At 36.8% G+C, this 144,179-nt stretch overlaps 2 protein-coding genes across 12 annotated transcripts; one reads left to right on the top strand and one right to left on the bottom strand.

Moving 5' to 3' along the window:
• Positions 1 to 8,366: 8,366 nt before the first annotated feature.
• Positions 8,367 to 28,885, bottom strand: LOC131151779 (vesicle-associated membrane protein 722). Its single transcript, XM_058103195.1, has 5 exons — positions 28,413 to 28,885; positions 9,635 to 9,776; positions 9,416 to 9,536; positions 9,219 to 9,281; positions 8,367 to 8,844 (listed from the first exon to the last, which is right to left on the bottom strand). The coding sequence occupies exons 1-5, from the start codon at positions 28,600 to 28,602 to the stop codon at positions 8,701 to 8,703; spliced, it is 660 nt and encodes a 219-aa protein (XP_057959178.1). The 5' UTR covers positions 28,603 to 28,885; the 3' UTR covers positions 8,367 to 8,700.
• Positions 28,886 to 53,345: 24,460 nt separating this feature from the next.
• Positions 53,346 to 134,227, top strand: LOC131151778 (uncharacterized). 11 transcript variants are annotated; one of them, XR_009135762.1, is made up of 24 exons: positions 53,346 to 54,002; positions 55,052 to 55,113; positions 59,633 to 59,770; positions 59,895 to 60,170; positions 70,881 to 70,967; positions 71,403 to 71,504; positions 71,581 to 71,646; positions 73,534 to 73,644; positions 73,722 to 73,783; positions 80,232 to 80,276; positions 107,539 to 107,612; positions 107,816 to 107,883; positions 108,881 to 108,949; positions 109,037 to 109,137; positions 109,237 to 109,318; positions 109,421 to 109,499; positions 109,601 to 109,688; positions 109,771 to 109,924; positions 122,824 to 123,015; positions 123,096 to 123,155; positions 127,908 to 128,215; positions 132,123 to 132,228; positions 133,425 to 133,489; positions 133,670 to 133,710. XR_009135762.1 is itself a non-coding variant. In XM_058103186.1 (24 exons), the coding sequence occupies exons 1-23, from the start codon at positions 53,408 to 53,410 to the stop codon at positions 133,460 to 133,462; spliced, it is 2,979 nt and encodes a 992-aa protein (XP_057959169.1). In that variant the 5' UTR covers positions 53,346 to 53,407; the 3' UTR covers positions 133,463 to 133,477; positions 133,813 to 134,227. The 11 variants fall into 11 exon arrangements, 9 of the variants coding, with proteins under 9 accessions (XP_057959169.1, XP_057959170.1, XP_057959168.1 ...); XM_058103186.1 differs by lacking the exon at positions 133,670 to 133,710 and adding an exon at positions 133,813 to 134,227 and having other exon boundaries at positions 133,409 to 133,477; XM_058103187.1 differs by lacking the exon at positions 133,670 to 133,710 and adding an exon at positions 134,188 to 134,227 and having other exon boundaries at positions 133,409 to 133,489.
• The last annotated feature ends 9,952 nt before the right edge of the window (positions 134,228 to 144,179 follow it).

Below are 144,179 nucleotides of genomic sequence, written 5' to 3'. Positions count from 1 at the left end.
GAGCTCCAGTACTATTTGTGAAGAAGAAGGACGGGTCGATGTGTATGTGCATTGATTATCGTGAGATCAATAAAGTGATTGTGAAGAATCGTTATCCTTTACCTCATATCGATGATCTCTTTGACCAGCTGCAGGGTATGCAGGTCTTTTCAAAGATCGACCTACGGTTAGGGTATCATCAGGTGAGGGTTCGATTAGAAGATGTTGCGAAGACGGCTTTCCGAACCAGATACGGCTACTACAAGTTTCTAGTCATGCCGTTTGGGTTGATGAATGCTCTAACAGTGTTCATGGATCTTATGAACAAGGTTTTCCATTAGTACCTGGACCAGTTCGTAGTGGTGTTCATTAATAATATTTCGGTGTACTCGAGGAGTTCGGAAGAGCATGAAAGCCATCTGAGGTTAGTATTACAGATTCTGCGAGAAAAGGAGTTGTATGTTAAACTGAAAGTGTGAATTCAGGTTAGATCAAGTTGCATTCTTAGGCCATGTGGTGACTGGTGACCGTATATCAGTTGATCATAGCAAGATGGAAGTGGTGGTCTATTGGGTAAGGCTGAAGAATGTGCAGAAGGTTCAGAGTTTTCTAGGACTGGCGGGTTATTATCGTCGATTCGTGGAAGGTTTCTCTAAACTATTCGGGCTTCTGACTCGATTGACCGGAAAGGAAGTGAAATTTGAGTGAACTAGTGATTGTGAGCAATGTTTTCAGGAGTTGAAGCACCGACTGGTCACTGCTTCGATTTTGACCATTCCTTCGGGGGATGGCAGTTTTGTGATTTATAGCGATGCGTCTCTAAAGGGACTGGGGTGTGTGCTTATGCAGCAGGGTAAGGTAATAACGTATGCTTCTCGGTAGCTGAAAGAATACGAGAAGAATTACCCTATGCATGATTTGGAGTTGGCAACTATTGTATATGCACTGAAGATCTGGCGACACTACTTGTATGGTGTGCAATGCGAGATCTTTACTAACCACAAAAGCCTCAGGTATTTCTTCACACAGAAGAAGTTGAATATGAGGCAGAGACGGTGGCTTGAGTTGATCAAGGACTATGATCGCACCATCAGTTATCACCTTGAGAAAGCTAATGTGGTGGCTGATGCGTTGAGTTGAAAGTCGGATCAGGTGGCAGAATCTATAGTTGTAACTTAGTATCACATCAGACAAGATCTGGAGAGCTCAGGTATAGAGTTTGTGCGTGGTGATCATCAGCCTTTCTTTGCTAGTTTGGTGGTCCAGCCGACTTTGTTTGAGCGTATCCACACAGGCTAGTGATGCTGAGTTGGTGGAAGTTATGGAGTGGTATAGCAGGGATTGGCTTTAGAGTTTAACATGTCTGAGGGAGGTGTGTTGAAGTTTAGGACCAGACTATGTGTTCCGAACGACGATGAGATCAGAAGGACGATTCTGGAGGAAGCGCATTGCTCATTATATATGGTACATCCTGATAGTACAAAGATGTATCAGGACTTGCACGAAACCTTCTGGTGGAGTGGTATGAAGAGGCAGATTGCTCAGTTCGTGGAGTAGTGTTTGACGTGTCAACAGGTGAAAGCTGAACATCAGAGGCCGGCAGGGCCGTTGCATCCTTTACCTATTCCGGTGTGAAAATGGGAGCATATTTCCATGAACTTTGTGATCGGATTGCCGCTAGTACTTCACGGGCAGAATGTTATCTGGGTGATCATGGACAGATTGACGAAATCTGCTCACTTCTTACCGATGAAGGTTGGCTATCCTTTGAGTAGGCCAGCAGACATGTACATGCATGAGATATTTAGGATGCACGAGGTACCGGTGTCCATTGTGTCAGATCGAGACCCGAGGTTTATGTCTCGATTCTGGTCGAGCTTGCAGGAGGCACTGGGGATGAAGCTTACTTTCAGTATAGCGTTCCACCCCTAGATTAATGGACATTCGAAGAGGATGATACAGATCTTGGAAGATTTGTTGCGAGCGTGTGTGTTAGACTTCGGTGGTAGCTGGTTACAGAATATGCCACTAATAGAGTTCGCTTATAACAACAGCTTCCAGGCTAGTATTGGGATGGCACCGTTCAAGGCTTTGTATTGTCAGAGGTGTCGATCTCCTCTGTATTGGAGTGAGGTTGGTGAACGTCAGGTGTTAGGACCTGAACTTGTGTAGCAGGCATCTGAGAAGATGGGTTTGATCCGGGAGAGGATTAAATCAACTCAAAGTCGATAGAAGAGCTACGCAGATGTTCACCACCGTGAGTTAGAGTTCGAGGTGGGGGGTAAGGTATTTTTTAGAAACGCTCTGATGAAATGGGTGATGAGATTTGGGAAGAAGGGCAAGCTAGGCCCGAGATATATCGGACCATTAGAGGTACTTAAGCGAGTGGGTCTGATGGCCTACAGGATTGCACTACCCCCAGTACTCTCGAGGATCCACGATGTGTTTCATATATCCATGTTGAGGAGGTATGTGTTGGATCCGTCACATGTTATTGGTTATGATGATTTGGAAATTGGGGATACTTTAGCATATGAGGAGATACTTATTCAGGTTCTGGATCATAAAGTTCACAAGCTTCGTACTAAAGAGATACCGTTACTGAAGGTGTTGTGGCGAAACCACGAGGTTGACGAAGCTTCTTGGGAACTGGAAACGGAAATACGCCGAAAGTATCCACAGTTGTTTTGAGTATGTGTACGACACCCTACTTTGGGTTGGGATAGGTGGTTAGTCATCGGGAGTGTGTATATTGTGAACTCCTGAGAAGGTTTATGTATGTAGCCACGGTATTCCTCTGCCATAAGTGAGGGTATGTATGTATTGTGATGGGGCTGCGCTATAGTCGTCGCCAGTTTCTTTCTAGAATTGCATATGTGTATTTGCTTGTATGTTAAGTTTACGAATGAGAGATGGAAAATTTCAAGGATGAAATTTTTGTAAGGAGAGGAGGTTGTAAGAACCCAAACCGTGATAGGTGGGTTTAATTAATTAAGAGAGGGGTGAGATGGTAATTAAACAGGCTTCGTCAATGAAGCTAGAGTTCGTCGATGAAGGCCTTACATTTCTCGTCAACGAAGTTCAAAGGCTCGTCGACTAGGAGAAATCGAGGGATTTCAAAAAAATTGGGAATCTCAGGCTCGTCGACAAGATCACCACTTCGTCGATGAGGTGTCTATAGGAACTCGTCGACAAGGACGCAATTCGTTGACGAGAACTGCTAAACTGCTGAGTTAAGGTACTATAAATATCCATTTTCATTACTTCTCAGCTAAGAAATCTCATTTTCTCTCTCTATCTCTCTAGAAACTCTTCTTGCTCTCCATCTCTCTAGATTTCTTCGTCGTTTGTCACGAGAATTGTTAATCTGAAGTTACCACGAGGATCGTGGAAGGATTCTCTACAAGTTCTACGGGGTCGGATTTTCGGTTCGGCCATTTTTGGGTTTTGGCTCAAAATCGAGGTAAGGCTCGATTTTTAATTCTAATCTGGTAGTTTTGTAGAGAACAGTATTTTGAGTATTTTCTATATTGTACGTTGTAGGTTTTGGAACTCGGTTCGTTGTTTAAGGGCCTTGGAGTTCGGGATTTGCCATTTGGGGAAAAGGTAAGGGGAATCTGTTTGTGTCGATTATTTTCAAAATCGGACTCGGTAGAACTATGGTTCACAGTCCTATGTGTGTTTTGGCTACTCATTTGGGGGAATCTAAAGGGGAAAACTATGGGTTTTTCATGATTATAGTTTTGGGAAAAAGGGGGTGACGGGCTACATCCTTAGTTTTGTTGAAAACCATATGTATATGATGATTTATACTGTATTATAGGGATGGTCGTGTCTTGACTTGTTTAAACTGTATGTGTTTGGAAAGCCATGATTTTAGATTACCAAATGGGTGTGGTTTGCTTGGTTATATGAGCATGCATGTGTGTTTTATTGGTTGAAATGCAAGTAGGAATGTGGTTCCGAATTTGTTCCAGGTACTGAGAGTGTCCGGCTCTATATCCATGGGCGTATGAAATCGCTAGGCCATGTTTGGCAAGAGTGTCTGGCTCTATATCCAAGGGCATGAGCCTTACTGGCTGATCACTGAAGGGTGTGGATCCACTAATTGAGCGCTGGTACGATGCCATGGGAGTCTGGGACTAGCCATGTGCCGGTGGCGCCCTGTTACGCGGGTTGGCTACGGGCCAACGCCATATGTCGCGGGCCGGCTTTGGACCGAAGGGTGTGACGACACCAAGATTGCTTGATCATGTGTGTGTGCGTGTATGCACTGTTGTGAAATTAGTACTGGAACTGCATTTAATTGTATATGTGTTGCGTCATGATAACACTCAAATGCCACACACCGATATAACCTGTATTCTTCCTTACTAAGAGGTGTCTCACCCCTACTATACGCACATATTTTTCAGGTCCTTCGAGTAACCGGAACTAGCGTCCTTGTGTTGGGAGCATAGTGGCCGGTGTACTGCGGGTAGCGCTTGGGTAAGTGCTAGGACTTGCGTTATATGGGTTGCCGTTTTGAGATATGTTGGGCACTTGGTTGTATATTGTATGGTAAAGCCTTATTTCTACTCTTGTATAGACTCTGGTATGGTACCATGTATGTATAGAATGACCTTTTTCCGCTGCGTATATTCTGTTGTGTTTGGATGTGTATAGGGTGCCTAGGAACTCCACGAGGTCAGACCCCTATCATTTGTACTGTATCTTTGGATGATTTATTGGATATAGAGACAAGTTAGATTACATTTTCACCCTTGGGTCCCATTTTCGGGTTGGGGGCGTGACATTAAGTATTCATTAATTTGTAAAACTCAATAATTATTATAAACATGTTTAGCCTACTTTCCTCCTCACTAGTCTCACATGGTTAACGGAGTTATTGCTTTAATGAATTACATTGTTTTAATGTTTACCACTTGCTTACCATTGCATTCATGAATTGCTTACTGCTTCCGCTTACATTTCTTTGATTACTATGAATGTGTTCTATTGGTAAACTATGGTATACTTTTTGCTGACTAATTAAGCAAAAATGCGTTAACTAGCGCCACACGGCCTTTCACAAAGGTGTAAAATACTCGGCCCATGACACTAAAATAAAAATCACACTTTCAAGGATATAGATAGGATTATGATGAGAAACTATAAAATTTAACCAAATTATCGTGGGAAAAACCTTAAAATTGCCCCTTATGTCCTCAATGAAGTTCTTACCAAGTTAGTTTTTGAAACTCCTATTGGTTGGAAACCTAGTATCTCTCATTTCGTGTTTGGGGTTGTCGTGTCAAAGTTAGGATTCTCAATATATTTTAAGATAAAGTTGAGCTAAGAGAACTTCTTATCAATTCATTGGATACCCCAAATGCTCCAAGGGATATCATCTTTATTGTCCTAATTATGGCACCAAAATGTTTTAAACTATTTTTGGAATTAGTGGGAGCTCTAGTTATGTGCTTCTCTTTTGAGGAGAGTACAATTATGTTACTATTCTTATTATGCAAGAAAGGGTTGTTATTTACCTTGCGAAGAGAGGTGCTAGAGAACCCCAACCCCCAACAATTCAAGTTCTAATTTATCAACCTACTATTACTTATGAGGACGTTACACTTGTGAGAGAGAGAGAGAGTATGTGCAATATTAGATGATTATTATGCATACCTACATGAAGCTAGTTTTATGTAAGCAATATTGATGATTCTTTTATTTTAATCAAATCATGAAAGCATTGTATTTTATTGGTGGCTTGATATTTGATGAATTAGAGTCCATATAGCAAAATAATGCCTAGGAGATGGTTGTTTTTTTGAAGGTTTCAAACCCATTAGCTATAGGTAGGTGCTCAAAACTAAGTACTCAAAGGGGAGTGTTAAGAGACTTGAGAGTGGTTGCTAAAGGATTCACTCCAAGAGAGAGTTCCTTCAAAATCAAAATGGCCTTAATAGCCTTAAAACTCATTTTTATTTGGAGCTTCATCAAATGGATCATAAGACGGCTGTTCCAAATGGAGATTTTTCACAAAGAAGTCAATATGGCACAACTTGCAACCTGAGGATTTCTTGGTGATAGGAACAGAAAATAGGATATGCAATTTGAAGAAATCTATCTATGGCTTTAGGTAGGGATTGGAACAATGGTACTTGGAATTTGATTAAGTTATTACCATTGTTGGTCTTGTTGGAAACCCATAGAGGAAACTCATATCTTTAAGGTCAATGGGAAGAAAATTATATTCCTTATTTTGCATGTCAGTGGTATCCTTCTTTCTTGTAGTTATTAGCATCGTCAAAATAAGACCAAACACTTTTTTCTCTACAAACTTGTGATGAAGCATCTTGAAAAGCCTTCTTTTGTGCTTTGTGTTATGGCCCATAGAGATGGACCTCGTGTACTATTGGAACTTGCACAAAAAGCTTACATTGATCATATAAAATTGTGCTCATATTGAAGTTCCTATAGTTAAATGGGAAAGACTCGGGAAGCATCAATCATTAAAGAATGAATCGGAGAAGAGTTTGATAAAGAATGTTTGTATGCATCTATTCTAGGAAATCGTATATGCATCAAACCTAATTTAGAATTTCCTAATAGTGTTCTAGGTAGGTTTCAATTGAATCCCAGGGTAAGCAATACGTATTGACAAAGAAAGTGACGTGGTATCTAGAAAGGAGAAAGGACTTGATGCTTATTACCAAAGAGCCGCTAATTTGGAGGTGATCGGATATACATTGCAACATGTCTAAATGACATAAATCAAATCTAAATATATCTTCATGTTGGCTACTGGAATTATATCTTAGGGAAGTATGAAGCAAAACATAATAGCATTCTCAGCTAGTTAGGCTGAATTTTGTACTATGCTGTGAAGTCAATATGCATGCAACTTGGCATGAAATTTTATCTTATCACTTGAGATGGTGGATTACATTTCTAAGTTGTTGAAGATAGTTATGGTAACAATGTGGTAGTATCCTTTTCTAAGAGTAATATGAGTTTAAGTGACATGTTTGGAAACTGAGACGATGATAGCAAATCTATAACCAAGGGAAGTGGCTTTTAAGAGCCATGTTGAAAACATGGCAATTTTATGTTCCTCTAATGTACTTGGTTAGTGGGAGCACATCATTTATATAAAGAATTGAGTGATGACTTCTTTACTTTTGAAGGGATACATAAGCAGCCCATGGATGTTTTGGATACAATAGCTTAATTGAATAAAATATTACAATTTACAATATTTCTTTTATCCATGCATTTGCATACTAAAAAAATAATTGACATAACTATTATGATAGGTATCATTAAAGCTTGAGATATTGATGTCTATTTCCAAGCATAGGTTGTAGAAGATTATGTCATGGACATCTATGGTGATTTCGAGATGCAATATCTCGTTTGGGAACGCGAGTTGCTTCAATTGCTAAGAATTAAAGGGTTTCATGTTGGAATCCTGAAGTGGACCAAAATTGACATTAGCACAAATTGATCACATAGAGGGTGCTAGAAATCATGATACATTCTCCGCGTTTGTTGGCTATCAATTTGAATGGCATACTAATGATTGGTCTTATATTACATATGATGCAATGACTATAATGATCCGTTGTTGGTGGACTTGTTCGATTAGATTATGAAAGGGGTTATCATGTAATTATAAAGTAATTAATATCCCAAAAGCCATTTTCAAAAATCATAATTTTTTAAATAAATGCACAATTAATATCCTCAGTTGAAGTTAAGAGGCATTCAATTTTTCAAAAACAGGATGGTAAGATAACGTCAAACAACTCGATGCAAGGAGCCGGGATTATGAGGCCTGTTGAACCATGGCACGCCTCAATAGCATGGGGTTCACTTTACATATAAATGTTGTAGCATAGGCGTAGGAGCATTATCATAATTAGATTGCATAATGAGCAAGGATTGTAATTGAGGTCCAGCCTTATTCTAATTGAAGCCTGATGGGAAAGGATTCTAGTTAATGCAAAGCTAGATCCTGGGAATGATTTTAATGAAGCATAGCATTAGGAATACGTTTGTGTCAATAGCAAAAGTTTGCAATACAGAAATTCCCTGGATTGAACTGGAATAACTTTAATAAATCTGGATTGCAACAACCTGCTGAGGCTTTTAATTAATTTTGGGCACAGATGCATTCGTTCACTCTACTAGAAATCACTGGAAATTAATATTCCCTGTGCTTCTAATAGAAGGAGCATTTCCCCCCTTCCTGTATGCTCGTCCAATTTCCTGTGTTGAGAAATGGAATAGAATGCAACCATTCACTAAGATTACTCTTTGATTTGCGAAATAACTCTCTTACAATAAGATAGAACACAGTGAAAATAACTATTCATTTAACAATAGAATAGGCATTCATATATCTCAAACAAAGCGTATTACTCATTATATATATCTCAAACAAGCTAACCACAAAACTTGCACAGAACAGAATGGCTTCATAGTTGAAAATATCTTTCCTAATTAAATGTTTTAAACGCATAGAAACTATACAATCATATCCAAATTACAAATCCTTCCATCCTAGAAATCTAGTATAAAAAGGAAAGGTGTGACTCCCAAGAAATGATGAGAAGAAAGCCAGAGGACGGGCGGCAGGAGTAGCAAAAACACAACATCATAATTAAATGGATAACCAAACTAGCAAAAGCAATCCTAGTGACACAGACATGAGGCAGTCTATGCAATGTGAAATCAACAATTGAAGCCATGGCAAATAGAAAGAACTATGATTAGAATCAAAGCAATCAGGATTCCCAAAACTATCAGTTTTATCTTCATATTTTGGAGCCACATCTTCCTCCGCATTTTGGTTCCCTGTTGCCTGAAATCTTGTGCCTGCACCCACAACCACCAACAATTTCAACACCAAACATCAACACACTTAAAAACAAGGAAAAAGAACATGAGGGGAGAGGGGATGCAATAAAGAGAAAAGATATAACAAAATATAAGCACACGACAAAACAAAGGCCAACAGCTGCTTTAAACACCATGCACCACCCCAGAAACCTCAAAAAGCCAACCCAAATTCAACCCAGAGATGATGCCATAGCTTTTACCAGCAAAATAAAAAAAGACAATTTAAATAAATTTGTATTTATTAATTAAAAAAAAACCATACTCCGCACTTTGCAGAGTTCTTTTTTCCACAAGTTTTACTTCAAGTTGTCTATGGAAGTTTAGCACAAAATGCATATGTTTTTGCCAACCTGTGACCGAAGGTTCTCAGTTTTATCCACCAGCAGCTCAATCTTCTCACCACGATCAAGAACCTGCACAAAAACATGTCATATCGCCAAAATATAAAAACTAAAACGGCAGCCACCCACGGGGCCGGGGGGGGGGGGGTGGGGGTGGGGTGGGGGTGTTGGAAGACGGGGGGGTGGTGGAGACAAAAGATGCTTGCCTTCTCAATATTTTCCATCATCACTCCCTTGACTTCAGAAACCTGAGCTTTTACTTTAGCAAGCTTGCTTACTTCTTCCGGGTGATCTACACAGTACTGCATGTGCTCCTTCAATTTGGGCCTATTACATGATGCAAGATTTGCAATTCACATTAGACATGAAGAAGAGTCGCACAAAGAAAAGTCTCTCTCGTTAAAGAGAAAGGGATAGATACAAACCCAAACTCCTTGTTTAGGCTGTTGGCAACAGCAGTTGCGGCTTTCCCTCCACCATATCTCTTGTTGAAGTCTTCCTTAATTCGCTCTAGAAAAGCAACTGGAATTTGTCTGCCAGAAGCCTCAACTGCAACAACACAGTAGGCTGCAGAAACCAACATAAAATAGCTAAAAATCAATACAGCATCTGTGTAAGTGGTCTAAAGATTACTCACTAAGCCCCAAAGCATGCAGCTCAAATACATTGACACCATAATTTTTGGTTGCTTCACTTGAAGAGATGCTCAGATGGACTTTTAAATTTAGGTTTTTATGTATGTTGCTTATTTTATTTTACTTGCCATCCCAGATATGAACCTACTAGCATCATTAACCTAATTATTTATCAAGCCTTGACCTTATACACACAAAATCTAAAAGAATTGCCCTTGTCTACCATCAGCGTCACTGTCCACAGGAAACTACAATTCTTTATTTTTATATTTTATTCTTGCTTCCTTTGAACCTATTTCTGTTCAAAAGCACTACCACTAAAATCATCATTGTAACCTAAACCATGATATCCACAAAGGTAAGTTGTACACAGAAAAATTTATTTTAGAAATTTGTTCTACATCAATGAGCCCTAGAAGCAAAATAGGTGCACCAAATGGGCAGCCAAAGTGGTGGTTCTTCGTCATATGAATGCAGATAAAAGGAACTCAACTCCGGAGACTTACCACACCAACATATCTAGAGCGATATCACACACATCATCAGAGTATACCAAGTAGCTTTTAAAGTGGGTCAACCACCATTAAACCAAATATCAATGAAAACACCATAAGAAAAACCAACAAAATCATCATCTAAATATCATTGACTATATCATTGTGGCAAAGAAATGAGTGGTGCCTGAGGGGCTCTTGAACCCTACACAATCACTAGAAGACTGAGCAAGAGGCTCAAAAGTTCCTCTACATGGCGTCAAACCCTCATCATTACCTAAACCATGATATCCACATAGGTAAGTTGTAGACATAAAATTTTATTTTAAACATCTTGTTCTACATCAATGAGCCCTAAAAGTAAAATAGGTGCACCAAACAGGCAGCCTAAGTGGTGGTGGTTCATTATATGAATGCAGCTAAAAGGAACTCAACTCTGGATAATTACCACACCAACATATCTAGAGCAATATCACACACATCATCCTGAGTATGCCAAGTAGCTTTTGAAGTGGGTCAACCACCATTAAACCAAATATCAATGAAAACCACCATAAGAAAATCCAACAAAATTATCTAAATATCATTGACTATATCATTGTGGCAAAGAAATGGGTGGTGCCTGAGGGGCTCTTGAACCCTACACAATCACTAGAAGACTGAGCAAGAGGCTCAAAAGTTCCTCTACATGGCGTCAAACCCTCATCATTACCTAAACCATGATATCCACATAGGTAAGTTGTAGACAGAAAATTTTATTTTGAACATCTTGTTCTACATCAATGAGCCCTAAAAGCAAAATAGGTGCACCAAACAGGCAGCCTAAGTGGTGGTTCTTCATTATATGAAGGCAGCTAAAAAAAACTCAACTCTGGATAATTACCACACCAACATATCTAGAGCAATATCACACACATCATCCTGAGTATGCCAAGTAGCTTTTGAAGTGGGTCAACCACCATTAAACCAAATATCAATGAAAACCACCATAAGAAAATCCAACAAACTCATCATCTAAAGGGCATTGACTATATCTTTGTGGCTAAGCAATGGGTGGTACATGAGGGGCTCTTGAACCCTACACAATCACTAGAAGACTGAGCAAGAGGCTCAAAAGTTCCTCTACATGGCGTCAAATCCTCATTGGAAACATGACAAAATGCTTGTACAATAAGCTAATCAAGTATCCATTAGATCCAAGTTTCCTAATGATGGACAAAGGACCAACAACACGAGCATGGAGTTTCTCGAAGGAATTTTAGTAGTGTTTGGACCACGACACTCACCCACTCTAAATTCTCTAAACCCATGTAGCAAGTTCAAAATCCATAATACTAATAGCAAGTTTACACCAAGCCTCAACTTGCAACTCATGGATGTGAGGAACAAAAGACTCAAGATCAGAAATACAGACACCTGGTAGTAAAGGGGCAATGTCAATGGATGCATGAAGTTTGTAGCCAAATAAACTCCCATACTTTCCAATTGCCTTGCTTTTCTCCCATAATATACCAAAGAGGATCGCCAAAACTATGATTAACTAACTTAGTCTGATCATCAGTTCAAGAAAGACAAGTAGAAGAAAACATCAAAATTAGTACCACACAACATCCAAAATGTGTACAAAAAAATAACTACATAAGCATGGTATCAACATCAAACACAAAAGAACTAAGTAACCATGCAGTTCGACAACTTTCAGAAAGAACTTAGCTGGTCTGCATATGATGTTTCAGAAATCTTACTACATGGGATGGAGTGTGCCATTATAGAGGACCTATAAACTACAACAAACCCAATACCATGTCCTAGAGTTGTTTCAGACTACCCAAGACAACATCCATGCTCAAGACTCTCCAAGGTGTGGGTGGTAATGGAGAAGGGTTATTAAAGCCTTATTTTGTTCCCCTTCATTTATCTAATCGGTAAGTGCAACACTAGATTACTATCCTAGCTGCATCACTTTCAACATCCTCAACCAAGGCAACGATCTTATCTCTACCCAATTGACGAGCCAATACACTTGCTTGCAACTCTGAGCTAAGAAATCCCTAAAACAAGCGCAGGGAATGCATAATCTAGTACTCCTAAAAATATAAGGGTCACGGGTAAAAAAGACCGCACATTCCCCGCAATTACCCTCATTCACCTCCTAGGAGATGATTCCAAAATTAGGACACATAAAATAATCATCCTTCAGGCACTAATATCACCTTGGCATTCATCAAAAGAAAAATGTATACAACTATACTCATGCAATCAATTATCTCATTCTCCACATAAAAACAATGCTCAGGAATAAAGATCCACTTCACCATCAAGCTTAACACTTTATTTTTACTCAGAACTATAATAGGTAAAAGAAGGCGATGAGAATAGATGTCACCATCACGTGCTGTATTTTTTTTTACACAGAAAAGGAAGATATATTCAGTGAAGAGGAAAGAATGTACAAATAGGAGAAAAATATCCTCTTATAAAAAAGAAGAAACCCAAATAGACTAATAAATAATCAAAATAAAACTGTCTTCCAATCTCTTTGAAGATCCGAGGAAGACACCCCTTTAGAAGTGCCAGCTGCAAGAGACTGGAGAGAAGCCAAGTGCTGAATTCAGCCCCAAATCAACATACCAGAATTCCTCTTTCCAGAAAAGATATAAGTATTCTTTTCCATCCAAATTCCCCAAGATTTCTCCACCAAATCTGGGCAAACCCAACCCTCCCAAAAATAGCAAATAGCCTATTCCAGATCCCCCAAGAGAAAGGGTAATGCAGAAATAGATGCAAGGCAGATCCTGAGCTATCAGAATACAAGAAGAAAACATCCAGAGATAATGCTTTCAAAGGCCTCCTACTCGGCAGCAGATTGTTGGTGTCAACTCTATTAAGAACAATCAACCAAGCAAACACCTTATCTTAAAGAGGGCTGTAGCTTTCCATATGAAACGATGAAGGGGAAGGATTTAAAAGATTTGGTCGAATACTCAAAGAAAGTTTTAAAAGATTTTGAGAAATCCAAACCTCAATTCCTTCCATCCCTCTCACAAGGCATGGCAGCCCCTCCAAGAGAACCAACAAAGAAGATAGTTCCTCCAACTCCCTATCCTAGAGGCTTGGAAAAATGAAAATCCCAAGTCGGGCCATTTGAGTTAAGGATGTAATGTGATTATTATGCGCTAAAGAAGACGACATAAACAAGGGAATGAATTGAAAAGCACATGATTCCCCACCCTAAAATCTTCCCAAAAGAGTACTTGAGACCTATTGTCCACAATAATTTTGATGAAAGGAATAATCGAAGGAAAAAATTTGAGTAATACTTTTCCCAAGGACTCTCAATAGAACATCTTAAACCCCAATTAACATCCCATTCATTAGACTGTAAGCCAAATTTACTTCTTATAATTTTATGCCAAATGGAATTCTCCTGTGAAAGGAAAACAGCCATTTACCCAATACGGCAGTGTTTTTAGAAATCAAATTTCCAAGACCCAAAACCACCCTCCACCTCATATCTACACATCCTCCCAAGAAACCAAATGATCTCTCTTCTTTCCTACAGTCCTACCCCTTACCAAAGGAAATCTCTCATTACTTTCTTAATTTACCAAACCACCACAACCGAAATTTTAAAAATGGACAAAAAATAAAGAGATATACTCGAGAGACAAGCTAGAATAAGAGTAATACACCCACCTAGAGAAAATAAAGCACCTTCCCACCAACCTAAATGCTTAGACGCCCTCTCCACTACTGGATCCCAAAGCCCAAGACACCTAAGATTATCCCCAAAGGAACACCTAAATAAGACAAGGACCGCTCAAGAATGCCACATACAGCACAGGAAGCTAACTCCAAAGATCTGTAGAATTGTGAGAACATCCAAAAAAATGACACTCTTTGATCATCTAAGAAAAAGTAAACTCATCTGCAAACTAAAGATGAGACACAACCATCCCCTTACTACCCACCCAACCCCCTTCACATAACCTTTATCCGCAGCCCTATCAATCAACCTACTCCAAAGTATCAACAACTAGAACAAAAAAAAGAGGTGATGAAGGATCCTCTTGCCTAACCCCTCTCGAAGCTCAACCACTAATTAGGCTCCTCATTGGTAATGACTAAGTAGAAAGCATTAGACAAACACCTCCTCGCAAAACCCCACCACCTCTCCCCAAGCCCCTTGTAGGCAAAGATATTTTCAGAGAAATTCCTATTAACCTTATCATAAGCCTTTTCAAAATCAAACTTAAATATAACCCTCCCTTCTTATTCCTCCAAAGAATATCCTCTAGTACTTCAGTAGCCACCAAAATAGCCTCCAAAATCTGCCTTCCCCCAATAAAAGCACTTTGCACCCTAGAAATGGTATCACCCATCACTTTACTCAACCAATCTGCATGCACTTCTACAACAATTTCGTAAACACTTGTGACTAGACAAACAGGTCGAAAATCAATTTCTTTTGAAGAACAATCCTTCTTAAGCACTAAAATAATGGAAGTAGAATTAACGCTTTTGCCTAAGACTTCACTAAAATAGAATTCATTCAAGACATTCAACAGATCAGCCTTAACCACATCCCACCAATCATGAAAGAAGGCCATCGTAAAACCATCTGGACCCAAAGCCTCATCCCTTTCCATCCCAAAAGCTACAATCCTAATTTCCATCTCCTCAAGGCCTTCCCAACCATCTCATCTGATAACTGGAAATAGAGCCCCATTAAAACCCTCTTTCATTGGTCTACTCTCAACCTACTCTGCAAATAAGTTGGGAAAAAAATAAATTCAGGGATCTCATTAGCAACCAATCTAGGATCAGAAGAGACTTCTCCTCTCAACTTCAACTCCCTCGCTAAATTTTTCCTCATCTTATGATCAGGCAATCTATAGAAAAAATTAATCCTACAATACCCGCCCCAAAGCCATTTATATTTAGTCTTTTGCCTCCAACTCCAATCTCCCTAACAATCAACCCCTCCAGCTCATTTTTCAATTAAACCCGCTTTGCCTCCTCCATCTCTTTTAAAATTCCATCCTATTTTCTATCCAGCAAATCCATCTCAATTAATATAGTAGATTTCCTAACACTATTATCTCCACAAACTTCAAAACTCCTTTTAAATCCCTCCCAACCCCTAACAAACACCACATCCAAAGAACGAAAAAACTTATGACCTAACACATTCTCAAACCTGAAGGGGGTAGGCCCCTTCCTTTCTAATTCTAGCAAAACAGGAAGTGGGCAGACACTGGTCTACATAAAGAGATTTCAGAATGATTAGTAAAATCACCCTCCCACTCACTAAACAAGAATCTATCCAGACAAACCACTAATCTACCTCCACCCACAGACCAAGATAAAACAACACTGTCCATGGGCTATGGGGATGTCCCTCAACCCACAATCCCTGATGAATCTATCAAAGTTCTGCATGCTCGAGGTAATCCTCAACCCCTCCCTTTCTTCTATCCTGGAAATCTTTCTACATCAAAATAAAACCCCCACCCCTCTTCCCCACATTCCACCTAGGAGAACAAAAACAGAACACTGCATATAACTCTTCCTGAAAACAGAACAAAGAGCAGACCTAGGACGACCATGGGCTATATAAAACTACCACTGACCCCTACCTCGAATTTCTAACACCACAATAAAGAAAAGAAGCAAAGTAGACTATCAACTCTTGAAAAAAAACAAATGTCCCACAGAATAACAATACCACTGACCCCTACCTCAAATTTCTAACACCACAGATAAAGAAAAGAAGCCAAGTAGACTATCAACTCTAGAGGAAGAACAAATGTCCCACAGAATAACAATACCCCCAGCAGATCCTTTAAAGGAAGTAACTCTCAATCCTTAAACCTACTCTCCCAAACACTCCAAATCAACCCCCTGTCTGTTTTTTTCAAGCTTAGTTACTTGTAGGAAAACAAAATAAGGTGCGTTTCTAGTTAAGACTTCCTTAAGCTCCTCCTAACATCCCCTAGACCCTGCACACTCCAACTAATTAATTTCATCACTTAACCAATTTACAAACCCCCCCCCCCCCCCATCTTGACCTCTCCAACCTCCATAGGAAACAGAAGTTGCTTACTTGTTTAACTCTTTTTGGACTCTCTTTTTTTTCCCTTCATAAGTTTTAGGGGTACAACAAGCCTAAAATTTCCCTAGAGACCTAGATAACCTAAAGTCCATTCCCTCTTAAAGGGCCTGAGGGTCACGATTGTCTCTCTTACCGCCACAGGACTTAGAGCCATGACTTCTCCCCCATAAGAGATTGGCATTTAGAAACATCAGTAATTAACTGCTTAATAGGAATAGGTAGAATACCTTATAGGGAAATAGGATTCACTAGATTCTCCATTTGTGCTATCATCTGAACCAAGACTTAATTTCTAGTGCCGCATCAATAAAAGAGCAATGGGACATCATTCATGAATAGGAGCAATAGCCAAAGTCCACTACTCAATCAGCCTACCCGGTTGACATCCTTCTTCAAATGATGCCCATCAACCTGTGCTTCTTCAAAGGGAATTATAGGGTAATTATACTCCCCTCCATGCTGATCAAACAAATTACAACAACTTGCATCCATCTGACTTTCAGCAATTTTTTCAATTTTATCCAAAGGTGAGGGAGAAACAATCTCATCCTCAAATCCTTTCTCTGTCATCAGTTGATCCAAAACCCCTGTCTGCTTCATAAATACTCTCATCATCATCTTCTGACAATATTGATAATTTCTCCGGAGGATCTTCCTCAACCTCACACTGCTGATCAGAGACTTCAACACAGCTTCAGAGAAGAAATGGCTCGCTTAACAGGGATTAGAGTCTCCAAGTCTTGGTGTAGACTGTCAAAATTAGCAGGATTGTTCCGTTTGCTTCATCAAACTAGATAGAAAAGAATTTTGACTAATCTGAGAATTTTTTCAGCAAGAACTTTTGAATAGTTTTGCAAAAAAGTCTCCACAGATTCCTTCAGATTTTCAACACTATTACCATCATCTCCTTACCTATGGTTCAAAAAGGAAGAAAGAACACACCCCAAGCCTTTTCCTTCTACTATGGTGATAGATTAGACAATTTGGCAAATTTCCAGTTCTGCCATGTCCATAGATGTTCAAAGAGCCTCTAACTACCTCTTGGACTTCTGGAATACCCACTGAACTTCTTTCATGCTCAAAACCAGAATTTGTATGTTCTACTGAAAATTGGGTAATTCAAACGGATCTGCAATCCAATTAATCAAAATTGAACACTCTGCTATCAGCTTTAAACAAACAATGAAAACCCATATCCTCACAAGCAACCTGAAAGACTTCACCAAAGTCTAGAAGCCTAAATACATGTGATTCAGTCATTTTCTATTTAATATTTCCAATAGCTCTGCCATCTCCTCCCATCCCCCACCCACTTCTTTTTTCCTTAAAGAAATTTGATATGGGTCATGGACCTCAGAAATAGTCCTAGGCATAGGTCAACTCCTGATGGCTCTAATATTATCAGGATCAGATATTGATCTTATTGATGGGTATACCATATGGGCACATCCTTGAAGACCCATTCTTCATCAAGGGTCAAAAGGCCTCACAACACAACTAATGCTATGCCCCCACAAAACCTTTCTCCAAAAGCTCTTCCACACTACAATCCCATTCAAAACAACATGCCCCTTGATATTCAGCCTATAGAGGGGAAGATTAGGTACCTAGGATCCTAGAACCAAATTTATGGCATGCTAGATAGGACAAGAAGTGGATATTTGGATGGATCATTTCAACCCAATTTGAAGGCCAAAGTCGAATAATAGGGTCAAAGGACTATTGGGTTCTAAACCCAAATGTGCTTAGTTAGTTATTTGTTTAATTATGTGTGTTTATTTTTGCTTGTATTAGGATTATGTATTTTGGAGGCTTGTTAGTAATATTTATGCGCTTTATGGGTATGTTTGCAATTTCATCTATTTTTGGGGGTATATGTGTAATTTCGTGTGTTAGAGGCTTTCTTTGTATCTCCTCTTTTCTCTCCTTCTACCAGTTTCCTCCCCTTTATTTCTCATGGCTGCAGATCATTGATATCCCTGCATCACAGATATTCTCATTGGGGTGGCAACTCATAAGGTTATGCAACATTTGAAGGCTTAATAACAAATCTCCTACACTAGAATCCTTGAGCTATGAGAGGGGTCTTCCTAAAAACGATAAATGTGAAGTAGTCACTTTCTAAACTTTCTTTTCCAAATGTTCTACAGTCTAGAATATGAGTTCCTTACCTAATTGAGATTTATGGAGCTAATAGCTTAATTCTAGGGTCCTCAAGGGCTTGGCAAGGTTAAGATTTTTTTTTTTTTTTTTTGGGTATAGCAAAATAAAGTATCAGTAATAGGGAAAGAATTTACAAGATAGAGAAGAAAACATCTGCAGAGAAAGATCTGGGACAAACCAGAAATAAACAATTAAGAACAACAAAGAAAGAAAAGGTAAACAAGCCAGCATATTCCTCCAATCTCTCCGTAACTCCTGAAAACTGGCCCCTCTGAAAAATCCAAATTTGACACACCACAAAGAGGCCACGTAATTATGTTCTTGCCCTTCTACAGTTTTACCTTCAAACATAGGTTCTAGGCCATTCTCCCAATTAGTTACATTTGAATCATATAAAAAGTACTCCCTAACACAACATGGACCACATCCATGCAACCCCAAAAGACTAGTTACGTGGCTCTGCTTTTATATGCAGCCCAATTAGACACTGTTAACGCTTGATATACATTTTGGCCACAACCTAATAGCTTAAGCTTTTAGGTAAAGTGATAATCTAACATGGTATCAAACCTATCAAACCCAATACCAGGAGGTACTAGGTTCTAGTCTCGTTGCCTACATTTATTATGTGGTGTTTAAAAATTTAGTGCATTCCCTGTAATGGGTGTTCTATTGCGTTTATCTCTCCATATGCTGGCTGCACATTCAAGGAGTGTTGAAGCTTGATATGCATTGTTGGCCACAACCTAATAGCTTAAGCTTTTAGGTGAAGTAGTAATCTAACAGACACTATATTCATACTACCACCCCCATCAATAACTAATAGAACTACTTCACGACTCACACATTTAATCAAGTGTGGAAATAGTGTTCATCTTCCATTAATCATTATCCATACAAATGGAAAAAACACATTTCACAACACCAACACAAGTATCATCGACCTAAAAGTCATCAACCAACCCACCTATCTCTAAAGTATTCAATTGTATCTACAACGGTACAACCTAATCATCGCACCCAATGTTTAACCTAGCTCGCAGTCTAAAGCTAAGTTCCATTTGGACAACAAGCAGGTATATAGCAATTGCCTTGACAATGATGACACTAAACTAAGGAGCTACTAGCTTGAATCACTAAAGGAAGCACTAGGACAAGCGATGGACCAGCACTGCTTAACAGACCCAGTACTCTACTGGGCAAGAAAAGACACTTGACTATGAGAAAATACTAGACCATGTAAAATTATTGACTCACTCACCTAAATGAACGTCCTCTAAGTAGTAGCCTTTAAGGAACCTCTCTACATCAAGGGTCCTTTGGTGCACATTCTGTACTATCTTAGAAGAATAAAACTCAACCTCGTTCTAATTTCCTCTTAAAAATCATTCACAAACATAGAGATTTTGCAGCATACATCCTCAATGCATCTATGAAACATAACATCCTTAAAACAGTCCGTTTAACAAGTAAAAGACGAGGTTTGCTTATGGTTTAAAAGTTTCTGATCACTCATTCATATAGGAGCTCCTTCAATCCTTGCCCCAGGATTTCTCATTAAGTAATAAGGACTCCAAAGAACCAGAAGTTTGTTGTACATTTTGCGTTCAACTTGTCCAACCAACTTCAATTTGGCAAGACAAACTCTCTCCTCACCCCTAATGGAGTAACAATTCAAAGTAATCTTCTTCCACCACATTATCCAATGCATTAAGGTGTTAGGATCTAATTTTCCATTATACATACACGCATCATCCTTAACCATAAAATAAGACCTGGATGATGCCTAGGGTTACAATGGTACTCTATATGATTAATGTCGTCAATAACACCCTCTACATTGACCCGAGACTCATTAGCCTGAACAAATATACTGGATAGCCTATGGGCTTCACTCGCCCTATTTAGGAGGATCTCCAAGAGTAAAGGGACTACCCTGTGCTAACTCTATGAAGTATAAAGACCCATTAAGTTGCCCAACTGACTAATACATGTAATCCACCACAGGGCCTTCACCCAACTACTTCAGGACTTGTATAAAATTAGTCATTAACTTGCTCAAACTTTTGCACTACACAATCCAAGAGTGACTAGCTAGAAAGATGGAGTTTGGGAACAAATCTGTGTGGATTCAATAGGTGAGTTCATTAATCTTGTTAGTGGCAATGGGAAAGTGCAATAAACTGCAAATGCTGAGGAAGACTACAGTTTCCCACAAGTAATATAGATCCTAAAATCATTGCAATGCAAACAAAAGCTTTTAAACTTAATTTAAAGGGTAAAAGACATTCACCTACCCAGAGGCTTGGCAAAAAGATAAGAAACTCCCCTGAGGTTTCAAGAATTTCAGAGACCTCCCCTAAGGTTTGGCAAAAAAACACAAACCTCCATTTATATTTTGCAAAAAGAAAAATCTTTTTAAGGGGAAGTTTGTGTCTTTTTGCCAAACCTCTGGGGAGGTATGTGGCATTTTTGAAACCACAGGGGAGGTTAGCGCCCTTTTGCCAAACTTCATGGGAGGTCATTGTCTTTTGCCCTAATTTAAATGACTTGTCAATTTTCCAAATTACGAAATAAATGGCAACAAATCCTAAACACAACATAATCAAGATTGCCAACAATCAACAAATCAAAGGTTCTCATGTGACTTGTCAAAAAGACGCAGCAACAAATTTTTTTTGTGGGGGTGGAGTGGGCAAAGAAAATTAGAAGTAAGCAGTTTAATTTCCTAATTACATAAACATTAATCAAGCTCAATCAAAGAATTTCTCACGTCACCAAGTACCCAAAAGATGACCTTAAAATCACTCTTCACTGTTTCTACAATTACTCAGACATTTGACCAATTGTCTCCTGCTTGATCTTTAATTTCTTGTAGCAAGTTTGAATAACAAACAAAATCCACCAATTTCAAGGAAAAGATTTAACATATTGCAGACAGATTCAATTCATCATGATTGATTAAGGACATCCTCACTGAAAAATTAATGCTCCAATTTCTCCATTGTACAGTTAAAAACTCAAGAGTTCAAGTGAAGTAGGTCAAATTCTAATCATCCTAGTGAAATCTAGCATTCTAGGAGTATTCTTCTGAAACCTAGATGATAAATAGTTTCGCTAGGGGCATGGGCACGCAAGAAATTCCGACAAGAATCTCCTCCAATAATCTTGAGTACCCTGATATATCGAAGGATGGGGAACACATTGAAATGGTGGTGCAACAAGAGAAGGCCAAGAAAGTAAGGTTTCCTTGAATGGGCTTCCGTCAGACCTTGAGGGCACATTAGTCATCAAATGGCAATGAAGGAAGTGAAGCTTTGCATTTGGGCTGGTTGATTTTTTTTTTTTTTTTTAATGGTGATTCTGTGATGGAGAACAACCAATGGAGGTTTTTAGATGTTCATATTGTATCTAGTTTTTTATATTGTAGTTTGGGAAAGTCTTGTTATTTTAGAAGTTTAGTCAATTTAGTTTTATTTTATGTATTTAAGTGCTTTAGGGCTATTTTGTAATTTCTTGTTCTATTGAAGCCTTTATGTAAATATGTATTCTAGCTAGCAGTGGGTATAAGTGCTAGACATGTAAGTTACTGTACAGTTATTGTTTTGAATCAGATTGCAGTTTCTCTCTCCCATGGGTTCTGCTATTCTTCTTCTTCCTTCTCCTCCTCCTCCTCCTCCTCCTCCTCCTCCTCTCTTCTCCTTCTTCCTTCTCTTATCACTCTTCTAATTCTGTCTCTCACCCCAGTTCTGTTTTGTAACTTATGTTCTGTAACTTCTGTTCTGCTATGTATTCCTATTCTAATTCTCACAATTCTATCTATATAGATATATATATATTCTAGCATCTGTCCTGCATCAAATTGGTATCAGAGCCTAATCAATTTAGTTGCAGACTTTCCTGTTACTGTTCTTCCATCAGATTTGTAGCTCCTACTACAATCTCCACCACTGTTCATTCAAAAGCTCAAATGACATCCACCACATAATTGCATTCTACTCTAACAGGCTTCATTGATGCAATAGCAAGTCAGAAGTCGCAGGAAAATCCCCAAAAATAGAAGCATTCATTATCCTGCAACTTTTCCAGTAATTTACAGTCATGCCACTGGTTTCAAAACCCTAAATTCCAGGCAGCACTTCACAGCACCTCCTTTACCATCGCAGGCAGACACCCTGGAAACCCCTTCCCCTACAATATCATCCCCAACCGACAAGGGAGTGTGCTACAGGGCAGACGGAAGAACAAGAAGAAGTAGGGAAAACAGAACACAACAGAAGTTACAAAACAGAACAGGGGTGAGAGACAGAATTAGAAGAGATAAGAGAAGGAAGAAGGAGAAGAGAGGAGGAGGAGGAGGAAGAATAGCAGAACCTGCAGGTGAGAAAGAGAAAGAGATAGAGAGAGGGAAAATGCAATCTGATTCAAAACGATAACTAAACAATAACTTACATGTCTAGCACTTATACCCACTACTAACTAGAACACATATTTACATAAAGGCCCCAATAGAAAAAGAAATTAAAAAATAACCCTAAAGTACTTAACCCACAAAATCAAACTAAATTGACTAAACTTCTAAAATAACAAGACTTTCCCAAACTAAAATATAAAAAAATAGATACAATTTGAACAACTAAAATCCTCCATTGGTGGTTCTCCATCAAACTCCCCTTGTTAGAGAAAACTCGACCTCGAGTTTTGTAATGGCGTAGTAGCTTTAGCTCCATGTGTGGGAACAAAGTCAAACATGCAGGCAAATCAAGAGGAAGCACGATCTGCATTGCAGCGTCAATCACCATTGGAGAATACGTAGTAGATTGTCCAACTGCAAGTAGCATAGAAGGCTGCAATGTCCTTTGATAAAATAACAAGTCCTCCAAACAAGAAATCAATTTAAGATCCAAATCTATTGGCAGCTCAAGCAAATATGCATTCGGACAATACTCCAAGATGATGGACAATGTTTCAATAGATTTGGTTAAGGAAAATTTAGAGGGAGAATATGAAAGGATGGAGGTGCAATCTCACTGGATTGAGGAGAAATACAGCAGCCAATTGCTCCTTGTTCTTTGTTTGGGTTAGAAATGGAAAATTGAGGTTGAAGAGCAAGTTCATTGACAGGCATATCTGTCCTAGTAGTTGGCAACTCAGCTTGTTGTTCATTGCGAGTTTCAACAACTAAGTGTGATGACAAATCAAATCTTTGGCCTAGAGGCCCCAACAGTGCTTAGGATCACTAAAGAAAAGTCTAAGACATCATTGTGTGAAGATTCATGACTCACATCAACAGAAGAATCAAAAAATTGTGCACTAGTTATATGCATGTCATTTATGTAGTCATGATATTCTATTATGCAACAATTTGGATGAGCACTTTTGATATCTTCAACATGTTAAGTATTCTCTTGAACATCTTCGATGGGCCTAGGACTACCATCTGACCATTGAGAAGATTCTTGATTCACGTACACTGAATAATCAAAAAATTGTGCACTAATAATATGCAAATCATTTATTTAGTCATGATACTCGATTACACAAGAATTTGCATTGGCACTTTCGATATTTGATTGTTTATCCTCAACAATTTGAGTTCTCTCTTGAACATCTTGCAAGAATATAGGAATACTACATGTCCATGGAGAAATTGATCTGGAATGATGAAATTCTTCAAGATAGGAAGTGGTGTTATAGGTTGGTGGCTGGAGAAATCTCTCAGCTTCCAAAGCCATGTGGCAAGCCTCAAAGAGAGTAGTAGGCAACCCTTTCTTAAACAAAGTTACCAGTCTCGGTTCTTTCCTAAGAGCACACTTATTAATGAGGTCTCTAAATTTAAGGTAATAGTTGGTGAAACTATAAGAAAGTTGTCTAAGACTACACATTTGGTCCAGTAACTGTTGAGAATTGCCAACTATGTAGGAACCACATATATGGATTTTACTCTTTTTAAGACAAAAAAAAATTTCAACCAGATAGTAAATATGAACCGATGCAATCTTGAACAAGTACCAAATAGATAAGCAGCATTAAACCAATTTCTAGGGAGTCCAAGTAGTTTAATCCCATACAATGTTACCAAAATCTCCTTGCTCTGGCTTTGTCGTTTCGAGAATTAAAATATTTCACTTCAACTTCTCACAGATTCTTCAAGAACTATGATAGCACACTGATTTTACCCTCCAAAAATATGTACTAAACAATCCAAGATTAATTTCTTCAAATCAACATCAAAATCTCACGGAGGAAAACGAATTTGTTGCAGTCAAATCTCAAAAAACAGCAACTAGGCCTAATTTGGATGTTGACAGACCTTCAAAACTCTGAAACTTGCTCCAGCCTTGATACTTCAATATTCACTCAGAAAGCATCAAAATATAAGATAAAAATCCAAATTCTCGAAGCTGGTAGCAATTTCTTGCAAATATGAGCAGAAAAAGAAAAGTCTGGCAACTTCCCCACATGCACAGCCGGCGTGTGAGGTGATGAACTTCTGGGTGGAACCAGATCAGAGGGTAGGTAGGTATTCCAATGAGGGTGGCTGTGCAGAAAAAAAAAATTGCAGGAAATAGGGGATTTCGAAGGGCTGCTGGCTGGGGTAGTTTCAGGTGGCGCGTGGGGGCCACTCTGATCCAGGGGCAGCATCAAGATTCTGTAGCCATGGAGAAATTAGAAGAGAGGAAGTAAGGGGAAGGGAGGAGAGAGGGGATACAAGGGGAAAATTCACATTCATCAATAACTGCCTACAACATGGCTCTCACACATTATTTATAAGAAAGCCTCTAAACATATGAAATTACACACATACCCCTAAAACTACATTACATTACAAACATACCTCTAGAATACACAATTACTACAAACAACCCCCCCCCCCCAAAATACACATAATCCTATACTAATTAATACTAAACACGCATAATAAACTACTAACCACACATAATTCCTTAAACCAAATCTTCTAAATTATTTTCCAGCAAGGATCTTCCTAAGGTCTTACTTCTGGTCCTACATCACTCTGGTATCTGCAAATGGTGATTGAAGTGTAGGGAAAAATACAAGGGGCATTTTTGTAATTTCCGGAGATGAACAGCACTGCAGTATCTGAATCCATTTTTGTAATAACTATGAGAGCTTTATTTGACATTGATGACTTGTATAAAGAGACAAAGATTGACTTGTTCAAAGAGTCACAGATCCATAACAATGTTAGCACCAATAGAGACATGTTTTAAGTGAAATAAATCAGGGCTCTGGTTTGCAACTACGATAGCAACAGAAAAGTATCATGTCTGTAAGTGGAAGAATAGGAGAGAGGAGGAATAACAGCGAGAAGACAATGAAGAAAAGAGAGTGAAGACGAAGGAGAAGAAGAGGAAAAAGAAAAAGATGGAGAAGAAAACAGGAGTCAAGTTTTGATTCAAAGTCCAAATTACAGAATTGAACATACATCATACAAACAATACTGAAGACATTTTAAGCTTGATATATCTGATTCAGAGACCAATTTCCGAATCTGAATACGGAGTCATTTATATCTATTTGATAAGTAAATTGTTTATACATCAGAATTTCCAATTTCAACTTTGCTTGACAAATCACCAACTCATGAAAGAAAAATCTTTTCTTCATTATTCTTTACAATTTCTCAATGATTAAACACAAAAATTGAACAATAGATTTGACTGTAACAGAAACTCGTTGCTCTTCTATTATTTCTTCATTCACTAGAAAATCCAGCCAAAGTCGAACATAAAATTTTCTGTACTTTTTTTCTCAATAATCAAACAAAAGAATCATCATATCAGCAGCCAAAATTCAACACAAACTTTTTCCACTTTTTCTTCTTAATTTCTACACTTTTCCATGTATTTTTACTATCATCCCTTTTCTGGTTTCTATACTTTTTATTCTCAATAATCAAACAAAAGAATCATCATATCTGCACCCAAAATTCAACACAAAACTTTTTTCCATTTTTTCTTCTTAATTTCTACACTTTTCCATGTATTTTTATTATCATCCCTTTTCTGTTTTTTTCTGTTTCTAATAATATTCTTTTTCTTTAAATCCAAAAAAGGTATCATTCACAATCATTTTTAATTCAAAACACGCATCAAAAAAATTTGGGTCCAGATTCACAAATATGGTGCCTATTCAACTGAGACAGTTGCTTTCTTTTTCTTTTTTTTTAATATAATCGTAGCAATAGCTTGGCTCCAATTCTCCAACAAAGAAAAATATATGAAAAGAAAAAAGACAGTGTGAAGAATAACAATGCATTGAGCTATTGAGCTCAAGATTTAAATAAACAGTACTTAATTGAATTCACAAAGACATAATGTGGATATTAAGCCATCCAAAAGAACCAAAGAATGCAAATTAAGTAATCTGATAAGTTAAAATAGAACACTTCATCGGCTAATTGATACTAGTATAGAAATGGAAAAGCATTTGGTCTTTGCCTCCCCCTCTCTCCATAATGATGTTCATCTATTCAAGCTATCTCTAGTCTCTACACTAAATATAATTGTCTTTAGTTGAAGAGTAGAAAGTAGAACAGATGACTTGCACCCACTTAAAAGTACTCATCTAACTATACAAGTTCTTCTCTCCCACTCAATTTGGGATTTTTTAGAATGTTGTACCTCCACAAATATTTATGCGTACTTCAACTTCGTAACTAGAGACTGAAACCTGAGTTTCATTTAAATTGAAGTATAAACCAAGACACAGAATAACAATATCATAAAGCTGGCAAGTTTAAATTAACTGGTTGAAAAAGGAACATCTTCTCTCAGCAGATATAAAGTCCCACTAATATGCAGTGTAACTTATGCAGTCTTTTACAGCCATCATTTGATTAGTTTTTCATCTAACTGATATGCAGGTGCTCTTTAATCGCAGAAATAATGAATTATTTCCCTTGTCCACTATGCAACTTCTACCATCTATTATTGCAATGCAGCTTGCAAGCTAACTGGGAAACATTGCCAAAATTAATAAGCTCCCTAGACCGAAAAAATATTGCCGTTAAATGAGACATAGTATGCATGTAATGAGCATACTTTATGCCGTAAACACACAAATCAAAATTACAGTGACATGAACAACTGAACTATACATTCTAAGAGTGTCCATAAATAAAAGATTAATTACCCGAAGCCATTCTTAAATCCTCATTCTTCATCCTTTTCTGCTAAACAAGGAATCCCAGAGGCCAGAACAGTCTAAAAAATTGTTTGATTTGCTTTTTGATAACATTTCTCTTGGACTTACTAACCATTAACATAATACATAAATTGTGTGTAAAACTTTTGCAGAGGATTTGTCAACCGAAGAAAAAATGACAAAGGGAAAAATGAACGAAATAATAATGCTTTCCATCTTCCACTATCGAAGAGTAATAAAACAGAAAACACCACGACTTCATTTAGTTTGAGCCTTCTTATTTTAAACAAAATATAAACGAAACCCAAATTTTCAAAAACTAATTGTATCATTCTGATTCTACCAACGTTCTTTTCTAGAAGCAAGCAGTAGCGCTTTTTTTTTGGGGGGGAGGGGGGAGCAAATCAAAATTGATAGATCTGGAAACAAATAATCAACCGAAGAATCGACAAACAAATTCACAATTATTACAGATAATGGCCAAACCACGAACCCCAATTCTCTATAGCCCTCCTAAAATCATATGGTCAAACGCACATATTGCACGAGGGAAAAAAGTCAATCAAATCGACAGATACAACACGCTTGGAAATCGAGATCGAGATGGAGATCGGATAAAACTTACTGAAGCCGTTCTCAACGAGGTAGTTGAAGGTGTGGCCATCGCAATTGTAGGTGAACTTGTTGTTGGTGGCGGGGAGCTTCTGGAGGCATTGAGAGGCGATGCTGTTGAAGTTGCCCGTGAATTCAGTGTATTCGGCGAGGATCACCGTGCCCCGCGCGACGAAGCTGTAGATCAAAGACTGCTGCCCCATCTGGCCAAAACCCTAACTCTAGAAGTCGAAGCTAGGTGAATGATCGTGAGGAAGAAGATGACGAAAATTCTATACACCGTCAATTTAAGGAACGCAGAGAGAGAGAGAGAGAGAGAGAGCAAGAAGGAAAGAAGGCGTAGGGTCTAAGAAGGCGAACCGGTTCAGACCACCGGTGTCGGGTGAAGATAGAAAATTCAAAAAGAAATGACGTATTTAATGAAGTTTGGTCACGCGCTCATTTTGAATTTTGAGGTAGGGAGCATTGAAAATGGCAAGCCATCTCAGATCAACATTGACGGCCAACTTACCCATTTCTTCTCTTCTAGATTAGATTCTTTTGGGTTTGTGTTTGTGGTTTGAAAATGTCAATATTTATTAGAAATTTCAAGTATGATTAATTTTAATTGTGGCTTTCTCTTAAAAACTTTTATTATTTTAAATTAAAATTACTTATTTATTGATTAATTAATTAAAATCTCAATTTTATTGATGGTACAAATCTATAAATAATATTATTTAAGTAAAATATATTAATTTCTTGATAACTCGTCCATATTTTGACAACAAATCTTCCCACTATAAATTCTTTTTCACCCTCTTTTATTGCATTTGTGATAGAATTTATCAGTAATGTTACATTAAAGATCATATTTTATGTTTCTTTTTTTTTCTTGTCTTTTTCTTAATTAAGTATTTTTCATTCTTATCATAAAGTTTCTTTATTATAATACAAACGTATCGGATTTGTTTTACAATATTATTTGACCATTTATTCCTGGTCAATAATCAAAAGTCTTATCTTTCTCCCCATATATAAGTGCATGTGTCTTGTTTTTAGGATTCTATATTCTCCGCATTGCCATGGTTGAGGCTAAGAGAAGCAAAGAATATGATTTTGGGCCTTTTGGCTAACCTTTAGAGGATTATAAGAAACCTCTTGCACATCTACCTTACTCTCTTCATAATCTTCAAGACTACTGCAAAACCAAGACCTATTATTATTTGGAGCAACCACGTGTCTTCTTTTTTTATTAAACTACTTCTAATACGCAATGTATAACCAAGTACGTGATCATCAAAATGATTTTATATTATTATTTCATATTAAAATAATTAAATAAATATTTTATAAGAACTAAACTCGTATTTGATTCCTAGGTCTATATATACCAAACACTATAATACAATTTCGATTCCTACTACGTGTCGAATCAAACAAGAAATAGGAATCTGTCATTCCATATCCGATTCAACTATGAACCAAACACTACCTAAGATCATTATCCTTATTAAGATATTCATTGATATTTAAATTCTTTATATATCTCTTTTGTTCCACTCTTTGCAAGCTATTGTTTTAACTACGTCTCTTTCGTTCCACTATTTGCAAAATATTGAAATCCATTGCGCTTCAACTTTTTCATATGCTCACGCACAACCTATAAGTTTTCATACCAATTGACCATCTTTATAGATAATAACTTTAAATTGCATTTATATCCTTATATTCACCCTCTCCTTTTGATATTTCTTTCTCCAAAAGCATGGGAGGTTGCAACTGATTGTAATGTTCCTCCTTCTAAATTGTTTGTCCCCATTTTTAGCTCTCTCTCTCACTCACGCCCTTGAGGATATCGTCTGTGAACACAAACCTCACATCACATTGGAGATTCGAAAAAGAGTTCTCTTCCATTAAAGTAATGCGTGAAGGTGAAGAAGAACATGAAGAATAAAATGGAGGCTTCTAAATTATTGATAACGACATCATGGCAAAAATCAACAAGCTATAATTAGAGAAAATGTTGTATCTGAACGTGATGGTGTGCCATCACTACTTTGTGATAGCATTACCTCGTCTCTTGAAATTTTATTCCGGGTGTTATTTATTTTTTGGATACCTATCCAATGCCTTTGCTTTGGTTCCTATTGCCTTTACTTTATCTTCCTTTACCATTACACAATTGTGATGTGTATTTACCTAACATTAATGACATCATTGACAACTATTTTTTTTTATGTAGTCACTAGCTACGCCATCATGTTAAGGAGTCATGAACTCAAGTAATAGCTCAATGGAAGCCTTATGAGAGACGATAATGAATTATAGACTAAAAGTCGAGACCTATTTTTTGTACTTATTTTGAGGTAAAGAATGGGTCATGGACTTGCCTACCAATTGTTTGTAGAAATTAAAATGATTATATTGCTCCTACGTATGTGGGGTCCGAGGAAGGAGCGGATCACAAGAGGTCTATAGTATGGAACCTTACCTTACTTTTTTGCAAGAGAATTTACAATAAAAGAAACTTGACAATATTTTTCTGCTTCATAACCCCTCGGCCATAATTTATTTATTGTTAAATTGTAAGCAACAGAGAAAATGTTCAAAATAAATTAGTGGGATTAAAATTGCCTCTATTTATAGGCAGCATTTTAAGGTTCCAATTCTCTTGTTGAATTTGGACTTCAACTTGATAATTGATTTTTGGTGGCTACTTCTATGATATAATGAATTTTCAAAGGCAGTAATTTGGTTTTCGATTGATTTTTTATTTAGTTTGTGGTGAGATCTTATTTTTTTTCAAATTGATGAGTTTCTATTCATGGAGTCAACTTTGTATTCATTCTAAGCTTCAAGGCTCTATAATCTATAATTTGATTTTGTTGAACTTTTTTTTTTTTTTTTTTGAAAATTTACTTATTTTAGATTTCATTTAACTTTTTTTTTTTTATTAACATGAGACAAATCTTTGCCTTTTATACTAGATTATTTGATGTTTTATGAAATTATACTTCTATCATAATTGAATATTTATTTCCACTAATCAAGTTTTACATTGTTGTGGTTTTCTTCTCTGAAATATAAATTCATTCTTTCTATGTTATCTTTGATTTTGTTTCATCCTATTTTTGTATATATAATCGTAAGGACATGCATAACTCTGACTTACTATTGAAGGTTTACTTTGATCACTAGTAGAGAGCTTCATTTGACCATTCAAAAAATATGAACACATAATTACTCTTACATGATATCCTATATATTTAAGTAATATTTTTGTTAAGGAGAACTTCAGTTTTTGTATCATTATTAGGGTTAGGTTTATTCATTAGTTCTAATTGTATTCAATACATATATAAAAAGCATAAAGGCAAAGGTCACTTTTTTTTTACCTTTTGTGCAGCAACCCTCTCTCTCTCTCTCTCTCTCTCTCTCTCTCTCTCTCTCTCTCTCTCTCTCTCTCTCTCTCTCTCTCTCTCCCTCCCTCCCTCTCTTCCTCTCTCCCTCCCTCTATGCATTGGATCATCAATGTTTTCATGGTATTAGAGCAGCCACACGCATAATCTCTCAGAATTCTGGTAAACCCCCTGTAACGCCCCGAACCCTTAAATTCGGGTCTGGTGCGTTATACCTGATCATATCCTGATAAATCATAATCCATAACATACGCAGTAGAAAACATAATCATAATCTCCATGTAACATAATACCAGAGTTTACTAATTCTAACTATAATCCATATTAAATCACCCATCACCTGCATTTCCATAAATCTACATAACTTTCAAAATAATTCAGTATTTTCACAATCATTCCTTACTCAATAGCTTTAAAACATAAAGGTATAAAACATAAATATTTGCATCCCAAAATTAACATAGAAATATACCATTTTCTTTTTCTTTTTCCCAATAATGCTATAAAAACCTCGAGCTCTCAAAGCTCAAGCTCGAGGATGTCCTGAAAAAAAGATAAATTCATATTCGAGCGAGACACATCTCAGTAAGGGAAGAAACAATATATTAAAGCAGTGTGTGGCCAATATGAGTTTATAATCAACATAATATTTAACATTTGCAAATTCTTAACATAATTTCCGAAATCATTTTCTAATCCTATTCAAACACATGCAAGATATTTTACCCACGAGATTACCCAATGATAGGGGTGATTACCCGCCCATACAAGTAGTACCCCTCTGCTCTGATACATTTGGCAACCTAAAGGTCACAACTAAAGCATACTAAGGCACTCACCTTACTCAGTAAGCCCTCAAGTGATAGATTGATCTCGTACTCACACAGTTCATACAAAAGTTTACCAGCAAAGGCCCTAAGGATAGGAAAATCTACCTGCCCATACAAGTAGGTTCTCTCTGCCTTAATACGTTATGCGGCTACTGCCACATCTGTAGCTACTGGTGCACTCGCCTTACTCAACAAGCCCTCAGGAGAAAGGTATGCCTCGCCCAATCGTAACATGTTCTACGTACATACATACTTCTAATATCATAATACATCATTCTTTCTATCATTATTCAATCATACACATCTGTTCATATTCATGGCTTAACATTGCATTACATTTCACTTTAAGTGACTCTTTCCCATTTGTATCATCCACATTTCACATTTCATTTCATTGCATTGTCATTCCATTGTCATTTCATTGCATAACGTTTTCATTTCATTCATTTGTACTATAGCCACTCTTTAGCCATCATCAGTTAGTCCACATAAAAATGCACTAGAATTTGCTAACAGTTAGTCCACATAGAAATGCGCTAGAATCTGCTAACCTGGCTTTCAGTTGTCGTACATTTACCCAGCATCTTTCAGTTGTTGACATGGTTGCATTAACACACGCGAGCAACATAGTCCATGTCATGTTTTATTCACAATACATTACTTACTTAACCTACATCTCATACATTTAACATATATTTCCACATAACATTCTATTTACTCATACCACACAATTTAGCAATAAAATTCATACACTGTTTGTAAAATAAGCCAGCCAACATTTAATGTTTATATACTGAAAATACCTTTCATTTCTTACATAATTATCTTGAAAATATTTCCTACTTTCATCAGTTCATTTTCGCACATACATATCTAATAAACAACCATAAACTCGAAAAAAAATATAATTTAAACAGTTGGCATTTTACCCATATTGAAACATATACACGTACATATAACACAATTTATTTTTCTTTTAAATTCATAAAAATTTTGATTTAATATATATTTTTTCCCTTACTTGGTTTTTTGAACTACACCAACAGGGATTCCGAAAAATACATGCGGCGTTCACCTGGACCCTGAATCAAAAATTTCTAGCTCTAATAAATTATTCTTGAATAAAATATTATTTAAATATTTCCTAGGGTCATAATTCCTAAATAAATAAATATACCCTTAAATTTAACCAAATTACCAACTTTCTCAAATCTCACTCTCGCTTTGGAGTAGGGCCTAGAAAACCCCAATTGAAAAATTACCAACGCCAAAATGACGACGTCGATGACTAGGATCCGGTGGTGTGCCCGATCGTCGATTTAACCGCATATTAATAGCGAAAATGGGAAAATAAAGAAAAATTACCTTTCCCCACGAGCAGTACCTAAGTCGTTCCCATGAAAAATCTGCTCCAGTAGAAATGTCAGCAGCGGAACCAAGATCAACGGCATCTTCCGTTTCCCGATCCGTCGCAAACTTGCCGAGAAATTGAGAGAGAGAGAGACGGAGACGGACGTGGAGCGCGCTGCATGCAGGAAAACATATTCAGTGGGGGGGAGGCGTGTCTGCGCCTCTGTTCTTCTTCTTCCTTCTTCTTTCTTCTTTTACTTTATATATATATTATTTTAACTTATACTTATCATATATATATATTATAATAACTTACTTATATATATCATTCTAATTAGTTTTTTTTTTAATTTAATGTAAAAATGTTTAATTTAATAACTAATTATTTAATTATTTAATTCATCTTAATTTAATTTTAATTTCTTTAATTTTATTAATCCGTTATTATTATTTATTATTTTTTTTCTTTTTCCCACGTCATTCCTTTTATTTATTTATTTGTTATTTTATTTATTTATTTTTTCTAATTATTTTAGTCATTTTAATTTTTCGGGTCTTTACACCCCCAACCCATTTTCTGTGTGTGTGTGTGTGTGCGTGCGCATTGGATCATGAATGTTTTCATGGTATAAGAGCAGCCACGTGCATAATCTCTCAGAATTCTGGTAAACCCCCAGCCTAGAGGTATATATCATACCAAAACCCCATCCCATCGTCAATGCTAGATGATAAACTAGCACTGCACCCGCTATTGGAATAAGCAGCAGATCCCAGCATAGAGAAGGAAAACTAAACCCCCGATTCACCGGCCGTCAGCAAAAATCCCAACGACGCAAGTTCTTCTGACCAGAAGCTTTCATCAATATAGGTGAAGCCTTGTGGCTTATCCCACCTCTCCGAAGCTTGTTGTTTCCCTCAGTGAAGCCCCGCGACTCATCCCACCCCGTCGAGGTTTGCTGCTTCCCTTAGCAAAGCGCCGCGACTTGTTTGTGTTCGCTCTCAAACACACAATTCTTATTCATCAAAGTTTTCTTTTGGCGATGAGGTCGCTGATATACGTAGATAATATTTCTTTTGCAACATCTTGGCTTCTTTTGATGATGATCTCTACAATTAATTTCTTTGCATTTGAAGATGATTGGTGAAAGAGATGATTCTCTCAAAGTCATTAGTGCAAAATTAAATGGAAATAATTATTCATATTGGGCATATGTTATGAAGAATTTTTTGATTGGAACAAACTTATGGGGATATGTTTCTAGCAATGTGTCTATGCCCTCTAATAACAAGAAATAGAATTATATAGAATTGTTAGCCATTTAAGAGATGAATAATTCCAAAATTATTACCTAGATTAATAATTTCGTTGATCAGTCCACTGGTATGCAGCTAGCTAAATTTTCTACAACTAAGCAAGTTTGGGGTTATTTAGCAAAATTATAATCATAATCCAAACTTTCTAAACAATATTAGTTAGAGATGGATATTAGAGCAACAAGGGAAGGAGATCAAAGTATTCAACAATTTACACTTTTATTGTAATAACCTGTCCATTTTACCGTAAATTTTTTTTTGTAATAACATTTAATATAATAATACTGATATCCTGTTCACCTGATATAACATAATCAACCTGGATCTATGAGTACCAGGGTTATACCTGAAATATAACTCTGATACCTAAGTAGCGAAAAACATAAATCATATACATATCAAGTCAACCAACCAACACAATACTTTTACTGCTGGCTTAGCAAGTAATGGCTGAGATAGCACGGAGTTCTAGAGAGCAGGGAGGTCCATCCTCAGCTCAGGGATGTACCATAGAGAAATTTATAAAGATGAATCTGCCAGCTTTTTCTGGAGCGACTGATTCTGTAGTTGTGGAGAACTGGGTACAGGAGGTAGAGAAGATTTTGACAGTACTCCATTGCACCGACAAGCATAGGGTTTTATATGCTACATATAGGTTGGCGGGAGAGGCTGAGAGATGGTGGGCATCCACCAGGTTGTTGGAGGAGCGGAGGGCTATACCAGTGCAGATGACCTGGGCCCGATTCAGGGACATATTCTTTGATAGATATTATCCTGCTTCAGTTAGAGATGCTCAAGTACAAGAGTTCTTGAGTCTGTCCCAAGGGTCGTTGACTGTTCCACAGTATGCAGCGAGATTTATTAAACTCTCTCGTTTCTGTTCCTATGTTGTCCTCGATGAAGCGAAAAAGGCTAGAATGTTTGAGAGAAACTTGAGGCGTGATATTTACAAGCAGGTGGCAGTACTGAGGATTCAGGATTTCTCAGAGTTGGTTGACATGGCCACTATAGCGAAGGAGAGTTTATCTAGAGAGACGGAGACACAGAATCATAGGAAGAGGACTGCGCCCTCGAGTTTCAGGCGGGTCCCAGCTGAGGCTCTTAAAGAGGAGGTAGATCTGGCAGGGGTTAGAGACAGATGGTAGAGCAGGGTAGATTTCAGGGTAGTCAGCCTCCCGCCATATGTACCAGATGTGGACGGAGACACCCGGGTGAATGTCGATTTAGGGAAAATGTTTACTACTGCTATGGGAGACCCGGTCATATGGCTTGATCGTGTCAGATGCCGTCGAATTATGCACAGGCTCCCATACCATTTTGAGGTGGATATCAGGCGCCCCGCAATGGTCAGCAGAGGAACACTACGCCGGCGAGGGTCTATGCGTTGACACTAGGAGATGCTGAGATGGCTGGAGACGTGGTCACAGTTACTATTACTGCTTTACCATATAGAATGATTGTTTTGTTTGATACAGGTGCCACCCACTCTTTTATATCAGCGAGACATGTGAAAATTGCTGGAATAGAGACACAACCATTAGATATAGAATTGTCTGTGGGTACGCCGATGGGATCTGTGATTAGATGCAGGAGGGTACTTTGGAAATTTCCAGTAAGTATTTAAGAGTGAGTACTTTTAGCCGAACTTGTGGTCCTAGATATGCAGGGATTTGACGTGATACTGGGTATGGATTGGTTAGTTATTTATCACACTAGCATTGATTGTCATCAGAAAGAAGTAATTTTCAAACCCCCGGGTGAGCCATAATTTAGATTTATGGGTTCACGTGTGCGTGCCTCACCACAGATGGTGTCGACTATTCAGGTGAGGAGACTATTACAAGATGGTTGCTAGGGGTATGTCGCATACATTAAAGAATTGTCAAAAGAAGTATTGAGTCAAGATGACATACCTGTAGTAAGAGAGTTTCCAAATGTATTTCCAGAAGAATTGCCTCGTTTACCACCAGATCATAAGATTGAGTTTACCATAGATTTGTTACCGGGATCTGCACCAGTATCGAAAGCACCATACCGTATGGGCCCTGGTAGAGTTAAAAGAATTGAAAAAACAGTTACAAAAATTGTTGGATAAAGGTTTTATCAAGCCCATTGTATCGCCTTAAGATGCCCTAGTTCTGTTCGTGAAGAAGAAAGATGGAACCATGAGATTGTGTATCGATTATAGGGAGATAAACAAACTGACAGTCAAGAATAAATATCCTCTCCCGATGATTTATTTGATCAGCTCCAGGGGACCCAGGTTTATTCTAAGATTGATTAGCAGTCAGGATACCATCAGGTGAAAGTTAAAGTAGAGGACATTTCCAATACTGCTTTCCGTACCAGATATAGGCATTACGAGTTCTTAGTGATGCCATTTGGGTTGACTAATGCACCAACAGTATTCATGGATCTAATGAATTGGGTGTTCCACCAGTATTTGGACCAGTTTGTGGTTGTGTTTATTAATGATATACTGGTTTATTAGAGGAGTTTTGAGGAGCACGAGCATCATTTAAGGCTGGTGTCGCAGATATAAAGGGAAAGAAAATTGTATGCGAAATTCAAGAAATGTGAGTTTTGGTTAAGGCAGGTTACTTTTCTCAGTCATGTCATCTCAAAAGCAGAAGTATCAGTTGATCCAAGTAAAATAGAGGTAGTCTTGAATTGGGAGAGTCCGGGAAATGTTCAGGAAGTAAAGAGTTTTATGGGATTAGCAGGGTATTACTGGCGTTTTGTGGATGGTTTCTTGAGGCTATCAGGTCCATTAACACGACTTACGAGGAAAAATGTAAAATTTTAATGGACTGATGACTATAAGCAGAGCTTTCAATAGTTAAAGCAACGGTTAGTTTCAGCTCCAGTACTAGCTATCCCTTTAAGGGAGGATGGGTTTGTAATATACAGTGATGCCTCTTTAAAGGGTATTGGACGCGTGTTGATGCAGCACGGCAGGGTCATTGCTTATGTGTCCAGACAGCTTAAAGAATATGAGAAGAATTATCATGTCCATGATTTAGAGCTTGCTGCAGTGGTGTATGCTCTTAAGATTTGGAGGCATTACTTATATGGTGTAAAGTGCGAAATTTTCACGGATCACAAGAGCCTGAAATATTTCTTCACCCAGAAAGAGCTAAATATGAGGCAAAGAAGGTGGCTAGAACTTATTAAAGACTATGATTGCACGATTAGTTACCACCCAGGAAAAGAAAATGTAGTGGCAGATGCTCTGAGCAGGAAATCAGGGGGATCCACACTAGCAGCTATGGAGATTCAGCATTCGATTCTGGTGGATTTGAAGAGGCTCAGTATAAAATTGGTGGAGGCGAGTCCTCATGCAGTTATTGCCAGTTTAGTGGTTCAGCCTACGCTTTATGAGAGGATTAAAGCAACTCAAGGTGATGATGCAAAGTTGGCAGCGGTGATGACTAGAGTATGTGATGGTCAAGGTGAGGAGTTCAGCATATCAGATGATGGAGCGCTGCGATTCCGTACTAGGCTATGTGTTCCTACAGATACTGAGATCAGGAGAACTATACTGGAGGAAGCTCACAGATCCCTATACACGGTCCATCCCGGTAGTACTAAAATGTACAGGGACCTGCGAGAGTACTTCTAGTGGAGTGGAATGAAAAAGGAGATAGCCAAATTTGTTCAACAATGCTTAACGTGTCAGCAGGTTAAAGCTGAGCACCAGAGGCCAGCAGGGCAGTTGCACCCGTTGTTTATTCTAGAGTAAAAGTTGGACCACGTTTCTTTGGATTTTGTTACGGGGTTACCACCAGTACGACAGGGACTGAGTGCGATTTGGGTGGTCGTAGATCGCCTGATGAAAACCACTCATTTTATCCCTATTAAAGTCGGCTATTCCATGGACAAACTAGCAGAGATATATATGTTCAGGAGATAGTTCGTATTCATGGAGTACCAGTATCCATAGTCTTAGACCGAGATCCTCGGTTTACTTCATAATTCTGGAAAAGTTTTCAGGAGGCTATGGGTACGTAGTTAGCTTTTAGCACTGCTTTTCATCCCCAGATAGATGGTCAAACTAAGAGAACAATTCAGACACTAGAAGATATGCTTCATGCTTGCGTGCTTGATTTTGGGGGCAGTTGGATCCAGTTTATGCCGTTAGTTAAGTTTGCTTATAATAATAGTTATCAGACTAGTATTGGCATAACTCCATACGAGGCATTATATCGAAGAAGATGTCGTTCTCTTCTTTTTTGGGATGAAGTAGGTGAAATGCGAGTTTTGGGTCCGAAGATAATACAACAAGCATCCGACAAAGTTTGATTAATTAGAGAAAGAATCAGTACGGCATAGAGTTGGAAGAAAAGCTATGCAGACACTCGCCGTCGAGAGCTGGAATTTGATGTGGGAGATCGAGTATTTTTAAAGATAGCTCCTTTGAAAGGAGTTATGAGGATTGGAAAGAAGGACAAGTTGAGCCCTAGGTTTATTGGCCCTTTTGAGATACTTGAGAAAGTATGGTCAGTTGCCTACAGGCTAGCTTTGCCACCAGCTTTGGCTCATATTCATGACGTGTGCTATGCAGAGATAGAGCTTAAGGATTCATTGGCATATGAAGAAGTACCAATATAGATTTCAGATAGAAAGATATAGACTTTATGTACTAAAGAAATACAGTTAGTTAAAGTATTGTGGAAGAATCACACTATAGAGGAAGCTTTTTGGGAGCTTGAGGAGCAGATTAGACAGAGATACCTGCAGCTGTTCCTAGAGGTATAGAGGTAATCAGGTAAAGTATAGTATTTAGATATTGTTTCTTTGGAAGGTACATGTATTGATTTCAGTTAGTAGATAGTTTTTAGTTTTGTATATATGAGTAATGTCCCATAACATAGTATGTAACCATGGTATTCCTCCGCCACAAGTGAGGGCAGGTAATAAAATAAGTAGAACTTTTTCCTTTACGAAATGATGGAATGTATAGATAAGAGACAGATAGTAAATTTCGAGGACGAAATTTTATAAGGAGGGGAGAATGTGACGACCTGGAATTTTTGTGCAGGATTTCATCGATGAGTGCATAAGGAAATTCATTGACGAATATAGGGTTTCGTCGATGAGAAAATAGTGAGAGACGGTTATGGGCTACTCTGAATTTTGTTGACGAATACAAGGAGTCGTCGACGAATTTACTAAAGGATTTGTCGACGAAGTGACGTGTCTCATCAACGAATCTAGCCCTATAAATAGTGGAAAATCGGGATTTTTATCATTTTCAGCGCCCCTCTCTCTCTCTCTACGACCCTCTCTCACTTCTCTCTTTGTTTTCGGCCCTGTTTCTCACCGGATCGAAGATCTGAGGCTACCACGATGCTCCTGGTGAAGTTTTTTGCAAGTCTGTCAGAACTAATCGTTGGAAAAGTTGAGTTGGATTTTGTCTCAAACTCAAGCTAAGACATTTTATTCAGTTTTTGCCTTTCCCTCAATTATAAGAAATGTTGTAGGTAAGAAAATATTGATATTTTGTTATGAGGTATTGTGTTTTCAGGATGTTGAGCTGGGAACCCTGCGAGTATAAATCCATAATTTTATAGGGGCTTTTCAAAGTTAAGGTAAGGGAAATATGTTATTCTAAGAGTTTTAATAAAGTTTACAGAGATTTTATAGACATATGTTCATACCAGTTTATTATACAGTTTTTACAGAATGTGAGTTTAAATGCTTGTGTGGCTTGAGTAGATTTTCATGTGATAAATGAATTTATATAACTTTTATAATGTATCATACTATACTGAGTATACAGGTATTGACAGAATATTCAGTTTATATAGTTTTTCCCAGTATATGGAGTTATACAAAATATACAGATATAGATATGTATTCACAAAGATTATACAGAGAGATTTATATGCATATACAATTTTTATAGGAATAGTTTCATAAAACAAATATATACATATATACGTATACAGGGGTGCCTAGTAACCTCCCCTGTAAGGTATAGGAGCAGGAGCGGTATCAGGTGGTGTAGGGAAATCTCGCACCAGATGACCCTGCCTAACGCAACGATAGCAGATGACTTTCCCCACTCGACACTCTCCCAAGTGTCTCTTTCCACAAGTCTGACAGACAGGGAAATTCTACACCGCCTAAAACTCACGACCTCCAGTCTCTTGCCTCTGTCTTCTGCCATAGTTTATTCTCCCCCACTGACTCTGCCTAAATCCTTGTTGGAAGCCTAAAGGTGTAGATCTCTTCTTCTGTCCCCGCTCCTCTACATCCATCCGCTCACTAGCCTCGGCCAATGCTGCTCTGTCGACCAACTTAGTTAAATCTTGTATCTTCAACACTACTACCTGCTTGTATATTCTATGCCTCAATCCTATTTCAAATTGTCTTATCTTCTTTATTTCATCAAGAACAACATACGGGGTGAAGCGGGACAACTTTATGAACCTCACCACATACTGCTGGACTAACTGCTGTCTCTACTTCAAATTCAGGAACTCTTCCACTTTGGCATCTCTAATAATGGCGGAAAAATATCTATCAAATAATAATTCTTTAAATCGGTCCCATGAAATAACTATTAACGTCGTCCTCTGCTACTCCAGGAGTTTCACAGTAGTCTACCACCTCTTGGCCTCCCCTGACAGTTTATAGGTGGTGAAGAGGACCCTCTGCTCCTCCGTACACTACAATACTGTCAACACCTTTTCAATCTCCTGCATCCAATTTTTGGCGACTCCAGGATCAACACCTCTTGAATATGCTGGATGATTCATCTTGGTGAATTACTTTATCGTGCACCCATGGCCTATAGACTGGCCTCCCTGCTCTTTGGAGCTCCTAGCATTCTTAGCCATAACCTGCTGAGCTACACTGCGTAATACTGCATCTGAATCAGCCTCGCCTGCACTCGAGGGCCCTGCACTAGCACTACTGCTCACATGGGCACTACCTCCTCCAAGGTCCATCCTGAAAAGACAATAAATATGGCTCTGAAACCCTATTCTTATAAATTACGCATCTATCCAAAATCCCCTATCTTGACATCATTTTCTTAATTCAAGATTTAGTCCTACACTTTAGAAACACAACCCGACAATAGTTTACTATGATTTTCCTAAAATCGTCACCCTAGGACAAACACAGAAACCACCACAGAATTCCTGTCTCTAACCTACAGAACAAAACCTCAAATCCTCTTCCTATACTCTGATATTGTTTCCGTTGCATTCTAAAGTCTACAAAACCTACAAAACCTAGCAACCTAGGCTTTGATACCAAACTGTAACAACCTGCCTATTATACCATAAATCTTTTTTGCTTGTAATAACATTTAATATAATAATCATGATATCCTGTTTAACTGATACAACATAATAAACCTAGACCCATGGGTACACGGGATATACCTAAAATATAACTCTGATACCTAAGTAGCGGAAAACATAAATCATATACATATCAAGTCAACCAACCAAAACAATACTAGAGTTCTACGAAACCTGTCATATACATATACATATCCCAAAAAGACCAAAAAAGTGTCCTAGGGTCATAACCCAAAAATCCATCAGACCCTAACATAACGACCTACCCTTTTGAGACGGTAGGATAGTCGACTTCTAACACTGTGGAGCTCTATCTGCTCTTTTATCCGGGTCTCCTAAAATGTTTATATAGCTGGGGTGAGACACCTCTCAATAAGGGAAATAAACTAATATCAGTGTGTGGCAACATGAGTATTTTCATGTTATACATGTAACAATACATAAATCATATTTGGTAAAATTGTCTGTATCATATATGGATAAAATATAATTTATCATAGCATGGTATAACATATTGAGTTTCTATACATGAAAATCATCTTATATAATTATACATGAAATAACACCTTGAATGGATAGGTGGTTGGTGTCATGTCTTACCCCCACATGACTAGGTTGTGCGACCCAGAGGCGGGACCTAGCAATGGCTAGCTAATCATGTTGTTTCATAATAAAATTTATCATAATAATATTTTCTTGAACTTTTGCATATCATATAAAACCACGGCCCTTACGCTGGCATGGTATATCATATAAAACCACGACCCTTACGTTGTCATATTATATCATGTAAAACCACGGTCCTTACGCCGGCATAGTATATCATGTAAAACCACGACCCTTACACCGGCATATTATATCATGTAAAACCATGGCCCTTATGCCGGCATATTTTAATATACATAGTTTTGGAATCCCTGTACTGTTTCAACATCATACTTTAAATATAGTTTCTGTACCTTTTTAATATCTTCTTGAAAACAGTGACAATATGCTTATTCTAAAAACATAATATTATGATATTACATAAAATCATAAAATTACATACTCATGTCACACAAAAGTAAATATTGTTCTATTCGTAAAATCTGCATAAAATCATATTCCCTACTAAAATGTATTAAAATTATTTTTCTATTAACAACAGTATTTCCAAACTCAATTCTATAACATACATAATTTCCCTGAAAATAAAAGCTGAATATTAATAAATAAATTCATGGAAATACTGATTTAGTTTATCCCCTTACCTGACTTATTGAAAATCCCACAAATTAACCTATCTTGCACCCGTGGTGTTCCCAACTCAATACCCTGAAATTACATTTCCCTCGACAAAACTTCAATATAAACCCATCTAATACCTTTCCTCAGCCCAAAAATACCAAATACCTTAAAAAATATTAAAATAATTAACTTACCCAAATTTTGGGATGGTGCCCAAGTTGGCCTAACCAACGATCTACTTCTGCAAATATGAAGAGAAACTTTACGGGAGTAGCGTGGCAGCTTCGGATCATTGAACCAACATGAAAAGCTGAGAATGCCAACCCTCACATCTCTCTCACAACTTCTCATCTCCTTTGTTCTCTCTCTCACTCTCCTCATTTTCTCGGCCAATATTCTGCCGATCAAAAAACTGAAGATACCACTGGGTTCCTATCTTCGCCACCGACATTTCTACTAGAGCGAATTTGTTGTGGGAACAATGTAAGCACCACTTATGGGGAAAGGTATAACCCCTCTCTTTCCTTAATCTCTCCTTTAATATTCAGCTAAATCAAAGATTTGACACCACCGCGGGGTCCTAGTCTCGATTGTCATTATTTTGGCCAGAGCAAATTTTCAATTTGGGGGTCCTAGGCACCACTCCAAAGCGAGAGTGGGATTTAGTGAATTAAGAAAATTAGTTGTTTTCAGGGGTTTAATTGTTATTTGAAGTTTATGGACCTATGAAATTTTAAAATAGTATTTTATTTGAGATTAAATTGATTGAACTAGGGTTATTGAATTCAGGGTTCGGGTGAGCATCGCGGGTATAATTTCGGGATCCCTACGTGCAGGTTAGGGAACCTAGAGGGTGTTCCTAGGAACTCATGTAAGATGATGAAGAGTTTATAATTCAGGAAATATAAGTATGAAAATTATTTTAGGTTTTCAGTTGATTGACATGGAAATATATATGTGTATAATTTCAGGATTTTGGAATTATGAACCATGGGTGTGAATTAAAATTAACAAACGAGCTTAGTTTGCCAGGTAAGAGAAATATGGTATGCCAAGTGATTTAGAAATACTTACCAATAATATATGATATATGATTATGAGTGTTTTCAGAGTAAGTAAATTATACAGTTCTACAAATTTCAATACATATGTTTTGTTTAATTAATTGTGTGGCATGAGAAATTATCAGTATAGTACAAAATTTATACAACTTCCATGTTATCAAAATTTATGTAATTTTATATAGTTAGAATATTTAGTTTTCTCAGTACCATGATTATATAGTTTATACATAAAGCACAATATGCAGTATTAGCCAGAATTATGATTTATATAGATTATGATTTTTACAGCTTATATAGAAATATGAAATTTAGTTTCAGTAAACCATGATATTCAGATTACAGAACCATAACATTCAGATATATCAGTTTATTCAAATCAGTTTATTGCAGCGTTATGGTTATTTCAGTTAAACATAATCATGGTTAATCAGTAATATAGAAATATCAGTTATATAAATAAATATATATATATATATATATATATATGCATATAGTATTAGATCCTGATGGACTAGATCAGTTTTCAAAGCACGGTACCGTTGCTATTTCAGTTCAGAGTGCAACCACATATCTCGAATAGTATATATATTTTCAGCAACCGATCGTGCCTTTGTTGTAGACAAGCTCCCCGTCAGTTAGGGTTGAAGTGGCCAATCTAACTATCAGAGTTCAGTTTACTTATCCTGGTCGGCTAACTAGTGTTAAGTCCCGCCTACGGGCCGCACAACCCTGTCATAAGGGGTTAATTCATGACTTTCAGTTATCAATGCAAGGAAGTTTTCTCATATATTATTATATATCTAGATTTACAGAAACCACAGTCATACTTATAGGTATTAAAAGTATTTTGAATATAATATTATGGAAAACAGTTTATGTTGAGCAATATAGGTGCAAGTTATACGGTGTTTTATTTATATGTGTTTTCTCATATATTATTATATATCTAGATTTACAAAAACTGTAGTCATACCTATAGATATTAAAAGTATTTTGAATAAAATATTAAAGAAAACAGTTTATGTTAAGCAACATAGGTGTGAGTTATACGGTATTTTATTTATATGTATTCTCTCAGACTCGGTTGTTTACAACATACAATACTTTTAAATCAGATATTACCGTTATACAAACTCATCTGCCACACACTAGTAATATTATATTTCGTATCACGAAGAGTTATCTCATCCCAATAATTTAATACTTTTCAGGTGATCCAGGTGGGCGAGTAGATCAGGCACAGAGATAAAGACGATATTGTGCTGCTCAGTGTATAAGGTGAGTATTTTGAGAGAGACATTTTTTAGTGGTCCCTAAGTGATCGGGTAGGGCATTTTGGGTAAGATTTTGTATGTGTATTTTGGGGAAGTACTGACATCTAGTAATGTGGTTATGTGCATTTTTGTATTCTGCTGCATCTGTAAAATATGGATATATAGGTTCCACAGTCCTCACTTGGATCGTGATGATGTTACGGATTATATTACAGAGTATCAAAGCAGTGAAACTTTACAAATATGTATATATAAAGAAAAAAATAAAATGGCATAAAAAATTAGGTCGTTAGATAAATCAACCCGGATCCCAAAGGAAACTGGGGATATACTTGTCTATGCATACATGACAACTATGCAGCGGAAACTATGACTTATTCAACCTTATATACAATACTAGAGTTTTATTGTCACAAAAAATACACATATACATCCCAAAAATCCATCTTGATCTCAACCCAACTACTTACCCTTAAGCCAGGGTAGCACTAGCAAGCTCCTCTATCTCGGAGCTTGCTCCGCTCGCTTGTCTGGATTTCCTGAAATGTCTGTATTGTTGGGGTGAGACACCTCTCAGTAAGGGAGATAGACTAGTATTAGTATGTGGTAACATGAGTATTATTATGTTATAAACATATACTGTTCATGATAAATTGTATCTGATAAGTAAGGAAAATTTGTACATAATTTAACTGCATTCGACAACTTAGGTAAAACTGTTATGTATAAATTTGAATAAATTGTAAATCGAAATAACATACTATATCATACTAAATTTCTATATACATATAAATCATTTTCTGTATATGTATATTACTGAAATTATACCCTAGATGGAAGGCTAAATCATGAATTAACCCCGCATGATCGGGTTGTGCGGCCCGAGAGCTAAACTTAACCATGGCTGACCTACCAGGTTAAGTCAAACATGACATAACTATGCACGATTGCTCACCCAACCTGGTCCTCCCATCACGCTCTCTGTAACACTTCTCGAGTCAACACATAATGGGTATCCTAATCTTCGCAACAATTTGGGGCTAATCGGCCTTCGACCCAACACTTTCTGAATAGGTTGGTTGCACTATCAGTTAACACCAACCTGGTCTGCCCATCATGCTTTCCGGAACACTTCTTGGGTCGGCACATAGTGTAATGACCCAAAAAATAATGGTATTTAAATAATAAATAGGAAGAGAAATGGAATCAATAACAGAAGGAGGCGGGCGACTTTAGAGGAAATAACCCAAGGAATTTTCCAGGCCTTGTCGATGAACACAGGGGTTTCGTCGACGGGGGTTCTTCAGGATCTCGTTGACGAGGTCTCGTCTCATCGATAAGAAGATACCGAGAAGGATTTTTGGAAGTCTGAAATTCATCGACAAGGGTGCAAGTTCGTCGACGAACTTTCTACAGTATTCATTGACGAGGTGACGTGGCTCATCGATTAATCTTGCAGTATAAATAGTGCTTAAACTTTGTTTTATGTAGAAATTTCAGCCAAGATTCTCTCTTCTCTCTCCTCTACGGCCCTTCCCCCTTCTCTCTTCGATTTCGGCCTCGTCAGTCACCGGATCGATGATCTGAGGCCACCACAACGCTCCTAGTGAAGTTATCTTCAAGTTTGCTGGGGCGGATCGTCGGTGGGATCATGTCGAATTTCTTCCCAGAATCAGGGTAAGGCCTTTTAGTCAATTTTTGGCCTTTTGGCAGTTGTAGAAAATGATGTAGGCAAAAAAATATTGATATTATGTTCTGGCGAATGTTGTTTTTAGGGTATTGAGTGGAGAGCCCTTCGGGTGTAGGACCCGCTACAGTAGGGGGGTTTTTAGCAAACAAAAAAAAAAGGTAATGGAAATATGCTATGCTAGGAATTCCTAGTATGTTTTCAGTATGAATTATACGTTACTACCAGATTATTATTCACAACAGAAATTTAAACAGTTTATCAGGTATGTTTAATATTTTTTAAAATTACTATATGGCTTGAGAATATAAATATAGTACAGAAACATGTTCCACAGTATTTTTTAGTATTATGTTTTCAAAATATACATACAATGAATATATTTTACAACAATTACAAAAAATACTATGATTATACAGTTTTACAATACCATGACATACAAATTTACAGTTAATTACAGAAACACAGTTGATATAGATACAGTTTCTACAGCGTCATGGTTGATGTAGTTATTACAGAATCATGACAAAACAGATAGTTGTTTATAGAGATGTATTATATAGTATCAGACCCTGTTGGACCATACAGTTTATAGAGCACGGTACCGTAGCTATATACAGTATATAAAGTGCAACCGCCTATTCAGATAATACGTGGTATAAAGGTCGATCGTATAGAACCCACGAGTGGACAGACTCCCCATTAGATATGGGTTGAGGAGGGCTAATCAGACCTATGGAGTATAGTGATTTAATCCTAGTTGGCCAATCAGGGTAGATCCTGCCTTCGGGCCGCACAACCCTGTCATAAGGGGTTAAATCATGACATACAGTTATCCACAAGGAAGTTTTAAGTTATTACTATGTTTATACAGATTTATAGAGGTAGAATATATATATATATATTAGAAGTATTTTGAGTAGAAACCTAAAGTACATATATGTTAAGCAACGGGAAAAAGGTGATGGTTTATAATACTGGTATTGTATTTACTGATTCAGTGATACATGATTATATAGTAATAGATTTTCACAGCACTGTAACTCAATTGCCACACACTAGCAATAACATATTTCGTCTTACTGAGCGTTGGCTCATCCTATTATTTTAATATTTTTCAAATATTTCAGGTAGGCGAGCAGATTGGGCTCGCACATAGAGGGGCCTCAGTATTGCCTTGACAGTAGAGTGAGTATATTTTTGGAGTATTTCTATATAGCCTTAGCCCAGTTGAGGGTATTTTGGGGCACAGTCGTACATGTATATTTTGGGTACATTTTAGTACTCTGGTATTATATATTATGGATATGGTTATATGAATTCAGCTTCTTGCTACTTAGGTTGACAATTTGGTATCAGAGCATTGTAGATTTTACAGTATATATATAAACCCCAAGTTAAATAGCAGGTCGTTACACATAGGGGTTACACTGTCTGATCTGGCTAACTAGCTATGATATTGTGCTCATAACATACTTAGTCAATAATATTTCTGAATATCTGTTATAAATATATCTAGTCATGGCATCTGGGTCAGCTGAAATATCACGGCATCTGCTCCGGTTGAATTATCACGGCATCTATGCCGACTAAATTATCATGGGATCTGCTCCGGCTGAATATTATAATATATTGAAAATATAATTTTTGTACTATTTATAGTTTTCTAAAAACTATTGTCAAATCATGCTTGTACTATGAATTCATAAAATATTCCAACATACCATTATTTATAGTAAAATTTATACTCATGCCACACAAAAGTGAGTACTATTCTGTAATATATTATCTAACCTAAGAAAACATATTTTGCTGACTAAATAAATTAAATATGTTTTCAAAGTTTATTCATTTCAATATCAGTATTCTTAAAAACTATACTAAATCATATATAAATTTATGAATCAAATATTGTATATTTAATAATTAATTTTCTGAAAATACCTTACTTAATCTATCCCCTTATCTGATTTATTGAGAAGCCTGCTAAAAACCCTAAATCCATGCTCCACGACGTTCAGAGCTTAAAACCTTGAAATTACATTCTCCCAAAATTAATCAACTCAACCCCCAAAATATTTTTCATTTAGCATTTCCTAAGCCTTATATACTCCAAATTAACAATTAAACCCTAAAATATTTTACTTACCCTGGTTTTGGAGTGGTGCCTGGAACCCCAACTCAACGATCCGTTTTGGTTAATTTGCAGAGAATCATCCCACGAACCTCATGGAAGCTTCTGATCGTCAAAACGAGCTATAATCAGAGCGAAAAATGAAGAGAGAAGGAGGTTAGGGCCGTAGGGTTTAGAGAGAGAGAGAGAGAGAGAGAGTGATTTTGTTTTGATTTAACAAAATGGCCCATGGTTCTTCTTTAATTTCAGCACTGTAGATAAAACCATTGACGGTTTTCTGCACCCCTCACAAAATCGTTGACGGTTTGAGTTTTTAACCCGCCATTTTTACCGTTTTACCAGTAACCTGTTCGTAATAAATACAAAACCGTCGGCGGTTTTCTACGCCCCTCTCCAAACAGTCAATGGTTTGCTCTTTACCACACCGAATTTTCTCATTTTCCTTATTTTCTTATTATTTAAATTTCCCTTGTCTTTACAACTATCACGCCATATAATAGTAATCTCATCATTTTCTATCATACAATTTGTCATAAATCTCATCAATATTCTAAATCAAACACATATAAAATATAACATGCAAAATTCCAATTGCTTAATTAGATAACAAAATTAAGTAAACGTATGCCACACAATTTATTCAATAATTATAATTTTTCAAATTGTGTGCAGAATTTTCAAAATACATACTCAGTAAATTTAATTAAAACACGGGTTTGATCAACTTCCCATTTTTAAATTTAATTCCCAATATATTTAAATACCCAAACATAATCAAATACCACAGTTTAATTTAATTATAAAATACTCCAAAAAATCCAGACATATGGAAATAATTGAATTAACATAATTACTTTAAATCATAAATATATTTAAAATAAATCCAAACATAATCTAGTTCACTTACTCTAACCCTGGAGTGGTGCCTACAGCGTGCGGATGATGAAATCTCTCCGGTTAAATCTTTTAAGAGCAGAGTCAGGACCCGGGAATGTTATCTGTTCTTTAATTTGGCCGAGAAATGAAAGAAAAATTAAGGGAGAGAAAGAGAGAATGAGAGAGAGATTGAGGGGAGGGAGAAGACTATGTGAGAGGGGGGGGGGGAGCATGGGAAGTCTCCTAGCCTTCTTGTATATATATATAATTATATTATATTATTATATTAATTAATTTTAAATTTTAATTTTTTAAGCATTACTTCACTAATCATATATAAATATTTTTTTGGGTCGTTACATATATGTAAAATACAACCCAATGCAAAGAGCTTGTCGCTAAAAGTAAAATATTTTTATTTGCTTTATGAAATATATGCATGTATCTCGTGTTTTCAACAAATATTCATTTTTAATTAGTTTCTAACTTATTTTCAAAGGACGATTAAGCAAAGTAAATTATTGCCTAGGTCTAGTGCCTCCATCTAATTTTATTTTGGATTCACGGCTGGTCATGTGCCAAAAACAACAAGGACATGATAGTATGTATATATGTATTTATGTTTATGTAATATAGTGAGTAAGTAATATATATATGCTAAGTTTGTGAGCATGAGTTTTCACAACTTGGATTAAGTTTTGGATAACTAAGACAAATTTTAATACAATTTTATATCACATCTTATTCAAATCCAATACAAATTTAAATTAAAGGACTTTCCAAACATAAGAATGTTGTATTTTCAAAAATTAGATTTTAATTATGGACTAAATACGTCTGAATGAAAAAAAATAGACCAAAGAAAGAATCTCATTCTTACATTGGAATAAAAATCAGAATAAAATTACCATAAACCTAACATTAGTAATATGGATAAATGATTGCAATTTAGATTCTTAAGGTTATTTCCAATTATAAACGTGACCTTATTCTCAAATAATCTTGTATTTATATATTTTTAATAACAAAATAATTCCAACATAGGGAGCCATTTGGCATCGACTTAAAAAGTTATAGAAACAAAAATAATAAAGGAAAATAAAAAATAAGAAACAAAAGATAAGAATAAAATACTAGCAACCTGTTTGATTAATATTTATAAAACTAAAATAGATTAAAAAACTTAATTAAAAATACTAATTTTTCATTTAAAATGTAATTAAAATAATAAAATTGAAAAATAATCTACATTTGAAAAAATATCATAATAAAAATAGAAATTGTTGTACTTACTTTACTTAATTGCTATACTTTTAAAATTTACTTTATAGTAAAAATATTGTTGGACATGACAATTGAAAAATAGTAAAAATATTTAGTAATTATCTTTATTAATTTTTTTAAATTTATGATTATTTTAATTTTAATTATATTCAAATTTTTATGATCATTTTATTTTAATTTAAATTTAAATTTAGAAGTGTACAAAATAAATTATTTAGTTTAAAATAATTATTTATAAATATTAAAATTTCAAACAATAGGTTGTCAAAATAATTAAAAATTATAAAATATAATTTTTTAAATTTTTTTATAGCAAATAGTAAAAAATTGACCGTAAAAATAAAAAAATAATAACACAAATAAACTCATTTTTATCACTTTATTTATTTATTGTACTGAAATAGGAATAAAAAATAAAAAACAATTATGATGCCAAGCTAGTAACTCTGCCACCCTTCTTAGCTGCGTGTAGGGCTGTATACGGTTCGGTTTTGGCCAAAATCAAAAGTCGAACAGAATTTGTTGGTTTTGGGATTTTCAAATTAAAACCGAAACCGAATCGAAAATATGCTCCAATTGAAAACCGAAAATGTGGCGGTTCGGTTGCGGTTTTTTGGTTTTAAACCGGTTTTTTTTTACAAAAAAAAAAACCTTTATTTCTCAGCTTTGAACTCTGAAAGTGAGGAACCGAGGCGGCGAGGCTTGTGGAAGAAGGAAGAGGAGGAGGCGGGAGGGGAAACTTGGGAACTGGGATTTGGCCTTCGGGAACTGGGAATTGGGAATTGGGAAGGGTGAAGCCCGAAGGTGGTTGAAAAGTTAATTGTGAAAAGTGAATAAATAATAAAAAAGTTAAAACTTAAAAGTTAAAATCCTATATATATATATATATCTTATATTATTCGGTTTTTCAATTTTTCGGTTTAGTTCTACATATAAACCGAAACCCACACCGAAACTGAATTTTTTTGATTTTTGTAAACTGAAACCAAAACCGAAAACCGAAAAACCAAACTGTTTATGATTTCAGTTCGGTTTCGGTTCGGTTTTCGGTAATTTTTGTGCAGCCCTGGCCCTGCGCGGCCCCAGAAAGATAGAAGGGCAGATTGGGAAATGGAGATTCGCGCTTGCTGCTTTTCCCTCTGCTCATATTTCCCGCCAAAAACAACTTCCTCTCTCTCTCTCTCTCTCTCTCTGTCACTCTCACTCGTATCCTGCTCCTGCTGCAGAGCACATCACGCACAAGCAAGGGACATGGACATGGACATGGACGCGGATATGGACATTCCCCTCCCAGAAGAGCTCGAATGGCTCGAAGCCAACTGTCACTTCCAGGAAGACTTCGAAGACCTCGAGCCGCCGGAACCCTATCCTCAAGGCGACGAAGAAGATGAACAGCAACGCCGACAACAAGAGCAGCATCAACACCTTCCGAAGCCCTCTCTTTCGATGTCAGCCAAACCCACCCTCCCCCCAATCCCCAAATCACCACCGTCTTTAAACCCCTCCCCATCTCCCGATTCGCAAATCAACGGCCCGAAACGACGCCGATCCAACGGCCCGGAAGCATCAAAACCTAGTGGCGCTGTTGAGAAACGAAGCCGAGTCGACCCTCGCCGGCCTGAGATGGACGAGGACTGGCTCCGATACTCGTCCCCGCAGGCAACTAGTGGAGTGGCGAATGAGAGGGTCGTTGAAGAGGAGAAGATTGTGTCGCGGTATGCGTCGGAAATAGACGGCGATTGCATTTCGGTTACAGGGCCTGGCGGAGATAGGGTTTATGCAAAGATTAGCTGGGCGGATAAGGGCATTGGTGGGAAGAAATTGGACACACATTCACACTCCAGTGGTATGACTATCATTTCTCAGCCATTGCTTTTTCTAATCCCTTGCTTAGTTGACAAGAAAATCGAGGGAAAGAACTTAAACGACCAAGTCAAATCAGTAGCATTATTAGGATTTTTTTGGTTTTTAATTTAGAGCTTTAAATCGTTTTTAATATAATATTTGAGAAATTTGGTATATTTTTTCTCGATGATCAATGGGATTATAAATTTTGAAAGATCTGCCGACTTGGGCTTTGTCTTTCCAAGGACCCTTTTTTGGAGTTGGGGGGAGGGTAAAAGGGAAATTTACTGAATAAAACCAAGACAGGCAGATATTATCATTCCCCGAAAGAGGGAATAGCGGGCAACTGACAAAAAAAACTTGCAAGGCAGATAAAATGCTTAGCATTAGGCAAGCATAGAACCCTAATCCCTTGAACAAAAACCCTAATACAGCAAGCATAGAACCCTAAAGCAAGTCCCATAGATTACAGCATGCTACATGTTATTGTATTAATTTCATTTTGAGATTTTAAATCTCACTTTAGGTGGGACACCTTGGGGGCAAGTTTTGTTGATTACAGGCTTCTTAACACCAATGCCATGCATGTATCTTCTCCAATCATGCATAGGTTAAACGTGTTTGGGAGCATATTTTATACATGGGTACAATTGTCAATGGCTGCATTTATGTTCTTAATGGCAAGAAATTCAACAACACTTGGTTTGATGGAAACTGGAGGATTTTTTTGTTTTACCTCGAAGTGCTACACATGGCTATTTTTGCTTGTGGATGTTATGGTTTTTGGCTTTATATTGCTACATATTTAAAAATTGTGATCCCATTTAATAGCCTGTACTTGTCATGAATGAGTTTCATGACCATTTGACTTCCAAAATTCGATCTCTCTAGTAGAGCACACTATACCTCTCGATAATTCAATATCTGGTCATTTATGTTTCTGATGAAGTTATCATGGTGGATATATACTGCATAGACTTTAAATTTAATACTTTGGAACAGTTTTAGCTTTGATTGAGTAGATTGTTTGCTGGCATGTCCACCTTGCAGGTCTAATTCCGGAACCAATTGATGTTCTATTGCAAAGAGTGGAACAGAATGCTTTCATGAAGGTAAGCATCATGTTAAATATATTATTCTCTGAAAATTGTCAACATGATTTCAAATGCTTGCAGGATCATTATATTAAATAGATCTTGCTTGATATAAGTGATGGAGAACCACTAATAGAGAACTCAAGATGTTCATTTTGTAGTTAGTTTTTTTTTTTTTTTAAAATAGTTTGGGAAAGCTCTAGTTATTTTAGAAGCTGAGCTAATCTAGTTATTTTTTGTGTTTAAGTACTTCTGGGTTATTTTGGAATTTTATGTAAATATGTGTTTATCGTTTGGAACCACTTAAATAAAAGTGTTTTTCAAAAAAAGTACTGAATTTAATAAGTGCTGAACTGGAAAAGTGTTGAAACTATAAGTGGTATTGGTTGTGTTTAAATAAGTGATATTTAGATACTTTATTATAGAGTACCATATGATTATTTTTAAACATATTTAAGATTACAAATATTGATATTTTTTAATTACCAATTTTAGTAATAATTATTTTAATTATTTATAATTAAAATTTAAATATTTTATATTAAAAATAATATAAACTTTTTATTTTTAATTAACAAAAATCTTGTTATTAATGTATATTTATAACATATTATTATCATGTCAAATTATGATAATAGTAATATTACTAATTAAATTCAAAATTTTAATTTATTTAATGTTAATTTAAATTAATAAATAGTTATTGTTCAATACAGATTTGACTTATAATAACTAATATGTCCTAATATATAGTAAAATAATATATAGTTACTTTAAAATATATTTTAATAAAAGAATTAATATTTTTATAATTAGAAACTTAAAAGATAATTATATTAATTTTCTAAAAATTTAAATATTTTCTATTAACAAAAATAATATAATATTATTATTTATTAATTAACAATCGTTTTTTTATTAATGTATATTTATGACGCATGATTATCACATTAATTTATGTTAAAAATAGTATTAATAGCTAAAATTAAAAATTTTAGTTTATACAATATTAATTTAAATTTATAGATGGTTCCTTTTATTCATTCCAAAATTGAGTCATATTTTATTAATAATTAATAATTATAATGAGTAGTAAAATAATATATGGTTGATTTTTAATTAAAAATTTAATTAATAATTATGTTAATAATTTGTTTTAATTAATATCTAAATAATTTTATTAAGTAAAATAATATAATATTTTTTTGATTAACAATAATCTTGTTCTTAATTTATATTTATAAAATATGATTATTATATTAATTTATGTTAAAATAATATAATTATTTAAATTAACATTTCTAATTTTTAATATCAATTAAAATTAATCGACGGTTCATTTTCTTCATTCGAGAATTAAATTATGTTTCATTAATAATTAATATATTATAATATATAACAAAATAGTGTATGATTATCATATGTATTTTTAAAATTTTAAAAATAGTTACTAAATTTTCTTATATTTACAAAATTGACCCTGCCTATGAACAGTGCCACTTATAATTGGCCAAAAAGATATCTTAAATTGCTTCTCAAAATCCACTTAAATAGTTCTCAAAAAAGTGGTTTTGGAAAGCTCTTTTTGCAATAAGTGTTTGTTGTAATACAAGCCAAATGCCACTTTTTTGTAAAAGTACTTATTTTAAGTGCTATAAGCACTTATTATTTAATTGCTCCGAGACGGGACTAAGTGCTGGACATGTAAGTTATTGTACAGTTAATGTATTGAATCATATTGAATCTGCAGTTTCCTTCTCTCTACCTCTCTCTCCCGCAGGTTCCTGCTCTTCTTCTTCTCCAAGATGGGACTAAGTGTTGGACATGTAAGTTATTGTACAGTTAATGTATTGAATCAGATTGAATCTGCAGTTTCCTTCTCTCTACCTCTCTCTCCCGTAGGTTCCTGCTCTTCTTCTTCTTCTTTCCTCTTCTTCTTCCTCCTCCCATCTTTGTTATGTTCTTTTTCTATTCTTTCTCCTCCTCTGTTCTGTTCCAGCTGCCAGCAGCATCCTCTTTCTTCTTTTCTGCTCTATTCTTCTCTCCTCTTTTCTCTTCATTTTCTTATTCTCTCCCCATAATTCTCTCAACTTGCTCTCTGTTTCTGAATTCTGTTGCTTGTCCAACACCTACATCAGTAAGTTTCAAGGTAGTTGCATAATTTCACAGAATTAGTCATTTTGGAAAATAATAACAGACCCCTTAGGACTCCTGTGTGCTTTCCAGGTCGATCTCTATATTTTAAGCTTCCCCCATTTTTGTCTTAGTTGTTCTTTTTGAAATTGGTATTTTTCTTGCTTAAAGCATACTAAAAAAATGATTATTAGCCATTTTAACGGTTTTGTTTTTTTTCCTTGATGTCCATCAAATCAACTTGTAGCAGTACATATTATTTATCATGCGTGATCATTATTGTAAAATTTTCCTTTATGGTGCTAATTAAAATGATTAAAAGAACTTGGTTTGGCATGAACTCTATAAGTTAAGGTGTAATCCCAAGATGGGGGTGAATTGGGTATTTTAAAATTTTATGTGTGGAAGCTTAATCAATTTTAAAACTTATTTTATACGCACTAGTATTTTAATCACCACGAAATATATTCAGCAAACAACTATACCAATAACAATAATCCTATATATGAAAGAACTTAAACTTTTATATTAATACGTGATCAACTTCACCTTATTAACAGTGCTTGCAGCAAATCAAGATTAACAATAGTTTGCTTGGTCACCAAATAATTTATATAATAACTTGACTGAATGATGTACAAACACAATACTATTTCCAGTAGCTAAATTACAATTTTTATATTCTTTGCTACAACAGATTTTGATCAACAAGAGTATTCAAATCATTCATGGCATTCACAACATTCACAAATTGAAACAAATCATTCACAACATACACAGCAGATATACTTCAATATAAATATGCTTGAAAAGTAAAAAGATAAGGGAAAGAGTGACACTGGTATTTTTACAAAGTTCGGCAACCGTGCCTACGTCCTTGCCTCAAGCAACTTGCTATGAGGATTTCATTGAACTCTCCGTTCAATAGTGGAGCACCTCTCTCCTTCAATAGGCGGAGAAACCTCTCAAGCAAGAACAACCCTCTTGCTCGTCAACGATTCACACCCGAACTGCCAGTTCACAAATGAAACAATAGCAGATTTGTACAAGGAAAAACTCTCTCAATAGAGCAGCTTTGTACACGTAAAAATCACTATGATACTCTCAAATATATATTTGCTACTAAGCTCAAAGGATTTGCAGGGTTTTCTGGGTTTGAAAAACTTGAAACTTGAAGTATAACACCAGAAATTTTTTTCAGAGAAAGGAACGACGCATAACAGATTTTCAATGTGGAAATCAATGTATTTGCTTGCTATGGGGTTGCCCTAACACGATTAGGGTTAGCCTTTTATAGCTAAGTTTGAAATCTGACCGTTTGTGCAAGTTTTGGTAACATTATATTTCAAAATTGGAAAGATATCGCGCTGTTCTCAAAATACATCGCGTGCTTCGGTCGACTGAACTGGGAGTTTGGTCGCCCGAACCAATTAAAATTAGGAATTTTGAAGCAGACAGTAGCCTTTCGGTCGACTGAACTTTACTTTCGGTCGCCTGAACCTATTCGGTCGACTGAACCCTTGGGTCGGTCGCCCAAACCAGTATTGTCTGGACTTTAAACAATGGCGGTAGCCATTTGGTTGACTAAACCATTGGTTCGGTCACCCGAAGTCACTAATGCCAGATCAGTTTGTTCAGACTCCTGTATTCGGTCGACTAAGCACAAGTCTCAGGCACCCGAACACCCTGAAATTCAATGTTCTTTTTATTTTTGATTCCAAAACTCATTTGTATCATTTTGAAAAGATATTTGGACTTTGTAAAGAAATTTTCAAAGTTGTTAAACAGGTCTCTAGGTTTAGTAATTGATCCTAAGAGCTTCATAAACAAATACTAATTTGAGAAGTACTTACATGAGACTTATGTTACAATAAACATGGAATACTATCTAAGTCTTCGTGTCTTAAGCTTGATCATCATCCAAGCTCTTCTTCAATAGCCATTCTTCATTTTACTTGTGTTCTTCATGGCTTTACAACGTTCATTGTGCTTGTAAGCTATAATACCTATAGGTACTCTTGATAGCACAATTAGATTCCGTAGTTTGTCATTATCAAAACGATATTAAGCCTTGTTAGGCCAACAAATTCATGTAAAAATAAATGAAAAAACTCATAGTAGTCAACACTATGCTATTCTAATTGATCATTTACAATACAGAGTATTATTGCACTGCAGCAGCTTGATCCTTTATATGCTCTAAGTGGCTCTGGTGACACATCATCTATTGAGGATGGAACCTACAGGAAGTCAGGAACCTATTTAATTAAGTTCTTTAAGTATTAATTGCTTGATGACATCATAATGTGTCTCTTGCTCACTGAAGCATCTTTTACTGTCTTGCCTCTGGTGTATTCCCTATGCCTTAAATTGTTCCTTACAAATCATTGTTGTGGTGCCAAAGGCTTTGCAAGCTGGTTCTGAAGGTAACAATGATGATATCCTTCAAGAAACAACAGTTGTGAATGATCAACTTTGGGTGGATAAATATGCACCAGATTCATTTATTGAGCTTCTCAGTGATGAACACACAAATCGTGAGGTACGTATTTGTCTGTAGCATTATTATATAGTTTTTATTTTTCAGAACGCATTTATCTTCATATCCTATATTTGCTTTGATTTTTGTTGTCATTACTTAACTCTGGATTCTTGTTGTTTTGCAGGTCCTCTTATGGTTGAAACAATGGGATTCCTGTGTCTTTGGATCTGAAATTAGGAGTACTACTGAAGAGGTTTTGTCTGCTCTGAGACGTCATTCTTCTATTGCTCAACATAGAAAACTATCTGATGTGGGTTTTCTCAGAAAGAATAGTGGAGCTAAATTAAGTAGAGAAACTTTTGGACAATCCAATAATTTAGATCAGGAGAACAGTAATCCTAAAGGCATTCATGAGTTATGGAACAAAAAGTTAAGGGGCAATAATCCACCAGAACAGAAGGTTAGCTATCAGATTTGTTTGAAACTCGGTTCTTTAAGTGTGTGGATATAATTGTTTATTTTTTTATGTAAATAATATATTCCTGTTAATACAAATTAAGTTGCTGAAATTTCGATTTTCGAGTACTGAAGATGATTGTAAGAATGTTCTCTCAATGTAGTTGTACGGTACTTTACATAGTAGAATTGCGCCAATGTAGGTTCTTGTGTACTGAAGTGCTTACGCCAGGCAAACAATTATTGGGAACTGTACAGTGTTACTTATCCAGTACTTCTCTTGCATTTATGATTATTAGAGTTTTGTAGGATCAATAAGAAGGTAGGGGTATTATGGAGAATAAGAAAAAAATATGCAAAGGGATGGGGTTGTGTTGAGAGTTCATTTTCCTTTCTTTAGAATTTTACATCTTTATAGTGAACTATGAAGTCGTTACATATCCAGGGTAAATTGAGGTTTGCTTTCCATATTTATCATCTGTTGCAAGGTGAAGGTTTTGCTTTGAGGGTTATGGGATCAAAGTAGAGAGAAAAAAAATGGAAGCATGGAGAACTACCCATATTTACATACATCCATATTCTGTACTGTCTTCAAATGACAATTGGCCAATTCTTTAGGTGCATATCTAGACTTTAAAATAAAAAATTTAAAAAATTTTAGAATGTGCCAAAAATGGGTTGAACCTAAAAGTGACCTTTTTAAGTATAATGCTTTTTATAACTAGGAATTTGCATTAAAAGGCAAGCCAACCTAGATACAGAACAAGATCAATTATATCTTTGTCCAAGTGTTGAGATGTGGTAAAAGCTTTACAGAGCTCCAAAGAAGAAGAAGAATATATGCACAAAGTGATCCTTGGGTTTCTGTATGATTGGCTGCTTCCCTTCACGAAGACTTTGATTCCTTCCCTCAAAATCCACCAAAATAAAGACAAAGGATACGCTCAGAACAGGGATCATATCTTTTGATTCTCAGACATTTAAGCAAAGAAGAGATGTTATATAGCATAGCCGGCCTAATCCCAAACCAGTACTAGATCAAAGTTGAAATTTACCTAGTCTTGCTGCAGCCTGCAGTGCAGTATCAGGGTGATTTGGACCTTCCCTTGCCTCCTTAGAGACATGAAACTTCTCCTACTGAGGTCATCACCAGTTAGAATCACTTCCTATGAGATGCAGGTCGGTAGGGGAATACAGGGAAAGAGAAAGAAGTGAGGGAGAGAGAGAATGAAGAGAAGGGACAAGGAAGGAGAAACAAGAAGGAAGATGAAGCAGGACAGTGAGGAAGGAGAATAAGAGGAAAGGGAGGCTGTATGCGTGGACAGAGGGAAGGGAGACATTTTTTGGACTAGAATTGGTAACTGCCTCGAATGTTCAACTACCAAAATATCTAATACCTTACAAATCACAATTAAGTAAAACAAATAATTACAAACAAACACCTAAAGAACTAAAGTACCCAAATTAACCCTAAATTAACTAAATTTCTAATTAATGTTGGAAGAAAGGAGGTGGAAGCATCTCAACTTCAGTTCAGGTGATATTATTATTTTTTCTTGGCTGTAGTGTTGTGAATTCGGAGATGTTCTAAATCTGTTAATAATTTTTGAAAAAATCTGGGATTGAAGATCAAAGTGTCAGAGTGTGGTGGCTGGTATTAATATGGATCGTGGTATTTTGGATGGTTTCAAGGCTCTAGCTGGTTGTCAGACTTTGGCTTGGCCTTTGTTCAGAGTGGGGTGGCTGGTATTAATATGGATCGTGGTATTTTGGATGGTTTCAAGGCTCTAGCTGGTTGTCAGACTTCGGCTTGGCCTTTGTCTTACTTAGGTCTTCCTTTAGGGGGTAACCCCACCTCAGTTGCTTTTTGGTATCTGGTGATTGAGAGAGTGGGCAGGAGATTGAAGACTTGGAAGAGGGTGTATTTGTCCGTAGGAGGTGTATTACTCTCACTGGTGCATCCCTTTCTAATAACCCAATTTATATTTTTATCTCTTTTTAGGGTTCCTGTGTGGGTTGCTGGCATTTTAGAGTGGCTGATGAGAGATTTCTTATGTTTTGATGCTGTAGATAATCAGAGGGATCACCTTGTTTTGGATATCGTTAGGAGACCTAAGTTTGAAAGTGGTTTGGGGCTTGGTAATGTGGTTTCTTAGAACAATTCTTCAGTTGGGAAATGGTTATGGAGATTCCCTTAAGAGATAAATTCCCAATTTGAAATAAGTCATTAGAAGTAAATATGGTATTCATTGGAATGGATGGGATACTAGAGGGAGTGGTAGTTTTTCTCATGCAAGTCCCTAGAAGTTAGTCTCCCAGGTTGTCCAGTTCTGTCCTCTTACTTGCTTCAAAACGTGCGATGGTGATTTGAATTTGGGAGGATCTTTGGGGGGAGGTTACCTTGGAGGCCTTGCTTTGGGGCTTGAACTGCCCAACCTGGAAGTTTGTTTCTCAGTTTGCCAGTTGTCCTCCTCTTACCATGCTTCCCATTCTTTGGCGTTGAACTGTGCAAAACACTCTTCTGAAAGAGATATATCTCCCCTGCAGGTCAGCTTGAAATAGGATTTCACTGAGAACTCTATCCCATTCCCTCTCAACCACCTGGTAGAACCTTCCGTGCTAACATTAATCCTGGTCCTATAAAGGACCACCAGGTGGTTCTCCTCAATTCACTTCCCAAATCAGAAGCTACCTTCTAAAACAAACATACCATCATTCTCTGCAGAGGCCACATTCCTACCATCAGACTTTTGTCCCTACACCGGTTGAATAGATCTGGTAAAGCCTTCCAAAGCTACATCCCCACGATCCTTACAGCACTTATTACGCTAGAACCTAGTTCCGTTGCCATTCCCCATCACAAACCTGATAATATGGCTTGTCTCATAATGCTTTTCCAGCGGTCAATGACATGAGAAATATTCATCCTCATTTGACAAACAAACTCTAGAAACTGTACAAATTTGTTCACAATCACGTACTTCCATAGATCTTCATCCTCTGTGTCACGTCTCTGGTTTTTGGCACGTGACTGGCCGTGACTCCATCTAAAATCCAATGAAGTCACTAGACCTAGCCAAGAATTTGTTTCACAAATCATCATTTGAAAACAAGTTAAAAAGCCAATTAAGAGTGAATATGTTGAAAACACAAGACATATATATTTCATAAGCAACTAAAAATGTTTTTCATTCAGTGACAAGCTCTTTACATTGGGCTGTACTTTACATACATCATTTTCACCCTCCCTAGTCTACATACATAACTGCCAAAATTGAACACACGCTTAGTATCTTTATTGTCTTCCTGCCCCCAACCTGTAATACATGTCAAATGGTAGTATCTTGGAGAACATAACAAGTGGAGCTCTCATTTAGGTTGAACCTGAAATTATTAAGGAATAGGGTGAGCAACCACAAGCTCAGTAGACATTCTTAACTTTCCCCTACTCAAATAAAGGTTTCAATACTTGAACACAATTTTTTACATGGATGCATGATCATAAGGTGCTTGAACACACTCTTTATTCTAGGCAATCCGTTCATCTAAAATGACCATTGCAAAACATCCAAATAGCATGTATTTACACATTTTTTTTCAACATAGCAGTGCTAACCCTTACTAAGTGCACATTTTATCTCAAACAAGTGCCAAATTCCAACTTGGCCAACCACCGCTTAATGCGGAAATACCAACAAGTGCCAAATTCCAGCTTGGCCAACCACCGCTTAATGCAGAAATACCCTCCGGAGGTTTAGGACCTTTCACCCAAGGGAGACACAATCCCTACTTTCTCAAATTCTCTAATTTCACAGTCACGAAAACACATGGTACCATGTATTTCGAACAATAACAATTCAACATATGAATACACAAGCTTTGACACAACAAGTAAAACCATCGTTCTTACAAGATGAATATCTATCACATGAAAATTTCCCAACTCAACAAGATATGAAACTACGACAACCAAAGAAAACATATATGCATTATGCAGCCATACCAAGTAATTGGAGATAACAACCTAATCTTCCTTATTAGAATTCAACTTTATGCAAGTTTCTACCCTTGTTTCCTTTGGATACCCAAAATACCTCAGTGAATAAATGAAAATTAATGAAAACTCAGTCTCCGTCTGAATTTCCTGTATTTTCTTCTGATTCTCTGTGAATTTTCCTGATTTTCTGCAGAGTTTTCTCTCCTTCTCTCTCTCTCCCTCTAGAACTATGCCTGCTAGTGGTTTTTCAGAGCTTCCAGGTGGCTGCTGCTGGTTTGTAGTGCTGCTTGGTCTCACACCTGGTTTCATCATGCCCCATATATATATTTTTTTCCTCTCTCTCTGCCCCAAATCTTATGCTATTTATATTTTAGCATGACCCTCATAATTTGCTTTCATTTGAGCCCCTCTTACCACTAATAAATCAAATGGAATTTCTAATATCAGTTAGCACAACTCAAATAAATGAATAACATGGCTAGTATGAACTTGTTTATTGCAAAACAAAGAAAGTCATGCTAATTTATCAAAGTAGTTTAAATTAACTGTGGTCTAAAGGGTACAGCTATCAGTCTGCTGCGCATCTCTCCAGCCATTTTGAAAGAAGAGCCTTATTGAAAGGTTGCAGCTCTCAACCCAAGTCCTATGTATTTGAGAGGAAGTCATACTATCTTCCAGTTCAGCAGATGGAGTTTTCTTTCTTCAGTTGTGTTGTTTCACAAAATATATCTCTGGATTTTCTCGTTTCTTGTGGCCATAGTTGCTGGGATGGTGAGTAAAGACTTGAAGTAGGTTGGAAAGCTAGACAAATGAAGCAGCAAGAGAAAGCCCCAAAAAAAGAGCTGGGTGTTTGCTTGCCTCTCAGCCCTGGTAGGTAGCCTTCTGGTTCAAGTCTCTGACTTCTCCAACAGGGATAAAATCGAGTTTTAGCCCTAAATAGCTTCAAATAACAGAAAAACACATCTAAGATAGTGAAGTTGCTCCTTTTTAGCTTTCAAATCATCAGTGTCAAATGGGAAAAGCAAGTGCTAAATCTGGGCGACCTTCACATACCATTCAAAAGACATTCTTGTTTGATTTCCTCTAATTACCCCTCAATAGGCTGAGTTTTTTGGCCAGGTACAGCGTTGCCTCCACCCTGTAACTTCCTCTTGCCCTTTTTTCAGCCCCAAGACAGGAAATCTATTAATTCTGCACATGGAGGCTGTCTTCTTGTTACCTGACCAGGCTAAAGACTTACAATACTCCCTCTGAAGGGAGATTGATGAGGCGCAGTTTAACAATAAATTTGGGAGAAGATTCTCATGCCAGCTGTTTTTTTTGGGTCGAACTCATGTTTGTTTTGCTGTTCTTATGCATCCTTTTCTTTTGTGCTGGAATGGATAGTTTTAAAATCACTTCCAATGCTCCAAAGGTGTTTCCATTTACTCTTGTCGGTGTGTGGATGGGAGGTATAGTGCATATAAATAATGAAATGTAGTGAATATTGCCAAGAGAGAAGAACAGGGCAATCCTTAGGGGCTCAAGTGTATGTTGGCATGAGGATGATGTAGAGATGGCGAGGGTTTTATGAAAAGAAGCTCTGGGTTAGCTTGAGAAATTCTATGATGATAATGGATATTTATTTATAGAGCCAGCTAGGAGTGAGGCCATTATCCAATAAAGCAGTGCCTTGACCACGCTCGGGAGTTCAGCCAAAAGGAGAAAAAAGGATTTAAACTAACCAATGATTTAGCGACATGTAGCCAAAAATAAAACACTAAGGAAATACCACATGTTGTGGTGGATAGTTGAGTTGGCTAAGGGAGGGTTAAGGGGGTAGGGCTGCCTTTAATGGACCCTGGTTTGAGCCCACCAAGCTAAATTTCTCTATGGCATTGTAGGAACTGGGATTGATTGGGGGATCTTGCCACATGTTCTTTGATCAATCCCGAATGCGTGTGAAGGGTCCGGCTCCCCGCAAAACTTATGGAATTAAAAGTTAGTAAAAAGCAATTGATATTTGAATGCAGTAAAAAATATTACAAAATATTATGTGATTGGATTGAGATGAAAGAATGTCTCCAGATTTTGGCCCGTGTGAAAAATTTCTTGATCGAACTCATGTCTGCTGGCCTGCTGTGGTTCTTATGCATCCTTTTTTTGTGTGCTGGAAGTGAATAGTCTTAAAATCCTCTTCAATACACCAATGGTGATTCCATTTACTCTATCTCAAAATAGTCTTCTCTCAGTTCGTTGCTTAATCTATCATTCATAAGCCCATACACACTAGAAAAAGCCCACCTCATTTTGTCTTCAAAAAACTCATGTAAGCAGGGAATGGCATGCTTTCCCAGCACAACATCAACTTTATTTACACTTCTGTTCTCCCACAAAATCAGAATACCTCCTGGAGCATGTTTGCTGCCAGGAACATCCCTCCATCCACCTTCCACACCATAGAGAGTTTGTAAGGCTCTTTCAGATGTCCTGTAATCGAGGTGTTAAATTTCAATAATTTTTCCTAAATTTCAGATTTCAGGAAGGATCAAAACAAGATGCTATACCATTTTTTTCTCTCAAATTTTGGCCAAAATTTCAGGAATTTTTGTCGGATTTTTGAAAATTTTAGCTGCAATTTTGGTTTTTAAAATTTAAAGTAGAACTTGGAAATTTTTTTTGAGGCCTTTCATTTTGGTTTTAAATGATTGACAATCAGAAAGTTTCATCCATAATTTCCATGATTTACTTAGTTTCTGTTGTTTTTTTTTAATTAAAATTGAAAATTCTATTGAATAGAAATTTCTTTCAAAATTTCCATTAAAATCAAAATTTTAGTCCTTGCCTCCAAATTTTTTTTTTCCTTGTAGACACAATATTGAGCTTCCACCTCTCAAAAAGGCGCTTCACCACTCTTTACTTGTCTATGTCATTTGAGCCCCTAATGTTCCAGGAAAAAATGTTGTACTTAATTTGTTGCAAATTTGGATTTTTTAACCCTTGTACTCTCTTCATCTCCTCCCTCTTGTTTACTTCCTTTATTTCATCTAGCATGCTAAGCCAATCTTTAATATTTGGTGTAATTACTGTAGATTTGTAATTAAAAGCATAGAAAGAGAATATCATGCAGCTTTTAGCTTTTTTATATGAAGAATATTTATAATAAACTATAGAACACATTTTCCACTGCAGAATAATCTATGGTTAAAATTTTCCAGTAAAAAAATAAATTAATAAATAAAAATATTATTTGTTAGTTTATCTTCATCCTTTCCACATCATGCCCTATTTTTTCTTTAAGTGTTGTATCGATGCGTCTATATCATATCATAACTATATCTTGTATCAGTGTGTGTTTTATGGATGAAGAATAAGGAAAAGGGAAAAGATAAATGGGAAGGTTTTAATTTTAAGTTCCCACCTTATCAGAATGCTATGGTTATATAATTGGAAAGTAATGAGAATATCCTTCCCATACTGAAGGGATTTGGAAGATATCTGGGAGTCTCCATTGTGAGGTTTGAGAAGGAACTCATGGATATGCTCATAAATATGGGAGAAAGATGAAGGGGGATATAGTGGTGAGGAAACTGGGAAAGAGAAATTAGGGTCTGCATGATGCAAAGTGAGGTTTGGTTAAAGGCTTTTTATGGAAATGGAAGCTGCATATGGTCTGCCTCCAAGAAACAAAGATGAGGTAGATGTAATAGATGATGGTTGACTCCTCTGGAAGGGTAGAAGAGTAGAGTGGTGGTTCTTCTTGCTATTGACACCATAGGGGGTATTATTATTCTCTGGGACAATAACAACATCAAGTCTCTGGATGTCTCAGTTTATAAGTATTGCTTCCCTTGCCTTTTTAAATTTTCGATTGCATCTCAAATTGGCTGTTTTCAGGTGTTTTCGAACCTGATGAGGTTTGAGAAGGAATTCATGGATATGCTCGTAAATTTGGAAGAAAGATGGAGGGAAAATAGTAGTGAGGAAAGTGGGAAAGAGAGATTAGGGTCTGCATGATGCAGGAAACATGAGGTTTGATTAAAGGCCTTTTATGGAAATGGGAGCTGTATATTGTCTGCCTCCAAGAAACAAAGATGAGGTAGGTGTAATCATGCAACAGATGGTGGTTGATTCCTCTGGAAGGGTAGAAGAGTAGAATGGTAGTTCTTCTTGCTATTGACACCATAGGGGGTATTATTGTTCTGTGGGACAATCACAACATCAAGTCTTAGAATGTCTCAGTTTGTAAGTATTGCTTCCCTTGCCTTTTTAAATTTTTGATTGCATCTTGAAGTGGCTGTTTGCAGGTTTTTTCGAATCCAAAGAGGTCAGACTGTAGGAGATAGGAATTGTAATTTGAGAGTGATAATCAGATTGGACCATCTATAGTGCATTGTAGTTCAGTATCATATGATTTCAAGAAAGTATAGGCTGCAGGACTTCAGAAGCTATGAACGGTTTCTCCTTCTTTATTCTGGGGCTAGTCTTATGGACCTTCCACTTCAAGGGGGCTCATGACCTGGTAGGCAAATATTGAATGCAGAGCTCACAGCTAATGAATGTGTTGACTCCAGAAGCTGGGGGGAGGACCCAGCTCTCACCTGTAAGATGGGTATATAGAAGGCCTACGATCATGTGTGGAGGGATTTTTAATCTTTTGCTATAAAGAGGATGGGGCTTGGTAACGAGTGGGTTAAGTGGATAAACTTGTGCGTATCAGTAGCAAGAATTTCTACACTGATCAGTGGCACTGCATAAGGCTTTTTTCCTAGTTCAATAATTCAAGAGGCGCGAGACAGATCTCTCTCTCTCTATCTCTTTATTCTAGTGATGGAGTCTTTTTAAAGGATTTTGAGTAAGGCTGTTGAGGGAGGTTTTCTATGGGACTCTAAAGTGGGGCAGAATGGCATTTCTGAGCTGGAGATTTCTCATATCTCTTCATGGATAATACTGTATTTTTCTTGTGGAGCCAAAGTCAATCAACTCTGATAACTCATATGCATCTTCCTTTGGCTTGAACTTTATCGGGTTTGAGGGTTAATATGAGGAAGCTGGTGGACTGAGTGGGGAATGTGCAGCAGCTTGCCAACAATCTGTCTTGTAAAGTGGGGAAGTACCCATAATGCTGGCTCCTGTTAGAATTATGCTTGAAGGCCAGATCAGAGTGGAATGCAACATCAGTAAAACGTGCTTTTACCATTCAAACTTTTCAAGCTTTTAAGAGCTTATGGACCTATCCTTTCCCCTGAAAGTCCATTTTTAAGGTTAAGGCGTCACGAAAATTTGCTTTTTTTTTTTGGTTGTATTTTTGTTTTGTTTGGGAGGCAGTTAGCTATTCTTACAGTTGAGGAAGAGAGGGGTTATTATATTCAATTGGTGTTTTATGTGCAGGTCAGCAGAGAAACCCCCAACCACCTAGTAATGCACTGCATGTTTGGTATGGCAATTGGTTTAACACAGCTTGGTTACACTGGAGTCTGCAGTGTGCAGTCCCTTCTGCTGTGCTGGAACTGTTGCAACTTCATTGCAGAGCGAGAGAATGTTGGATGGAAGTTCCCCATTGTGTGTTGTGGATCATTTGGAGAGAAAGAATAGAAGTGTATTTGAAGGAGTAGAAATGCCTGTACAGATAATCAAGAAACAATCACACACACCGTATATTTGGAGTTCTGGAAAAAATTTAGACCTGAACTTTCTGACTAGATTGGCTTTTTTGATTTCTGATTTTGAGCCCGTTCTTATGAAACTCCGACACTTCTAGAAGCCTGAAGTGCAGTGTCTGACAAGTCAGATACTGACACCTGCTCAACACATATTTGACACATTTTGAAAATTAATTAGTTAATTTTGATTTTTAGAGACACTTCTTGCACTGGAAAGCTGCTTCGTTTTGTCCCTTTAATTTTGTTTTCAAACTGGTACCCCCAACAAAAAGAAATGGAGAAATCAAGAGACTGAGAGAAGAGGTTCTTTGACATTGAAGTTGGACTTTGGAGCCTTTGTGCCACTGTGCAGTCTTGTATAGCACAGTCAACCCTCCAGCATCCAGAATTCCCCCTTCATTCTCTATATCTATCACCAGTTTGCCACTCTATGAATTTTTTAAAAAAAATTATGCATTTAAATTTCTTGAAGAACCATGCCCATTGCCCACCATCGGCAATGCGCCTGAGTTTTTTTTTTTTTTTTTTCTGTTTTTTTTGTACTGATATTCTATTAAATGGATGTAATTGATGATTGTATAAGTGTAGTTCGTAAAATGTGTTATTGATAATTTTGCATGAATGTGGCTTATATTTCATTTTAAATAAAAATTACCATGATATTTTTCTGTAGATATAGTGGGTAAGTTCTAGATCTATAAGTATAAGAGGGCAGCCCAATGCACAAAGCTTCCACATGTGTGGGGTCCGAGGAAGGGGAGGACCACGATGGGTCTATAATGTGCATCCTTACCTTGCATTTTTGCAAGGGGCTGTTTCCTAGCCTCGAACTAGTGACCTCTAGATCAATAAGTGTGCATATAAATTCCTATCCCTTAACATTAACTGAAGAGCTCCAGATTTCTTGCAATATGACATGCCTGCTTGTTCTGAATATCAGACAAAGGCACTTCACAGAATCTGGCAACTGTATGTGCATGTGTGTGGACAAACAGCTCAAGATTTTTTTGGTATTTGTTTTTGTCTGAGTTTATTCAAAAAGGCCTCTGGAAAATAAACTTTATGACAATTGTAGGTACTTTTACTTTGTGGTCCCCCGGGGCTTGGAAAGACTACACTTGCGCATGTAGCTGCTAGGCATTGTGGTTACCGTGCAGTAGAGGTATGTTTATTTCAATATGCTCATGTGCATGCTTAGCAGCATCCTTTCACATAATCAGCTTGATCAGCAACAATATGCGTCTGATAGTCGCACTAGTCTGTCTAATAATATTTATTCTATTCCAGAAGAATAAATTATTCTTTATGATAACTTGATCCTCAGGGTTTATTGTTGATTTTTTCATAACTTGATGTCTCTGTCTAATATTTCTATAGATTCATAATTTGTTTGTCTTTATTTCACATATCTTTCTTTATTGTGATTTGTTATTGGTTATTACTAAGCTAAATACTTCATTTTGACGAGAATGTATTGCTTTCTACATATTTTTTGTGCACCACATGTCAATTGCATTAGTCTCTCATATATATGGGCTTTGGTTTCTCTGCATTATACAGGATTTTGTGTTCTTATTGTGGTTTTGAATCTCTGCAGATAAATGCTAGTGATGATCGGTCATCATCAACAATTGAAACTAAAATCCTTGATGTGGTTCAGATGAACTCTGTTATGGCAGACTCAAAGCCCAAGTGCTTGGTAGATCTAATTTTCTAAGTTTTGCACATTGTTTTTTATCTTTGCTTTTAGAGTCTTATCAACTGCACTTCTGAAGGTGATTGATGAAATAGACGGGGCTCTTGGTGATGGCAAGGGTGCTGTTGAAGTTATTCTTAAGATGGTAATGTATGTGACTTTCTGTATGAAATTACTTTGTCTCCAGGCATGCATGCAATTGTTGAGATAAGTATGGTCCATCATCCTTAAATTTTATTATCTTTTCAGGGGTTATATTGGTGTTTTTTTTTACTGTATTTTTGTTTTTAGCTTTTCATTTTTTGCTTTTTGTTTTTTGTTTTTTTGCATTTTTGTTTTTGTTTTGTGTGTGTATGTGTGTGTGTGCCTTGCGCACGTGAAGCTTGGACTTGTTGGTTGCTTGTTCATGACAATAACAAATTTGAAAAACTTGAGGAAAATTCATACTTGGGTGCCTCATTAGACATTGTTGTCCGATTGTTCAAATGAAGACCTGGCATAGATGTGCTGATCAACTCAACACCTTACTTGGATCTTCAAAGATTGGTGATTTTATTTTGATTGTTTTCTAGTCTATTTTGGTTTCTTCTTTTTATGGCGGAGGATCCTTTTCTCATCTCTGTACATTCTGTCCTCTTCTATGAATGCGTCTTATTAAAAAATTCAACACCTTGACATTTTGGAAAATGTTAAGGAAGTTAACCTCAGTGATAATTTCTTACCTTGATATCACAGGTTTTATGGATCATAGGTTTGAAATTTTTTTATTGTTGCATTTTTTAGTTTTCAAAAACAGATCTCAGTTTTGAAATCAAATATTACTTTATTTTTAATCAATGTTTTCAATCCAATGAATGAGAAAATGTGCAAAAGGTTGCATAAAGTAAATGTCCTCTTCATACTTCTGTGCGTAGATTGCAAAAAAAATGTTTGTTCATTTTGTGGGTTGCCTGAAGAACTGGAAAAAAATATACACAACATATAAAAGCATGGAGATTAAGGAGTGTTTAAACTTTTTAATTGGAAAAAAATGCCCTACTTTATTTACACAACTTTCAACTCTCTCTCATTCTCTATCCTGATTTAGAATTTGAGTTTGATAAGAACTCTCTGAAGTGGAATTCTAATTGTAGATCAACAAAGCGAGTAGGTTTCCCAAATTCATATTTCTCCTTTTTTTCTCTCTTGAATGCACACCACTTTCTCTCATTATTAGAGCAAACATAATTGACTTTTTTTTTTTTCAACGAAGAGAGAATTCATTAAGAATGCAGGGAGGGGTGCCACCCACATAGAAGCAAAGAAAGGTTGAAATAAAAAGAGCCGTTAGGTAAAGTGGTATTCTAACATGGTATCAAAGCTGGTTATTAGGACGTCCTGGGTTCTAGTCTTGTTGCCCACATTTATTTATTGGTGTTTAAAAATGATTGTATTGCTTGTAATGGGTGTTATTTATTGTCTGTTTCTCTCTGTGCTTTATTGGGCTGCATGTGCTGGGGAGTGTTAAAGCTTGATATACATTGTTGGCTCATGACCAAATAGCTTCAGCTTTTTGGTTTAGTGGTATCTTAACACAAACTTTGAGTTGTAGCTCCATGTCAAGCCAAAACAAAATCCAACGTGAAGTGCTAACTTTATCATCAACACGGTGCCAAATTTATGTCCTATCATAATAATTCCTAAGTGAAAATGCTATGAAGTTTGCATAACATGATCATTGCTACAACAAGATGACATGAAGTTATTAAATTTCAATTATGTGTTTTTGTTTGTATTGTGCAAATGTGCCTGAACATGGCTTGCACAAGTTTTAATGAATGTCAAGATTTCGTTTAATGAGGTTGAGAGGTTGCTTTGTGTTACACTTGAAGGATCAATATTGTCCTTTACTTATCTAGTATGCTTAATTACTGATTGTTTAAATATCTTTTCCTTTTATTCTTCCTTATGTTGTTTTAACTTTTACATTGCATTGCATCGTGGAAGAAATTGAAGTTTTTAGAATTAGAGTGACCATTTGTTGTTCATGCAGGTGTCTGATGACAGGAAGTTAGACATTGAAAAAGGAACTGGGAGCAAGGAGGAACAAATGGGAAGAATTTCCTCAAAAAAACGGCATAAGACTACCTCGCTGTCACGACCTGTAAGATTGAACAGCCATACATGGTCTACTTAATTTATTATTTTTCAGTACTTTTGTGACCGTGGTGTGATATGTAGGTGATTTGCATATGCAATGATTTGTATGCACCTGCCTTGAGGTCATTACGCCAAGTAGCAAAGTAAGTTTAAATATTTTTGAAGGTTGGTTAAATGTCGTATACGACTTAAAATTATACTATGACTATATGAAGCCATATCATGATTGCATGACACTTTCTTTCTTCTTCTTCCCATATGCATGCATGCACACACAGCCCACACATACACGTATATAAATATATAAAAGTACTCATTTATTTATGGTAAGAATGCTGCCATTTTTCAAACTTGGATAAGCACTGACAATATTTTGTTATTTTCAGTGAAAACAATATCCCTATCTTGTGGATTCTTGGCATAAGTTACGTTGGAAAGGCAAGAGTGTGAAAGCATAAAATTGGTTTGGGATAGAGTATGTTTTGGTAGTGTGGGAACGACACCATGTTTAGAGTACACAGTATGAAATAAATTGTCTAATTATAATACACAAACAGTATTAACTAAACGAATCCTATTTCTTAATTCTAGCTCATTATAAAAATCTGGCTGATGAGTTTGGTTGTTGCCATTATTGTATGTTTGAAGCAATGTGGGCAAAATTTCCTTGATTCAAATCAACCAGTCATGTTGCGTTGATTCTTTTGAGTAATATTATATGGAAGTACCCATTGATTAATTATGAACACTGTTTTGGACATAACTGGTAATATCATTACTCTTGTGTATTGAAAATGTGCTTATAAACCATTTTATTGCAAAAAAAATTGTGGGAAAAAAGAGAGTTTGCTATACTATCCTTATCTCAATGAATGGAACGAGAAATAAGAGGAAGTTGTTCACACTGCAGTTACAGGATGTTAGAAAACATGGAAGTTACAACTTTGTCTTTGAACATAAGTTGTAATAGCGGCTCATAGTTCATAATTATAAGATTACAGAAAACAAAATTGGAAAATTAAGAATATTTTTAGAATATTTTTTAGATTTCAGAATAGAATATTCTGAGTATTAATTAAGTACTTTATTATATTAAATTATGAGGCATTGGAAAGAAGTCGTATGTGCGGTCCTCAATATCTAGTTCTTATCTTCTTTCATTTCCTACTTCGAACAAACCATGGAAAGCCAACTGTAAATGTGCAGTCATAATTTAAAATTGCAGAATCTTCTTATTACTGGTATCAGCTTGGCCGATTTTATCTCTTTTGTGAAAATATATCTAGATTTGCTCAAAAAGGTGGAATGTGATTTTGCTCCAGTCTTGAGTATATTTGTAGCAGTTTTAATGCTATAATATTAGCATTTAGGAGAGATCATGGTATGTTAAACTGAGTTATCAAATCAACACATTATTTGGTTATAAGACAAATTATGGCTACGATATCTATAAGAGTTACAAAGTTCATTCTCTCACTGAAAAATACATCATGTATATAAAATGATGTACAATAAAGTGATAGTTTTATTTGCAGTAATTTAGATAAGCATTTTGAAGGATGGAGTCTGGAAGGTACTAAGGAGAGTATAAAGATTAGAGTTCATTGTGGAAAGAGTTTGGGAGAAAAAGGGGGAGAAAGTGAGGAGAAGGATGGAAGAAAAAGGAGTATGAAGAAAAGCGAGTTACTTCTGCTGAGATAACAAGAGAAGTGTTAACAAGAGATGCAGGAGTTAATTTTAGCATAATGGAAGAATCACTTGGCCAGAAGGGTGGGACCAGTGAGGGGTTGAGTAGCTGCAAGGAAAAAAAAGTGGGGAGATTTTTCAGACAGTGACAGTGTGGACACTAGTGATTTTGACCGTGCTGGGGGTTTACTTTTAGATGAAATTTTGGGAACAGTATGCTTATGTTTCTGATTCATCTGATATCTTTGGGGATTTAACATATGTGCTGTGCTGCCTCCTCCATTGGAAGGATTGAAGGGAATTAGTATTTTTGAAAATGATGGTAAAGAAGAAAAGCAGTTGGGAACAGATGAAATTTTTTCACTTACCTATAGAGGAGGTCTCTGAGGAAAATCTTCAAACTCAGTATTTGTTGGATGAATTGGGTCTACACATGTCAGATTACAGAGGAATTGAAATTCAGATGGATGCTGGTAAATCTAAGGTTAGAAGGGTCAGAGGGAATTAGCAAAGTTGAAGTGTTTGGTGAATTATGATGGGAAGGGTTTAAAGAGAGGTTTTCTTGGGTAATGTTTGTGTAGTTTTATTTTTATATATTTATTTATTGTTTATTTACTTTATTGAGTAATTCTTGTCCATGCAGATGATGTAATTTCTCTCTCTTAATACATCTTCTTCTTTTATCAAAAAAAAAAAAAATGTTAAATGTAATTATTATGATTACTCAACCTGTAGTGTGTAGAGATTTTTGTATTCTCACCCTTGATTTTAACTCTATGAGGCACATAAGCTCGTTTGATAATTCATGTGAAGCTATCTACTAACACCTGCCTCTATTCATGAATAAATAACTGCTTTGGCCAGGGCCACTATTACTTCTTTTTCCTTTTTCTATCTTTGTTGGGTGTTTGGCCTCAATTGCTTGTAACTCTGAGCAATGTCCAAATGTCTGTTTCACAACCAAGTTTACTCTCTCAGTAGGAAGGAAATCTTCCAATTTTAAGGATTTATTAACAATACTGAAAATTAATTTTTCTTTTTAAAGAAAAAAAGAGTTATTAACGGAAAGAGCACAAGGTACAATGAGGGGAGAACAAGATGTCCTCCCAAGAAGAATATGAAATACAGCCAAAAACATTTTTATAAGCACTTCCTGCCAATCCCTCACATGATCGAGCAGAGGTAAACCCCCAAAGAACTCGTAGGAAGGGACCCAAGCAGAGGCCAAAAAGACTGCTCTATCCCACAGTAAGATCGGGGAGTTATAATTGAAGGTTCTTGCCTTTTATTTTGACCCATAAGGCCCACAAATAGCAAACACTGCACTACACAAATTTCCTTTCCTACTACCCCCAATGCCTCAGTATCTCATGAGCAAAAAATAACATACACTCCAAGGTGGCACCTTGGCTTCACCCAAACAAAAGAAAGAGGGCATTCCAGAGGTGGGTAACAACCCTACAATGTAGGAAAAGCTGAGCACTCATTTCATTGTACTGGTGGCACATCATACACATATTAGGCTTGAGAGTCATGTAAGGCCTTTTAGTCTGAGGTAAATCATGTGTGTTAATCTTGTACAAAGTCATAGTCTAGATAAACGTTGAATCTCAGATGAAACTCTAGCCTTCCAAATGATGTGGCTCCAAGGGGAAAAAAGGTGGGTGTGGGATATTTGAGAAGATGTTGAAAAAGGGATTTGGTTGAAAAAAGATTTGGCGAATTGCCGACCCACACCCTCTCATTTCCTTCTTGGACGAAAAAAATTGATTTGAGGTATTGAGTAAAGTTGTCAGCTCAACAACCTGTTTCCTTGAGATTCCTAAAAGTGGAAGTCTCATAAAGTAGAGCCCTGTCAGAACAAAAGAAGGTGCTATTAGGTGTGTTGTGGATAGACAATAGTTTAAATAGGTGAGGCACTAATGACTCCAACGAACACTCTCCCACCCAAGGAACCTGTTAGAAGCAAACCCTGCTGCCATTGCGTACTTTGAAACAAGTCAATAGGAAGAAAAAACTAGCTACTTGAGACAAGAACTTCCAGGGGCTGGCATGAGAAACAAAACTGCTTCCTCTATAGAATGCTACCTATTCTGATGCACCTATACTCCTTGTGCCATAAGGAGTTAACCTATGAAAGGAACCTTCACAACCATTTTCTTAGTAAAGAGATGTTTTCGGAAACCACATTCTTTAGTCCCAAGTTCCCAGCTCCCTTCCAATTTGAGTGTATGGACAATCTCCTAACTAATAAGGTGATCTCTCCTATTCTAACTAAAGAAAGTCTTGCATCATCCTCCTAGAATCCTAGCATGCTTGGCCACCTAGAAAAGAAATAGAAAATAAACAAGGAAGTTGGAGAGGGCTGCAATGGTGAGGGTGGTATGGCCCCATAAGAAAAGTACGCCCTTTTCCACCCCTTCTACCTCCCTACTCTCTTGATCAAAGGATCCTAAAAAACGACAGAATTAGGATTTCTCCAAGAGGAATGCCAAGATAGGATAGTGGCCACTCCACAATAGTGCATCTCACCATGGCCTTAAAACTCTTCCCAATCCCTGCTTTCCATATTGACGCCCACTATCCAACTCTTGGTCAATTTGATCTTCAACCTTGAAATCCTTTTGAAATTTATAACAAAATGATAGCCTTTTGAAATTTCTTGGCCTTGTCCTATAGAAATATAATTGCATCATCAGAAAATTGTAGATGAGACACCTCCACCTCTACCCTACCTATCGGAAGTCCTCTAAATGCCCCCAGTGTTGTGCCTGTTATTGCATCCTACTCAGGACATCCGCCCCCAGGGTAAAAATAACAGGACAGTGGGCTCCCTTGCCTAAGCCCTCAAGAGGGTTTAATCCACTCTCTGAGCTGCTCATTCGACAACAATAGAAATATTGGTTGAGCTTAGGCATTCATGCACTTTCTTATCCATATCTTTCACACGTCCCCAAATCCTTTCCTACACATCATGTAACCTAAAAAACCCCAGTTCACCCTATCATATGCCTTCTCAAAGTCCAACTTGAAGATGATAAGCCCTCTTTCCGTTCCTCAGATCTTCAACCACCTCATGGCCACCAAAACCGCATCCAAGATTTGTCTATAGCTGTCCAAATCCACTACAGGCCTCTTAGACAAGACTTCAGACAGAATCCCTCAGCATGGGCCATTTTACTGGGAAAGCATCCGGTGATAGAGGCTTTCTTATGTATTGATAGATTCTTGTTTACATGGGAAGATGCTTACCCGTTTGCTAGGCTGGGCAGTGGGGACCCTTATGGGGCCTGTCTTATATCACTGCCCTGTCCTCCTTGATTCCAATTCAACGCAGTGGAGCATTACGCCATTTATATTCAAAAACATGTGGTTGACACACTTCTTTTAGGGAGTGTGTGAGGGTTTGGCAGGGGGAGGAGGGGTGCACAGTACATAATTGGGATGGTTTAAACTTATGAAAAAACTGAAGTATGTGAAGGTGAAGATGGAGCAATGGAATAAAGAGGTTTTTTGGGAACGGTAAAGAAGCTAAAAATAATATCTTTCTGGGAAATTGCTTGTTTGTATAGGCTGCGTGAGTGTGGTCTAATAGATGAGAGAGGTAGGGCAAGAGGGGTTAGGCTTTGCAATGATCTGGAGGTGCTGGTTTTAAGGGATGATATGAGTTGGTGCCAAAGGGCAGTCAACATGTGGTTCTTCCATAGAGTTGCTAATGGGAGGTGTAGGCAGAATTTTATTAAGGAGCTGGACTTAGATTGCGGGGCTAGGGAATGGGGCCAAACACAGATTGGGGTGGAGATTATAAATTTTATGAACACCTATTCACTGAGGAATGCTTGAGTAGGCTGAGGCCAGAGGTTTTGGATTGGAGTCCCATCTATACTACCTCAGCTCAGTGGTTGGAGAGGCCTTTTCAGGTAGAAGTTACAAGAAAAAAGAAAACATGTTTAGCAAGTTTGGACACATGTTCATTTTGCAATTAAAATAATAAACTTTCTAATATATAAATGGTATTGAAATGCATGTGATCTGCTGAAAATTTCATATACGGACAAATAGATTCATGTGCTATGCAAGAGACGTATTCAGAAAAGCAATGTTACTCTTTCCTTTTGTGAGTTTCTGAAGGTGAGAGTTAGGTTTGTAATGTTTTGTTATGATTTTGAATTAGCTAGTTATTTATGTAAATCCAGCTTGTATTTTTGTTCATGTATAGATTTGTGCTTGGTATCTGCCTTTTGTATACTGCATAACTCTAGAGAGAACTGAATTTAGGGCAAGAAAGAAATATTGCTTTCAATATCTAATTTATGTCCATTGGTTTGTTCTTGAGTGAAAATCCTCTCAATCAATATTCAATCTTTCCTTCCTCCTATATGATTATAACTTCTATGTTCTAACTGCAGATGTTGATATTTAAAATTTTAGGGTTTCAACAGTTCTCAAAGTCAGACATATTTTCATGCTTTATGTGATTTTACTTAATGTCACTGTAATTATTTGGATGAATGATAATATGATGCTGCAAGTATAACGGAGTAGTGTAAGGTTAATTCAAAAATACTTCCTTATATTGCGAGAGACACCTTGACCAGCTGTCCTTGCTGCAAGTATAATAGAGAGATGGCGAATTGTATTGGGTTAAGTTTAATCCAGAAATTCTTTGCCCTTTCTTTTATATTCTTTGTTGTTTCTTCAATATGCTTTTGTTTTGTTCACTTTAAAATAAAGATCAGTGAAAGTAACTAGGGGAAAACAATGTTGTAGGACATCATATTGTTTGCAATAATTACATGATCCATTCAGTACAAAACTGCGCGTTAAATAAAATCTACTAGTTAGCAGGAACTTTGAAGTATTTGATATTAGAATCTTGACTGCATGTGATTCCTTTCTTTTCAGGGTTCATACGTTTGTTCAGCCTACAATTAATCGTGTAGTCAGCAGGTAATGCTTTGTTCACCATTTCTATTTCCTTTTTTGGTAATCAATTCTATTTTTTGTACCTGGTGGTTTTGATTCCTGACTGTTTTCTGCGGTCAGGCAATTGGTCTGACTGCAAGAACTTAATATTCGGAGTTCTATTTAGTAATGTTTTTGATGTAGTACCAACCATGGGAGAAGTAGGGAAGAAAAGAAGATGGAACAAAAGAAGCGGGGGGTGGGGGTGGGGGGAGGAAGAGATGAGAAGAAGAAATCGAAGGAAAATCTTAACACACTCTAATGTACAGTATAGCCCTCTAAAAGGTCCCTAAAGGCAGATTATTATTAAAATATCCCAACAATAGGAGAATGCAAAAAAAAAGAAAATTTATAACAAACTAAACATAACTCTCCCAATCACCTAGGGCTTTACAATCCCTGGTCTCTTTGAATTTGGCTCCCATTGAGGATGAACACAGTTCATCCATGCCAATGTGACTACATTAGTTTTATATTCTGAAAAATTTGAATAAATGTGACACCCAGTGCAGAAGGCTCCCATGTTATCGGAATATGGGGAGGGCATGATGCAGTCTTATCTCACACTTTGAGAGACTGCTTTGCGAGTAAAATCTCCAATCTTCTTGTTTGGGCACTTGCCCACATATCTGAGAAATGAAAATGAAATGTGTACAAGAACCAAAAGCTTGACATAAATAATAGCCAATATCAATAAAAACATTGTTTCATATCACCTAATGCACAAGGCTTCCATTTTTGGATTTTGGGGAGGGCATAATGCAGAGTCTTACCTCCATGTGAGTTGAACCTCTAATCTCCTTCTTTGGATGTAATACCCTTACCATTGCGTCAATGCTCGCCGACATATTCTAAAAAGTACGATGCAATGTGTAGAACCAAAAATTGACATAGTTAATAACCAATATGAACAAAAATATTATTCTCAAATGCAAAAGGATCCCACGTTATCAAGGTTTGAAGAGGGCATGAAGTACACAATCTTGCCTGCACACTTCGATAGACTGCTTAGTTAGTTGAATCTTCGATCTTATTGTTTGGGTTTAAAAACCTTACCATTGGGTGACTTTGGGTCAACACTCACCGAGTCTATAGAATGCGAATGTAATGTGTAAAAGAACCAAAAAAGTTGACATGGTTAATGATCAGTATGAACGAAAAATTTATTTTTTTGATCTGTAAAGAAAAAATTTATTAAATGGGATCAAGGGGATGCCTCCCAATTACAAGAAAACAAATTGAGATCCCCCAGACTGCAAGGAGTAAAAAAAAGTCAAGAATTAGATGAGCGCTATTAAAACACAATCCATCATGCCAGCTTGTTCCTGTAGCAATCCAGTGGCCTTTACTATATGTAAGTGTGTAGCTGATCCATTGGGCTATCTTATTCCTTTCCTTCCACACATAACAAAGGATGGCAAGGAGCTGAGGGACAAAGTTGTCCTCCTTTCCTTGTTACTTTGGTTATAGTATTGAGACCCATAAGTCTTCCTTCAGTATTCTGGCAGTAACCCGTCTGCTGCCTGGTCAAAGAAGTGGCCAAGTCTCAAAAAGTTCCTGGTCCAGGAGCAGTGCAAGATGACATGGTCAACAGATTCAGCATTATCCAAACATAAAAGGCATCTATAACAAGGGACAGCCCACTTATCTGCAGGTTATCAAGAGTAAGAATCTTTCTAAGTGTTGCTTCGCTCATAAAGAAAGTGACCATTGTGTTTGTGGGGGCTGCTTTTATGGATTTCCAGGGGAAGTTGTTGCTGGTTGCTTTTAGAGGAATGAGATTCCTGTATATCTCCAATGAGATGTCTCAGTGGTCAAGGCTTGAGACATCCTTGTTGGAGGTATTGGATTCAAATCCTAGAAGAGGTGGGAAGGGATATGGAATGGGAGATGGGCTACCTCTTGTTGTGCTCCCCAAGCTTAGTATGAGCTTTCAATTGACCAAAAAGTGTACTATAAAAAAAAAGATATGACTGTAAATCTTCCATTTTTATCCAGGGTTCTTTGGCATCATTAGTAGTGTTCTAATATTGAAATTTGTACAAGAAGCCATAAAAATCTGTTAGATGGTCAATTTACCAATCAGAGAAATTTCTATCCAAGGGAATGTTCCAAAATATCCTTTGATATGTAACTTGAAGGTGGTTGTTGATAAAAGAATCCACATTGCAAGCCACATTGAAATAAAAGGGAATTTGGCACTGAGGAGATTGGTCACACCAAATATTGTGCCAAAATAAAACACCATCCCCATTCTCCACTGGAAAATTGATAATAGGAAATCATCCTAATCTTTCTTGAAGATTTTCCAAATTACAACACCTTAAGCTCCTCTCCCGACTCTGGTGGTCCAGCCACTATGTCACCATATTTAGAAGCAAGTCCCCTCCAAAGGCGGTCCTTTTCCTCTATGAATCTCCAAAGCCATTTCCTAAGGAGGGCTATGTTGGAAGTAGAGAGAGATTTAAGCCCTAAGTGATGCAGAACAACAATTTGGAACTACAGCCAACACATAATTTGGGAAAGATAGAGGGGAGGAGAGGGGAAGAAGAAGAAGAAGGAAGAGAGAGAAGGAGGTAAAAGGGGAAAATCCACGTTTACTTACCGATTCAAATTCAACAACCTGCTCCTACATTACTTTCACGCACTATTTATTAGAGAGCCAATAACACAAGAAATCACACATCTAGCCCTATAACTAGATGAAATTACAAACACCCCTAAATTGCACAAATATTAAAACAAGCTCCCAAATACACATAATACTATACTAATTAAACTAAAAAAACATAATAAACTGATTACTTAAACACAACAACCCTTGTCCAACTCTTCTCCACCAATCTCCAACAGGGATCAACCCATGGTTTGGCTTCTTGTCCTACATTACTAAGCCTCTGTTGCAATTAGGGTGTTTAAGAGCTCCCATTAGACAAGTTGATATATAAACTTCTCCCCCGAGCTCCCTCAAAGGAATCTTATTTGAATTCCTTATGGCTAGACCTGACAAAGTGGATAAAAATCCGTTAATCTGAATTGCATCCGACTCGTTTTAACCAACTTATAATCAACCGCTTGCTAAATGAGTCGAATATGGTTTTCCATGTTCATATCCGCCTCCTTAGTGGGTCGGGTCGGGTTTATCCGGCGGATATCTGCCAACTCGCTTAAAAGCCTATTAGTAATTAACTCATAAAAGCCCAGCAGCCCACTGCCCAAGTGCCAGAGGCCAAAGCCTGCCCACACGGCCCGTACGCCATACAGACATAGCTGACAGCCCCCAACCCCGCGCGACCCCTCCCACTCCCAGCCTAAGGCCGGCCTAGTCCCACTGATTCTCAAATAGCCAGACTCCATAGCAGAACGAGTCCTAGCCCTATTCCGGCGCGAAACCCTTCTTCTTCAACCCTATTCCTGCACCCCCTTCGTCTTCCACACTTCGAACCAACATGAGCCCTTCGCCACTTCACGAGTTCGTTAGGAGCTTACCCTTCGAACCAGCAGTAGGAGCTTTGTGAGTTGGTCTTCCACATTGCGAACCAGTAGGAGCCCTTCGCGAGTTCGTCAGGAGCTTCGTGAGTTCGTCGTTGACATTTTGAACCAAAAGGAGCTCTTCGCAAGCTTGTCTTCAAGCCTTCGTGAGTTCATCTGCTTCGAAGTTTGAACTCGTAAGTCTTCTTCTTCTTTTGTAGCTCTACTTCTCCCGCTTCTCTGTTATTACATATTTGGAAATTACATATTTCTACATAATTTTCTGCTTCTACACAAACAAGAAGGTAGGGCAATGAAAATTAATTTTTGTGAGAAGGAAAAAAAGAAAAAAATACTTATGTATTTTGTTACTGTTGTGTGTTTTACTTTCCACTGCGGTATTCCTGTGTAATTGCTTGTAGTTGGTAGCTTACATTGAGCAACAGATAGAGAAGCCTTTGACCTGTGCTTGGATGCCCCAATTAATAGAGTAATTATTATAATTTTTAGTTTAAATGTTGAAGCTTCATGTCAATTTTGTTTTGATTTGGTGTTTGTTGGTGGTCGACTTTTGAGTTCAACCTAGTTGTCAGGTGATTTTATTTATCCTTGGGTGTACTTGATGGCAAGAAATAATGTGGGGGCTTTTGTTGAATTCTCTCTAGTCAATTTGATTATGAAGTGAAAAAATAAGGAATCATCTGTAGTTTAGATCTTGAAATTATTTATGTATTTTAAAAAAATTATAGAAATTGATATTTAAGTCTTGAAATTCATGTTTCCACCAAAACCGTGCAAGGCATTGGATCATTTGCCTCCAGTCCACAGTTGGGCTTGGGTGTCAATAGTTTTGCCCCATTGCCCATCATTTGTTAGTAGTTTTGCCCCCGCTTTGGCACTTTAGACTTCCTTATCAAACCAAGACACTCATTTTCTATTTCCTTTTGAAATTCTTTTTGGGGTTACCTATTGACTGCTATTGTTTAATGTAATTTATGTATGTTTAAAAAAGTTTTGGTTAAACTCATTTTACCTGCCATTATTGGTTACCCTTATATTAATCTATGAATTATTTTATTGTGTGATAATTTGTTTCTTTGAAAAATTCTGCTTTAGTGAATTCATATATTATGATCTGATTTTTATTTTTATTTTTAATTATTTTGATGCTTCAAGAGATTGTGTTCTCTTCTTTAAATATCTCTGTTTGAATGATTCCTTGCATAGTTGCATTCTCATTTAGTGCACTACACAAGGAACTATGCTTCATGGTATGGAATTGAATCTATTTTATTGCTATTTCTTCCAATTTGGTTAACGTGTCCTTATTTTTGTAAAATAATTTGTAAAATCCATATTCATTGAGTTAAATGCTTTGTTGTTATTGGTGTAGTCAAAATTTCTTAGCTACCTAAATTTGGAAAAAATAAGATTCTTTCATTTTTTATCTCCCACTTTTATGATTTTTTTTTTCTCCTTTTTTATTTCTTACCAAACACCCATTTATGAAATTATTTACAACTGTCACTCACACAATCAATTATTTTTTTTTTAAAAGCAACTTTAGTTAGTTACTTCTAGCTTGTAAATTTGATGCAAGTTGTTTCTTGTTTTTTTTGCTAAGTCAAATTTCAATATAAAAATTGTGGTCATTTGACTCATTTCATTATGTTCAATGCTTACAGTTGTACTTATATGAATCAGGAATTGTTAATTAGTATAAACGATCGAATGATTGATATAGTTACTAGAAAAGTTAATACACAAAATAATAGCAAGTTGTCGTATACAACTTAAATTATTATGACACAAAATAAATTATTAATAAAATTATATTTGAGAATGACGGATTATCCGCCCATCCGCCATGAATTATCCGACCTGAAACCGCCTAATCAGCCATTTAAACGAGTCGAATATGGATTATGATTTTTTCACTCGATAATCCGTCTTATCAGCCACGGATTATCTGACCCGATCTGCTTTGCCAGGTCTACTTATGGCCTTATGGCTATTGAGCAAGGTATCGAGAAGAGGGACATATAGTTAGGGCTGTTCACGGTTCGGATACCTGAACATAACCTTTGTTTGCCAAACTGAACCAATCCCATCGGTTTGGAGATTTTATGAACTGAAACTGTTCAGCAGAGTTAATCGACTGTTTGGTTTGGATATCTAATTCGAACAGAATATGACTACCTTTTACGTAATAAAAAAATATAAATATTGATATTTTAAATAAAAGAGTTTACTTCTAGAGATAATTGAAAGAAAAAAATCTATTATTGTTGGGAAACAGAAAGAAGAACACAGAAATGGAATTTATACACTAAATCCACCTACAGAAAGAAGAACACAGAAAATGGAATTCAAACACTAAACTAACACAGAAATCGAACTTAAACACTAAATCCTCCTACATAAAGAAGAGCATAGAAAATGGAATTTGAACACTAAACTGAACCAATCTAAACACTAAATCCACCTACAAGAAAGAATATAGAAAATAGTATCTAAAATTATGAACTTACAGACAGAAAGTTGCTGGTAAATGGAAGGGGTGAAAGGAACTACGGAAGGGTCGCAACTGGTGAGGGCGGAAAGGGGGGAAGGCCAGCATAGAACATAGGGGATAGTCTGGCAGAGATTTGGAGCAAAGGGAGGGCAGCTGTGGTTGGAGCTTGGAGGAGAGAATAAGAACTTGAGAAGAGGCAGCAAAAAAGCAATTAGAAGGGGCTGAATGGAACTACGGAAGGATGGCGGTTGGCGAGGGCAGCGAGGAGCAATGGCTGGTGGAGAACGGAGGAGGTAATCCGGCAGGGATTTGGAGCAAAGGGAGGGTGGCCAGGGTTGGAGCTTGGAGGAGAGAATGAGAACTTGAGAAGATGCAGCAGAAAGGGCAATCTATTTGTGCCCTAGCTATGGTTGAGAAATTGAGAGTTTTTATTTTTTTTATTTTGAGTTTTGATCTGGTATGTTTAGCCACACACTTTATTTACCTATGCTCTTAAATGACCAATAAATGTAACCATGTGTTTTCATGTTTTAATTTTAAAACATTATATATTTAGTTATATGTTTATATAATATTGTAAATCTATATGTATCGTTTCGGTTCAGGACTGTACAAACCAAACCCGAACTGATATTTGAAAACCTTAAAAAATATGAACCAAAATCAAACCAAACAAATTGGTTAACCAAATTTTTGGTTTGGTTCGGCTTGGTTTTTCGCATTGGTTCAGTTTTCAAATATTTTTGAACTGTCCTACATATAATTGAATGGGAGATTGGTCAAGGTGCTTTTTTGATGGGGGTAAATCTCCCACCTTTTGACAAGTAGTTCCTTTTACAACCAGCCAGCTTCTTCTCGATTTCAACGATGGGGTCCTAAACTCCTTTGTCTTTAATGTGGCTCCAAGAGGGAGAGGTAATGGGAAAGTCCCCAGCTTACAACCCAAAAGGCAACCAAGGAGAGGCCCTTTAGTACTATTCCATACTTGAATAATTTCACTTTTACTCAAATGCACCTTCAAGCCTGAGGGTGCCTCAAACCCAAGCAGAATGCATCTATGGTTAAGGATTTGCAGAGGATCCTCTTAATAGAAAATTATGGTGTTGTCTGCAAATGAAAGATGGAAACTTAAATTTCACTGCCATTCTTCCAAATACTGAGACCTTTGAGAAGGCCTCCCTTAGTGGAGCTAACAATAAGGGATAGAGGGGATGACCTTGCCTTAGTCCTCTGGAAGAGTGAAAAGGTCTGATGGGTAGCCGTTGATGAGCACTGGAAAAGTTGGGATAGTAATACATTATTGAATCCATATACACAATGGCTCCCCCAAACCCATTTTTCTAAGAATATGGAGTAGAAAATTCCAATTTACATGACCAAAAGCCTTCTCCATGTCAGGCTTAGAAATCAACTCCCTTCTTGCTATAGGCATCCACAAACTCATTAGCAATAAGGGCTGCATCCATGATTTGCCTGCCCGTGACGAAAGCATGCTGCTGTTGGCCAAAAACTTCCATTTTAGTCCTTGTAGTGAAGACTCTGGATAGAATCTTGTAGATACTGCCCAAGAGGCTGATTGGGAAAAAGTCCTTAAGTGTTACAAGCCCTGGTTTTCTTGGGAATCGGGGTAACAAAGGTGGAATTAATGCAACTCACAAATCTGCCTGTTCCAGAAAAATCATAAAACAAATACTCAATGTCCTGTACCTCGATTTGTTTGGTAAAAAGTTAAGGAGAAACCTAGGTGCTTTATCACCATTACAGTCTTTGAGAGCTTGGTAAGTTTCCCCTTCATCAAAGGGCCTTTCAAACCACTATGCTGTGTGAGGATTTTGAGAGGATGCCCTCCACTGCTGGCCTCCAGGTTTAGTGGAAAGACCCAGATAGAATTTGCAAATGCCCCTTTTAATATCCTCTTCTTCAACTAAAGTTTTCCCACTCAATTCAATTCTTTTCACATTGTTGAATCTACAATAAGCATTTGCTATTCTGGGAAAGAAACTATTGTTTCAACCCCCCTCTATAAGCCTTGGAGCCTTAGATTTTTGCCTCCTAGTGGTCGAGTCCAAGTTATTGACCCCAAAAAATCCTTTCCTTAGCAAATATCTTCTAGCCTTACTCCAGGTTGATGCCATGACCAAGTTCCTTGTCATCCAACTCCTTCATGCCAATGAGGATCATAGCTTTTTTCAGTGAATATTCCCAAATGAGTTCCTATTCCACAATTTCAATTTTTCCTTCAGCCCTGTTTTTGAGGTAAATATAATGCTTGCTTTCCACTCAAAATGATGAGTAGACCACCAATGATTAACCTGATCACCAAAATCGCCATGCTTGAGCCACATGTTTTCAAATCGAAAAGAAGGTGGTTCCATTAAAGCTCTCCATGTCAAGGAGGATAGGGAAGTGATCTAAGATGGGCCTAGTGAGGAGATTCGACTAACCTTTGAGACATGTGGTTCCCATTCTATGATGATTAAGAACATACCAATCCTTGAAAAAAGGGGGACTCGCTGGAGTTGGATCTAGTGAAGGAGCCACTAAAATGGATGATCATTGAGGGCATTCGCATTGATAAAATCAAGGAACTATCATGCTAGTGCTCTCCAAAGTTCTCCCATTTATTTAATGAGGATATAAAACCATATTGAAGTCTCCCTTATGACCTTATAGGGTCAACATGCCTCTTCCAATAGTTCATTCCACAAGAGTTGTCTCAAGGGTCCTTCCCTAGGACCATAGACACTGGTGAGAATCCACTTGAACTTACCCACCAGGTTCTTGAACAAGCAAGGAGCTAAGAAGGAATTTATAGAGTGATCTAATATCTCAACCCCTTCGTGCTAGAGGTGTACAAAAATTACTGAAAAATCGAAAATCCAGACAGAAACTGAACCATTTGACATATTTTTTGGTTACGGTTTTCAGTTTTGGTTTGTCAATTATTTTGAAAATCAGTGTACAGTTTCAGTTTCAGTTTTACAAGTGAAACGAACTGAAAAAACTGAAATATTATGTTCCATAATAATACTAAATTATTTCTGTTAATATTCAGATTAATGGACTAACCAAATCAAATGTTTTTAAAATTACAATCGAATATTTATGCATGCGGATGAGGGCTATTTTCTCTTCCATAAATGATGTGGGATGAACGGTGCTTCCCTTTTCCTTTCCCTTGTTTCCTCACAAAACAATGAAACCATTACACCAAAGGCAGTGAGGCTGTGAAGCACAACAGCAGCATTCTGTGCATGTTGGACTTGTCTCACATCAGGTGAAAGCAAAAAGTGAGAGCCATTTTCCCTTTATAAATTGATATCTTGGACCACATCCTTTTCATATCCTTGGGCTTGGGCAGTACCTGCAGTTGAGCATGGGTGTGAACTTCTGTTTGGAACAAAAAATTGATTTTCCCCACTGCCCTTTTTTTGTTGCATGTTTTGAATTCAATAATTTTAATAACTGACAAAAAAACCGAACCAAACCCATAAACCATTGGTGATTATATTGACTGAGTTGTGGTTATCGGTCTGAGAAAGATTCTTTGGCTGATAATCAGCGGAAATATTATTCCCTAGTCTAAGAGGGTGGCCTTGGATCAACGGTATGGTTGCTCCTTTTTGACTGGTTGGCCATGGTTTTGAGTCCAAGGAAAGAACTTCTCTGCACAGAAGTAGGGGTAAGACTGCATACACCGTGATGAACATCCCCCCTACCCTTGCAAAGCGGGGAGCCTTGTGGATCGGGGACGCCCTTTTTTTATTTTTTATTTTTCCCCCAGTCTAATGGAATCATGCCTTGAGTACATTAGGTTAATGCTTGTTTGATCTTTGAATCACTAACTGTGAATGTGAGGTTGCCATAATTTGCACTTTGTTTGATTAATTTACATATGGATTCACATGGCGTTCTTCCAAAGGTACTAGGACCTTCTCAAAATAGGATATAATGGGAAATTTTGAAGATTTCCATAGAATAGGCGATTTTGTGTCTAGCATCAACTAAACCCTTATCTCCATGATCCCTAAAAGGTCAGGGGTTTGGGACATAAAAAAATTTCACCTAATCAACCTAGTTGGCAGCTTGTACGAACTCCTTGCCAAAGTCCTTGCAACTAGGCTCAAAATTTCAGTTTCATAAGTTATCGGGAAACAATGGCATGCCTTCACTGCAGGCGAGCCATCATGGATGCTACTCTATTGAGAATGAAGTTGTGGGTGTTAGGACTCTGTGAGCATCCAGATCAAAGTGACACCAAGAATTATACGTGGTACGGTCAATAACGACCTACGTCCACGGAGCACATGCCAAAATTCACTAACATGCCGAAAATATTACAATTCTCTCTCTCTCTCTCTCTCTCTCTTCTTCCCTTCTTGCTCTCTTTGCAGTCTCTCTGTGCTGTTGTTCTTATTCATACATCTTCCACAGCCCTCTTTTTATAGGGCTAGGATTAAATTACAATTAAGATAAAAATTAATCAAGAATGAGAGTTACAACAAAGAGATAAATTGCACCATAAATTGCACCGTGTGAAATTAAATTCACCACGCGTTTTTTGACTCAGCAACATGTCGTCTCTTGGCTATCTTCTGGCTCCATCTCTAATAATCTCCCACTTGGAGACAGAGACGTCTCCTCAACTAGAGTATCATGAATAAATGATGTACTCATAATATGTGTCTTCAAGCATGAAGACCAACTGAAGTTGAACACAACTTTAGCTTCTCTGTAGTCACCACTTTAGTTAACATATTTCCCGGATTTCTGTTACCTTGGATTTTTTCAAGTATCAACACACCATCCTCTATCAGAGATTTGATGAAGTGGTAACGCAATCCAATATACTTAGTTTTGGAATGAAATGCTGAGTTCTTTGCCAGATGTATCGCACTCTGACTGTCACTATACAAAACATTCCTTTCTTGCTTTAATCCAAGCTCTGTTAACAAACCCTGAAGCCAAATCATCTCTTTACTGGCTTTTGTCACTGCTACATACTCAGCTTCTGTAGTGGATAGGGCAACAATATTTTGTATTTGCGACATCCAACTAACAGCTATTGTGCCAACAGTGAACACGTATCTGGTGGTGCTCTTGCGGTGATCAATTTCACCAGCAAAATCGGCATCTACATATCCTTTGACTTTCAAGTCTCCTTTGCTGAAACATAAGCACTTATCAATAGTGCCTCCGAGATACCTAAAGATCCACTTCACTGCTTCCGAGTGAGTCTTCCCTAGATTAGACATGAATCTACTGACTGCTCCCACTGCTTGGCCAATGTCTGGTCTGGTACAAACCATGGCGTACATGAGACTTCCAATGGCTGAGGCATAAGGAGCCTTAGCCATGAAGTCCTTCTCTTCATTTATTTGGGGAACCTAATCCTTGGAGAGGCGAAAGTATCCTACCAAAGGTGTATTTACTACTTTGGCGTTGCTCATGTTAAACCTCTGTACAACACGGCTAATGTACTCCGACTGAGATAATTGCAATGTTCCTTCTCGCTTATCTCTGGAGATTCACGTCCCAAGTATCTGCTTCGCTGAGCCTAAGTCCTTCATGTCAAATTCCATTGACAATTGCTGCTTCAATTTTCTGATCTCTTCTATATCTGGTCCTGCGATCAACATGTCATCTACATATAACAACATAATGATATAGCTATACTGATACCTCTTGAAGTAGCAACAGTGGTCAGCGTTACACTTTAGAAAATCATTCCTGTGCATAAAGCCATCAAATTTCCGGTACCATTGTCTGGGAGCTTGTTTGAGACTGTACAAGCTCTTCTTCAACCTGCACACCAGATTCTCTTTACCTTTCTCTGAGAATCCTTCTGGTTGATGCATGTAGATTTCCTCATCAAGATCACCGTGAAGAAACGCCGTCTTCACATCTAACTGTTCAAGATGTAAACCCTCTGAGGCAACAATACTCATAACAGATCTGATGGTTGTCAGTTTCACAATTGGTGCAAAAATTTCGGTGTAGTCAATTCCTTCATTCTGCTCGAAGCCTTTAACTACCAACCGAGCCTTGTACCTCTTGGAGCTGTCATGCTCCTTTTTGGTTCTGTAAACCCATTTGTTGTGAAGAGCCTTTTTACCATTGGGTAACTTAGCTAGTTCCCATGTTTTGTTGGAGTTAAGAGACTTCAACTCGTCTTTCATTGCAAGCTCCCACTTGCTTGCATCTCCTGCCTGACATGCTTCAACATAGTATTCAGGTTCTCCTCCATCTGTAAGAAGTAAATGGTTCACATGCCTCCTGTTTGGTATGTGCTGCCGAGAAGATCTCCTAATCTTTGGTGCTGGAGTAGGAGGTGGTGGTGCAACAATCTGCTCCATATGTTCCTCTGACTGAGGAATCTCGGTAGTCTGTTGAGGATTTTCTGTGTTCTGCTGACGTGTCCTTACACCTTCTAAAACGTCATTCACATCTACAAAGGTTGTTTTAGACTCTGTAGACTCAGTTGTGTGTCTATCCTTGTACATCATCTTTTCATCAAAAATCACATCTCTGCTTCTAATCACCTTTTTGTTTTCATCATACCAAATGCAATATCCAAAATTCATCTCCACCATAACCGATGAAAGTACATTTTCGGGATTTCGGATTCAGTTTATTCCTGACATGATCATGTACATATACGACACAACCAGAAACTTTCAAATGTGAAAGTCTTACCTCTTTATTACTCCAAACTTCTTCAGGTAAACTGTAGTCCAATGGTATTGAAGGACTTCTATTGATCAAATAAGCTGCTGTGTTGACTGCTTCTGCCCAAAACATTTTTGGCAGGTCTGACTGCATACGCATGCTTCTGGCTTTCTCTGTCAACGTTCTGTTCATCCGCTTTGCTACGTCGTTGTGTTGAGGTGTACCTGGCATAGTTCTTTCCATTTTGATACCATGCTCATAGCAGAATTTCTTGAATTCGGTGTCAACATACTCTCCACCGTTATCTGTTCTTAGCTTTTTGATTTTCAACCCAGTTTTGTTTTCTACCATCGCTTTCCAAATTCTAAAAGCATTAAAAACATCAGATTTATACTTCAAGAAGTAAACCCATACCTTCCGTGAATGATTATCGATGAACGTGACGAAGTAATGCTTTCCTCCTGTAGACGAAATGGTTGTTGGTCCCCATACATCTGAATGGACTAGCTCAAGTCTTTCTTTCTTCGGGATACTGATATTTGTCTGGAAACTGACTCTCTTCTGTTTCCCAAATATGCAATCCTCACGTGTCAATCTGCACCGACTATAAATCACTCAACTTACCCTTTGAGTGCATTACCTTGAGTCCCTTCTCACTCAGGTGTCCTAGTCGTTGATGCCATAAGTTGCTATCATCATTTCCTGTAGCAACTGTAATAGACAAACATGTATTAGGAGTTACATAAAGAGTACCACTTTTCTTACCTCGAGCAATTGTCAATGCACGCTTCGAAATCTTCCATTCATCACCCATGAAAGATGTGTTATAGCCTTCATCTGCCAATTGACCGATTGAGATCAAATTTTTCCTCAGGTCTGGAATATACCTGACATCCTTCAGCTTCCATACTGACCTGTTTATATTGATTTTCACAACTCCTTTGCCGGTTACGCCGTAAGGTTGATCGTTGCCAAGGTACACCTTACCAAAATTACCCGGTGTGTACTCCTCTAGGCAATCTCTGCTGCATGTGGCATGCAATGAAGCTCCGGAGTCTATGACTCAAGACTCCTGCTTGCTCTCCAAATTGCAGATCAACATCTCATCATTATCGGAAGCAATATTTGCTTCTATCTTTGCCCTCGTTTCGAATTCTTTCTTCTGACTGCTGCACTAGTTCCTATAATGACCAGTCTTTCCACAGTTCCAGCACTTAATAACTTTAGTGCTCTGAGAACCTGTGTCCTGAGTACCTCTGGGATTCCGGATTTAGACCGTCTGGGCCTAGATCTGCCGCGGTTATTTGATCGTCCATGCCTGTTTCCTCTGCCTCGACTCTCCATGTTCAAGGTTGAACTCGAATTGGAGCTATGGTTCGGCTGCATTCTTCTTTCCTTTGTCAAAATCATGCTGACGACCTCATCGTATACAAGCTTCGATTTTCCTGCGGCGCTACTGATGGCAGTGACGACAACATTCCAATTTTCAGGCAACTGACTGAGAATCAGTAGGGTCCGAATCTCATTATCAAACGTTATCCCGGCTGAGGTGAGTTGATCAGACAACTCATTGAAGTTATTTAGATGCCTGCTGAAACTCTCACCTGCAGACATGTTCATCGTAAATAGTCTTTTCATGAGATGTACTTTGTTTGCGGCTGAAGGCTGCTCGTACATATTAGAGAGCGCATCCATCAGAGACTTGGTGGACGTTATATGCTTGATATTGAACGCCACAGATTTCGACAACGTCATTCTGATGGCTCCGAGGGCTTTTCGATCAAGCAACTCCTACTCATCCTCGTTCATGGATGTTGGCTTACGCTTCAACGGTAAGTGCAATTTCTTCCCAAACAAATAATTTTCTATCTGCATCTTCCAAAAACCGAAATTGTTTCCATTGAACATTTCGATTTTTGAGTTCTTTTCATTCGACATCTCGATTCACTGATCTAGAGATGGAATTAACTCAAATGGATAGCGCGGTTGGATCCAGAACGATCGAAAACCCTAAAATGGTTCAAGTCGCTCGAAAAATGGACCCAAAACGACTCCGAAAAGTTCAGTCAAAGTTTGGTCAAGCTTGTTGACGTGACACTGCTGATGTGGCACCCTGCTGACGTGGCGTCTTGACGTGGCAGTTGACGTGTCGCTTGCTGACGTGGCAACAGTGACCCGGATGACGTGGGGCTGACGTGGCAGGGTGGGGCCCACAGATGACGTGGCAGGACTTGCTGATGTGGCACTGTGGGCCCTCTAGCTGTCGTGGTAGTACTGGCGTGGCACCTCTGCTGACGTGGCGCCTCTGGCTGACGTGGGGCACTCCTGCTGACATGGCCAGTTCTGAGTGGCGGGTCAGATCGGTCAAGGATCGGATCTCAGGTTAACTTGGGTCTGAGTCACCTTCCTGGTCTGATCTGGGAGTGAACTGGGTTGGGTAGAGACGGAACGGGTGAAGAAGACGCGTGCGGTGCGTTGCTGGCGTGTGGAGGCGTCTTGCTCCGGCAAGATGAGTGTGGGCGCGTAAGCGTTCGTTTGAGCTCCTTTGGAGCTCCGGCTGGCACGCTTCTCTTCGTCTCGGTGAGCTGAATGCGATGGTGGCCTCAAAACGCAGTTTTGATCTACTAGACAGAGCTCTGAATTTCGGGATCACTTCCGTTCTGGCTTTTCTGCTTCAACCGGGCTTTGATACCACTTGTTAGGACCCTGTGAGCATCCAGATCAAAGTGACACCAAGAATTTTACGTGGTTCGGTCAATAACGACCTACGTCCACGGAGCACACACCAAAATTCACTAACTCGCCGAAAATATTACAATTCTCTCTCTCTCTCTCTCTCTCTCTCTTCTTCCCTTCTTGCTCTCTCTGAGCTTCTCTGTTCTCTCTGCACTCTCTCTGTGCTGTTGTTCTTACTCATACATCTTCCACAGCCCTCCTTTTATAGGGCTAGGATTAAATTACAATTAAGATAAAAATTAATCAAGAATGAGAGTTACAACAAAGAGATAAATTGCACCATAAATTGCACCGCGTGAAATTAAATTCACCACGCGTTATCTGACTTAGCAACGCGTCGTCTCCTGGCTGTCTTCTGGCTCCATCTTTAATAGTGGGGTGCAAGCTAGACATGGAGAAGGCGTTTGACCATGTAAACTGAATTTTTTTGCTGTATATTCTCAGGAGAAAGGGTTTCGGGGGAGTTTGGTGTAGTTAGATCTGTCATTGTATCTCTACCCCCTCATTCTCAGTGCTTGTAAATCGATACCTGGCACATTTTTTCAGATCGTCTCATGGTCTGAGAGAAGCAGACCCTCTTCCCCCTTTTGTTTATCATGGTGATGGAAGTGTTGAGCCTAATGATAACCAGGTGGCTTGCTCAGCCCCCATTTGGGAGCATTTAAAAAAAATGCTTATAACATTTATCACTTAAAATAAGTACATTTACAAAACAAGTGGCGTTTTGGCTTGTACTACAACAAACACTTATTTATAAAAAAATGCTTTTCTAGAACCAGTTTTCTGAAAGCTATTTGAGTGAATTTTGAGAAGCAATCTATGATAGTTTTTTTGCCACTTATATTTTGTAAATATAAGAAAATTTAATGGCTATTTTATAATTAAAATAATACATTAGAAGATAATCATATACTATTTTATTATGTATTACAATGTATTAATTATTAATGAAACATAATTCAATTCTAGAATAAAGAAGAAGAACCATCTATTAATTTAAATTGATATTAAATTAAAATACTAATTTAATTAATAATATTATTTTAATATAAATTAATATGATAATCATATGTTATAACATAAATTGAGAACAATATTATTGTCGATCAAAAAATAATTAAAAATATTTACATATTAATTAAAAATAACAGTTAACATAGTTACTAATTAAATTTGTTAATTAAAAATTAAGCATATATTATTTTATTATGCATTATATCCTATTTAATTATTAATAGAATATAATTAAATTTTGGAATGAATAAAAAGAATCGTGTGTAAATTTAAATTAACATTAAATAAGCTAAAAATTTTAATTTAGTTTTTGATACTATTTTTAACATAAACTAATGTTATAATCATATGCTATAAATATACATTAATAACAAGATTATTGTTAAATAATAAATAATACTATATTATTTTAGTTAATAGTAAATATTTAAATTTTAATTAAATTTTTTAGTTGTAAAAATATTAATATGTTTATTTAAAATATATTTAAAGATAACTATATATTATTTTACTATGTATTATGGCATATTAGTTATTATAATTTTAATTCTTGATTGAACAAGAACTATTTTTTAATTTAATTTGAATTTAATCAGTAATATTATTTTTATCATAATTTAATATGATAGTAATGTGTTATAAATATACATTAATAACAATATTACTGTTAATTAAAAATAATAAATTTTATATTATTTTTTGAATAAAAAATATTTAAATTCTAATTATGAATGATTAAAATAATTATTAATAAAATTATAAATTAAAAATATTAATATTTATAATTTAAAATATGTTTAAAAATAATTTGTTGTGTTATGTGGCTTATATACTTGATGGGATGCATTTACAAGGAAGAAACATGAAGGAAATTAGGGTGTAGCAATACAGCAGGGCAAACTGTTGTTGGTAGCCCTGTAACTGTCAACGGTAGCCCTGTAACTGTCGACGGTTTGGGGCAGTGTTCTATTATGTCTGAAACCGTGTTTGGCTCAGGACAGCCAGCGCAGATTTTGAATTTTGAATGGGGAACGTTAGTATGGTTGGGGTTTGGAGGGAAAACCTTTGGGAACTCTATTTATATATCCTATTGGATGTATTTAGAGTGTTGGTTGATGTAGATTGAGAGAATTTAGAGGGTTATTGTATTACTCTTGTAATTTACACAAGAAGATAGTGGATTCTTGCCGTTTGCTCTTGTGGACGTAGGCATTACCGAACCACGTAATTCCTGGTGTCATTGTTTTTGTTATTGCTTTCATTTATTTGCCGTGGTTGTGGATTGTTCTGTATTTACCGTTAGATTGCTGCAGTGTGTGTTTGATTCTTTACATATAAATATATATTCTACTGTGCATATTTGAGGGCTTTACACAACAAATTGGCATTAGAGCATTGTTGTAATGGCCTCTGCATCTTCGTATACGAATTTGACGTTGTCAAGTTTGTTGGAATCAGGAATTTTGGTTTGTGGCAGAGAAGGGTGAAGGATTTCTTGGTGTAGCAAGGCATGGTGAAGGCCTTATACAAAATTCAACTGGAAGGCATGAATGAAGCAACTTGGAATGAGTTGGAGGCAAAGGCAGTATCAACCATCCGTCTATATTTGGCTAATGACATGTTGTCTCACGTCATGGATGAGGATTCTCCGGCAGCAGTTTGGAGGAAACTGGAAAGCCAGTATATGTTTAAGTCTTTATTGAACAAACTCCTTCTTAAGTAAGGCTGTATTGGCTTAAGATGGTGGAGGGTTCAGATTTGAACCAGCGTATCAACACATTCAATCAGATAGTGAGTGATTTGGTGCCTGTTGATGTAAAGTTCGAGGAGGAAGACAAGGTGCTGATGCTATTAAATTCCCTGCATGCGTCTAACACATATGAAAACTTGGTTACTGTTTGCAGAATTCAAGAATTCTATTCAACTCTGCACTCCTTAACATTGTGTACATCCCAATCTTATAATACAATCACCTAATCTAATAAGGAAATAATCCCAACAGAATAATATATAATCTCCTACATTTACACACCTTCCTAATTTACCCATTATACACAAAGATACTCGGGATTTTAACACCCCCCCTCAAGTTGGATTATAGATATTAATCATCTCCAACTTGCTAATGAGATCATCAAAATTCTGCCGTGCCAACCCTTTCGTAAAAATATCTGCGGTTTGTTCGTTGGTAGGTACATAGGTCATACAGATAGTTCCTTCTTCAACTTTCTCTTTGATAAAATGTAGGTCAACTTCTACATGTTTGGTCCTATCATGTTGAACTGGATTGAGGGAGATACTGATGGCTGCTTTGTTGTCACAATAGAGTTTGAGAGGAAATTTCACCTGGACCCATAGTTCATCCAAGAGTTTTCGTAACTATAGTCCTTCACATAATCCTTGAGCAACTGCTCTGAATTCAGCTTCGGCACTACTATGAGCTACTACATTCTGTTTTTTGCTTTCAGCAACCCCATTTTGTTGAGGGGTATCCACACATGAACTCTGATGAACAATCCCATTTTTCTTGAAGATAAGTTCCCATAACATCATTAAAATATTCCGTACCATTATCAGTACGTAAAATTTGAATGTGAGTCTGGAATTGTGTTTGAATCATGGAATGAAAACTAACAAAAATGGAACAGACTTCGGTTTTATTTTTCAACAAGTAAACCCAACAAAGACGAGTATGGTCATCAATAAAAGTAACAAACCATTTTGTATGGGTGCGATTGAGGGATCTTGAGGGTCCCCACAAATCATTGTGAATCATAGTAAATGGACTAGATGGTTTGTATATGGATGTTGGGAAAGAAACACGCTGATGTTTTGCAAGTTCACACACTTCACATTGAAACTCAGGAGACATTTTATTTGAACAAATAGATGGAAACAAGCGCTTTAGATATTGAAAATTTGGGTGACCCATCCTAGAATGCCATAACAAAAGTTCATTATCTCTAGAAATAGATGCAAAATCACACATTACAGTATTACATTGTTTACTCAAACTTGCCTCCTCAAAGTAGTAGAGTCCCTCATACGCTTTAGCAATGCCAATCGTCTTCCCTGATGATAGGTCCTGAAAAACACAATGAGATGAAACAAATTTAGTGGAGCAATTGGAGTCTTTTGTTAACTTGCTAATGGATAACAAGTTGCAAGATAACTTGGGAACATGTAGGACAGATTTTAAGATTACGGAGTCAGATATGCGAATACTTCCTTTACCGACAATTGGTGAGAGTGAACCATCTGCAATTTTGACTCTCAAGTTTCCACCATATGGCGAATAGGATGAAAACAATTGATAAGAACCAGTTATATGATCAGATGCACCCGAGTCAATTATCCATGGTGATTTGTGGCATGATATAGTATTGAAGGCTGATAAATAATTACCTCGGTGAGCTAGAGACCCAGTGGAAGACTGACCTGATGTTGAATGGAGGTAATCATTTTATATAGTTGATCCAACTGTTCAGGGCTGAATGCACTACTTGGACTGATATTATTGTTTTTTTCACCTTGTAATTTTCCAGTTGAATTGTCAGTGGTAGCCTGATACCCACGATATTTTTGATAATGTCTTGGTTTCCAATCTGCAGGCTTTCCATGAATTTCCCAGTAGGTTTCTTTTGAATGACCTAACTTTCGACAGTGCTCACACCATAATTTGCCTCTTTGTGATTTTTGTCCGTATCCTCCCAGGCCTTTTGAAGTCAGAGCCGAGACGTCCGACCCACCCAAATTTAGGGTCGGTATTTCAGACCCAACGTGATCCGGCTGTGGCTTTAGCATCACGCGTCTTCGACTTTCCTCCCTCCTTCTTCAGCGAATACCTCTCGGGTTGATGGCAGGGGTCTTCGGCCAAGAATTCGTCCTCGCACATCATCCAGATCTCGGTTGAGGCCGGCCAAGAACTTGAAGACCCGTTTGTTTTCGAGTCGTTTTTTGTATCGTGTGCTGTTGCCGGAGCATTCCCATTCTTCTTCGATGCTTAGGTCGAGCTCCTGCCAGAGATGGGTCATCTCCATGAAATACTCAGTAACGCCTCGCTCGCCTTGGCTCATTTGCCACAACCGGGTCTTGATCTCAAAAATCTGCGAGTAACTTTCGACGTCGGAATACGTCTCACGAATTGCGTCCTAGACGTCCTTCGCCGTGGGTAAGAATAAGTAGATTTTACCGATTGAAGGTTGCATTGAGTTGACGAGCCAAGTGGTGACCATGGAGTTTTCGGACCTCCATTTTTGCAAGGCTACAACTTCGGTGGAGTCGGGCTTCCTCCATTCGTCGGTAAGATAACCTAGTCTCCCTTTCCCTTTGATTACCAATTTTATGGATTGAGCCCACTCACGGAAATTTTTTCCGTTTAATTTTTCCACTGCCGTTGGTGATAATGCTGGCCATAGTTAGCTAAGGTTGAGAAACCCTAGCTCTGATACCATGTTAGCAGAATTCAAGAATTCTATTCAACTCTGCACTCCTTAACATTGTGTACATCCCAATCTTATAATACAATCACCTAATCTAATAAGGAAATAATCCCTACAGAATAATATATAATCTCCTACATTTACACACCTTCCTAATTTACCCATTATACACAAAGATACTTGGGATTTTAACAGTTACCACTTTTATATGGGGCAAGGAAAGCTTGAATTTGGAAGAGGTGACAAGTGCATTGCTCGGTTTTCATCAATGAAAAATGGTCAATGATGATGTTGCACGTGGTGAAGAGATTGTGGTGAAAAGTAACCAAGAACGTGGAAGACGTAAGTCCCAGAGCGGATCTCGGTTGCAGTCTTGGAAGAGGAGGGACGTGAAGTGTTTTAGGTGCTGTAAAATTGGGCACATAAGATCAGAATGTCTGGAGTGGAAGAATGGGAATGCTAAAAATCAGCAGGGTTCGTCAAAATTTGCAAATGTAGTGGAAGGAGACTTGGAATGCAGTTATGTAGATATGCTATGTGTTTCATCGGGTTCGGAATGCCTTATAGGTGATTCTTGTATCCTAGATACCGGATGCTCTTATCACTTGACAGCAAATAGAAAATGGTTCGACACCTACAAGTCAGTTAATATTGGTTGTATTTTGATGAGAAATGATATTTCATGCAAAATATTTGGTATTGGAAATGTCAAAATCAAAATGTATGACGGTGGTGTAAGAACCATATATGATGTAAGGCATGTACTGGGTCTAACGAAGAATGTAGTTTCATTGGTCATTTTAAACTGTAACGAGTATAGTTACAAGTCTGAAAGTGGGGAAATGAAAGTGTGTGAAGGCGACTTGATAGTGATGAAAGGAGAAAAGGTAGTGGGAAATATCTATGCACTGCAAGATACAACAGTTGTAGGTGGAGTTGCAGCTGTAGAATATGAGTCAGATGTTCAGTGGCATGTGGTTAGGGCATATGGGTGACTACATGTATTTAGATGTTTGGGAACTGGTGAGGATAGCATTACGGGGTAGACATATGTTTTTCGTGGGTGTATCATGAAAGGTCTTGGTTTATCTCATGTGGCACAAGCCTGATGTTTATGTGTTTTCCAGGTTTAACTTGTGGTTGAGGTGGAGTACCAGACTGAGAGAGAGATCCTCAGGTCAGACATAGGGATTGAGTACGCTGGTTTTGTTCAAGGAGTTTTGTGAGCAGGGCAAGTTATATGCAAGGCATGTAGGGTACTTCTCGGTGAAGTCAGTGAGTATTACGAGTTTCTCGTGTTACCGATCGCCAAAGGTATCGCTAGATGGGAGAGTTGCAGTTGAATTGTGGGCAAGTTTTGCGATAGACTACTCAATTGTAAGTGGATGTCCACTGGTGCACTATTCTAGTGATGGAGGATCTAGACTTGGTGTTATGTCTGGACAATGCATCTTTCTGGGGTATAAGAAAGGTGGGTGCAAGTTGGGTGATCCTGTGGCAAACAAAGGGGTAATAGAGGACATGACTTTTGATGAGTAAGCCATGGGGCAGTGTACTTAGGTAAAGGAGGAGAAGCAAATGCAAGAAAACTGCGACAGTAGCAAACATGTAATTTAGGTAGAGTTAGACACCTAGGGTAGAAATACGGGGAGTTCTATCTCAGGTCAACAATATCACAATATGAATGGACATGTGATGCAAGTGGAGCTACAGACTCAGGGTTGAGATGACATTGTTCATGTTGCAGGGAGTTTCAACTTGGGAGACCAGTAGGATCATAGTGGGCTCATATGCACCATCAGACCACCACTTGGGTATAAATTTGGCATTCTGGTATTTTATGTGTTCATTACTGCCAACGTTCCTATTATTTTTTAAGTTGCCGTGCACAGCAAAGGGAAAATAGATGGATGAGTGTTATGGTGGAGGAAATGGAGCTATTGCATAAGAATCATGTGTGAGAGTTGGTGAGGCTTCCAGAGTTGAAGAGGGTGATAGGATGCAAGGGAGTGATGTATCTGTTGTGTGTGAATGACATGTTATTGGCTGGGAAGGCTTTGACTGTGGTTAATCAGTTGGGAACTCTGTTGAACGGTTTTGACATGAATGTGTGGGGTACGATCAAGAAGGGTCTTGGTTTGATGATTCGCATAGACAGAGCTGCAGGGAGATTAGTGTTATCTCAGGGTGGCTTTGTGTACAGGGCTGCAGGGAGATTGGTGTTATCTCATGGTGGCTTTGTGGACAAAGCTGCAGGGAGACTTTGTTTGCCGTCTCAAAGGGGTTCTGTGGAGAATCAATATGGAATGTCTATGACTCGGTATCCAAGGACGGACTATGATGTTTGGGATCTGTCAAAGGTCCCCCATGATGGTGCAATGAGGTGTTTCGACAGGTGAAAGAGTAGACCGTTAGTTGTGAAATTTTTTGAAGACTATGCAGGGAGCTTTGGTGATAGAAGGCTTGTAGCAGCTTTTGTGTTTTTTGTTGTGGGAAGGCCTTGTTGAAAGCCTAGGGCAAAGTATCAGGTTATTGCATCTACAATTGAATCGGGATTGATGGTAGAAGCCAAAGATGCCATTGGCAAGTTCAAGCGGCATTGCTTGGACTTGTTGTTTGTCTCCAATTGCTAGAAAGGAGACGGTCCCAACCTAAAGTCCCAAGTTCAAGGTGGAGCTGCAGGTTCATGTTTTCGGTTTCTCCTAAGAGGCATATATTTGCCAAGGTGGAGATATTTGTGTTATGTGGCTCATATACTTGATGGGATGCATGTACAAGGAAGAAAACATAAGGGAAATTAGGGTGTAGCAAGGCAGCGGGGCAAACCGTCGACGGTAGCTTTGTAACCGTTGATGTTTTGGGGTAGTGCTCTATTTTGTCTAAAACCGTCGATTGTTTGGCTTGGAACACCAACGCAGATTTTGAATTTTGAATGGGGAATGTTAGTATGGTTGGGGTTTGGAGGGAAAATTTCGGGAACTCATTTTATATGCCCTATTGGATGTATTTAGAGTGTTGGTTGGTGTAGATTGAGAGAATTCAGAGGGTTCCTATATTACTTTTGTAATTTACACAAGAAGATAGTGAATCCTTGCCATTTGCTCCTATGGATGTAGGCATTTCCGAACAACGTAATTCCTAGTGTCATTGTTATTGTTATTGCTTTCATTTACTTGCCGTGGTTGTGGATTGTTTTGTATTCACCATTAGATTGCTGCAATGTGTGTTTGATTCTTTACATATAAATATACATTCCGATGTGCATATTTGGGGGTTTTACACAACATAATCATATAGTATCTTGTAATAAAAGTATGTATCCAAATACCACTTATTTTAAACACAACCAAACACCACTTATAACTTTCAACACTTTTCCAGTTCAACACTTATTATTAACCTTTATTGAATCCATCACTTTTTTAGAAAAAGCACTTTGCATAAATGGTTCAAAACGATCCCTCAAGGGGCTTAGCATAGGTAGTAGCAATGAATGTATGGTAGTCTCCCATCACCTTTTTGTAGATAACACTATCGTCTTTTGTGAGGACGAGCTTGAGCAAATCCTTAATCTTGGATGCATCCTCCTTCAAAGTGATCTCAGGCTTAAAAGTGAATGTAGGAAAATGTGAAATCATTCCAGTGGGGACTTGAATGCGGGATTTTGCTTGTAGGTCTTTTTGGCTGCAATCTTGGAGCCATAGTAGTTAAAAGCGCGCTTGAGGCGCGCCTAGGCGCAAGGCGCAGTGAAGCGAAGAGGCTTGCGCCTCAAACCAGGTGAGGCGAGGCGACCTGCAAGAGGCGACGCTAGGCGAGACGAGGCACACTGGGGCGACAAGCGCAGTGAGTCGCGCCTTGTGAATTTTTAGTCATTTAGAGTAGAGAATAGCCACAGCCAGACCCCGTAGCCCTCATTCGACTCGAACGAACATAGCCCCTAGCCCTTCTCGGCCCTTCGAAGCCCTTCGTGAGTTTGTATTGCAGATTCGAACCAGCAGGAGCCTTCGCGACCCTTCAAACCAGCAACGTGAGCTCGTCTGTGAGCCTTCGAACCAGCCGGAAGCCTTCGCTACTTCATCTTCGAGCTTCGAACCAGGATCGTGAGTTCGTCTTCGACATTTTGAAGAAGCACGACCCTTCGCGACTTCGTTTCCAACCAGCAGGAGCCGTCGCGAGTTCTTCTTCTTCTTCTTCTTCCTGCTGCCTTCTGCTTCTCTTCTTCTTCTTCTTCTTCCTGCTTGCTGCGTGCTGCGTGCTGCTGACTGTTGCGTGCTGCCTGCTGCTTCTCTTTTTCTTCTTCTTTATATGTAAGCTTATAAATTAAATATTTTCTTTAATTAATCTAAGCTTATAAATTATAACTAATACATAATATTTATTTTATTTACTGAAATTTACCTACTGTTTTTAAATTTGTAATATTTAGTTTAATTAATGAAAGTTTATAAATTATAAATAATGCATAATATTTATTCTTTTTATTGAAATTTGGCTACTTTTTTTCCTCTTCTTCTTTATATGTAATTACTAATTAAATATTTAGTTTAATTAATGCAAGTTTATAAATTATAACTAATACATAATATTTATTCTTTTTACTGAAATTTAGCTACTATTTTTTAATTTGTAATATTTAGTTTAATTAATGTGAGTTTATAAATTATAATTAATACATAATATTTATTTTTTTTATTGAAATTTAGCTACTATTTTTTGATTTGTACTCTTTTCTTTTGATGATGAACTATGTTGAATTGTTGATGCTTTTGGGCTAAATTTTCAATTTTGTAATTGAATTTTTTGGCATTTTAAATTCTAATATTACTAGATATTCATATGTTCATATATCAATTACCCCAAATCGACATTTTACACCATTTTAATAATTATGCGCCTCACCTTCATGAGGCGCGCGCCTTCGCCTCGCGCCTCGCGCCTCGGCTTCAAAGACCCTTTGCGCCTCGGCTCGCCTCGCGCCTCTAACTACTATGCTTGGAGCCTTTCTTATCACCTACCCTGGTCTTCACTTGGGAGCCAAGTTCAAAGCTAAGGGTGTTTGGGTCTACATTGTTGGTAGATTTGAAAGAAAACTTGCTGGTGGAACCTAATATTTGTCAAAAGGTGGCAGAATCATGCTTATTAAAAGTGATTTATCCAATCTCCCGGTTCATTTCATGTCTCTTTTCCCCATCCCAAGTGCAAGATTGGGAGGTATTCGAACAAGATTTCTTTGGGGGTGCACGGGCAAGGTTCTTAAATATCTTGTTAGATGGGAGCTTGTTAAACAACCCTTTGCAAAAGGGATCCCTTCTCATTTCCATGATATCTGGTGTGGCAAGTCCCAGATCAGCGCTATTTACCTTTATATCTTCAGGCTAGCATGTGACAAAGATGCCCACTTTAGCTGGAAACTAGAGTTCACTAATCAGGGGATGTTGTGGATATTTCCTTGATTAGGAATGCTTTTGATTGGGTTTGATACTTAACAGATTTCCAAAGCAGTCTTTACAAAAATTCCAGTGCTAGGCCGCCTCCAATGAGTACAAATGGGCTTTGAACAAGGAATGTAACTCCATGGTCAGATCCTATTATAAACACCTTAGCTCCCCAGCGAAGTGCAACAGCGATTTCCCTTGGAAACTCATTTAGAAAACAGCAACCCCCACAAAAGTTGGTTTTTTCATATGGGAGGCAACTCTTAGGAGGATCCATACCATTACAACCTCTAGATAGAGGGCTTGGTTTGTTAATATGTGCTTTTTGTGCCTTGAGCAGGATGAAACAGTTGAGCACATCCTTTTGCACTGTTGTCGGGCTAGAAAATTATGGAACTTGGCCATCTCCATTGTCAAGCAGAAGTGGATCACTGAGCTATGGTGGAGGCCGAATTATGAGCTTGGAAAGGAATCCACTCAAACAAGGAAGGAAGAAAAGTCTTTTTTCCCTCAGCCCCCTTGCTATTGTTTGGGTGGTGTGGAGGGAGAGGAACAGGAGACTTTCTAGGGAATGGTTTCATCCATTTAGGCTGTCATGGACCATTGGATAACTATGATTTCTAGTTGGCAAAGAGGGCTGGTTGGGAGGGACTCTTTTGTAATCCTTGATTTCATTGAAACCTTAAGAGTGAGGGTTGTGTTGTTTTTTTATTGTTTCCATTGTACTTCGATGGCATCCCCTTGATGCCTTCATCCTTCATTCAATAATACTTATCTTTGCTGATAAAAAAAATATGGATTCACATGGAAACACATCATGTATTCTTTTTACATTGGATTGGGCTCTTCATTACCAAAATATGTGGGGTAGTCTTGGTATTTGCTGGTACTTGAGCTAGTTTGATTTGTAATATTTTCCTTATCATGACCAGGCATTATTGATTTATTGAAAAATGGTATTGTAGGCTCAAAAATATCTGTAATAAGGAAGGCCTAAAGATCAGTTCCATTGCACTTACAGCACTAGCGGATTATGCTGGTGAGTAGTCTTTTTTCATTTTTAGAATCCTTTTGTCTAGGGACTTGTTAAGAGCATCTATTTTTTACTGGATGAAAATGCTTTACCTTTGATTCCCAAAAATATCACTCCATATGTGTCATTTACCTCATCATCACCCCCCTTTTCCCTGGGAGCTTGGTTTTCTTTTCATGTATATAACATCTTTTATGTCACTTTTCCAGAGTGTGATATACGCTCATGCTTGAACACACTTCAGTTTCTCAAGAAGAGAAAAGAATCTCTCAATGTGGTAAGATTTTGGTGCGCCTTGCTCTTGAAAAAATAATTCCGTAAATTAATTGCTCCTGATGAAATTGGAGTTGCAGGAATATGGCAAAGTTCTTTTAGAGCTACAATTTCTTTTGGGGTTGTACTAATTGGGTGTCATAACTCATAAATGATCTATGGGGATGGAAACTTCCCTCTCTAAATTAGCTGGTGTCATAAATAAAGAATATCAAAATTTTATGCTATGACTTTGTCTAGCTTACATTCTCTCACAAATTTGGATCTTTCGATGTTGGCTGGAATCTCATTGCTAGTAAGAATAAGAGAAAGTAAATTATTTTTATGTTGCTTTTGCCATCTCATTATGAAAGCCTAGTTGCTTGCTAGTAACATAGTTCAATTGATATTGTCAATGGCTTTAAAATAACTAAAAATGCATGTTTGATTAAATTACAGTTATCCCAGCTAGGCAATCCTCTGCATGGCATGGTGAGGGGCTTTGCATATCTTTTGCCCTTCACCAGTTATTTATTTATTTATTTTTTCTTGATATACTGGATCTAATAATTAATTACCAGAGAAGACAACCGGCAGCGATGACATAATGGTTTTATCCCAAAACACAGTTAATTTTGTTTGGCTGGATAAACTGATTATAGTACACTGAAATGTAGACTGGCAGTGGCTACAAGTCGACAATGACAGCTATGCCTTTATCCCAAATACTTGTGGTTGGCTAAATGAATCCCAACACCCCCCCCCCCCTCTTTTATTTTTGGCTAATTTTAGAGAAAAGAATAATACACCACATAATATAATCAAGCACAACACAACATCCCCAAAAAATAAAACAGAGCCCAATGGAAAAAGGAGAAAGCACATATGCTTAAAACAATTCGCTTATACAACTCCTGAAAATGAGATTAGCTCACCTTGCCTATTGTCAGCTATTGTACTGAAACAGGCCTAAGAAAACACTCCTGCTAGTTTGATCGGTTACATGTTTCACTGGCTCACAGGTGGAGATCAGTTCTCAGGTCGCTGGCCGAAAAGACATCTCACGAAGTGTTTTTGATATCTGGAAAGAGGTAAAATAAAGCTGTAATATCTAATACTTTTTTTTCTTGTCTATTTTACAATGTATATTCTGCATCCTTACCTTTGGGGGATTTTAGATTTTCCAAAAGAGAAAAATGAAGCAAGAAAGGAAATCTGATGATAGCAGCAGCAGCTCTTCCCGCAGATTTGATTTTCTGTACTCCCTTATTTCTAATCGGTGGGTGGTGCTTCACATCCGCATGATATTTTCTCTTTTCATGTCTTGAAGTGATCTTCCCTGTGTAGTTAAGTCATTAAGTGGTTCGTTATTGTGTAGTGGTGACTATGATTTAATTCTGGATGGGATACACGAGAACATTTTGCAGCTCCATTATCATGATCCTGTGATGGAAAAGACTGTAAGGCTTGACTTAGTATTGTTTCAAATGAATATTTTAAAAGACAATATCATGCATTAGCTATGTTTATTCTTTCTATTTGACAATTAATGTGTCTTGAAGGTCAATTGCTTAGATAATCTCGGTGTTTCTGATTTTATACACCAATATATTATGCGTACACAACAGATGTTCCTTAATGGTAAAACTAAGCAGTCCCTTTCTTCTTAGATCTTCCAGTTTTGATAATTTTTAAAAATTATAGTAGTTACTCTTAACCCCCTCCCTCTGTTTTGTTTGCAGTTTATCAGCCTCCAATTGCAATTACTGTACATCGTGTGATAGCCCGAGTTGAAAAACCAATTGTTGAATGGCCAAAATCTTTTCAGAGGTATCTCGAATTGATAGAATGTGATGTCATTTGTGGATGAATTTCTCTTTTCTTACCATTTTCATTTAATACAATCCTTCAGATATAGAACACTGTTGATGGAAAAGATGGACATTTTAAGGTCTTGGCACTCCAAAATCATGCCAAACATCTCAAGGCATCTTTCAATCAAGTCTTTTGTTGAAGACTCGGTTTCTCCATTATTACATATTTTATCACCCCCGACTCTAAGGCCGGTAATTGGCTTGCTTTACATCTATGCTTCTCTAGTGGCTGGTCGCATACTTGCATTTTCATTTCATTTTGTTCTTGTTTTATAGAATGGCGTTGCTACTATTATGCATGCATGAAAATTAGATATATAGCAACTACTTGCACCGGTATTTGTTATATCTTCTAATCTGTGTATTTAATTAATTTTGCTGTGGACACCCTATTTTGGTTAATATATTTTTGATTCATTCATTTCGACCCTAACTTTTGAGCCCATGTGCCTTGTGATGCTTTAATTTAACAGCCCATATTCAATTTGCAAAATTCCAAGCTTAATAACTCACCTTGGTAAGTCACTAAATAAAATTTTGGAATAAATATTATCATTTGATTGCAATTTTGGACTGGAATATAAAAATTAGAGTGATTTGGGTGAAAATAGCTTGCCAATTATAATTCCGAAAATCAAATTGTGAAATTGGAAAAAATTGTAAAACACATGTTTTGAGCACAAACACATAGCCTAAACACACAGTGTGATGCTTATTTAAGCTTCACACTATGCAGGTTATGTTGCACAATGCTTGGGCAGTCTTGCACATTGCCTTTTTTTTTTTTTTTCCTCTTTTAATAGATCCCTGTTCATACTTCGCCATATTTTTGGACCACTGAATTATTGAGCTACTTTAGACCCTTGGATGGCCTGCTTGGGTACAAGGAAAAATCTTAAATCCTAAAGCACATGATTATCTATGATTAGGGCACTAGGGTGCCTGGGTGGATTCATTTAGAACCTTGTGTTGCGGTTGGTTCATGGATTCTGTATTCAAATGATCATAACACTAACATTTAATAGCTTATAAAATGATTTTTTTTTTTTCACCATAAAGCACATGACAATGCATAAATTGCTATGAATCTATTACATGCAGAGTCTTAAATTTTTGACAAAATTGTTGAAATTTCTGGTTTCCGTCACCCACGAAATTAAAATGTTAGTCGATTTCCATCTTACATAATTCCCGTCAAAACCTCAACAAATCATATGAAATTAATCAAAATTTTAAAATTTTAGTGAAATTTTTCAAAATTTTAACTATAGAATGAAATTTACTCATAATTCAAATGAGAGATTTAGGAGTGAAGTGAAAATTTTCTCTTAATTTATTTTAGCTTTTGAAATTAAATGAAAAAATAAACTTACAATTTAAAATAACATTTATTTAACCATTAATGTCTAAATTATCATTATTTGTGTAATAAATAAAATTTAAATTCATGTAAACTTACAAGAACATTTTATTTAACCATTCATGTCAAAATCATCATTTTTTGTATACTAAATAAAATTTAAATGATTTATGAATTTCATTTATATTAACTGAATATATTTAATGCACATTATCTTACATATATGTTTGACAAAATATTATATTACAACTTTTCCACCTCATACACAACATAGATGTATTTAACTAGTAATATATTAGTCCTAAAACTTACATTATTATGTCTACTAACCATTTTTGAAGTTTCATATAAGACTTCCATGCTTTACTATTGATTTCCATTGTTTTTTCAAATTAAAATTGAAATTGGCGTCAAAATTGAAATTTCCATACTTTTGCTTCGAAACCTGAGTTGAAATTGAAATTTAAGATCTTGATTACATGGAATAGACAAGGAGTGACTACTCCCAAATTTCACCATGGGAATGTTTATTTCTGTCCTACTCCTTGCCGGGTGGAATAACACAAGCTTTTGCATGAGTGGTGTTTCTAAGTTATTGTATCCAGATAAAATTTTTATTACATCTCATCTCATTCCAGCCTCTTCTTGGGAATAGACATTCCACAAACCAAACATGACAATAGGAGGTTAGAGTTCTAGAGAGGAGAGTAAGAAGACAATTCTCTTTTGGAAAGATCTGTTGTTGGGGGATGATATTTTAGCCACATCTTTTCCTCACATCTTTCGTTTGAGCTCAAGGCAGAATAGTATGATTCCTTTCTTCGTGGTTGACTCAGGTGGCCCTCTGATTTCTTGGAACTTTCATTGAAGAAGATCTCTTAATGATAGAGAGCTGTTGGAACTGTCCTCCTTGTTGTCGTTATTGAACAATTGTCATCTTTCTTCAGCTAGGGATACTAGGTCTCGAACCTTGAATCATGCAGGGGTGTATTCTTGTAAATCATTTTTTGAGTTTTTGACCTGTTCCTTTATCTTTTTTTTTTTTGCCAATATTCATTTATTAGGAAGGCCAAAGGCCCCCCCCCTCCCCCAGCGCCAAAATTAAGGCTTTCATTTGGTTGATTGTGCTTAATAAAATCATACTAATAACTTGTTGTAGATTCGGAAGCCTTTAAAGGCCTTATCTCCATATGTTTGCATGCTCTGTTATTTGAATTCTAAAACAGCAGCTCATCTGTCTTTACACTGTGATTACACTTGGAAGAATTTGGAGTAAATTATTTGGTGTGGTGGGAAAATCGTGGGTTTGCTTGGCATTGGTGGAGGAATTGTTGTCTATTTCCTTTGATGGGTTTGGAAGAAGGAAGGAGAGGGTTGCGCTTTGTAAATGTGGCATTTTTGCAGTGTTGTGGGGATTATGGTTGGAGTAGTGCATGGATTTTTTCAGGGGGAAAATTGAGTTGGCAGCTGGTTTGGAAGAAGGTTCATTACCTGGCTCTTTATGTTGTGTTGGCTTCGATTTCATTAAGGGAGTTAATTTTTCCAGAGGTTCAGCGAAAATGGAGGAATCTTTTGCTCTGATTTTGGATTTTTTCAGTTTTTTATTTTATTAGTTTATTTTTCCTGGATTATTCCAGAATTCTGAAGGGTGAAGTCTTTTTCTCCTTATGTAAGTTCTTCTCTTATCTCTTCTTTTGTTATAAAAAAAGAGTAAAAAGAGCTGAGGAGCATCTTTAGCAGAAAAGAAAGGAAGGTTCTCTGTGAGGACCTATGGTTGTTTTATTCTACCTCGATGTATGTATTTGGGATTTGAGTTTTACTTGCAGGTTTAAATAGTGGCTGTGACTGTTACATAACACCATTATGTAATGGATTTTTGGGATCTCAATACCTTCACACACTGTTAAGGTGTTTGGAATAAAAATCATTGCTGTATATGGCATTAAGGACTGCTAAAAGCCCACTACAGTTTCTAAAGGACTGGTACATCTAAGAATATATATTTCTAATTTTATACTTTTTCTTCATTTTTTTCTCGTTTCTTCTTTATGTAAATCAATCTTGATCAACTATGTGAAAAGGAGGGAACGAGAAGATTATAATGATTTACAATGGAGATGGTTTAGTTTTGTGGATTTGTGAGATATTTGCTCTTTATGGGGGAGTTTGGATGGAAAGAAATGTTCGTATTTTGTAGGGAAGAAGAATTCTGGTTCTTTGCCCTTAGTAGTTGGCTTCTTTATGATCTTTTGAGGCTGTTTTAAAGGGGGCACCCTTTTCGGATCTTCTGTGAGATTGGAAGGCAGTTTTATTTTGATTGTTTTCTAGTCTTTTTTGGTTTCTTTTTTTCCTTAGGAGGATGCCTTGTTCTCTTATTTGTACATTCTTTCCTCTATAGTGAGCTATATCTTCTTTTTTCTATCCATACACACACACACACACATTAACAAGACATGCATTAATCAACAATTTGACATAACTATGTTATTGATACATGAATTTCATAAATTCATGAATTTAAAATATTAATTCCTTGAATGTATTTTGAGCCTAAACATGTATCTATTTATATTGAATACATTTTTTGTTAATTAAGTTCATGTACCATGAAGGGTCAAGTGTGCCTGTGAACAGACCATGGTCACCATAAAACGCTAACCCCTAGCAAGCCACCTATTGGTACAAATGTTCTGAACATGGAATAGGGGCCTGCACAAGCGGTGGAGCATGTGGTTTGATTTGATGAAAGCCAAGAACCTTACCAGGGCTTGACATGCCACAAATCCCTCTTGAAGGAGAGGGGTGCCTTTGAGAACGCAGACATAGGTGGTGCAAAGTTGTTGTCAGCTTCTGCCTTAAGGTGTTGGGTTACATTTTCATGGAATTCTAAATCAAATGATCCAAAGTTTTTTATTCAATATTTTTCTTATAACATTTTTTTAATAAGTTAAAGTGGAGAATTATCACAATATGGTTCCATCCGAATACATTATTATCTATTTCACAAAAGAATTTCTCTTTTAGATTTCGAAACACTTGAAGATCCTTCCCAAAATATACATGTGCCATTAGATATTTTTCACCAGTATATCTTCAATTTTGGAGCATATGCTGTACTATGATCTTGTTCCCGCTCCATGAACTAGAAGATTTCGCATTCTAGATAATGTTGGAATTGACCCTTTGGCATTGGCACTACGCACCATTCTCATTCCAACTCAATCATTCATGATCTAAGCACTAGAGAATTTGACAATCAATGAAAGGGGTTTCCTTTGTCGAGCTTTAGATCCTTCCATTTGTGCAAAATTTGTGAGAGTCATAATGTATCTCGAGGAAGACAAGGAAAAAGATGTTTTGTTGCAGCGGTTTGTGGGCTAAGGCTAAGCCACAAGGGGCTTGAATCTCTTTAAAGAGACAAAGATTGGAATTTTAAAGTACAAACACAATTCTAATTATTTTTTGATATAAATCTGTTACTTTGACTAATAAAATAATAGAACTTCTTTAATTAATTGTATGTTTTACTATAACACATTACAGGCTGCCCGTATTTTGTTTCTTTAATTTATTCATAGTGCATATGATTAATGAAAAGTGAAAAACCTATAATTTTTTTGTCACTAGAATTTTAGAACTAATACAAAATTTCTTCTCGTTATTGAACAATGTTATTAAGTTGAATCAAAGGATTGAAAATACATTAAAAATCTTCTTGAAAAGTGATAAGGGCTTGAAAAGAAAATGCAAATATATGAATATGGGTAAGGTTGTGTATGCTTGAAAAAAAACTCAAGGCAGTTATGCCCACTTTCTGTATATAACATTTGCTACTCCTGCTTTCCGTAACACTAGTTACATTTGTGCTATGCTAAAGTAACAAGTTTACTTTACATAGCATGAATGTTAAGAACATGATTGGAATTTTTTTCTAGATATTCTTCACATTAATTTAAGCATGATTTCATGTGCTTGATTAAGATGAATATTGTATTTGATTGTGTGTTTTGTTGATGTTTTTAGTGCATGTTTGAGTAGTTGTTTATTTGGTTGTGATCCTCTTCATTGAGTGTGAACAACTTTGGGTTTGATCCCCCATACAACAAGGGGTAAGTATGCAAATAGGGTTTTATCCATAGTGCAAACCCATTTTCAAATTAACTTTATGTGCTTTATTTATTTTAAGATTTAATTCTTAGTTGACGGCATCAAGAGCTTGTGAAATGTGTTGTGTGCTTGAGGAGTGTGTCAGCTTCATTTTTGTTGAGGCCTATGAATCGCATTGGGTTTGATTTCCTATTGTATGCAACTTAGAGTTTCATGATTGCATCCCAAGCGGTAACTCATGGGCAACTCGTGCTTCATTTGCTTCTTCAATTGTTGATTTGGTTTTACTTTTACTTATTCAATGCTTTTGAATAAAAAAATTAACTTGCTATAAAGAGATCAAAAGGGCAAATTGTAGTGCTCAATGCCTTTTCAGTATTCAAATTAATTCATGAACCCCGGACTTCCAAATAGGATGCCTTTCTAGGTATTAGAGTAAAACAAAAGGTTGCAAATGTGTGAAATTATCATCTTGCTCTAGATTATGCCTCTTCCTAGGCTGCCCAAGCATTTGCCATGTGTTGTTTATGATGTGTTTGTTTTTTCCTCTCGCCTTGACCAGGTGTCATGATGATGCAGGACAACTGACAACATCATGGATTTTTTGCCAAGGGATAAATTAGAAGATCTGAGTTGAGAAGGGGAGGGGAAGAACAAGAAGAAGGAAGAAGAGAGGAGAGGAAAGAGATACAATTAAGGGAAAACTCATGTTCACATCTCAATTCAAATTCTAACTACCTCCTACATGGCTTTCATATATTTTTTATAAGGAAGCTTGTAATACAGTAAATTACTTATCTACCCCTAAATATACATGAAATTGCTAACACACCACTAAAATACACAAATATTATAACAAGCCCCCAAATATACATAAGTTTGTACTAATTAATCTTGATACACAATAAACTGCTATTAAACCCAACAATTTCTTGATCCAATTCTTTTGCATTAGTCTCTAACAAGGGTTTACCCATAGTCCATCTTCTTTTTGTACATTAAATTTTCCCTAGTTAGAACAAATTCGGCTTTGAATTTTTAGGATCAAAAGTAAGAAATGAACTTCAAATCTTTGAAAGTCAGATCTGGAGTGATGCAAGAAACCATGTTCCTTTGGCAGCACCAAAGACTTGAATTGAGACTCGGCATCAATGAACACATTGCAAATGATAAACTCCCAATTGGAAGGTTTGAAAGATTTTGGATATCTTCAAACACTTGCATTTTTTGGCTTGTAGTGTCTACAAATTGATTAACTTTGACATGATCAATGATGTTAAATTCTTTGTCTTGGTTGGTGGTAGAGCAAGCTTCAAAATGATCTTATTAGTATAGTGAAAGATGTGTTTTCATGTCCTTGAGTCACAGCCAAATCATCCAGCCAAGGAGAACAAGAAGTACATGGTCAATATTCATTGGTACACACCAAACACTATCAAAATAGTCACCCACTTGGATAGGAACCAAGCATCTTTCACAAACATGTAAAGCAGTGTTATCAATCCAAGGTATGTCACAAGGCTTTGGGTATGGTTCATGATGATGTTGCATTCAAGTGACTCCATTTCTAGAAATCACGTTCATAGGACATCTTCCTTCAATGATGAATTTGCAGGCATTTTCTTCACACTTAAGAAAGCTATGGAATGTTTTGATATTAGTATGCCTAGAGTATGACAAGTGCCATTCCAGCATGCTGTTTCCATGTTGGTGGATTTATTTTTATAGTTACTGCAACTATATATCACTAAAAGCCCTTAATACTATTTGTTCTCAAAGCCCGACTCACAATTTCTCAAGAACTATCTTCAATTGACGTGCAGTCTTGATTACATGCAGAAATTATATAAATTCACATAGAAAACTCACAGATGCAGCAATGCAAACAGATTTTTATTACTGGTAGTGACAAATTGGTGCTCCAAAGTGCTGATGGTACACTGATACTTCAATTTCTAGGCCTTCTATATTCAAATATCTGTCTGAAATCAAAATATCACACTGCAAATCAAAATCTTAGGGGAAAAAACCAAATTCTCATGTCTGCAAACCAATTTACGAGTCCGGAAGTTGCTGGATATTCTGGCAGTTTTTCTCTTGTGAGTTTCTGGCTGGCAAATGTAGACAGGGAATGGGAATTGCAATGGTGGTGGTGTGATGAGAAAAGCAAAGGAAGTTAGGTATTTCAAAGGGCTGTTGGCTGGAAAATTTTCTGCAGGTGTGTCGGACTTCTCTGGTGATTGGATGTTGATGAACAGGGGTTGGGGTTTTGGGGAGTTCTATCTCTAATGGTGTTGTGAAATGTTGGCTGGAAAATAGTGTTCGAATTTCAGAACGACTGTATTTTTTTTTTTTTTTCAGGATTATGAACAGTACTCTGATATAGGACAGAAGTAGAAATTCGGAAATCAGAGGGAGAGCGAGAGAATTGTGGAAGAAGATTAGAAAGAAGAGGAGAAGAAGAACAGAGAAGAAGAGAGGAAGAAAGCCAGCTGCATAGCCCAGAATAGGACAGAACAGAACAGAGAGAACTGGAGGAGGAGGGAATAAAAACGAAGAAGAATAAAGGAGGAGGAAGAATAATAGAGAGACAGAATTAGAACAGAGAGAAAGAAGATCAGGAGATCATAAATAGAGAGATAGGTGAATAAAAATGGAAAAGATCACTCATTGGTCATTTTATTGGGATGCCTCCACCATGTTCTTATGTTAGATCCATTGTGGATAAAATTTTGAGCAAAGCCAGTCTGAAGGAGATTTCTACTCTTTTTGGTGGATCTTTCATCTATAAATTTGCTAGAGGAAGAGAAAGCATGGATTGTTGAAAATGATCTATTGTTCGTAGGCAATTCACCAATATTCTTATCTCCATGGGCTCCTGGAGTTGAAGGATGGATTTTGTATTTGGGTTTAATTCTACGGAATTCCATCAATTTATCAGACAATTTTGTGATTAAGCCATGTAGCAAGTTCAGTTAAGCCTTCCTTTTTTTTTTTTTTTTATAGATCCTTTTATGAAGAAAATGAGGATTTTAACTTGTGCAAGGATTTGTATAAAGACCGACATGGGATTGGATTCGCCAAACTGGACTGAGATTATTGCACCTGATGGGGATTCTGTTAATATAGATTTGGTATTTGCCTGGAGGCCTATGAAATGTACCATGTTTTGGTCATGGTGAAGCCAGTTGTAAGGAAAAGTTTTTTCTTTGAGGCCTAAAAATCCAACTGTCAAGAATTTCCTTGAAACCTTAAAGGCCTTCCCCATTCTCAAGGATATTATTGAAATTACAAAATATGAGAATTTAATGCTGGAGAAGGATGATAAGATGATGGATCATGAGGGGGTGAACTCCTTTAATACTTATTAGGATATGAAGGACCAGTTAGATCTAACGCCTGCTATGAAAAGGATGGCAGATTTCCCTTTAACCTCTAATTGGAAACTTATGGATTGCAAAGACCTAGTTCCTTACAGTTCGAAAACAATAAGAAGTGTCGACTCTTCTACTACCAGGAGGGAAGGTAAAATTCCATGGATACTTTGTGATGGTCCTTTGGTTGTGATACCTTTTATTTGATTTCTAATCATCAGGTTAACCCGCATAAGTCCACCATATTTTCTACTGTGTTTCAGAAGGCATAAAAGATTAGATAATAAACCTATTTGGTACGCCAGAGGGTTCCTTCCCTGTGAAGTATTTGGGTCTCCCTTTGGTTGCAAAGAGATTAATGCTGTGTTGGGAGCATGGATTTTGGATCTTGGATTTGGATTTGGGTGGATTTAGACAAATTTCAATACAATTTGATATTCTATCTCATCCAAATCCAATACAATTCCAAATCCAAGGCCTCTCCAAACATAGGGTAAGGAGCATTGTTATATGTGTATTGATAATATTTTTCTGGTAGGCTAAACAATTGTTACTAAGAAGCTTTCTTTTGCATGCAGGATTTAGCTTATTAATTCTATTCTATTGTCCATTCAAAACTTTTGGGGGGTTTGCATTTGCACTTATTGCTTTTGTTTTTAAGGTTTTGGAGGCAAAATTCAATAGTTTCTTTTGGTAAAATTTAGAAAACTCTTCCCATCTCTTATGTTGGTTGGAATAAGGTTTGTAAGCCTTTGACTGAAGGTGGTCTTGGTATTAAAAATCTGAATGAAATTAAATATGTTTTTGCTTTGAAGCTTCTCTGTTGCTCTTCAGCCTTCTACATTTGTATTTCATGGTTATTGTTAATGGTTATTTTGGTCTTTTAGCATTATTAGTACTACAACAACAACAACAAGCTTTTAGTCCCACTAGGTGGGATTGGCTACATGAATCCTTTTACGCCAATTCACTCGATTGAGAGTGTTTTCCTCTTTTGGATTAAGGGCTATTAAATCCTTCCTCACTACCTTGTTCCAAGTTATTTTAGGCTTACCCCTACCCCTTTTCATGCTAGAAACAATAGCTAACTCACTCCTCACAAGTGCTTTCAGATGTCCAAGCCATCCAAGCAGCCCCCCCTTACGTTGTCTTCAATTGGTGCTATGCCTAAAATATTGCATATATGCTCATTTTTTTACTTTATCCTTTAATGTTATACCACTCATCCACCTTAACATTTACATTTTAGCAACGTTTACTTTTTGTACATGTTGTTTCTTATAAAACTTTCCTTTTAATTTTAAGGGTATTCTACGATCACAAAATACACCTGGCGCACTACTTCATTTTACCCAACTTGTTTTAATTCTATGTACTACGTTTTATTCAATTTCTTCTCTTGCTTGCATAATAGATCCAAGATATCTAAATATATTAGTGCTATTAATCTCTTGATTATTACGTTTAGTATTCTCTCCACAACTAAGATTACTGAAATTACATTTCTTATATATTTTATTAATCTTACTTATCCTAAACTCTTTTGACTCTAATGTTGCTCCCAAAGTTCTAGCTTAGATTCCAATTCGCTCCTACTATCATCAATCAACATGGTATCATCTGCAAATAAACTATTCTGAGAGATCTCATTTAGAATATTCCTAGTGAGTTCATTAATCACTAAAGTAAAAAGGTAAGGACTCAAAGTAGAACCTTGATGTACACCTATTGTGATTGGAAAATCTGTAGATTCTCCTCCTATAGTTGTAACGCTAGTCGCTACTCTATCATAAATATCCTTAATGACCTCTGTATAATGTATATCTACTGCAACCCCCCCACCCTCTTTTTTTTTTTTCTATGACCCACCAAAGAACTTCCTTAGGTACTCTATCATAAGCTTTCTCTAGGTCAATGAAAACCATATGCAAGTCCCTTTTCTTTTCCCTAAACTTTTCCATTAAGATTTTTAAAAGGCAAACAGCTTTTGTTGTTGATCTCCCAGGCATAAAATCAAATTGATTTTCTGAAAATCTCGTTTTCAATCTTATTCTATGTTCAGTTACCTTTTGCCATAATTTCATTGTATGGGTCATAATTTAATTCCATGATATTTATTATAGCTTTGAATATCGCCTTTGTTTTTGAATGAAAGTACTAACGTACATTTCCTCCATTCTTCTGGCATTTTCTTGGTTTGTATAATAATGTTGAACATATTAGTTAATCAAATATTTCCTTTATCCATTAAACATTCCAAACTTTAATTGGTATTTTATTTGGTCCCTATAGATTTCTTGCTTTTCGTCTTCTTTGTTGCCATCTTAACTTCAAGAACTCTAATTTTGCGAATAGATCTCCTATTTTTAGCCTTCTCCTCGTTTGTCTCTTCCAAGTTCAATCTTTCATTTTGGTTTTCATTAAACAAATTATCAAAGTACTTTCGCCACCTCTTTTTAATGTTTGCTTCTCTAGTTAAGACATTATCATGCTTGTCCTTTATACATTTTTCATCACCTAAATCTTTGCTTTTTCTTTCTCTAGCTCTAGGAAGTTCATAAATGATTTTTTCTCCTTCTTTTTTATCTAGTCTAGTATATAAAGTATCATAAGCTCTATGTTTAGCTTCACTAATATTTTTTTTTTGAATTTTTTTTCACCTCATTATATTTTCAAGATTTTCTATATTTATATAATTTTGCCATATTTTGTACCAAATTATTTTTGTCTTAATAGAATTCTTGATCCTACCACCAACTTTCTTCACTGTCCGAGTATCTTCCTTTGGACTCACCTAAAACATCTTTTGCTATCCTTACGATAGAATTAGCCATTTTATTCCAAACAGTATTTGCGTATACCTTATCTCCTACAGTCCAATCACACTCTTTAACTATTTTATCTTTAAATTTTACTATATCATCTCCCTTCAAGCTCCACCATCTAATCATTTTGTGTTTATTTATGTTACTATTTTTCTTCCATTTTTTTTAATATGTAATCTAATACTAGGACTCTTATGTTGTGTAGTCAAATTTTCACTTGGGACAACTTTACAATCTTTACAAGATAGACGATCCCCATTCCTAGTTAAGAAGAATCTATTTGGCTTTTTATTAAGCCCAGTCTTGAAAGTTATTGAGTGTTCTTCTTTTTTATAAAGCAACTATTCAATATAACCTAATCGGGAAGGCATCTTGCTAGAGGTCCATGGTGAAAGGCCACCTTGACTTATGGGCCTATGGCCAAGCATCAAATTATCTTGGAAATGCCCTATCTTTAGATACAAAGCCAAGATCTTGAAGCTATTTCAGAATAATCAAGGATGGAAGCTTTAGAAGACTAGTTTCATGGTTACATAGATGGTGTGCCAGTGCCAGTGTTCTCCATTAGCCCCGCAGCTGATCTAGTGCATCAAATAGCATTGAGGTGCTTAGTGGAAGCAAACATTTTATTTTATTTTATTTTATTTTGTTTTTTGGCCTTCAAACCAGAACATGACCTGTTCCAGTTTGCAATCTAGAACTTCACAATTCTAACTATATAAGGGCAAGGTTGCCTTCTCTTGTTTGCTCATTTTTCATCAAATAATTGCTTTGTCTACACCTTCGGAATGTAAGGTCAAGTCCATGACAATTTTTAACTTTTAAAATGTAAACTTGTTGGTTGATAGTTTGTTGTTTTGTTTCGTATGACTTATAAAAATATATAAAAAGATGTTGAAAGAGATGGCATGGAGTATGATATCACTGATTCAGTCAAGTTGTAGTTATGCTCTGAAAAATATTTGAGAGCAGCAGAGATGGACTAAAGTTTGAAGACTAGGATCACAAGAGGTATGATTGCAGTGTTTCGGGCTTACTAAGCATGCACTTACACATGCTAACAGGGAGTTACGAGTAGTTTGGTACTGTGCAGTGATTGTGAAAACCCTCACAGCAATATCTTATGTCAGAAATTCATACATCTTCATTTGACGATGAGAATAGTAAAAGTATGTTCAAAATTTGAGAGTGATGAACTACTATGGATGTAAAATTGTTGTTTCTATCATTGATTCTGTTAATAAAGGGCAAGTTAATCCCGTTCCTTTATCATTTTATTATGTGGCTACTCTTGTTACTTATTAATAGTTGTTGTTGTTGCCAGTGCTGTTTCTGTTGTCATTACTCTTTCCCTCTTCCCTATATTGAGTGATCAAACATCATGCTTAGTACCATGGCTTGTGTTTTTTTTGGTGTCTTTTTCAGGTTGCATCACATCTCCTTTCAGCAAAGGAGAAAAATGACTTGGCTCAGTTAGTTGGCACAATGGTATCCTATTCAGTAACATATAAGAACATGAAATCTAATCCTCATTCTGGTACCCATATAAATGAAGCAGCTTTAGATTCATCAGCTCTTTCTTTTGACCCCCCCATTGCCGACTTTATTAAATTCAAGGTTTGAATTGGTGTTTATGATAAATAGCTCTTGTTATGCCCATTATATTTTCTTAATGTGTTTTTCTTGCTATTAAACAGGGCTATGGATCTGGTCATTCTGCACTTGCCCTAGCTATGAAGCAACTCTTGGTGCATGAGGTGAGCTACACAATTTCTTAAAGGCTATTGACTCATATTGGTATGCTTAGTTGGTCATATGTGAGCTTAATTCCTCCATTTACACCCATTTGCACTGTTTAGAAGGACTTAGTGAGGCATGACTGCATGAAATAGCTTAATAACACTCAGTTGAACCAATGTTAAATTTTCATGGGAAAAATAGAAGTAATTGGTCCTTACAAGATTGTAATGACTAATGAATAGCCATACCCTTAGTTGAAACAATGTTAACTATTTTTGGGAAGTAAAAAAGATAGTCCTTACAAGATTGTAATTGTTGAATAATTGGGTAAAATGGAAGATCTAATCACAATAATAGGTCTCTCCTGCTATTTATAATGTATGTCAAGTACATACCAATGACCATAATGCCTTACTAATTCACACTTACATAACTTTAGCACATACTAACAAAGCTAAGTGACTAGAATAATCATTAATACTCCCCCCTTGCTCAAGTTGGAGCATATATATCATATGCCCTTAGCTTGTAACAAATGAATTTAACACAAGCACCTCCCAAGGCTTTAGGGAATAAATCAACATGCTGCAAATTAGACTTCACATAGGTGGTTGTAATGAGCTTGCACAAGCTTCTCCCAAACAAAGTGGCAATCAACTTCAATGTTCTTTGTCCGATCATGGAAGACTAGGTTGGAGGCAATATGAATAGTAGTTCAATTATCACACATCAACTCCATAGTTTGATAATGTGGAAACTTAGCACTTCACTTGACTACCATAGTTTGTTTCTTACTCTTCCAAGAAACCATATTACCACCAACAAAGATATAGTATCTGATTGTGAATCTTTTGTCGGAAGGTGACATGGCCCAATATGCATCTCTATATCCCTGAATATGGGTGTGACCCCAATCCTGATATAAAAGACCTCTTCTAGCTCCACTTTTGAGATATCAAGATGTGAATTATTGTATTTGAGTGACTTGCTCTTGGAGAATTGAGAAACGGATTCACAATACTTGCTGCGAATGATATATCTGGTCAAGTGATTGTAAGATAATTCAACTTTTCATTAAGTCTTCGGTACCATCTTGGGTAAGGCAACAAATCACCCATATCTAACACTAACTTATTCTTGGGAACCATGGGTGTATTAATAGGTCTAGATCCTAGCAACTTAGTCTGATTTAAAAGATTAGGAACATACTCCCTCTGTGACAAGATGGTTCCCATATAAGATCTCGATACTTCAAAAAAAAAAAAAAAAAGGGCAGCCTGGTGATGAAGGTCCCGCGTATGTGGGGTCCGGAGAAGGGGCGGATCACAATGGGTCTATAGGAAAAGCTTTAAATTTTGGATGCCTTGGCCATCATCAATAATCACTATATCATCCACATACACAACAAACAAAATCCTACTAGATGGAGCATGGCGATAAAATTCAGAGTGTTCTACTATACACCGTTGGAGGCTTAACTCAAGAACTACAACTCTGAATCGATGAAACCATGCTCTGGGAGACTATTCTAAACCATATAATGATTTCTTGAGCTGACACATTGAGCCTAACTCCTCCTAAGCAACAAACCTAGTTGGTTGCTCCATATAGACTTCCTCATGAAGATCACCATGTAGGAAAGCATTCTTCACATCTAATTGATGTAGAGGCTAGTGACAAGTAGTGGCTAAGAAGGTGAAAAAAACGTATTGACGCAAGTTTAGCAATTGAAGAGAACGTGTCTGTATTGTTGGAAAAATGAATCTAAAAATAGGATGTGAAAAATAAATTTTAGGAAACTTATCTGCTGAGGTGTGTGTAGCACTGCCCTTAGGGAAGATTTCAGCCTTTCAATACGGTGCAGAAGACTCATTGGCATCTACCCCTAGGATATGACAACCCTTTCGATTAGCGTACATTCACCAATCAGGAGACAAGAACAACACAACTTGGTTAACCCAGATGGATAAGTTGTGAGAAAGAAAAAAAGTACTAGTGGTTGCGTTCTTATATATCTTTATCTTGAGATATGTTTGTGTGTGTGTGTGTGTATGTATATATAAACAATTAATTTTAAAATGGTAATTAAACAATTAACAAAAAGGGTCAAAACTATTTTTTAATGATTAATGAAACTAAATAACATATTTAAACGACTGTTAGTGTAGTACTTAAAAGGCTTTTGAAATACCTTTACACAAAATACCTACATGTATAATAGAAATATGAGTAAATCATTTAGCAACAAGGTGGGCTTTCAAATGAGCCACAAAACCATCATGATTGACGTTCACATTGTACACCTAGAGACAACCAACAATAAACTTATCAAGAGGAAGAGGTACCAAATCCCACGTATCATTATCATTCAGTGCATCTAGAATGGGATAGGGATGTAGACCTAGATATTGGAAGAGCATTAGATGACTGAGTATTAACAAACATTAATATGAGGGTGACAATAAATCATAGTAAACAAAATTAGAGATTGGATGTTGGATACAAGTTCGTTACCTTTTCTAAATAGTTGTAAGAGGCTCTCCCTTGAGTCGCCATATATATATGCCTACAAATTGGGATGATCCAAGTGACGAGAAGGATTCAATCTAGAGGAAGATGTAGGGGGGTTTGACACAGACTATAGGTTAGGATCTAGAAGGCAAGGCAAAGAAAGGTACTCATCTATGTCAACAAAACTCAAGGAATCAGAGCAGTATGGTGTAGACTCAAAAAAATGACATCAGTGGGGACAAAATGTTGATGTAAAGTAGGGTTATAACATCAATATTCCCTTTGGATATGGGAATAGCTTAGAAAAGTACATTTGACAGCACAAGGATCCAACTTAACTGTTCTCAGAGTTAATTGATGGACGAAGGACACAGCCGAATATACGAGAGGAAGAGAGAACAAAGTAGCCTTAGGGAAGATAACTGAATATGAGAATTTACTACCAAGGACAGAGGACAACATTTTATTGATGAGAGAGCAGCTAGTGAGCACAACCTCACTTTAAAAAGTTTTGGGGACATTCAATCTACAATAAGGTACAAGTGACTCAGAGAATATAGACTGATGGATCATACTAGAATCAATCATATAGGTAGTGAATTGGGTATTGAAGTACTCCTTAGCATTATCACTACGAAGTATTTTGACTGACATCAAATTAAGTCTTTATTTGAGAACATAAAGAAAAAAGATATTAAACAACTCAGATGGTCAGGAAGTTTCCGATGATTGCAGTGTTTTTGGGCGACTAGTGGGTTTTTTCTAACCTCTAAAGATACAGCTGATTCTCCTGTAATGGCAGATTTGCATAGGACGATCAGGTCTAAGTTTTGGTTTGGAGGTAGGGTTTAGGTTGAATCTTACTCTAATACCATGTTGAGTAAGTGGGTAAAATGGAAGACCTAACCTCAATGACAGGTCTCTCCCTCTATTGATAATATATGTAAAGTACATTCCAATGACCATAATACCCTTAGTGACTCACACTTGCCAACCTAATTCTAGCACATACTAGTAATGCTAAATGACTAGAGTAACCATTAACAATAATGAATAACCATAAATTTTGGTGATGATGATAATGATACCGAGCAATTAATTAATACAAATAAGCTTTGTGAAACTTTTATCTTGTAAGGGCATTGTTTTGAATGGGAAGAAGCCCTTTGCAGCTATGCCTTTTTGTCTCTTCATGAGGTGAGGGGCAAGGTTCCAGATATAAGGTGTAGTAATATGAAGCTTTGACATAAGTCACAAAACTAAATTCTAAGATTCTTCAGAGTTAAAATTGCATTAAAAATGCTTCTTTAATTTGTATTATGACAGAAGTATATCTGGTGCCACTACAAATACCCATTAAATACCCTGGGGTGGGGTGGTTTCTTTAGTTTGATAAAGTGCCTTGAAATGGTATTAATTCTTTTAGTATATTAGATGTCAATAGGGAATTTTTTATAGCATTTTATGCATATTGAATGCATTAAGTGGTGGCAAGTGCCTGCTACAAATATTTTGGTAAAATACACCTGTCCTGGAATTCCTTATTTTGGGAGGTAGCATGTTGGGCTCAGTTTACCATGTTCGTCACTGATACATATGTCAATGTCTTCATCATGTGAACGTTATTCTGCCCCAAAAAGAATAGAAAATGGAAAAATAAAAAAAGAAGTTATTATCAGATTCTCATTTCTTGATTAGAACTAATTTTTTATTAATCTGAAAAAGCCAGCTACAACGTAAATGTCGAAGTGTGGAAATAGTTTCAGGAGTGACCAGGTGAACATCAAGGAAGTAGATATTTTAATATTGTGCCTGGGTTTGTCCTTTTGAGGCCCATTTTTAATGCATCCTGGTAACACAGTCTCCCTCATTTCAAAGCTGCTGTAAGAAGTATGACAGATTCCATATTCAATATTCCTTTGGATCAGAAATGCTTCATCATCTTGTTCATGTTGTCCAGTTTTCTCACCATCTCTGCATGTTCTTAAAAAGCATGTGAGTTACAAATGATTTTATAGTTCTTTCGTTTTGTCATATTTCATGTTTTATTATACATTGAGATATCAGCATTTGTACTCCTATAATATTTTCAATCCCAGTTATAACCATTGTAGGAAATTAATATTATCAGCTATAATACTTCGATATTTAAATTACATTTGGTACATCCGTTGATACAAATCGATGTCGTGATGGTTGTGGCTGTCTAACCATTTGGAGATTGAATCTTAACCTGAAATCAATATCTTGCAATTCAGGTTGAAAAGCAAAGGATCTTACAGCAAAGCATTGGCAGATCTATGCATCCAACACATGAATGTAGTAAAGAAAACCAGGTTTTTGCTAGGAATGAAAATTGCAGAGCTTCATCAACCAAAACTGATTGTGCAGTTGGATGTCGCGAGACTATTGAAAATGCAAAGGATTTGGACCAAAGGCAATTGAAACCCAATTCCTCTGCGAGTTCATCAAACCTGGGTCCTAGTAGAGATGCCCCAGTCAATGTAAAACGAAAGTCTCCTGGAGATGGGAAGAAGTATCCCAGTGGCTCTAGTTTCTTTGACAGGTATTTTGTTATTCTCAAGATCATATGTGCCCCTTTGCCACATTCTTTTCCAAATTCCAGAATCACAAATGATGTGGAATTAACAAGTGAAAACTCAAACTGTCACATGGAGTTTGTTAGGTTACCACTTCACCTAAAAACTTAAACTGTTAGGTTGTGGGCTGACAATGTGTCGAAGCTATAACATACCCCTGCACATGCAGCCGATTGCATGTAGAGAGATAAACAAATAATGAATAGCACCCATTATTGGGAACACAAAAATTTTATAACAACTACATAATAAACATGGGCAACAAGACTAGAACCTAGGATCTTCTGGCTACCATAGCTCTAATACCACGTTAGATTACCACTTTACCTAAGGTTGTGGGCCGAAAATGCATATTAAGCTTTAACAGAGTACGCCTCATATTTATGTGATCCTTCATAACACCTGCATCTATTTCCATTAGAGTAGTAAAAGAAACCTGATCAACCATATTAGTAATGATGTTGCTGATATTGTTAATTCTAACATCTGCATGCCTATCAAAACATTGAGGTATAATATTTTGATTTATTTATTTTGATATTTGCAGAATTCTATCTTCATTTTACTCTGGAATATTTAATTGTCTTAACTTTATATCATTAATTGGCAAACATTGACAGCATCATAATTGTGATTCTTTCATCTATTTTATTGGTGCGATGACTGTTCTTGCAAGCCCATTTAATCATATGATTTTGAATTTACTGGACATTGGTTATCTCAATAGAAGTTGATTTTATGAACATAACCACCTACTTTAAAATTATCCAATTTGGATTCCAGAAAACAATTGATTTGCTGGAATTCAGTATACCATTTTGATTCTAGCATATAACATAAATGTCTAGGGGAATATTTTGATTTTGGCTGCTCCCATATCATAGTTGTCATGTACCATGGCCATTTAAAAAAAATTTGGCATTTTTTTAGATAACAAAAAATTCTTTAACAATTTTAAAGAGAAAGAGGCTAAGGTATCCTCCAAAATAAACCAAAAAGCAGGAAAAGGGAAAATACAAAAGATTTACAATAACGCTGCGATGCAGGAGCAGCATCCAGGGTCTGCAGCCATATGGAGAAAAAAGAAATTAAAGAGAAGGAATGAGAAGAGAGCAAAGAGGGAATACAAAGGGGAAATCTCACCTTCACTTTAAATTCAAATTCAACAACCAACTTCTACATGGCTTTCACACTCTATTCATGAGAAAGCCTCTACGCATGAAATTATCCATATACTCCCAAAACTACATTAATTTACAAACATACTCTTAAATACACAAATATTACAAACAAGCCCCCAAATATGCATAATCCTATACTAATTAATCTAAACACACAATTAACTACTGACTAAATCCAACAATCCCTTGACCCAATTCTTGATTGTTCTCCAACAAAGATCTTCTTGAGGTCTTGTTTCTTGTCTTGCATTGAATCTCCCTCAGAAAAAATTCAGCTTCAAGTTTTGAAATGTTGGACGATGAGAAGTAAGAAGTAAACTTGGACTCTACGAAAGCTGGGGCATGAGTGATACAAGACACCACATTCCATTGACAGCACTGTATACTTGAATTGATAATTGGCATCAATGAATCCATCGGGGATGACAAAGTCTACAATAGGAATGTTTGAAAGACTTTGGATATCTTCAAACACATGCATTTCCTTCTTTGCAATGTCTTCAAATTGAGTAACTCTAACCAATTCTTTGTCTTGGTTGGTTGTTAATGCGGGCTTCGGTATGATTTCTTACCATTATAGTGGAAGATGTAAGCATTCTCATCTCCTTGAGTCACACTCAAATCATCTAACCAAGGAGAAACAAAGCATAAATGGCCAGTATTTATGGGTATGATATCACACCAAACATTATCAAAATAGTCGCCATCTTGGAAGGAACCAAAAATTTTTCACAAACATGTGAAGTGGTGTTACAATCCAAGATATGTCATGAGTGTTTGGATGGGATTCCGGATGAAGTTGCATACAAGTGACTGAATTTCTAGAAATCACATTCATATTTCCCCAAACTTAAGAAAGGTATGGAATTACTTAATATTATGCTCAAAGTATGACAAAACCTTTCTTTTTTCCAGTAAGCCATCCACCAAAATCTCTTGACATGATTTGCTAACAATCCTCAATTTATTCTTGCAAATTACAAATCTGATTCTCAAATTTCAAGATCTTCAATTCACCTTTGATCTTAAGTATGAAATGAAACAAAATCACTTTGAAATTTTACAAAATGCAGAAATAGAACCTGATTTTTAGTGCTGGTGGCGACAATTTCTCACTTTGTGTAGAAAATTGTCACACTTGCTTGCAAAATATCAGGTCCGCATGCAAAATATCATGCTGCAGATCAAAATATCACAGAAGAAACCCAAAATATTGTGGCCAGAGCAATTTATCGTGAGTCTAAAAGCAGAAGACTTTGGCAGATTCCCACTTGCAGGTTGCTGGAACATGGGGTGTGTGTGCTGCTGGTGAGGGTCCTCCGGTGATGATTTTCTAGAAGCAGGTCGGCAGCTGGAAAATTTCAGCCGGTGCATGGGGCTTCACCGGTGGCCAGAGCATGATGAAATTTTAAGGGGGTGGGGGTTTGGGGTGTTTTGTTTCTGATGTTAGTGGTGTCTTGAAAATCTTCCGTGAAAGATGTGTACAAAAATGGGGACACAACTTCTCTTATTCTTCTTCCTCTTATTTTTCTTTCCATCTTTTTTCTGTTATACCTGCTGCTTCTTATTCCCTTCTCCTCTCTCTCTCTCTCTCTCTAAATCAGAAATGGAGAGAGAATTCGGGGAGAGAATTTGAAGAAGAGAAAAACACGGCCATAAGAAGAGTGAAAGGGGAAGATAGGGGAATTGAAATGGAAGAATGGGGGTCGATTTTGGACTCTGATACCAAATGATGCAGATGCAGCATCAATCATCTACAGCCATGGGGAGAAGTTAGAAGAAATTGAAGAGAAGGGGAAGAGAGGAGAGAGCGGATAGAAGGGGGAAATCTCATGTATGTTCACTTCAAATTCAAATTCACTACCCATTAGAAAACCTTTACACATGAAATTACACATATATCCCTAAAACTATATTAATCTACAAACTTACCCCTAAATACACAAATATTACAAACAAGCCCCTAAATACACATAATCCTACTCTAATTAAACTAAACACAATTGACTACTAACTAAACCCAACAATCCTTGACCTACTTCTTTTTAATTATTCTCCAACAAGGATCTTCCAAGGTCTTGCTTCTTCCTTCCAGTCCCTAAGGATATCAGACATCATAAAAACCTCAAAAACCTCAATAGAATGAGCTCAAAAGGAAGCCAAAAACATAGCTTTCTCCCAAATCAAACTCGGGGGAGTCTTCAGACTCTGGGCATGTTTGTTCTCAGTATTTGATCTTTCAATTCTATAGTGTGTCTTTTACATAGTGCCATCAAATTGGGTTGAGTAAAATATTATGTCTTGCATTTGTTTTTTGAAACTCAGTTATATCCTTTCTAGTAAGGCTGCAATCACATTTTTACTTATATTTTATTTATTTAATTTTTTCCTGAAAAAAAAATGTAAGTACAGATGTAAGATTCTCTCACCATATCAAACCTCTTTTGATTTATTTTTTATTTTTTATTTTATTTTGCATGCTGATCACCATTTGTTTTCAAGATTTTCCGCGCAATTATTTTTTAACCATGTCTATAATCCTAGTATATTTGTAAAGAAGTTACTAGTTCATATTGGAAGAAAGGTAAATTTGTTTTTTTAGCCTTATAAAGAAGTCCATGGGAAGTTGTTTGGTAATTGTTAATGTAAATTTGTCATGTATTAATTTTTTTTGGTTTTTTCTTCTTATCAGGTTTAGAAAGTTGGGTAGCAAAGATCCTCAAAATTCTGAGATTGCAATAAAGAAGCCAGTAACATTGGAGAGAGATTCACGTCCTCTGCTATTTAAATTTAATGAGGTATAACTTTTTTTAGTAGGATAATTTTATCATCGCTTCATTGTGAACCCTGCACATAAATAGATCTCCCAGTATATGCATCATCTGTTTGCCTATGAAAAGGATGTGAGTGGTCAGTGCATTAGCTCTGAAAGTGAATTACTCAAGACTGTTACAACATCTTGAAATTTTTTTTAGCTACTAAGCGCCAAATCTCTACTGGTCTTAAGGGGCATGTTGGTACAGTTCTGGGATTTGAGTTGATGCATTTCACTTTATTTCCTCTTCTAATCTCTCTTTGACAATATTGTATTCTGTTTGAATTTGTCTTCTTGCTGCAATCCAGTTCCAGGGCTCATTCAAAAACTGCAAACCCTGAGACTTCTCCTTGAGTGTTAAATATTTTGATTGATGATGAGATGGTTTATCAATTTCAGTCCCCCATACTGTAATACTCGTTTATATGGTTCCTCACAATGTGGTTGCCTTATTTGTCAAGTTCCATTGTTGCAGTTTCTTTTGATGTTGGAGATGTGCCCTTGCTTAATTTTTTCATTGTTGGAGCATTTTCTTTTTTGGGTCTTTTTGGTGAGTTACTGACTGACCATTCTGACCCTTAGCTTTAGATGACAATGTCGTTACTAATTTGACCAACTTGCATTTGAAAAGTTATTCAGGAACTGTTATGCTTTTTATTATAGGAGTCTATGAGTCAGCTGATCTATGTGATATTTAATACTACGATTCAAAATGCAGCCAGCCATCATGCACACACCTTTAACTACCCATGTTTATAGTCAGCACAATATATGTTGATTGCTGCAGTGGAATGTATGTTCATATACAGTGGGACTACATGCCCTCAATGCTCCCATAGTACACCTGCAATTTATTTATTTGTTTAAAACTGTGGTATTTTGGAATAAAGATGCAATATATTGACTTCACCTCCCATTTTTGTTCGTGAAATGCATAAAATGGAGGTTACTAGGGACTGTCGTCCATGAAAAGGTTATAAGAAATCCCTTGGCTGAGTAGAAGGAAACAATTTTTTGATTTTACTGTCTTCTAATGCAAGCAGCTTTAATTTTCAAAGTATTTTATTGGTACCGAATCATTTATTACTATTTGAAAATTTGAAAAAGCAATGCACCAGTTTTCACTGGATTTTTTTTTTCTTTATTTCACTGATCCCTTGCAGGGTTTTACAAATGCAGTAAAGAGGCCGGTTCGAATGCGAGAATTCTTAATATGATGAAAAACTGCTTTTGTATGTGACAAGGTGCTATTTAATTTATCAATCACGTTTTTACATATGTGCAATATAGTTTTTTTGTATCAATAAATGTTACGGTACCTATATAATGTTTTCAGCAGTGAAATCTGAAGTATAGTTATTTTAAGTTATGCTGGTCTTTGGGAAAGTTCCTAAAAGGTTAATATCTTGTTCTCTCATCCCCAGAACTACCCGCATTCTGGAAATGCTCCACAAGTGATCTAGAGAGTGCTACAAGGATTTCACTGATAGCAGAATTTTATGTTCTGCAATTATGAGTTTTTTTATAATAAAATTATTATATATGTTGGTAAATGTTGAAAATGTAGGTTTAAACAGGGTTCTTTAGACTGGAAAATCGAGGGAGGAGAAGAAAAGACTTTGCAGGCTGTTATTTTGAACTCATGACTGTACAAAATGTACAAAAAATTCCCCACATAATAAAGGAGTCATCAAAGCTTCATCTTGGAATTGGCTGCTTCCACAGCCCCATAAATTGAAGTATTGATGGAGAACTACCAATGAAGAACTTCAGAAACATATTGTAACTAGAATTTATTTATTTTATTTTGGGAGAAATTCTAGTTATTTTAAAAGTTAAGTTAATTTAGGGTTATTCTGTGTATTTAAAGTATTTTGGGGTTATTTTGTAATTACTTGTTTTAGGGTTATTTAGTAATTGTTTGTTTTAGTTGCAATGTTAGGTTAAGTACTTCGAAATGTACAAGACACAGTTTGAAGTCATCTTCCACCATTGGTCTCCGCACCCTCCCCCCCAAAAAAAAAAAAAAAAAATTCTATCCTTGTTTTGTTCTATCAAAAATCTGTATGTAGCACTGGGTCGGATCATTGCACAAAACGTTGCTTAGCTTTACGTACAAACCACACTTGAACGTTGTTATTTTTTCACATAAATTTGTACATAATGTTTAAATTCATATAAAATATGGGGATTCATTAGTATGAGAGGATATGAATGATGTGTTGGTATTTCTTTGATAATGTGTGTGCAGATGACTTGGAATGATAGGAAGGGGGCCAATAGTTAGAAAATTCTTAGCAAAAGGAAATCTTGATGGAATAGTATGTATGAGTAGATTATTTGCTTAATGTGATTTGTCTTAATTTTACATATTCTTAGGAATGTGTTCGAGATTTGTTTATTTTTTTTTTGAATGGAAGTTATTAATAGTTTGCAGTTGGTGTTAGTGTATATGGGTAAATTTTACTGAAGTTATTGCCTCCAATTGGCCTTAAGTGCTGCGTTCAACCTATTTGGCCACTGAATAAAACCATACAAAAAGATTAGCAATTTTTATTTTTCCAGTGTTATTATACCTTGTTTGTTCTTTCATTTAGTGCAAAGATTGAAGTACATGAACTCCCAAGTTTGTACATGCAAAGTAAGCAGTCAAAAACAAGAAAAAAAAAAAAAAACTGGACAAGGAGGCTTTAGAAGTGTATCCGCCCTTGGTTAACAGCTTGTATGTAGAGCCATTTGTGGTTCAGGCGCATCTGTTTCAGTCCGTTGGGAAGTTATTCTGTTTGTGGTAAAACAGAAGCATATGGTGGGCTTGTACTGTTGTTTCGACTCCCATGTCGTTGTTGGCTGGCTTGGTTGGACTAAGCCAACCGGCGATTTCCGATTAGTCTTAATTTTTAGAGCAAGAAGCGGAACTACAAGAAAACAATACTGATATGAGAATTTGAGAATATGAGTATTGTAATGTGAATATTGCAATACAAATATTGAAATGTGAATATGAGAAATATAAATATGAGGAATGTGAATATAAGAAATATGAATATGAGAAATATGATTATGAAAAATGTAAATGTTGCAACGTTAATTTTGCAATATGAATATTGAATTGTGAGAATTGAAATGTGAAATTCCGACATAGGAATATAGAAATGTGATCGATGAAATGTCAATACCACATAATGATTGTTGGTATATGATAGTGATATCCCTGATGGATGGATATGAAAATCCTAATAATGGGTTGTGATATTGAGCACGATACTGTTGCTAGTGGTGTTAGTGCAACGACACGGGCTCGTGAAGCGTGTGACGTGACAATTGACTGAGTTATGTAGTAGAGTTGTTGTGCCCATTGAGTACGGATTAGGGCTATTGGTCGGTCAGTCGTACCACAGACACGGGATATATGATATGATATTTGATCTAGCTGGGTCAGCCAACCGTGGTTATGTTTAGCCTTTAGGACGCACAGCCCTATTCATGGGGGGAAGCATGACGTGAAGAGATATCCTCAGGGTAGCCATGAGTATAGACACAAATGTATCGGTAACTGAGGACACTCATAAGCTAGATATGGAAATGAAAATGGAAATGAAATGAAAATGGAAATAAAATGAGAATGAGTGCTTGAGGGGTTTCTGAGTAAGGTGAGTGCTCTGATAAGTATCAGTTGTAACTGAACCCGAGTTAATCGGGTTAGGATGCAAAAGATATCAGGGTAGAGGGAAGCTACTTGTATGAATGGGTAAGCTTCCCTATTCTCGGGAACTTTGCTGGTAATTATGGGTTGTGTGTGTACGGTTTTGGAAATGAAAATAAAAGTTTATGAAAACTTGTGTTGTATATCTATATGATTATGATTGTGGAAATTGTATGTTTTCTCAAAAGATATTTTTATCGAAATGAGTATATGTTATGATATAATGAATTTTATACTACCACACACTGTAGATAATTTATTCCATCTCACTGAAATGTGTCTCACCCAATCATTTAAATATTTCAAGAAATCGAGATAGACTCAGTGATAGAGCTCCGAGGTATAGGGGAGCAGATACCCTGGATAAACAGGGTAAGTATTTTAAGCTAGAGAGGTTTGATTCCTCTAGAGGTTTTGTGGTAGACTTGTATTTATGGATGGTTGATACTCTGGTATGTGTATTCGCTGTGGTATGTATATATATAAATGACTTTCGCTGTTAGGGTTGTGTATATGAGTATGATTGTATACCCGGTACCCACTTTCGGGTCGGGTTATGTATTATGGTATTAGTTGTTGACGTGGTCGATATGTGGTTATATGTGTTGTTTATATGAAAAAAAAAAAAATGGTATGAAAATCAGGGCGTCACATAATCAACTTTGCACAAAGTTTTATTTTATTTTATAGAAAATTTCTGTTGAAATTTGGCAGCATGCTGTCTGTAAAGTGGACATTTCCCAAACTTGACACCAGTATTACACATTACTGCATCAGCTATGCAGGTGGTGTTTTAGATATAATCAGTAAAGCAAAAACAACAGTGACAGTCGATGCATGATAAAGTAATATAGTCATCAATATTATCAGTTCAACCATCAACAGTAGCTATCAATAACGACCCAACCATCAGATGTGCAAAATAGATAGTGGGTGAATGTGCAGTGCAATCGAAGAAAGAAAATAGGGTAATGTATGATGTTTAGATGTACAGACCAGGATAAAAAGTAAGCAAATAAAGATATATGAAAAGAAAATTGCTTCACGATGTTCTCCCAAGGCCTATGCACCGTCTCCATCATCAGAAGATCCTGTCTCATCTTTGGTTATGTCCATCTCATCATCGTCTTCATTGTTCAACTCATGAATGCGATCGTTCAACTCGTTGAAGTGAACAATCATGATGCTCTCCAGCTCTTCGTTTCTCTGCTTCGAGGAGACAACAAACTCTCTAAACTCATTATGCAGAACTGTATACTGAGCATGAGATGACGAGGCCAGCTCCCCGATGTCTACCTGAAGAGACTACGTGATCTGGAATTGAGACTCTCTGAACTCGGTGAAGGAATAAGCAATACCTGTGATGGCAGTCATTAAATCAACATTGGATGGTTGCGGAGGCTGCGGTGGCTGATCCTGTGGAATTTCTTGCTGGTCAGCCTGTCTCCTACTAGCAGTGGGCAACCACATATTTCCAACTAACTCATATCCCATAAGCCTTAGAGTGATCGAGGAGAACATGTTTGCGTTCCCCCTTCTCTTAAGCACAACATTCGATCTGGTCACTTCCATATTCCTGAACAACCCGTTCAAAATCCCTCCATACGACATGATAATCATAAGGCCAATAGTCCTAGAGAACATCCACTTCATCATCAAGTTAGGCAGGTCTAATTTCTTTTTGGTGAAGAGACATCACATGACAAAACAACCTAGATAGAACACATGGACTATGGAAACAGCTCTAGGCAAGATATTATAAGTATGCACAATCTTAGCCTCTAGGTTGAAGGACCTATAATCTGGAGGATGATTAGGATTAGCATCTGGAACAGACATCACCAATTTTTCAAAACTCTAAACAGTAAAGTCCTGTTCATTTATCCAAACAGATACAACATCAGGATTGTAACGACCTCCTTAACTTACCACATAATTAATCATGTTAAACACCCTGATACCATCACTAACAACATGATAAAGTCAACCTGAAACTCGTGATAACGGGGACACACTTGTCATACATAGCGGAAACCTAAGTAGCAGTAAATATTAATTTCATTCACCAAACCATATAACACATTATACCAGAGTACCTACATCCCACCATATACTATTTAAATATACAATTCCCAAAACATCAAAAGGTATATATCTAGGGTCTTACATAAAAAACCTACTGACCCTAGTTCAAAAACCCACCCTCCTAGCAGGGTAGTAATACTGCCTCAACGGCGGGCTCGGTCCGCCTGTCTTTCTGGGATTCCTGAAATGGTTTAAGTTGGGGCGAGACACCTCTTAGTAAGGGAAATAAATTAAATACAATTGCGTGACAACATGAATATTTGTGCACTATAATAAATATATATTACATGTCACATGCTTGAAACCACTGATAATATCATAACTGAGTAAGCATATAACTTTATAATTTTACTAAATCATATTGTATATAACTGTTCATAAAATCATATGATATAACTAGTAATTCTGAAATTTACCCACGATGAATAGCTAACTGATGTCATGTATTACCTCCCATGAGGGGTTGTACAGCTCGAAGGCGAGACACGACAATGGTTGGCCGACCACTGTCGAGTCAAAAAAGTCTGTAAGTACGATGGGCTCGCCACACCTTGGCCCGGACTACCAGGTGAACGTCTATAACTCTATACTGAAAACCACATCGACTATTTATCTCCCACCCCCTCTACTAGCAGGGGTGGTTCGCACAAGTCTGAACTGAACTAAACTGTATAGCTACGGTACCGTGCTCCTGAAACTGATCTAAACTATCATCTAGGTTCTGATAACGTATAATACATGATAATATACTGTTTAACGTAAATAGATTGATAACATATTCTGATTTCTGTAATAATATAAATAATTACGGCCTTACGCTGAATTTATTCATAACTGTGACCTTGTGCCGAAAACATGCATAATCCATGGCCTTGCACCAGCTATCAATCTTGGCCTTGCGTCGAATATAACAATGGTTTACTATATTATCATGTTATTTCTAAAATAACTGCAAATATGCTTTTCCTGTAAAATTGACTTAACATAATTCAATTTGTGTAAAATAATATTCAATCCACACAATGCTAAATAAATCATACATTCTGTTCTGAAATCATATTTCCTAACATTTCATATTAAAATATACATTCCTGTATAACAATAATATTTTTCCAAATATACATTTCTACAAATATACCCATATATAATGTATGCTTTCTGAAAATTAATTTGCTAATAAATAGTAATAATTTTAATGGAAAATGATTGCTTTAGTTTATTCCCTTACTTAATTACTGAAAAGGCCTTACAATGTTTAACCCTACACTCGTAGGGTTTCCCGCTCAACAACCTGAAAATGATATCTCTCTGAACAAAACTTTAGTATTTCTTCGAGTACTACATTTTCTACAATTGTAGGAAAGGAAGTACTTCAGAAAAAGCCTTACCTTGAATTTGAGATGAAGTTCAAGTCAGTCCTACTAATGATCCACTTCAGCAGACTTGAAGAGAACTTTTTAGGAGTGTTGTGGTGGCCTCGGATCATCGAATCGACAAAGATTTGGCTCGAAATCTTAAAGAAATGGAGGGAGGGACGAACAGGAGAGAGAGAGAGAGAGAGAGAGAGAGAGAGAGAGAGAGAGAGAGAGAGAGAGAGAGAGAGAGAAGAGAGAGAGAGAGAGAGAGAGAGAGAGAGATTCTTCATGAAATTCCTGCAGAAAAATCGAGTTTAAGCTAGTTATACACTTGCACTCGTCGACAAGCCACTTCACTTTGTCGACGAGGCCACGAAGGAAGTTTGTCGACGAATGCATACTCCTCGTTGATGAAATTCAAAACTAAAAAATAGCCTCTTAGTATCTTCTTGTCGATGAGACACGTGTCCTCGTTGATGATCCCAATAAGCCATTTCGTCAACGAACACTCCCTGTTCATCGACGAGGCCCTGCTGAATTTCCTTTTAAAATTCTTTCCGCTTCTCTTTCTTTATTATTTAATTCTAATAATTATTCGACTTATTACATTCTCCTCTCCTTATAAAATTTCGTTCTCGAAATTTACTATTCGTACCATACACTACTATCTGAACAAAATTGTCTACTTATTTTATTACTTACCCTCACTTATGGTGGAGGAATACCGTGGTTACATTCAGAGTTCTGGGAGAATACATATACAAAATAAAAATTCTCGCAAAACTAAAAGACTACTTACTAACTAAACTAATACATACGCTGACTAACTTGCAAAAGAAATATTACATAATTTTACATACACTTTACCTGGTTATAATTGAACCCCATGGAACAATTATGGGTATTTCTGCCTTATTTATTCATCGAGTTTCCAAGAAGCTTCTTTTATTGCTTGATTTTTTCATAGAACTTTTACTAGAGGAATCTTCTTATTACGTAATTCTTGCTCTTTCCTGTCCAGAATCTGTACTGACACCTTCTTATAGACTAGCGAATCACTGAATTCTAATTCACCATAACTGATTACGTGAGAAGGGTCTGAGACGTATTTTCTCAACATAGAAACATGGAATATGTCATGTATCCTGGACAACACAGGTGGTAAAGCTAACCTGTAGGCAATTGGCCCCACTTTCTCTAAAATTTCAAATGGGCCAATAAACCTAGGGTTAAGTATACCTTTACTTCCAAATCTCATAACTCATTTTAATGGAACTATTTTCAAAAACACATGATCACCAATTTCAAATTCCAATTTCCTACGGCGGTTATCAGCGTAACTCTTCTATCGGCTCTGAGCTGCACTGATTCTATCTTTAATGAGCTGAACCTTATCATTCGCTTGCTATGCTAATTCAGGTCCAACAACTCGCCGTTCACTCATCTCGTCCCAATATAAAGGAGAACGCCATCTCCTCCCGTAAAGTGTCTCAAACGGTGCCATACCAATGCTAGCCTGATAACTGTTATTACGCGAACTCCACCAGCGGCATGAATTGTGTCCAACTATCCCTAAAATCCGGAACGAACGCTCGAAACATATCTTCCAATATCTGAATCATCTTCTCAGTCTGCCCATCTGACTGAGGATGGAACACCGTGCTGAAAGATAACTAAAACCCTAAAGCCTCCTGTAAGCTCCTTTAGAAACGTGATATGAAACGTGAGTCTTGATTTGACATTATGGACACTAGCACTCTGTGAGAACGGACTATCTCCTGAATATAAACCTTTGCTAGTTGGTTAAAGGAGTAATTGATCTTGATAAGAAGGAAATGATCGGTCTTAGTCAAATGATCCACAATCACCTATATCACATTCTGACCATGCAATGCTGACGGTAGCCCTGAAACAAAATCCATGGATATATGATCCCATTTACACTTTGGGATAAAAAGTGGCTATAACTAACCTTCCAGCCTCTGGTGCTCAGCTTTTACCTACTGACACGTCAAACACTGTGTTACATACTCGGCAATCTCCTTCTTCATACTACTCCACTAATAAGACTCTCGCAGATCCCTATACATTTTCATGTTGCCGGGATGAACTGTGTACAGAGATCTGTGAGCCTCCTCTAGGATGGTCTTTCTGCTATCAATATCAGTAGGAACACTTAATCTAGAATAGAACTGAAATGAGGAATAGCTTCCCAAGAGGGGGGGGGGGTGAATTGGATTCTTTTTAAAACTTAGTGATTTTTAGACTTTCTAATTTTAATAACTCAGAAATCAAAATATATAAATATAATAACAATAACCACACTTAAGAAAGCTGAAATTTAAAATTATAATTCAATCAATGAGATCAATCAATCAAGAATATATAGGCTTTCGTTGCTTTCCTTGTAGTCTTTTTAGTATACACTTTACTTGATTAAGATTTCTGCAGATTAATCAACGTACTCCCCTTTTGGGTTTCCGCAAACAATTAATCAAAACGTACTCTCTATTTATCAAGTACCTTTGTTTCCTTCTCAATTTATAACCTATAACCTGCACTTATAAATCTTATAACAATAGCAAGTAAAGTATAAAAAATAAAGTAGAGAGAAAGAGACATGAATTTTTACGAGGTTCGGCTTCAACATAGCCTACGTCCTCGCCTTTGGAAAAAACATCAAAGGATTCCACTATATCAGTTCCGTTACCTGGTGGAACAATACCAATTTACAACACACTCCTTCGATTAGGCTAGAGCCCGCCTCTCCAAACAATAACTCCTTGTTCGGTTCAACGATTCAACAACTCTGAATCGTTTAAGAAAGATAATAAAGAGATTTGTGTACAAAATAGAACTCTCACAATAGAGTAAATTAGTACAACGATCAGCTCACTTTATACTTCAAAGTAATTCAAATATAACAAATTTCAAGCTCAGTATTTAGTATGAATTACCAAATAATTTTCCAAAGAAAATGACAGATTCTAATTTTTGGAAAACTTTGCTTCAAAATATAAATCAATTTCAGATCTGAGATTTAACTTTGAAAGAGCTTTAGATCCTTTGAAAACAAAAATTTGAATACTTGAAGATCAGTTAATCTAAAACCTTTGAAAACTTACTTTGATCTAAAAGCCTTTGAATATTTCTGGATCAGAAAACTTGTTGAAAATCGCTAGATTTGGAAGCTTTAGAAAATTGCTCAATTTCAAAACTCTTTTGAATATTTCATCAATGTTCTCTCTCCTTAAAAATTTTTTTGGGATTAAGACTATTTATAGAGGCTTTAGAAACCATCCATTACTCCCGAAGATTTCTAAAATTTATTTTCAAATATTTTGAAATAAATATATTAAAAAACGTGGTTTAAAAAATCTTCTCGTTGAGAAATTATTGCCAATGTTTGAGTGGTAGTCGCTTGTCAGAGAGCAACTCTCAATATAGAATGCAGGCAGTTGCTTGCCAGAACCAAGGCAGTCGCCTGACATGTTCATGCAGGCGCTTGGCTAGTTAGGCAGTCGCTTGTCTAGCTACTAACTTTGTGAGAAGCCATTTTCTTAATGTGGCAGTCGCCTGCCTCATTTGAGTAGTCGCCTGGCCCTTCATTATTTCAGAAAATATTTTCTTCTTAAGTCATTTTTATTTATTGAAAAATACTCTTTAGAGTATATATATGTTAAAAAATATTTTCTTTTAATTTTTCTATGAGTTTCAAACCTCTTTATATTTAAGTTTAACCTTGAAGTACTTATATTTTTAGAATTATCCTTAATATAACTCTTTTAGTCTTCAAATGTGTTCTTCCATCAACTTTGAGGTTGCAATCTTTCCTTTGAGCTTTTCACAGTATAACTTTTGTTTTTCATGCTCTTGATAACCCATAAGCCTTTCTTTGTATTCTGCAAGGATTCTGTGTAATTCATAAACTTTCTTTTATACTTGAGCTTTACTGTTTTCTTGAAAAACTTTTGCTTGAAACATGTTAAACATATCATTTGATTTGTTATCATCAAAATAAGAATTGTGAGCCTCATTAGGCCAACAATCTCCCTCTTTTTGATGATGACAAATCAAGAGCAAAAATAATAAACTTTTAATATTCATGGCTCCCCCTATCAATAAACATGGTATATTTAAAGGTATAACTAATTTTTTTTAGTAAACCATACATAAGCAAAAATTCATAAGCCACGTAAAATTCAAACCATAAACCATAATGAAGTTTTACAAACCATACTCATAACATACATAAGCAAAAATTCATAAACCATGTAAAATTCAAACCATAAACCATAATGAAGTTTTACAAACCATACTCATATTTTACCATATCTTTGCACTTACAACTTCTTCGTAAACATTTCTCCCCCTTTGGACATCAATCAAAAGGGAGAAAAAGATACAAAAACAGAGAAATGTTGCATGTCCTGGTTTTAGAACTTCAAAGATAGCTTAGCCAATAAAACTGGAATATAAAAACACACAAAAGTGAGGTAAGAGCACATCAGTCAGATGCTTTCATATTTTCACTTTCATCATCATCTTCTTCTTGTTCTTCAGATTTATTATTTCCTTCCTATTGTTCACTGTCATTTTCTCCTTCTTCTTGTTATCCAGATTCATCCTCACTGGATGTAGCAGAGCTAATACTCATAGGAGATTTTCCTTTTGAGGAACTAGCTAACTATTGCTCAATCTTTTCAACCCGTTTATCAATTTGTGAGCAGTGAGTTTCTATGGATGTAACCTTTTTTTGCAAAGTACCAAGACCAGATCTCATACCATCAC

This window comes from Malania oleifera, chromosome 3, assembly GCF_029873635.1.
Source record: "Malania oleifera isolate guangnan ecotype guangnan chromosome 3, ASM2987363v1, whole genome shotgun sequence".
NCBI classification, from domain to species: Eukaryota; Viridiplantae; Streptophyta; class Magnoliopsida; order Santalales; family Ximeniaceae; genus Malania; species Malania oleifera.
The sequence above is the reverse complement of the archived record's forward strand: the minus strand, read 5'-3'. Positions and strand labels throughout refer to the sequence as shown.

Bases quoted from the DNA above. Each gene is read 5' to 3' on its own strand.
- LOC131151779 (XM_058103195.1), bottom strand. From the start codon at position 28,602: ATGGGGCAGCAGTCTTTGATCTACAGCTTCGTCGCGCGGGGCACGGTG. The intron at 9,537-9,634 runs GTTTGTATCTAT...ATCATGTAATAG, and splicing joins AGCCTAAACAAGGAGTTTGG to GCCCAAATTGAAGGAGCACA. The intron at 8,845-9,218 runs GTTGGCAAAAAC...TTGTGGGTGCAG, and splicing joins CTGAGAACCTTCGGTCACAG to GCACAAGATTTCAGGCAACA.
- LOC131151778 (XM_058103186.1), top strand. From the start codon at position 53,408: ATGGACATGGACATGGACGCGGATATGGACATTCCCCTCCCAGAAGAG. The intron at 107,884-108,880 runs GTAAGATTTTGG...ACTGGCTCACAG, and splicing joins GAAAAGAATCTCTCAATGTG to GTGGAGATCAGTTCTCAGGT. The intron at 109,689-109,770 runs GTATCTCGAATT...ACAATCCTTCAG, and splicing joins TGGCCAAAATCTTTTCAGAG to ATATAGAACACTGTTGATGG.